Genomic DNA, 144,179 nt, shown 5'->3' on the forward strand with positions numbered 1-144,179 from the left:
TATCTGATAACTTGTAGAGAGAAGGAAGGTGGCCTTAATAGAGATACAGAAAAGCCATGACTTAGGCAAAAGGAGATGAATCAAGTTTAGAACTACGAGATCAAATTTGAAAGTGGCTCAAGCAGACATCTCACTGAACTATAAGAGGAAGAATGAGGTGTGGTAGAATCAGATATGTACGATTCGGTTATTATAAAGGTAAAGGTTCTCCTCAAACATATGTGCTAGTCATTCCTGACTCTAGGGGCGCAGTGCACATCTCCATTTCAAAGCCAAAGAGCCAGCGCTGTCCATGGTCATGTGGCCGGCATGACTAAATGCTGAAGGCACACAGAACACTGTTACCTTCCCTTCTAAAGGTGGTTCCTATTTTTCTACTTGCATTTTTGCATTCAAAATGCTAGGTTGGCAGAAGCTGGGACAAGTAACGGGAGCTCACTCCATTACACAGCACTTGGGATTCGAACCGCCGAACTGCCGACCTTTCTGATCGACAAGCGCAGCATCTTAGCCATTGAGCCACTGTGTCCCTAATTCTCTAATTATAACCAATCCTAATAAAAAATTTTTTAGTCTTCTGTGGAGTTGATTTCCTACTCTGATCTACCTAGTGGGGATGTTTCCCTTTAAATTCTTCTTTCTATTCCACTTTTCATGTCTACCTCAGCCAAAGTCCAATTACTTGTCTTTTTGCATGTACTTGTCTTTGAAAACTGAAACCTGCTTTTTTATTTACACTTACAGCACAAAATATATGAATATGATATGGAATGAATGAATAAATCCTGTTTAAAGAAAATGATAAAATGTAATAAAAACATGAAACTGAGGTTATATTTATCCATCTAAGGCTGAAATCAGTGTTGTATTTCCAGTACCGTATGTATCTTAGAGCAATAGTTTGAGCAGAACATTTCCTGTCTCGCCACTCATCTTCATTATTAAATGCATGCATGCATTCATTTCTGCTAGGCCAAACTATTTTTGTTCACATATTTTTATTTTTATTTACTAGGCTTACATATTACGTTTAGTTCACATTTCTGTAAAAAGTAGATTTTTTAAAAATAGTTTTTTTAAAAAAAAATTAACTAAGTTCTAAAAACAAAGAAAAAGTCTAGCCAAAATTAGAAAAAGGAACAAAAACATTCATGGCATCTATTTACAGACATATATACATCAATAAATGGAAGCCTGGGTTTGTTATAGTCATTCATAGCTAATGTAGTGATTAAAAAGATACATCATTGATGTATGTGATTAACATGGAGATAATAGTGAATATTTTATATATTGTAAATTAGGGTAATAGTTGAAGCGAAACTGATTTCAATCTCATATGCATATATTTGCTCACTGCTATAATAATTTGCATATTAAGAAATAATGCAACTTTTTGCTCTAGATGGGAAGTAGCAACTAAATGAAACAGACAATTTTATGTTCAACAGGGTTAGCTTTTTCAAATGAATTGAAATGTGAGCAAGAACACTTAGATGTATTTCATTTGCTTTTAGAAATAACCGTGTAAATACAAAAACTTATTGAACTTACATTTATGTTCATTAATCAATTGAGAAACAGATTTAATGGAAAACTTCCTTGTTTAGAAGCTAAGGGACAAATCCTCCTTGGACATATTAATGGTGTATATAATAGGAAGACTGAATTACATGGAATGCAGGAATGCCTAGAGACTGCATTTGCCCTCCCTATTATAAATCTGAACAGACGAGACAAATTAATCGTATCAAAAGTAGGTAATAATATTGCATTAGGGCTGAGTATGGGTCCCCCCCCTTCTGGCAAGAGTTATTTTTGATGAATTGCAAAATGAGTAAAATCTTTGACAAGATTATTTCAAACATTTTTTTGCCCCCCCCTTTACTGTCAGCAATTAACTTGTCATGAAGAGAACTTTTATTAGCATAGTTTAAAAGACTGGGAAAAGAGCCAACCTGGATTGACCTGAAATGGATGAAACTAGAGCTGCTGGGAGGCTTGGGGAGATGCAATCTGTAGCTCCTGCTCTAATATGGAAGCGAGTTCTGGGATGGAGGACCTGGTTCCCACGAGATCCCCCCAGCAATTGCCTTTCATCTCTTTGGCAATTCTACTTTGAATAAATCTGCTGCAAGTACTCTAACCACTAGGAGGAGGGTGCCCTAAAGGATGACTTTCCCTCAATTTTTTCCAAAAGGAAAAAAAAATCTACTCTCTAGGCATGAAATGTCTTCAACTTTGGTATCTACATTCATAAAACAATAAGCATGCAAAGGGACAGACAGCTTCATGTAGATCCGTGATGGCAAACCTATGGCACACGTGCCAGTGGTGGCACACGGAGCCCTCGCTATGGGCAGGCACGCTATTGCCAGCTACATGCATGAAAACCAGCCAGCTGCTCTCTTCCGGGTTCAGGTGCTCCAGAGTGCACATGCTCCAGTTTCAGCATTCGGTGCAGAAAAGGTTAACCATCACTGATATAGATCCTGTACTGGAATAATCTTAAGGAACAGTAAACTATTAGATTTAGTAGGATGAATTATTCTGTATCCCAAAGGAAGGCCTGGACAGAGATAGCAGTTTATTCAGTCTCATTAAAGGGGTAGGACATTTCAAAACAGAGTACAACTACTACAAACCAATTACAAGACACACACACACACACACACACACACACACACACACACCATTCTGCAAACACTCATGCCACTAATTTTTGTATCCTTTTCTGGATCAGGTCTTCTCCTCTCAGTTTTTTTCCTGGCTGCTCAACCCTTGGTCCTTTCCCCCCACCCTCATAATGGAGTCAGATTGTGACATGTTATGCAGTAGGTGGTGAAGTTGCTGGATTATGGATGTCTGTGAAGGTTAATGAAAGCTGTTGCTTGGTAATGTTGATGGCATCCGCCCAAAGTTACCTGTGCTCAGTGTGCTGGAGTGCAGAAGCACCTGGGTATCATAAGGAGGCAGTGGTAGGAACTTAGAGTTAGGATTAGGTCAATGTGAAAACCACTTTGAATCCAAACCGTCTTCTAGAGCAGTGTTTTTCAACCTTGGCAACTTGAAGATGTCCGGACTTCAAGTCCCAGAATTCCCCAGCCAGCAAATGCTGGCTGGGGAATTCTGGGAGTTGAAGTCCAGACATCTTCAAGTTGTCAAGGTTGAAAAACACTTTTCTAGAGGACCCTTTCCTTAGGGTCTGAGTGGTTTGACTAGAAGACTTGCATTGCATTTTGCTAACAGTGGTGGGATTCAAAACTTGTTACTACTGGTTCTGTGTACTTGGTGGACGTGGCAGGGAAAAGATACTGTAAAATCTCTATTCCCTCCCCACTCCAGGGGAAGGTTACTGCAAAATCCCCATTTCCTCCCGATCAGCTGGGACTTTGGAGTGAAAGAAAAGATGGGGGCGGGGCCAGTCAGAGGTGATATTTACTGGTTCTCCGAACTACTCAAACTTTCTGCTACAGGTTCTCCAGAACTGGTCAGAACCTGCTGAATACTACCTTTGATCCCTAACTCTCCCCTCTTACTGACTTTAGTATTAAAGTTACTCGTCCTTTTCTGTGTCCCACCTTATTACACACCTGTACCGAGAGAACTCTACCCCCTCTTTAACATCTGTATAAACAGAACAATGTCACAATGCAAGTAGGCCTTGCCTTGTGAGACACCAAGCTGATTTCATCAGTTTCATCCCTCTTCCAAGCCGCCTATCCGAGGGGGGGGGAAATCCCCCTCCCTCCAGCCGCGCCTCCCAAGTTAGTCGAAAGAAAAAGTTTTAAACTGCTGAAAAGTTCTTCAATTCAACAAAGGGAGTGAAGGGGGGTATGCACCTCACCGCACCGCTGCTGCTTCCTTCTGCTTGTTCATTCTCCGCGCAGCATTCAGCGAGATGCCCACGCATCCTCCGATCTGCTCCCCGGTGCCTTGGGCGAAGCGGGGGACCTCCCACCGGCCGCCGCCGATCCAGGGATCCCCCGCAATGCCGCCCCTCCGGCAGGACGCCTCTCCGGGGGGGTCCTGTGCCCCCCAAGGAGTGGGGAAGCCCACCGAGGAGCCGGAGCGAGCAAACACTTGCTCGTCGCTGGTGGCCGCCGGAACCGGAAGGCAGTTTCATCCCTCTTGACTTCCACCCCATGAACATTGATGCTTTAAACTCTGAATTTTCCTCCTCTCTCAACAAATCAGTTTTTTTTCCTGTTCATGGGATAAAATACATTCCAAGTTCAGGACAAGGCACCCTAATTTATCAAACGCAAAAAAATTCAAACTCTGTCCTTGCTGGTGACATCATGTATCAATTACAACCCTGCAGTGGCCCATTCAGGACAAGCAGGCAAAGTGTGTCCCCCAACCTTCCCCCACTCCCCAATGATCACTCCCATTGCAGAAAGGCACATTATTTTGTTTTGGCATAACTTCACTTGCAAGGATAAATCACTTCATTATATACATGGTTCCATGCATAATTCTCTTGGGTGTCAAAAGTCAGATTGCATAAGTGATCTTCATTACACTTAAATTCCCCTTTTCATTCTTCAACATAGGGTGACTTGAGACACTCTTCCCATCTAGGTCCACAGCAGCCCCAGCCCCAATTAGCTTTAACAATCTAAACCCTAGAAGCAGGCATTGGACTATATATTTCACAATTGGTACATTTTACATTAAATGGCTACTCAGTGATGCTTGATGGGCAATCATGGACATTGATGTGTAATACATCTGGGGGCCACCAGCTTAGAGAAGGCTCTTTAAGGTTCATTATTGATTCAATGGGACATCAAGAATTCAGAACCTATGGAAAGTAGCCTACCATGTGTTCATTTTCAACATTTTCTTGGTAAAAATCCAGTGGTAAGCTGTTTGATCTGATAGTAACCATGGCAATTGTTTCTAGTGAATAAATGTTCACTAACCAGCAATGAAGAGTTCACTGGACTAAACTTTCTAATGTTTTTTTAAGCCATTATGGAGCTAGTGAAAGGAGAAATCATTCTGCTCATCTCATTTAGCACATTTACATTGAACTGAGCACTGGATTTTATCAGAATTTGAGTTTTTGCCAAGAACTTCCTTTTGTTTGATCTTCCACTATCCCCGACTCCCTGCTGCTGTTTTAAATTCTGATGATGCCAGTGGTGATCACTAAATAAGCCCACTACCTCAGAGTGTAGGGGCTTAATATGTTACAAGGGGAGAGGGATATATTTCAGGTTAAACATATGAAAGTTTTAAACTGTCCTGAGATTTTGTCCTACATAATGAGAAATAAATAAACCAGATTTCTGCATTACCACTGTGCAGAATGCTGCTTCTCCCTGCAGAGACTAGAGAGGTAGAGGTAGAGCTGTATGAATGCACAGAGAAGTGGGACGCACTTGCCTAAGAGCTGCAATTAGCCAAGTTTCCAAGGTGGTGTTTGCACATTTGTGATTTGCCTTCAAGCTATACACAAAAAATGTACAGTTTGACAGCATGAAAATTGTGGAGCCCACATTTCTTGGTATTGTTTGATGTGGAAAATGAAACAAGATGCAAAAATACAGATTGTGATTGATTAAATATAACATTTTTGGGGGTTTGCATGTGTGTGTGTGTGTGTGTGTGTGTGCGCGCGCGCATGCTTTTTTTGGTTTCTTAGATTATTGATAGAATCAGAATATTTAGATAGCCCAATAGCCATAGCACACAGATATGCAAAATGTACTGGTCAATGGATCATTTCCTCCTTAATCTCAATCATCTCACTCTCCTCTGGTGATTATAGAAAATGAGGTGCATGGTCTATTTCACAGACAAAAGCCAGGAAAAGCACAAGGCACAGACAAGATAACTCCTTCTTGCTTAAAAGCTTGTGCCGACCAACTGGTTCCCATCTTCACCCGCATCTTTAATAAATCACTAGAGATGTGCTATGTTCCTTCTTGCTTTAAATGTTCTACTATCATCCCAGTGCCGAAGAAACCCTTAATCAAAGAACTGAATGACTTCAGATTGGTTACTCTAACATCTGTAGTTATGAAAACCTTTGAAAGGCTAGTACTGGCCCACCTGAAAACCATCATGGATCTGCTGTTAGACCCATTGCAATTTGCCTACCAAGCAAATAGATCGACAGATGATGCTGTTAATATGACTCTGCACTACCTCTTGAATCTCCAAAGACCTATACAAGGATCTTCTTTGCAGACTTCAGCTCAACATTCTATACAATCATTCCAGATATTCTTCTAACTAAACTAGATCAGCTAGCTATACCTGACCACACTTGTAAATGGATCATAAACTTCCTAACAGACAGGAAGCAGCAAGTGAAGCTAGGCAAAATGACATCAGATACCTGTACAATTAGCACAGGAGCCCCACAGAGCTGTGTGCTCTCTCTACTTCTCTTCTCTCTATAAACCAATGACTGCATCTCAAAAGATCCCTCTGTTAAAGTACTGAAGTTTACGTATGATATGGCAGTGATTGGTCTCATTCAAGACAATGAGGAATCTGCATACAGACAGGAGGTTGAACAACTAGCCTTGTGGTGTAACTGGAACAATCTTGAACTAAACACACTCAAAACCGTAGAAATAGTGGTAGATTTTAGGATATATACTACCACCTCTTACAATACTAGACAACACAGTATCAATAGTAGAGACCTTCAAGTTTCTAGGTTCTATCATATCTCAAGACTAAAAATGAACACCTAACATCAAAAACGTCATAAAAAAAGCACAACAAAGAATGTTCTTTCTGCGCCACTCAGGAAGCTCAAACTGCCCAAGGAGCTGCTGATTCAGTTCTACAGAGGAATTATTGAGTCTGTCATCTGCACCTCTATAATTGTCCGGTTTGGCTCTACAACTAAACAAGACAGACACAGACTTCAACAGATAATCAAAACTGCAGAAAAAACAATTGCTACCAATCTGCCTTCCATTGAGGACCTGTAAACTGCATGAGTCAAAAAGAAATCTGAGAAAATATCTACAGACCCCTCACATTCTGGACATAAATTGTTTCAACTTTTACCCTCAAAACAATGTTATAGAGGATTGTACACCAGAACAACTAGACAAGAGGACAGTTTTTCCTGAATGTCATCACTCTGTTAAACAACTAATTCCTACAGTACTGTTAAACTATTTACTAAGACTATATTACTATTATTATTCTTATCCAGTGGTGGGATACGCCTGGTATGCCCTGGTACAGGTGTACCGGTGCCTGCTGGGAGGCACCAGAGGGCCTACCCATCCGCCCACTCTACTTACCTCTATTTGAGCCAACCAGGGCATTTGCGCACAAGCATGGGATGTATGGCGCCTGCACGATGATCCGCTGAGCAGCTGGAGCATCATGGGCGGTGGGTACGCATGTGTGTGCTGCGCGTGTGCACATGGTGCATGCCAGACCCTGTTGCAGTGTACTGGTTGTAATGGGAGCTGGAACCCACCACTGTTCTCATCCTTCCTATTACCTATCTCCTCCCACTTATGACTATAACCATGCTGCTTGTATTTTTACCATTTATATTGTTTTGTTTCCTAGTATGATTGCTTATTACTAACCAATGACTATCACTAAGTGTTGTATCTTATGATTCTTGATGAATGTATTTTTTTTTCTTTTTATGTACATTGAGAGCATATGCACCAAAGACAAATTCCTTGTGTATCCAATCACATTTGGCCAATAAAGAATTCTATTCTATAAGACTTCAAATAAAAATAACACATCATTCTGAAATGGTTACGGATGAATTCTTCATCTTTAGGATGAAGGTGCAAACAAATGGAAGAGTATTATTTCTAGAAGTTATGTTTTGAACCCCCAAGTTCAATGGCTCTTCAAATAAATCCTCAACTATACCAATGATTGATTGCGTAGTGAAGCACGTTCAATCAATGCCAAAACTTTTCAATCATGGTTTTGGGAATTTCTCTTTCAGCAACAATATTATGCATATTTCCTTATTTAGTTCATATGTTTTGTCCTCCAGACATTTTTTCTTGCTGTTCTTGTTGTTATTTCTGCATATTTGCACCTCCACTGTTCACTGACTTATTTTGGGCTCTTGTCATGCTAATTTTTGGCATGCAAAATCCTAGCAGTTTTTGACTGAATGTATGTGGAATCCAGTGGGAAGAGAGAATCTCATATACCTGTTTTATTGGTTATATAGTGAACAGATATTCCCTTTAGAAAGCCAGAGAGTAGCCATTCAGAACTCTAGAATTCAACACCATCGCTTTGAATTAAAGGTGTATGCTTGTGGCAGACAAACATAAATGCAATTTTTGATTGCTTGGACAAATGCATGGGTTTCCTTAGCAATATTTTTGGAAGTAGTTTGCCATTACTTTTTTCATAGGGCTGAAGGAAAATTTTGGCTCCAAATCAAACATCTGGACTGAAATTCAGGATCTGTCAAGTTGTAGCCCAGTGCTCTAACCACCACAACAAAGTGGCTCTTGTTCTGTAACTTAGTGACATTGCAATGTGTGAAAAACATTACCATAGTTTACACCAGTCAGAAAAAGGGCAGTTGCATCTGAAAATGTCCAAGATTTCCAAATAAATTTTCCAATCTAGATACATGGAAAGCAATACAATAAGCTTAAGAAATAGTTTCCTTGCTTGTTTAATAAGAATTTCTTTTTTAAAAAAAAAACAAAGTTTTATTGGTTTTTTTAAAATTTACAAGGGAAAAGGTAATGGAAAGGTGTACAAATTTTGGCAGTTGCAAAGTGTGGTAGGCGCCCCCTCCTTCCAAACTCATAGTATACATCTGAGTATAAAACGTTAATGCATAGTCATATATAATCAGCATATTGGTTCTATTGGTACTTTCAATCAGTTTAATACATTGTAATATATAATCTACATGTTAATTTCATTACTACTTTCGGTCAGTTTATATCAATGAGATTTTCTTATTCATTTTTGTGATCTGAGCTTTCTTGGTATTGCCCCTTCTCCCCCCGCTGGCAGAGCTCCGGCCCCTCCCGTGTCTTGCATATCCGTTGTAAGATCTTCTGTTTTTTCGCTCAATTCGCTTTTTTTGCGACCAATTCGCTCGCACAGAGAGGGCCTCCTCCAGGTGCCGTCCACTAGACAATGTCGTGGGGCGGTGCCTAGGAGTAGAGCCTTCTCTGTGGCGGGCCCAGCCCTGTGGAATGACCTCCCTCCGGATATTAGGAATACCTCTGACCTCCACTCCTTCCGTATTAAGCTTAAGACCCACCTATTCCAAGCAGCTGGCCTGGCTCAACTTTGATCTAACCATATCGCTCCTGACGGGTTTTTAACTGGGTATTTTAATTATATTTAATTGCTAGGGGTTTTAAATACTGTATTTTAATTGTTTTTATCTATCAGCCGACCTCCTCCTTGTGTATGTCTTAGTATATGTCTTTGTTATATGTTTGTTTTGTCCACATATTTATTTCGTATGTTTCATTGTACGCCGCCCCGAGTCCTTCGGGAGAGGGTGCGGCTAATAAATAAATATATTATTATTATTATTATTATTATTATTATTATTATTATTATTATTATTATTATTATTATTATTATTATTATTATTATTATTATTATTATTATTATTATTATTATTATTATTATTATTATTATTAATTTTCTAGGTGTATTTTGTTTTTTTCCATAAAGGCCTGTGCCTCTATGGGTGTGTTAATTCTAATTCTTGTCTCCTCCCAGAATATCAACATACCTTCAGGCATCAACCATCTAAACCACACCCCCTTCTGGTATAATTTATTCGCCAATTGCGAATAATTTTTCCTTTTTTCCCTAATTTTCTTGGGGATCTGCTTCAAGATAGTTATTTCCCTATCATGGTATGTCAGGGCCTGCCCCCTTTGTACACCCAGAATTTCGTCTCTTGTGCTTTTTCTAAGAAATTTAATATGTACCTCCCTGGGCACATTGTGTGTTCTGGCATAGGCTGAATTCACTCTATAAACCAGGTCTATCTCCCATTCCATCTGTTGTTTTTCTTTGTGTATATATTCAGCCAAAATGTTTGTCATGATGGAAATAGTTTCCTTGCTTGTTTAATAAGAATTTCTTATGGTCATTTGCACATCGCCAAAAAAAGGAGGAGGAGGAATGCTTGTATACCAAAATACATAAAAATGTGTCCATGCTAGTCAGTGGTGGATTTCAAAAATTTTTGGAACCTCTTCTGTGGGTGTGGCCTGCTTAGTGGGAGTGGTTTGCCACCCATGTGACTGGGTGGGAGTGGCTTGCCATCCATGTGACTGGGTGGGAGTGGCTTGCCACCCATGTGACCAGGTGGGAGTGGCTTGCCGCCCATGTGACCAGGTGGGAGTGGCGAAGACGATAAACTACAATAAGATTAAAATAAGTACACAAAACAATAAAAGAACTACTTACAGAAGGAAGATGACTGTCCTTGCCAGTCTTCAATATCACTAACTCCAATGAATGACCTGCACAAAGAAGAAACACAGAAATGAACCTTTCCATTGCATGCACTATATTAGGAGAAACAAGCACACAAAACAATAAAGACAGCTACTTACAGAGGGAAGATTACTGCCTTGCCGGTCTTCTGCACACCACCACCTCACCACCTTGCTCCAATAACCTGCACAAAGAAGAGACACAGAAAGGAGGACTATAATTGTATGCACTGCATTAGGATGAAACAAGCACACAAAATAATAGAAAAGAAAGGTTACTGTCCTTTTGCGTGTTGAAGTCACCCACTAACCACCTTGCTCCAATGAATTGCCTGCACAAAGAGATACAGAAAGGAAGACTTTAATTGCTTGCAATACTATATTAAGGGTGAAACAAGCACACAAAGCAATAAAACAGCTACTTACATAGGAAAGATGACTGTCCTAGCGGTCATACTCTGTTGCCTCTTCATCCTGTTAAATAATACTAACTGCAGAAGAAATAAAACAATATTGGACTCAATTGTGGTTGTAAGCTGAGGAATACACTACAGGTAACAGAAGGGACCCAAAAATGTTTTCAGGAAGGATGTCCCCCAACAAACAGGAAATATATAGTCTTTCATCCAAGAGGTTAGATCAAAAATGAATGTCATAGATAGATTCACAGAACAATACAGATTTCTTTTTCTGAAATTTAGTTCTCAGTTCAAAAAAACAGGACTATATGAATTAGGTCAGTACTTAGGTCGGTCCAAGTAGCTATTCAAGAGTTAGTGGTGTCATGGTTAGAAGCAATGGTAAAGCAAGATATGGATTTAAAACCAGAAATATTTTCTTTGCTATTTGAAAGGGAATACAATATATATGTCAGCGTTCTAAATACCATGCATGAAATCAATCAGAGATCAAGGCAGAATCATCCTTAAAGTTCCAATTTAATCATACAGGCATGTTAGCATGTCTGTGGAATTCCAACTCTGATTCTCTTCCTGGAATTCCATGCAGTTGAAAGTTCATGTTCCTATCCCCACACCCATAGCCCATCACATGTTCCAATCATCATCTTCCACGCTGGCATCTACACTCCTCTTCTTCCGGTGTCGAGGTGCGGAGACAAAAGATGACCTTGGCTTCTAGAAAGAATGACAACAATACATTCCACAAATCTATTCCTTTCTATTTCCCCCTCCCAACTACTACACTAATGAAACACATAGGAAATTGTAAGAAAGTATGGCAGGCCAAAGATCTTAAAAGAAACATAACTACAGGCCTGACAGGTGGCCTCTCCTCAGAAGAAAAATGTTTCCTGAAAAGAGAATAACATAAAAGTTAACATAACAAAATTAACCACCTCTCCCCCCCCCCCCGGGGAACCCTTTGGCTTATCGGGAAACTTCTCATGTAACTGTTCTACTAACTTCTCCACTTTTAAGTTCCCACTTTTCACCCCAATAGCTTCAGACAAAGGGTAACCCTTCCAATGCACTAAGTACTTTAAGGGACCCCTATTCAGCCTGGAGTCTACTATTTTTTCCACCTCCGATTGTGTTTCCCCTTCTATCACTAAAGGAGGAGAGTGAGCTTGAGTGGATGCTCTTATGCTAGACCCAATTACTGGTTTCAACAAGCTACAATGAAATTCTGGGTCAAATTTCCCTAGACGTCTGGGTAGTCTGAGTCGAATTGTAACTGGGTTAACTATCTTCACTATTGGGAATGGCCCTAGAAATTGTGGACCAAATCCCTTGCTAAGCATTCTTAATCTTATGTATTTGGTAGATACAAAAACTTTGTCCCCCACACAGAAGGACTTTTGGAGTGAGAGATGTTTCTCAGCTTGCTTCTTGTAGGCTTCTGCTGCAACTTCTAGAGCTTTCTTCGTATTCTCCCATCCTTTCTTTAGATGTCCATCCATTCATTCAAAGACATGAAGGAAGGAGGTTCTCTAGGCAACTCAGGCATGGCAACAAATTCCATGCCACCTGTAATCTGGAAAGGAGTTAATTCCGTGCTGCTATGGACCGCATCGTTGTACACCACTTCGGTGAAGGGTAGCAAGTCCGACCAGTTGTCTTGCTGATAGTCCACATAACACCGGATGTATTGTTCCACCACCGCATTGGCTCTCTCTGCTGCGCAATTCATGCTGGGATGAACATTTGAATTCTGTTTTTGTGTGGACCCAATGGATCTCAGGACCTCTCTCCAGAACTTGGATGTGAACTGGACTCCGTGGTCTGAAATGATCCTCTTGGATACTCCGTGCAGGCGATAAATGTGTTTCACAAACATTTTTGCTAATTTCTTTGCAGATGGCAATCCTGAGCAAGCAATGAAGTGTGCCTGCTTGGAAACTAAATCAATAACTGTCCAGATTACTCTATTCCCACTGCTTTCTGGGAGTTCCATTATGAAGTCCATTGTGACCTCTTCCTATGGCCGGTTAGGGCTCTCTGCTGCAGGTGCTGCAGGTTCTGGGCTCTTGGATTCAATCATCCACGGCTGGCCCTTTTCCTCCTGCGAGGCCTCCCCCTTTGTAGGACTCTTCGTCACCTTAAATTGGGGATCCTCTTCCAGAGGTTGTTTGGGCTTTTCCCCCTCTGAGGCCTCCCCCTTGGTAGGACTCTTTGTCACCTAAAATTGGGGATCCTCCTCCGGAGATTGTTTGCCCTTTTCCTCCTCCGAGGCCTTCCCCTTGGTAGGACACTTCATCACCTTAAGTTGGGGATCCTCTTCCAGAGATTGTTGGCCCAGATGACTCTTCTGTGGTGGCATCTGGGGCCCTCTCTTTACCGCAGTGGTGATTGGTACACATGTTTGTTCTTCAGCAATTCCCTCCTCCGAGGCGTCCCTTTTGGTAGGACTTTTTGTCACCTTAAGTTGGAGATCCTCTTCCACAGGTCATTTGGGCTTTTCCCCCTCCGAGGCCTCCCCCTTGGTAAGACTTTTTGTCACCTTAAGTTGGGGATCATCCTCCGGAGATTGTTTGCCCTTTTCCTTCTCCGAGGCCTCCCCCTTGGTGGGACACCTTGTCACCTTAAGTTGGGGGTCCTCTTCCAGAGGTTGGTGGCCCAGATGACTCTTTTCTGGTGGCATCTGGGGCCTTCTTCTTACTGCTGTGGTGGTTGGTGCGCATGTTTGTGGCATTGGGGCTGGAGCCAAGCACTCTGATGCTCTGTGGCCAAGTTGACAGCAATGGTGGCATTTTATTGGCCCCCATGAGGAAAGGAACCTAGTTACATCTCTAAACTTCGGAACCACCTCATCACATTGGACTGAATGAATGAATGAAATTTAATTTGTTAGCCGCACCCTCTCCAAAAGGACTCGGGGTGGCATACAATAAAACACATACAATATACATATATATATACAATACATATACAAATACAAATAAACACATACACGTACATGTACATGGAGGAGGTAACACTCATAAAATATATATAAAATAGAATTAAAATAACTATTTAAAACACCCTCAGTTAAAATTACAAAATTTAAAAAACCCGTCAGGAGCAATAGGATAAAACTATGGTTGAGCCAGGCCAGCTAATTGGAAGAGGTGGGACTGCTCTCCATCTTGCAGCTTCCCCTGTGGTAAACCCTTCTTCCATTGTGGAGATTGCTTCTCTGTAGGAAGGTGGGGTAAGAACCTTTTGGGGCATTGCAGGTGCACATTTTCCCACCATCCATCTTGTAGCCCTCCCTTTGGTAATCCCTTCTTCCCTTTTGGAGATTGCTTCTCTGTAGGAAGGTGGGGTAAGAACCTTTGGGGGCATTGCAGGGGAGACTGGAACCGGTGGGGAGGTCAATCCCTTGGTTGGCCACTGCCCAGTTTTCTGCCATGGTGCCATCTGCTGAGGGAGGGCAGGTGCCCACTGGCATCCCTCCCGTCCATGACCTGGGGTTAAGACCCATCCCGGGATTGCCTGATTCACAGGTTGCAGCTCAACCAATGGCTGGCTAGGGGGGTTTATGTGCCAAGGATCCTTCTGTTGGCTTGGAGGAGTTATGGCCCAAGTAGGTGCCTTCAGCTGGCTTGGAGCATTGTCCCATGTTGATGGCAAAGAAGGTGCCCAGTGGCATCTTATCCTTCCATACTCTGGGAAAAAAACAATCTGGTGGTGCTTCATTCACAAGCTGCCCAATTTCCGGTGGCTGGCAAGTGAAAGATACTGGCCAAATCCCTTCTTGCTGTCTGGGTTGAAACTCCCATTTTGATAGGGAATCTGTCTTCAGCTCAGTTGCAGGGTAATAAGTCATTTCATTTATCGCTGTCTGGAAGGAGTCAAAATCTCCACTCCAGGTTTTTTTCCAAGCCTTGCTTCCAAGCTGGGGGGAAGTAGGGGGAGCATGCACTCACGTTTAGTTGTCCAAAATGGTCCAGGAAGCCCATCAGAGATGACTGTGTGGGGATGGCTGGGATCTCCTTTCATCAGATCTTCTGGCCATCCTCTAGCTGGGTGTAGAAAAAGTCTTTCCAGCCCCTCAGTTCCATCCCCTCAGGCTGTGCCCCTTGCCAGATACAATAAATCTTGAAGCAGAAATTCCTTTGCCTTTGAAGATTTGCAGAGAAGCGTCTCCTCTCAGCTTCTTATCCCTAAAAGCTTACTCATAATTGTTCGCTGATATTTTACGTGGTCCCGGTCAGCATTGGGAATTCACCAGCCCCTCACCAGCCCCCCTCCCCATGCAAGGGGTGGTGCGGGTGCTTTATTTTAAAGACAGAGTTGGAATAATGTCAGCGTTCTAAATACCATGCATGAAATCAATCAGAGACCAAGGCAGAATCATCCTTAAAGTTCCAATTTAATCATACAGGCATGTTAGCACGTCTGTGGAATTCCAACTCTGATTCTCTTCCTGGAATTCCACCCAGTTGAAAGTTCATGAACCTATCCCCACACCCATAACCCATCACATGTTCCAATCATCATCTTCCACGCTGGCATCTACACTCCTCTGCTTCCGGTCAGGTGTCGAGGTGCGGAGACAAAAGATGACCTTGGCTTCTAGAAAGAATGACAATAATACATTCCACAAATCTACTCCTTTCTATTCCCCCCTCCCAACTACTACACTAATGAAACACATAGGAAATTATAAGAAAGTGTGGCAGGCCAAAGATCCTAAAAGAAACATAACTACAGGCCTGACAATATATTTAATTTTATACATGTTAGCAGCTGCTGGAATTGTGTTTGTACAACAATGGAAAAACAAAGATATGAAAATGAATAAATATTAGAATGTGCAGGAATAAATAAATTGACAATTAAAATCAAGAAGGCTTTGAATACTTTTTCACATGGGATTTGTTTTAGCAATTGCTACCTAACAGAAACAGAAATTAGAAATCTAAAAGTATGAAAGAAAACATCAATTATGTAAGGAAAGGTCACTAAAATGTATAAGGAAATATCATTAGCACTTGATCATTATTAATGTGTAGATAATTGGGGGACATTACACACCCACAAACTATGCCAGGAAAACAAAAAAATAACAATTTCCCCAAAAGACTGCAGATGAAACCAGTTTTTCCCCTAACTCTAAGGACAAGAAAGACAAAGCGACTGGAATAAAAACTATCAAGGCATTGTGGGAAATTATAAAAGACAGTGTCAGGAAGCTCACAGAACCAGCAACCACCTCACAATTACCTAAACAACCAGGTATCACACAGAAACACACAAAATCTGGCAAAGTTGCCTTGCACCAACCTGGCCTGCCCATAGAAAAGCAGCCACTTTGAGACACATAAACCGTGCACCAACCTGCATACTTAAAAGCAACATATTGCATCACAAATAAACTATTTGCAAAAAGGAATAACATTTCTTGCAATAAACATATTCTATAAGCAATAAATAAATAAAATTTCCCTAAAAATAATTTAAAAATATTATATAAATAATAAAAAAGTCCTTAAAAACCACTAAAACTATTCTATACACAATAAATTATAATAAAACCATTTAAAAATATTCTATCCACAATAGTTTTAAGTGTATTCAGTATAGAATATTTTTAAATGGTTTATTTTAATTTATTGTTGATAGAATATTTTTTAAAAAATAGTCTAACACAATTTTAAAAAAGATTCCACACACAATAATTTAAAATGAAATAAATAAAATAAATAAAATGTGGCATCTGCTCCGGAGAAGAAAAATGGTATAGTTATATACTTAAGAAAATATTTAAAGGCTGAATTAATTGAAGCAGATCCTCAAGGAAGATATATTGCAATTGAACTATTAATAGAAGGAAAGAAAATACTTTTAACAGGAGTATATGCCCCCAATCAACAGCAAGAAAAATTTTACAAGTTGCTTCATACCAAATTAATACAATGGGATTATAGATCGTGTATATTACTGGTTGATTGGAATGGAGTATTGGACACTATGAAGGACAAGAAGAGATTCTTGCAAAATGCAAGATTGCCTAAATCTTTTTTTGACATGATAGATGATATGGAATTGAGAGATATCTGGAGAGAATGGAATCTTAAAGAACGGGACTTTACATTTTTTTCCGATAGGCATCAATCCTTTTCTAGAATTGATTTTATACTAATTACAAATGATTTCCTTTCCAGGGTGAAGAAGATGAAGATATGCCTGAGAACTCTAACAGATCATAATCCGGTTTGGATGGAATTGGAATATGGAGAGGGATCTACGAGGTCTTGGAGGTTAAATGAAAATCTATTTAGATACGAGAGAAATGTTACAGAATGCAAAAAATTATTGAAAGAATATTTTGCTTTTAATATGCATAAGGGGATATCTATGGAAATGGTTTGGGATGCAAGTAAAGCATATATGAGAGGTGTTTTAATAAACTTAAATAACCTACATAGACGTAGACAGGGAGAAAAGCGAAGGGAATTGGAAGAAGAGATAAAAAAGAAAGAGCAGGTGCTAATATCTAACCCAGATGATAAGAAGACAAAAGAAGCAATTACTTTACTGCGAGGGCAGTTTAACATGTTGATGTCAGATCAAGTAGCCACTAATCTGCTATACGCTAAACATAATACTTTTTGTAATGCAAATAAACCAGGCAGGTGGTTAGCATACATGTTAAGGAAGAAACAAAAGTTTTGTACTATAGAGAAAATAGAATACAAAGGTAAAGAAGTCTACCAACAAGACACAATTAAAAAGTCTTTTTTAGAATTCTATACTAGACTGTATGCTGATGATAAAATACAAGGTTTAGATATAGATAGATATTTGGAGAAAGGGAAAATCCCTAAAGTTACAGATGAGCAAAGGGAAAGACTGAATCAACTGGTAACCACGGAGGAAACTCTCCTGGCTATTAAGCAGTTAAAAATTGGCAAGGCCCCTGGTACAGATGGATTGACAGTGGTTTATTACAAAAAGTTACAATTAGAAATGGTAGAATCTCTTAAGGAATTATTTAATAAAATTCAATTGGAAGGAAGGGTACCACCATCTTGGAGAACAGCCTTTATTTCCCTGATTCCGAAAGAAGATCAGGATCACACTCAGCCAAAAAACTACAGGCCTATATCATTACTTAATATAGATTATAAAATGTTTGCTAAAATATTAGCAAATAGGCTGATGTCAGTTATAGAACAAATGACTTACAATGATCAATCTGGTTTTATACAGGGGAGACAAATGAAAAGTAATGTAAGACAAATTGTTAATATATTGGAATATTTGGGGAAGAATAACCAAGTCCCCACAGTGCTTATATTCTTAGATGCGGAGAAAGCATTTGATCGAGTGAATTGGCAATTTCTAATGAAAATAATGCAAAAGATGAAGCTTGGAGAGTATTTCACACAATCTATCAAGGCAATATACCAGAAACACACAGCACAAATTATAGTTAATGGTAGCTTAACAGAATCCCTTAAAATTGAAAAAGGAACAAGACAGGGGTGTTCCCTGTCTCCATTATTGTTCATCTTAACCTTGGAGTTATTGTTGAACAGAATACGTGGGTCAGATGATCTACAATGAATTAAGATTAGGCGTTATGAATATAGAGTACGAGCATTTGCGGACAACTTGGTTGTAACTTTAACCCAACCTATAGCTGGGGAAATCAGCTATAGGTTTAATGAATATAATTAATCAATATGGTCAAGTATCTGGGTTTAAAATAAATCTAGGGAAAACAAAGATGATAGTTAAAAATATGACCATAAATCAAAAAGAAGAATTAGAAAGAGTAACAGGACGTGAGATAGTAAAAAAGGTTAAATATTTAGGAGTTTATATTACAACCTCAAATGGGAAACTATATAAGTATAATTATGAACCATTATGGCATAAAATACAGACAGAGATGACTAAATGGAAAAAAAACCTACAACTGTCTTTGTTGGGAAGGATAGCAGCAGTTAAAATGAACGTTTTGCCCAAGTTTCTATTTCTTTTTCAAATGATACCAATACTCAAAAAAGATGCAAATTTGGAAGAATGGCAGAAAGGTATTTATAATTTTGTTTGGGCAGGGAAGAAACTGAGAATAAAATTTAAAATAATGCAAGACATACATGAAAGGGGAGGTTTGAAAATGCCCAACTTAAAATTATACTATGAAGCAGTAGTTTTATCAACAATCAGTGATTGGATTAATTTAACAGAGGATAGAATACTGAATATTGAGGGATATGATTTGGTATACGGTTGGCATGCTTACTTAATATATGATAAGAAGGTGGACAAGATTTTTAAAAGCCATATTTTAAGGAATGCTCTACTGCGTGTCTGGAAAAAAATATCAATATAAGTTAAATGATAAGATACCTATGTGGGTAGTGCCCAGACACGCGATAAGAGAATATAAGTATAGAACAAAAACAGGATGTAATTACATATAGAGAGCTTCTTAACATAGAAAGAGGTGTACTACAGTTAAAGCCTATGAATGTACTAATAGAGGAAAGGGTAATTCAAACCTGGTTTCAGTATGGACAGTTACAGGCCAGATGGAAAAAAGATCAGAAAATTGCTATCACGCAAAATGAGGATAATTTGGTAAAACAAATTAGGGACCAGGGTCAAATGCATATAAAAAGGTTGTATAATATACTGATAGAAATGGATTCTGAAACAGAGTTAGTTAAAGATTGTATGATAAAATGGGCACAAAACTTTGAAGAACCAATAATGATGGAAACATGGGAAAAGATTTGGGTAAGGAATGTAAAATTTACACAAGCTCAAAACTTGAAAGAGAATATTTATAAGATGTTTTATAGATGGCATTTAGATCCTAAAAAGTTAGCTTGTATGTATCCGAATTTACAACCTAAATGTTGGAGATGTGACTGTGCTGACTCTACGTATTACCATATATGGTGGACTTGCAAAAAAGTTAAAGCATTTTGGATAAAAATATGGTGGATTATTCAAAATATTCTTAAAAAGAGGATAAAGTTCACTCCCCAGCTGTTCTTGTTAGGGATAATTACAGACTGTACAGTTATAGAGACTAATTTGATTCTGAATTTAACAACGGTAGCAAGATTGCTGGTGGCGCAGTGCTGGAAGAAGGAAGAGTTGCCTACTATTCAAGAATGGACGTTAAAAGTAGTACACTTAGCAGAGGCGGCCAAAATCTCAGCATATCTCAAGGACCATTCAGATGAGAAATACAAGTTGGAATGGACAAGATGGATTGAATATATTCAAAATAAATATCGGACTAAGACATGCCAATTAGCTTATGAGTGAAAGAACAAGGATTATCTAAAGTTAGCTTAACAAAAGAAGAGTTAAAGTACAAGAGGGGGAAGATGTTAAAGTTAGTTAGCTTATGTTAGCATATGATTGTTAAATGTTTATACCCTGTATTTTGCTCTGGGTGGGAGTGGTTGGGGGGGAGAGAGGGTTGGAGGAGGGGATCAGGGTGGAGGGAGGGGAGGGGAAGGGGATATATTTGTAAAATTTATTAAAACTCTTTAATATTTTTTTTTAATGAAACCATTAAAAATATTCCATACACAATAAATTACAATAAAACCTTTTAAAAATATTTCATAATAAATTACAATAAAACCATTTAGAAATATTCCATACACAATAAATTTAAAAGTATTGAGTGTAGAATTTTTAAAAACGGTTTATTTTAATTTATTTTTGATAGAATCTTTTTTTAAATAGTCTAAGACAATTTTAAAAAAGAATCTACACACAATAAATAGAAATGAACAATTTTTAAAAAGTCTATACTCAATACTTTTAAATAAAACGATTTAAAAAAAATTCTATACACAATAAATAATATATTCTTTAAAAAAACATTAAAAGCATAAAAGAAAAAAAAAACTGGTCACTTACCAGCAGGTAGAATCAGCAGCTCTCCAATGCGATGGATGCAACAGGGAGCAGGCAGGTGACGAGGCAGCAGGTAAGCTGGACTGAAGGGACAAAGGGACAACCGGGTCAGCTAGACCTGCTGCCTGGGAGGCTTAGCCAGCCAGGCGAGGCTGGAGATGGGGGGCAGGGGCATGGGGCGAGGTAGCAGGAAACCCCCTTTGGGCCAAGCGGCATACGCCAGCTCGCGGCTTTCGTGAGGCAAGGCCTGAAGGCCTTCCCTCGCGAAAGCTGCAAGCTGGCATAAGGTAGCCTGTTGCCTGCTGCTGCCGCATGCCAGCTCACCCCCCCCACTGCCGCTGCATGCCAGCTCGCCCCCTGCTGCCGCCACCCCCACCTCCTTTCGGCTGCGTGACATACGCCAGATCATGGCTTTTGTGAGGCAAGGCCTAAAGGCCTTGCCTCACGAAAGCCGCGAGCTGGCATACGCTAGCCTGCTGCTGCCGCTGCCGCCACCCCCCGCCACCGCACGGCAGCTCGCCACCTGCTGCTGCCGCCGCTGCTCACCTCCTTTCATCCACGCGGCATATGCCAGCTCGCGGCTTTCACGAGGCAAGGCCTTGCCTGAAGGCCTTGCCTCGCGAAAGCCACAAGCTAGCATAAGCTAGCCTCCTGCCACCCCTCCTTGCGCTTAGTTGCTTACCTGAGGGAAGCAGCAAGCTGCTGAAAGGCAAAGCAAAACAAAACGTAATGAAGGGAGGACTCACCACGCTTTTAAACAGATGTTAGAGGTGGGCTGGTCAACTCCAGCCTGGTCATTGATTGGCTGGACTCCAGCCAATCAGTGAGCGGTGGCCTGGGCTAGTTTAGTGCGGATGGGTGGGGGAGCAAGCGAGCTACGACAGAATGGGCAGGGCGAGTGAACGACAGGGCCAGGGCAGGCATTCCGGAACTTACTTCCAGATCCACCGGTGGAACCTCTTCTCACTGGTTCAGTAGATTTGATGAACCGATTCTATGAAGCGGTGCAAACCGGTAGGAACCCACTTCTGATGCTAGTTTACCTAATAATTTCAATTGTTGAAATTATTTTAATTTAAGGAGAAGCAAAACAAACTCTTGACTGTTCATAGCCCCCAGTCTTCCATCTCATGATTCTTTCTTTAAACCACGGGTGTCAAACTTGTGACATCATGTTGACATTATGTGATGTTTCGTGACATTTTTTTCCCTTTGTGGAGCTGGGATAGCGTGGCCTGTGAGTTATGCTTCCCGCCTGCGGCTGCCAGTTTAACACCCCTGCTTTAAACCATAGATTGTGAAGCCCTTTGAAGAACTGTCCTCAGTGAACTAGGGCATGTGGCCAGTCCATGGAAGGATGGCATCTTGCAGTTAGTTTTTTTTTAAATAAAATAAAATTATTTTGCTTCTTTTCACCGCTTGCAATTCTTACCAACTCAGCCTTCCCACTAAAATCTATAAATATCAAGAAAGCAATTACTATATATTTTTTAAATAAATTAGATTTGGTCTCATTTGAGAAACATGTTTCCCCTCCGCCTGCTAATGGCTAGCTAGAAATATAGATTGTAATCATACATATTTTCACTTCAAAATGACAATTTTATATAAAACATAACCAAGAATACAGCATGGAATCCAGATGACAAATAATTCTAATTCTAAATTTGCTTCCTTGTGAAGTCATTGCAATAGATTTTCTTTAATATGGTTCTTCAGAGCATGCTTAAACATGTGCACCGTAATCTTTGATTTAATTTCCTAGAATCTATTACCTTCAGCTTAAAAAGGCAGTGAACTGAATCAATATTTCTGCTAACTTGAAAAAAGGATTTGAATGATTCAATTGTTTTGACCCTCTTCAAACTATTTATAGGGTATTATTTCTAAATATTTTGCTAGCAGAAGTGTGTGTGACTGTGTGTGTGTTGCTACTTTATTTTATATTATACATCATTATTTGAAGGTGCTGCCTCTCCAGTCTCACTCTTCTATAAGTTGCAAATATTCAGGCTAATAAGTAGCTCAGTTTGTCTTCATTTTGAGTTCTCCATGGGTCCAGTCAAATGGCTGAATGGGGTTTTATTGTTGTTTTGTTGCTTTACTAGATTTACTAGATCAAACTTAGATTTGATCTGATCTGAAAAAGATCTGGAGACTTGTAATGTTTATTTCTCATTTGACAGTTATTTCCATTAGATGTCAGGGTTCCAAGTAATACCCCCAATGAAAGAAGATTCTAAGGCTTGAGTTTCCTCAAATTTCCATTTTATTAGAGATGTCATATTGGCACATCTGGGAAAACCCAAATCTGAAAGTTTCCAGGTTTTCCTCACCCAAAAGAAAGTTCAAGACCCTGCCTAGCACCCACATGTCCATCACATGATCCAATCAGGCATCATCTGTAGATGCCTCTCACTCACCTCATTGCAGCTATATATCACCCACGCTCCGTATAATTCTTATATGTGGATAAATTTTGGAATACTTTTCAATCCATTAAAATTGCCTAATCCCAAATATTGTTTTTCTAACAACAGCATTGAAATTGCTGATTCCCAGAACTACTTTTACAAAGTTGAAGAGTGAGAGACTACATAAAGATAAATTGAAAACTGCCATATCTTTAAAAATGATGGAAATAGAATCAAGAAGCAAATGTGCCTGAAATCTCCATAAAACAATATTTTAAAATGCCATAAAAGTGCAAGCAATTTATATTGGAACTCATAAAACATTTCCAATATGCCACAAAGTTCATGTATCAAGTTTTATCTTGTGTATAAATTAGAAATAACAATATAGTTTCAATGGTAATCTTTGGCTGAAAAAAAGTCCCTGCACTGTTGCTAATATTGTTTTATGTAACTGTTCTAGATTCTGTAGATAGTGTTCTAAGTAAATAGATGCCTGAACCCAACTGTGCTGGCAATACTCAATCAATTCTTTTGATTGAAAGTTTTGAAAGAAATTTGACAATCACTATGAATCTTTCCCAGTCAATACTGCTATTACACTATAATCCATATTTTCAAAACTATACAGCCCTACAGAAGTGATTTAATCCTTCTTGTTGACTGCTACAGTATATATACTATCACAAAACATACATACATACATACATACATACCTACACACACACACACACACACACACACACACATACATACATATATACATATATACATATATACATATATTTATATATGCTGGTTTTGTTGTATTCGGGTCTTTTCCCGTGTAAGATCTTACACGGGAAAAGACCCGAATACAACAAAACCAGCATACCTACACCCGTGAAAATCTACGAAAGCAAATATTTACATATACATATACATATACATATACATATACATATACATATACATATACATATACATATACATATACATATACATATATCCATCCATATACATATATACTTGAAATTCAGCACATATGTTTCTCTTTGCTTTTAGGCGCTCACAAAGAAAAGATTTTTTGAAAAGAGCATCAGCTCATTAGTATTTCTTATATTATTATTAACATGCTCTGATGCTAAGGCGTTAGACATTCTACTCCCCTTCCCAACCTGAAAAGAACTATGTTCCAACTGCTACTTGGTTGTGGGAGTGGTCATTGTGTGACTCATCTGGCCTGTGGGCTGGGAGTATAGACATTCCACTACCCCTCTCCAACTGAAAAATGGTATGATGCTAAGAAGTTATACTGAGGAAGAGAAGGAGATAAGATAGGAGAGGCCTCTGTGAGGCAAGCCTGAGGGAGAGAAGGGGATAGGAGAGGATCAATGGGGCCACCCTGAGGGAGAGAAGGGGAATAGGAGAGGATCGGCTTATGTGGGGCAAGCCTGAGGGAGAGAAAGAGAGAGGAGAGACTGATCATAACAACTCATTAATTTTCAAACTGTAAGTGTCAGTTTAGCAAGCCCAATTACATAGTTTCATAGCAGAGCATGGGTATCCATATATATATATATATACATATACATATACATATACATATACATATACATATACATATACATATACATATACATATACATATACATATACATATACATATACATATACATATACATATACATATACATATACATATACATATACATATACATATACATATACATATACATATACATATATATATATATATATATATATATATATATATAAACTAAAAATTTCATTGACTGAGTGGCATTTTAAAAATGCGTGAACATTAATGCAACAATAAAGAACTCTGAAATATTCATTCACTGAAAGATCATAGAATAACAGAATCATAGGACTGAAAATAGTCTTAAAAATCATATCAAATCAACAATCAACAATCATCAATCAACCAGCATAGGATTCATCAGAGTACTTCTTACTGATGATCATCCAACATCTGATTGAAAATCTTTAATGAAGGAAAACTCATGTTTTATGCTGCAGCTTTTTGCACTGATGGATAACTCACACATGAAGGGTCCTTGTTGACCTCTAAGCTTCAGAGGTGGGTTCATTCTACCTATTCATTCTGGTTCACCCGAATAGGTAGTAACTCCGGCAGACACGTGACCATACCGGTTCTATCCTCGGCAGCACCATCTTGATTTTCTGTTCTGCACCTGCACAGAACAATCTTTGTTGAAAAATGTAATTTTTATTCCTTTTTTAATGTTGTGTGCATGTTAAGTGCAAATGCACACGCACACAGAGCAAAACATTTTGGGCGTTGAACTGGTAGTAATGGCGGCTGGAACCGACCCCTGCTGAGCTTGGTTGTTTTCTTGCAGATGTTTCATTATCCCATCTAGTTAACATCATCAGAGCATGTTACCTAGTTTGGGTAATGAAACAGCTGCACGAAAGCAACCAAGCTCAGAGACACCAAGGACCCTTCATTTCAACCCTGAGCTACAAATATTCTCCTTTATGGACAACTCAGACAGTTTGGAAGTTGTTCCTGACATCTAGCCTGAACCTACTTCCCTGTGGCCTACTGAAAGCCTTGAAGACACGGCTGTTCCTTTAAGAACATGGCTGTTCCAAGTCTTTGAGTAAGTCCTACACTGAAATGGTTTAAGTGATGCTTTATGGAGATGGATGCTTTTCTTTGGTTGCTCTTTGTTTTGTTCTGAGTATTTAAATTTGTTGGAAGCCACCCAAAGTTGTTTTGAATCATGTGGGCATAAAAAATTGAATGAATAAATAAATAAATACAATTCCTCAATCCTTTTATTCTTTACCAAACCTTTTCAGCAGGATTTCCATGCTCCAATTCCTGAATTTTTGTGAAAGCATTTTTTTCTTCTTCGCACATAATGCAGCTTTCTGTTCCAGTAATGGCACAAGGTTCCACTTTGCAGTAAGGGTGGTTTGGGTCCTCTTTATCTAACATGCCATGATCCTGAAGTAACCTACAAAACAACAACAATAAAATAAACCATAAAAAACATAGCAAAAACTCTCACCACACCAAAAGCAAACTCTCCTTGATACATCCACATTCAATTTCACTGGGCTTCAGCTTCTCTGTACTCAAAAGCTTGTAAGAGGAATCCTCTCTTCAAGACTTTCCAGCTGGCCCTGCCAGATTGTAGGGAGAAGTGTGCCCTATAGGGCATGGCTGCTCTAGAGGATGCATGCTTTTTAGGTTCCATTGGATGACAACATATAAGACTAGGGACTGGGGTTGCACCCAGGGGTGGGCTGCTGGGGGTGTGCAGTGGTTCAGGAGAAGATTCTGTGTAGTTCGGAGAACCCCCAAATCCCACTCCTAGCTAGCCCCTCCCACCCCGCCCACCCTGTCCACCCCACCTCGCCTCTCCAGGGAGTCCCCCTGTGGCCCGTTTGGATGCAGATAAGTGCATCTAAAATGCAGAGGCTCAGGGAGGGTGAAAAATGAGCCTATCGGAAGTTCAGGAAGGCCAGGAACAGGCCCATTTCTGGCCTCCAGAGAGCCTCTGGAGCTTGGGGAGGCCATTTTCACCCTCCTGGAGGCTTGAGGAAGCCTCCGTAGCCCGGGAGGGCAAAAACACTCCTCCCCATCATGGTGCAGGAAGCCGACTAGGCCACGCCCACTCTGGCCATGCCTACCCAGCAACCAGGGAGAGAACCCCTTGCTGAAATTTTTGAGTGCACCCACCCTGCCCAACCTAGCAGAATGGGCAAATACCCTTAGGGAAAAGCAGTTCTGCAAATAATGTCACTCTGTACCATGCAGGTCTTTAAAAAGGATAACCAGGATCTTGAATTGCAACCACAAACGAGAAGCCAATGTAGCTCATACATTTCTTAGCTTTGTATCTAGTGTTTTTAATGTTTTAGTATTTATGATTTTAATCGCAAGCTTTGCAGAATGACATGGGTGGCATAGAAATTTAATGAATAAATAAGTAGCTCAGACAGCAGTGGTATAACACAGACAAACTTTGGAGTGGATACACTACTTGTGGAGTGGGTACACTGCTACAAGTTGTAGTAGTGGACACACTACTACATTCTGGATGGTCTTCAAGGGGAGGTCCATGTAGAATGTGTTACCATGCTCCAAACAGGAATTACCCAGGATAGGAACAACGGCTCCCAGTGCGCTTAGGAAGATTAAACACTGCGCACTAGAGGTGGTATTCTGCGGGTTCGCATCGGTTCAGGTGAATTGGTAGTGGTGGTGGCATGAGGCTCCACCCACTCACCCAGACATCATCACAGACCTTCTGCACATGCCCAGACATGTGTGAGCAAAACATGTGGGTGCATGCGCTCCCACTACCAAGCTGCTAGTGAAGTTAAGAGGATACCATTACTGCTGCACACATCTAGCAGATCACAACAATGCTCGGAGCCTCTGCTGCTGCTTCCCCCAGCCAAAGTCCCATGTATATCTTACCTCTTTGCTCAGGCTTGTGAGCTTTCAGAAGCTGCTCTCTGGCTTAGGACTAGCCAGCTATGGAAGACAAGAAGGGAAAAGGAAGTGAAAAGGAAAGTGCCTTGCCTATGAACTCCTCGCAAATTCCTGTTTACTTTCCTGGTTTCTTTATTCATTTAGTCAGATCTGTTCATCATTTAAACCAGTGGTAGTCGACCTGGTCCCTACCGCCCACTAGTGGGCGTTCCAGCTTTCATGGTGGGCGGTAGGGGTTTGCTGTAACTCTGCTTTATAAAATTTTATAAAGCAAAGTTACTTCCCTACTTTATCAATCACCATTACTGTGGAACCGGTGGGCGGTTAGAAAATTTTACTACTAACAGAGATACAAAAGTGGGCGGTAGATATAAAAAGGTTGGCTACCCCTGATTTAAACAATAGCAATAGCACTTAGACTTATATACCACTTTACAGTGCTTTTACAGCCCTCTCTACGTGGTTTACAGAGTCAGCCTTTTGCCCCCAACAATCTGGGTCCTCATTTTACCCCCCCCCCCTTGGAAGGACGGAAGGCTGAGTCAACCTTGAGCCGGTGAGTTTTGAACTGCCGAACTGCAGCTAACAGTCAGCTGAAGTAGCCTGCAGTACTGCACTCTAACCGCTGTGCCATGTTGGCTCTGAAAACAATGGTTTTTGATAGATTATCTTTGCCTGCACAAATATAGTCCTTGGCAAATGACTGAATGTGGATTTCAAATGTTTTTATTTCTGCTTAATATCAAACTATACTCTCTCTCTCCTCCCCCTATGTATATTTTCACAGGCACAGAGAGATTTTATTATGTATTTGTGTAACTACACAAAAACGCTTGTGTAAACTTTTCCATTCCTTTTTGTTGCTCTGTTGGATTGCTTTTCTTTTTATATATTGCTGTTTCATTCTTTTTGGGGTAGCTTTTTTTCCTCTGAAGTTTTGTACAACAACAGTAAAGCTGGTCCAGGTGTGCCTTTCCAATGAGAGAGTTTCATAACATACATTTATTTGTGTATTTGTTAATTTATTTGTAGTTATTTATATCCTGCCTAGCTCTTGCAACTTGGAGTACTTTACAAAAATTAAAGGCAAGTAACAGTCACATGAAAACAACCGGATCATGTGGTAATCATATGCTTCAAAAGTCCGAGCAGCTTGATTGGCAAAATAATATTCTGGAAATGGTGAACATTATTCACCAAACAATCACTTAAATAGTCCAGGTTTACTATCCTTACAAAATCTCAATAAGGCGGCTGAAATGGCACTAGTAAGAAAATGTATTGCCGTACCTAAGCAGACACACAGCATAAAAGTGTTAGGACAAATGGAACTGTTAAATATTTAAGCCTAATGGAAAGATGTGTAGAGAAGAAATAACACCAGAATAGTGATGTCAATCATGTAAAAGATTCATGCGGTTTTGAATGCCGACAGGTCCACATGTACCATAATTAAGAATCTCAGGCATAAAATTGAAAATTCTGGTGCATCAGAGGACCAGGAACTAAAGACTCAAAAGTGGATGATCCGCATTCATAGACTATAGCTTTATATTGGTCTACAGTTGTCCTCATTCACGTATAAGAAGTTAATTTTAGATCTTATGCATAGGTGAGTAAACATATACAGTGTAGTTTGGAGGAAAATCTCTAATTTTTTTAACAGGGAATCTTTGTGAAGTATAAATTCCACAACTGTGCTGAAATACACTTACACTATTGATTGCTATTTACCTTTAACATGATGACGTTATATCATATGGAAATAAGAATCTTTGTGACATCTCCAATGAATGATATGAATGATAAACAAATCTTCATAGGCACAAACACTGCTACTGGGCATATGAATATTCAGTAACTTTACAGGTCAGTGGGAAGAAGAAAATCCAGATACATAAATCTGAAAAAAATATGATTTTTTTTTACTTTTTAGGGTATTGCCCTAAGGTAGCATACCTCTACATCCATTCCATTGTCAGCCTCAGTATTTTTATTACCTCTAGAAGAACAAATCATATTCCTGAAAAAGGAATCCTGAACTCATGTACCTCTAATACTAATGGCCTCAGTGCAGCAACTGAAAAATGTGTTTCATTATCTGGTCACTAAGAGTCGACAGTGACTTGATAGAACATCATTCTTCTCTCTCTCCCTCCCTCACTCCTGCTGACTGCAGTAAATAAAAGCAGTATTAGAAGAAAGGTAAGCAAGCCAGCGGTTTCTTCTCCTTAAAGGACGTACAGGCAATCTTAGATCAGTGCTATGGAGAATGATGAGAGGAAGATCCATTTCCACAACATCATACTATAAGGGGGTTTAGTTCTGCTAAGGAGTTGCCTGAGATATCCCTTTGCTACAGTGATCTAGAGTTTTAAGGGGAACATCCAGTATTTTGAATTAGGACCGAAAGTCTATTGGTAGCTAATGCAGCAATTGTACAATGGATGGTCTTATGTACAGATAGGAGTGTCCTTTTAATCATATTTAAAATTAAATACATTTTAATATTTACATTAGAATAGAATTACAGAATTGGAGGGGATCTTGGTAGTCTTCTAGTCCAACCGCCTGCTTAGGTAGGAAACCCTACACCACTTCAGACAAATGGTTATCCAATATCTTCCTAAAGACTTCCAGTGTTGGAGCATTCACAACTTCCTGAGGTAAGTTGTTCCACTGATTAATTGTTCTACCTGTCAGGAAATTTCTCCTTAGTTTTAAGTTGCTTTTCTCCTTGATTAGTTTTCACCCATTACTTCTTGTTCTACCCTCAGGTGCTTTGGAGAATAGGTTGATTCCCTCTTCTTTGCGTTGACCTCTGAGAAATCAGAATGCTGCTATGATGTCATCTCTAATTCTTCTTTTCATAAAATAAGACATATCCAGTTCCTGCAACCATTTTTTATGTTTTATCCTCGAGTCCCCTAATCATCTTTGTTGCTCTTCTCTGCACTCTTTCTAGAGTCTTAACATCTTTTTTACATCGTGGCAACCAAAATTGGATGCAGTCTTCCAAGTGTGGCCTTACCAAAGCATTATAAAGTGGTATTAACACTTCGCGTGATCTTGATTCTATCCCTCTGTTGATGCAGCCTAGAACTGTGTTGGCTTTTTTGGCAGCTGCTGCACACTGCTGGCTCATATTTAAATGGTTATCCACTAGGACTCCAAGATCCCTCTCACAGTCACTACTATTGAAAAGGTACCACATATACTGTACCTGTGCATTTTGTTTTTCTTGCCTAAATGTAAAACCTTACTTTAGCACCTTACTTTAGCTATTAGCAATAGCACTTAGACTTATATACTGCTTCGTAGTGCTTTACAGCCCTCTCTAAGCAGTTTACAGAGTCATCATAGAGTCAGCATATTGTCCCACTGCCCCCCTCCCCTCCAAAAAAAATCTGGCTCCTCATTTTACTGATCTCGGGAGGATGGGTCAATCTTGAACTAGTCAGGTTTGAACTCATGGCAGTGGGCAGAACTAGCCTGCAATATTGCATTTTAACCACTGTGCCATCACGGCTCTTAAATATAGGTTGCAGTCTAGATTTCACTTACAGATGTTAGTTAGGTTGTTTTTGTAATTGTATTTTAACTTTATCTTAAACTTTATTTTATTATCCACAAAGACAGAGTGTGAGGGGTCCTTGGTGCTTTCTGAGCTTTCTTGCAGACATTTCATTATCCAAACTAGGTAACATCGTTAGTGCTAATCCTAAAGTACAAATGTTCTCCTTTATTGGTAAGAAAGAGTGTATATCCACAATAAACTAAATTGCAATTGGCTGACTCCAGCTTTTTGTAACGCTAGCAGCTTCTGAATGGTTCTGGGAGGCAGTATTGCTGTAGTCCAACCTAGTGGCCATCAGTGGATGGATTACTTAATGAATCATAGCTTTCCCTCATGTTGCGATTCAGCTGAATTATTTGGATTGAGACTGAATTGCAACCTTTAAAGAAATCCCATTTTCTCAGTTTTGCTACTTATGGATATAGGGGCAAGATTATTACTATTTATGTAACAAATGACCAGACATAGAGTATAAAACTCTTTTTGGCCACAGAGCTCTTGCTAGCAGTATGTTACGGTCCAGATGGAGGTCAAAAGCAAAGATTATTCCTCGCTGCAGTTAAAGAGCAGTGTAGATTTTTTTTAAAATACATATGAGGGAAAGAAATGACTGCATAACGTAAGCCAAGGCTTGAGCTGAGTTCATCTTTTCACTGGCAGAAAATAGAAAGCTACAGGAATGGGGGAGGCCAGAATGAAGGAGCTCTAATGAGGCAGAGCTCATAATAATCTCTCTGCAAAGGATCAAATAATGAAATCTGAGGCCATTTCTAATTTAATCCTCTCTCAGTAGGTTGCCAAAGCTTTTCCAGATTTCCTAACAGGTTTGGTTAATTCCATGCTAGACCTCACTGGATGTGGATTTTTAAAAACTTAATGTCCCCAACCCTTTATTCAACTCATGTCTCTGTTCTCCGACTGCGTCCCATCCTTTCAGACTTCTGCTATGGAAGCCCCGAGATTGAAACTGCTGGGCGGTGGGGAAATATCCCATGAAGAGAACAACGAGGAAATGTCATGCCTGTGTCTATCTGATCTTCAGTCTAGACCTAGAGTTTTACTCCTGATGGGAAGAAATGCTTAGAAGAGGTGGATGAGCTTCCAGAAGGAAGATGCATTCTGACAATTGGCTCTAACGGACCAGGAGGGAATTAGGTTGTCTCGCAAACCATAGGAGTGCCTTGCAGGCTCGAGGATATGTCTTGCTCGTCATTATAGAAAACTGGAGATTCCGTACACTGAGGCAGGGGTCGCTTTCTGATTGATGGGAGGGAAGGAGGAGCAGGGTGAGTGAGTGAGTGAGTGAGTGAGTGACAGCCTGGGGATCCCAAAAGTAGCAATTTTTGGCAGCACTTGTTAAGAATGGAGAGGGTTCTTCCACAGGATAAGGGCAGAGGATGATGGCCTTTTTATCCCAAAAATGTCTCCCGCTCAGGACTTGTGGAGATACTTTTCGCTTCTTCTTCATCATCACCACTTCATTTCCACTCCTGGGCTCCTGTGGGCATTCACAACTTCTGGAGGCAAGCTGTTCCACTGATTAATTGTTCTAACTGTCAGGAAATTTCTCCTTAGTTCTAAGTTGCTTCTCTCCTTGATTAGTTTCCACCCATTGCTTCTTGTTCTACCCTCAGGTCCCTATCATTCAATCAAACCATATTCTAACTGCTCACACAACCGTTCTGCCATTGGCTGGAGGAAGCTAGAGAGACTAACAGAGGTATTGTAACTCCTATTGTAACAGCTGCATTCTGCTGCCTCTCACATGTGGTTCTTGTGCAAATCTCTTCCACCACATCCAAGACATTTGCGTGTTTACTGGAACTCTGACACAAGTAAGCTGGATATACATGTGACTTAGCTTTGGTCCTGTATCTGACATGTAAAGATGAGAGTCCTCACTAATGCAATTGAGAGTCCTCCAGGGTTGTTTTGTTTTTCCCTGCTTCACCTTCACCCACTGTACTCTGCATTGTCCCTGTTTTCTGCTGGGATTCAGTGTGGTATATCTGAGTGAATTGTCATTAGAGGAGCTTATGCCCTTTAATCTTCAAGATAATCTCTGCCTTGCAGGGATTCAACAATATATTTTCCATCAGGGCTGCAGGGGAAGCTATGCTTGTGTTAAGGTATACTTAGAAATATTTGCCGTAAGACAAATGTGACAGTCTTGCTCCACCCCCCATACGAGGCAGCAATTCCTGATGGTTGCAAAGGCAGCTTTCTCCCTGAAGATGACATCAATACAAAAAGATTGTAGATATTGGCTTCATAGCGCGAAGAACAACACCTCAGACCTCGGCATTGGAGAAATAACAGGGGCAAATGTTCATCAGAGAAAAGTGTGACATTTCTTTGTTAATGTGTTTCATTATGGTTAGGCATCCAACAGTAGACGTTTCTTTGGTTGATGTATTTCTAAGAAATGCTAAGAATTTCTGGGTGTCATTAGATCAGCTTTCACTCAAGATCTGGAGCTCTGTCTAATTAAAATTGACTTGATTTGACTCTGCAATGAATTGTCAGCAATATTACGATTGCAATCAGTCTCAGAGTTTCCACTGAAATGAATGAAATTCTGCTTTGTATACTGAATAAGAATGCCTTTTTACTCTTGAGTATAACATCAAAGTGACATTGATAAAGGGAATCTAAAAGTTAGCTTTCTTTTTCTAGCCTACCAGCACAGGCCACTTTAGCTTCAAAGGATTTTTAACAATTCCTGCAAAAACTGTGCAACTCAGAAAGGATTCAAAACATTATCTGGTAGTTATGACTAACATCAGCCATTTATTTTTTAAAAAAATAATACCATAAAACTTGAATGGAGTGTCGAATGTTTGAAAGATGTAAAATTTACTAAAATGAAGTTTTTGATAATAGCCCATGTATTTATTTACTGTCAAAGGGGAGAGAGAGTGAGGCATTTAAGTTTCACATTTTATTAAGAAATCTTAAGCTTTCATATTCTTCCTATCTTCCCATAGCAGGATTATGAAAACAACTAGAAGGTCAAAGGAAAATAGAACCAGATCTTCTCCACTGAAAAACTCACCCAGGAGAAAAAAAAACACTTCCACTTCTGAGTGGCATCATGATATTTGATTTTCACAGCCTTTGATTGCCTTTGCACAGGTACAGGTAGTCCTGAACTAAAGCCCACAACTTTATTTTATGTTGGTGAGTGAGAAATTTCATTAAGCGAGTTTTTCCCCATTTGACGGCTTTTCTCGCCACATTTGTTAAGTGAATCACTTCAGTTGTTAAATTAGTGTTGTTAAGTGAATCTGGTTTCCTCTTCGACTTTGCTTGTCAGAAGGTCACAAAAGGGGATCGCATGACCCTGGGACACTGCAACCATCATAAGTGTGAGTCGGTTGTCAAGCATCCAAATGTAAATCACAGGACCATAGGGATGCTGCAATGGTCCTAAATGTGAAAAATGGTCATAAGTCACTTTTTTCAGAGTTGTTATAACTTTGAATGGTCACTGTGCAAATTGTTAAATGTTGCATAATCAAGGACTACCTGTGCTGTATCTGATTTGACAGGTCTGATTTTCCTTTAACTCTTTGAATGTCATGGAATGGAATATCCTTCTATTTATTGCTGATTGCATTTCATTATTATAACAGTTCTCCACATTCTATCCCACAAAGCTATACTTTTCTTAATATTGATAAAGTGTCTATTTTGTTTCTTAGGTTGGTAAACTATGTTGAAAATTATCCTAACAATTTTGCTGCCAAACTGTAGTGTCTGGCTTTCCACATACGCTACGACAAAACAAGCAGACCGAATTGTGATTCAGCACATTGTGTAAACCAGGCCAGTGCCTCCTCCTCCTCCTCATCTACTACCCAGGGACGTGCGGTCAGGGGAGGCAGGGGAGGCAGAGCCTCACCACTCTCATCATGAAAATAAAAAAAGGGAAAAGACGCTGAGGAGCCTTCTGCACACATGGTCCAGGAATGGGACCACGTGTGCAGGAGGCTCCTCTAGGCTCCTCTAGCCTCAGCCTGCCTCCTGCAGACATGGTCCCATTCCCCGCCTTCCTGAGTCAACATGAAGGGGACCACGGAGTGTGAGCCGCGGGACCGCGGAGCGCGAGCCACGGGACCACAGAGCTTGAGCTGCGGTCCCCTTCATGTTGACTCAGGAGTCAGGAAGGAGGGGAATGGGGCCACGTGTGCAGGAGGCTGAAGCTGCCTCAGCCTCCTGCACACGTGGTCCCATTCCCCGCCTTCCTGAGTCAACATGAAGGGGACCGCAGCTTGCGCTGATGATGTCACCAGCCTCACCAGCCATAAACCTCATCGCACGTCACTGCTACTACCTATTTAGCTACTGAAATAAAGCAGAAAATGCAGTGGTTTCTGGGTAAGTGGGTAAGTGCTGCTATCCTAATCCTTCCTCCTTCTTATGTGTAGTTGAAATCGTCTGCAAAGAATGGGTAAGCCAACAAAGCAGAGCATTTTGTCCAAAAGGTGTTGTGTTCATTTCTAAAACGTCACCTTTCTTGAAACATCTGGATCATGCAGAAATCTGCTGAAAGTGGAGAAGTGTCATCATTTGTGTGATGTCATAATGGATGTGTCTATCATTCACCCCCTCTTCCCTCCCATGCCTCTATTATTCCATGATTTCACAGGTTTTTTTGCTTTTTCATTAGTTTCTTTTAGATGAATATCCACTTCAAATATTCTGCAAAGGAAAATAGGTTGCTGTTTAATTCAGGTATACAGGTTTCAAGTAGTCCCTTTTCATTCTAATTGTCTAGCGTTGTCTTCATTCTTGTGGAGTCCATTTGTGCAAATGAATGCTCTATTTTACAAATAACTGGGCTAAATTAACTTGTTGTGGTAGCAAGTAATTAAATACTTGGTGTAGGGGGAGCTCATCATTAGCATATTTAAGGTCACATCAATAAGCAAAAGTTCTACAACATGCACATTTATTTCAAAGTTCATGCAGTTGTACTGTTGGAAGAAATGTCCTTCTGGGTTCAGTTCCAAGTGGGGAAAAAGACACTGGAAACATGGAGGCTGCTTGGAAAGATGGTTTAATGGTGAACAGGATTGCATGGCTTGAGTTCCTGAACAGAGAAGGTGACCACATACTTCAAGATGTTGGGTGGGTGAGGCGGGGCTGAAGTTGTGACAGCACGACATGCGATCTCAATGCTCTGAGATCGCAGTCGACACTTTTACCACTGGGGGGTCCAAACGGATCTAAACTGTCCCAAAGAGACAGTGAACAGGAAGAATACGTCTTGCTGATCTCGGGGATATCGCAAAATCTCCGAAAGAAGCAAGATAAATTTCTTCAAGCCGGTGACAAAAACTCCAGCCAAGGCTGATGAAGTCGGGACGTCCCCAAAATGGAAGGAATGGAAAGTGAAAGTGTTTCCAGCTGATGAGGAATCTTTATTGTTTTAAAAAAGATACTGCCTATAAAAACTTAAAAATTGATTTAAATTGAAGAATAGAAGAATCAAGCAGCGAAATTAAACCTGTAATGGTTTTGGACAGTGGTTATCCCATTTCTTTATATGCTATCTTCATGGATGGAATTTTACAAGCTTTTTAAAATGGATGGATCAAGTTTTCTTTTTCTACTTTTTTTTTCTCTGTGACTCTCTGTGATTTATAGACTAAATCTTTCCTCTTTCATCACTGTGAGTATTTTTTTAAATTCATTTAAAGACTGGACCTCTTTTTCTAATTTGAAATACAAAATAGATATAAAAAAAGAAATATCCTAAAAGCGCTACGTGCTGGGAGGTTTTGTTGATTGGAGCTTTGTGTATTCAAGCTGAACTTTTCCCTATCTTCACGGTTTGTTTTGACGGCTCGTTACAGAGCAATAGGGGGAAGACAAATGTCCCTTTGAAGTGTGTTTTCAACCAGAGAAGAGGGGAAAAAACGGCTTTTGTGAATCCATGTTTTAACTTTAAAAATTTTTCCAAACGAGAGCACTTTTGTTTAAGATGGCGGAATGTCAAGAAAATATAGAGATTGTAAGCTTGCAGACAATATTTTCAGAATTACTAAAACTAACAAATATAAATGAGAGAATTGAACAAAAACTGGAATATTTGGAACAGCTAATAGAAAAATGTGATGAAAAATTTGATGATGCTCAACAAATGCAAAATGAGGGGATTAAAATCCAAAGAATTGAAGTGGAAGATGAATATAAAGCAATTAAACTTGCTGATATTTATGGCAATTGGTTTGTTTTTGAAAATGCAAAGAATGGAATATTGAAAGAGGAAATAAATGGAGAGGAAATCTATTTCAAAGGGCAAGATATAGAAGAAGAAGAAAAAAGTAAAGAATTTATGGATTTTGAAACTTTATCAGCAAAAATATGGATAACACTGCTGACAATTAAAGGTAAGCAGAATAAAGAAACAGAAAGAGGGCATCAGGATTATATGAGAGATCTTACAAGCAAGGAGTTGCTAGGAGTAGTCCATAGAAAGCTGATCAAGAAGAAGCTCAGAAGATTGATACCACAAATGGCAGAGGACATAAGATTGTTTTGTTATTGGAAAGATACAGGTTGATAGATGGAAGAGTATAATTTAAAATTACTAGCTAAACCTAGTGAAATTTAGTGATAATAGGTATAGTTAAATAAAAAAAATGATAATGATAATACTGTATACAATGTGTAGTGCTATGATAAGCAATAATTGGATATGAATATTGAATGATACCTGTGAAGGGAAGACTAGAAATCCTAACTGGATGTAAATTGTAAACAGTGATTTGGAAAGGAGGATTAGAAAACTTTGTTATTAAATATTATGGATGTTTAGCTAGAATAGAATATAAGGATTTAATGTTAATGGAGGAATTTATAAATAAGTAAATGAAATGCCAGTATGTGGTTATGTACTAAATTTTGCTATATTTTATGATGAAGGACATTTAAACAATTATAGTCAAATAAAAGTGGAGGTATGATGATGGTAATATGTATAAACATTTGAGTTAAGATACTAGAGTTAATATGAATTATACTTGTTGACAGTAGAAGAGATGCAGAAAAACCTTTTGGTTAACTGATACACTTTCTACAGTATGTAAAGAAGAAGGATTTTTGTTTTGAAAATTAAAAATAAATGAAAAAGTTTTTTTTTAAAAAAAAGATGTTGGGTGAAGGAGAAAAGAGGCCAAGATGCTGGAAGTTCCTGGTTTTAAGCCCTCTCTGGCGTTTGATCTTGAGTTTGAGTTTCTGATTGGTTGTCAGACTCCCATGACACCATGCAGGGGCAACTCTTTAGGTTGTGCTTTGAGTCCAAGTTTGGTTGCCTTGCTGGCTTATGTAATTTTCCTAGGTGCCTTGTGGTGAGTTTCTGTAGAAGGCTAATCCTACCTATGTTAAGTAGAGTAGACTAGCTCTACTTAACATAAAATGGCCCATTGACAAAAGTGGGGGCTATTAAGAGTGAGTCTGTTTCCTGCCTAAAAACATGTTTCTCCATGTCTTATCTAGGGAAATATAATATTCTGCCTTATCAATATTTCCCATGATATTTTATTTTTTCTAGGAGAGGGGTGGGTTTTAACTTCCTACAGTACTAAGTGGGATTCTCTTCTGAATAAAATGGGCATAATTGTAGTTGTAAGCACATTTCTCTAAAAATACCATTCAAAATGAATAAAGAAATCGGAATAATTTTGGTTTGAAAATTACTTGTTTGAAAAGAAGCAAGTCAATTATTTAAATTGAGACAATTTGATTGCAAGTATTCAAAATACTTACAACCCTGAGAAGATACATTGCTTTAGTCTCTTCCACATTATTCTTATTTGTCTGTCTTCACTAATACCAACTGTGAGTAGGATAACCAACCCATATTTGCCTAAAATACCTTATGCTTCTACTATATTATCAGTTCATCCTATATTTTTGTCTTGTGACACTTACTGACTTTGCAATTGTTAAATGTTTTACCAATCTTCTAACATTAATAAAAAGACAGCCAGGACGCCCACCTTTTCAGCAGTTGTTCTACCAGCAAAGGATGACATTGCCTTGGTAATGGTTCACATTTCTGATAATAAGCAATGTACAGAAGACAAGCAAAATAGTGCCAAGCAGTTGGATAATATTGCAGTGATTCTAATCTGGAAGGGATTAGGTAACCAAAGCATATCATCAATGCAGGACTTGAATAAATTGTTCTCTGTACCTCTGCCAGTGAAAGTGCTTTGAGTTTTTTTTTTAAGAAAAGAAATAGTAAAGGTTTGATTGATCTGATTTAAAATCTTATTTTGTATGCAAAAGCTCATCTTCTTCGTGGACATATTGCTGAACAATCTTATTTGTGTTACATGAAAGCAATGCAGGGTATGGTTGAAGGGGCTATATGTGTGTGTGTGTGTCAGCCAGATATTCTTGGATCAGTTTTTAACTGCATTTTGCAAGTGGGTCATTGGTAGAAAAAAAAAGGACAGTAGTCTTTACATAAACCTGATATCTTAAGGTGAAGTTTGCTGTATTGGAGGCAGTCCAGATTAAGACAAAGAATTGAAAGCTCATGATGCCTGACTCATCTGAAATCATGAAGTGGTTTGTTTAATAGAAGAAAAGATTCTGTATTAATAGCTTCAGTAACAATGGTTTTCCAGATTATATGAGGACTCTTTTATTCATTGTAGGAGTTTAAGACTCTTCTAAGCCAACTCTGTTGCTCTTCCATTTTCTCTATAAGCTTCTCCCAACCTTTTCTAACCATTTTGTCACTTCATCACTTGTTTCTTTCACCTGGGAAGATCAGATTGAAAAGGATGGAGTGTTCCTGTATATTCCGAATTTTCCTCATTATAAAAGTATTAAAACAGATGGAGGTTGAGTAAAATCACTAAATGCAGAAGAGGATATTTTGTGAATAGCCAATATACTTCTTATAGCAATTTATGGTGCAGAGCATTAAGCAAAGGGGTCTGGAGATTAAGCCTTTAAGGACAAAATCTGGTTTAGTACCTCATTACTTAGATCTCATTATTTCCTAGTAGCTTTACCCAGTCTCCTTGAATATTTCGAAGATAAGAATTTACATCTGTATATGATTCAATCACATACCTACTTAGTTGTGCTCAGGAATAGATAATATGGTGCTGAAAGGGATATTTAAAAATATAATGCAAAATCAGCAAATGATCAAATGAGGCATTCTTACTTAAAGATACCGACAAATGTGTAATGTCTATGGAAATTCACAGGCATCCAAGTCATGGTTGTCCCAAAAGGTGCTGTTCAAAAGGCAAATGGCTTTTTGTTTTTATTTCCCTTGAAAAATTTCGATTCTCATCCAAGAAACTTCTTCAGTCCAGAACAGATGAAACTTCTTGGATGAGAAGCAAAAAATTTTCAAGCAAAACCCAAGAAAACCCAGTTCCCTTTTTGATTAGTACCTTTGGGGTGAATGTGTAATATTTATAATGCAACGCCTGATATATATGCTAATTAAGATACCTCAATTTCTATAGAAAAATAATAGAAAGTATTTTTCACATACTGCATACATGTGGGATTTATGCTGCAAACTGTGGGGCAGTTTAGGTGGTTTTAAAGGGATTTTGATAAATGAATCATGCCCAAAGATCCCTGTTGTTGTATTAGTGTTATGGGACAAAGCTTTGCCAAGTTATAAATATATAAGTGGGGGTTCCAAGCAATTTAGCAGTCTCTTTCACATTTGCAATTTTGAGTATAGAATTAAGACAGGAATGGGCTCTTCTTGGTTAATTAACCCACAGTTAAAAGATTTAATATTGTAGAATACTAAAGTTTACATTTCCCCCCAGGATACATACTCAGGATCATTTAATGCAAACTAGATAAGCTATTTGCATCTTTGTGGTACTGTTTGATATTCTCAGTCTCTCTTGATCTTTTTTGAATTAGCTTTTTATCTGTGAGAAAAAAACCCATAATGTACCTTTTTCTAGTTATGCTATGCTTACACAGTAAAATGAAAGCAAGCTTGTGTGAAGCTTTGATTGGCTCAAAATACCCTTTTGAACTGAATCTTTGCCAAATTGATTCAATGCATTGAACTGAAACAGGTCCCTTCAAATTGCTTTAGTGATTTGATGGATTTTTGCATATATTCATATACACTTTTTTAAAATCAACCTGCTGATTTGAGTTGAATAAATTTAATTACTGAGATTGGTGATTCGAAGGGAATTGACCTAATTCTGAAATCAACAATTCAGATTGACTGATAAACCTATGTGCATTGTCCTAAAGTATAGATTATTTTAGATTCATTATTTTGGAGTGGTTATTTGCTCAATAGGTCTTCTAATCTTATTTTAATTTGCCACAGAACTGCGGCTACAGAATTAGAGCTAAAATTATTGGATTTCCTCCTCTTTTCCTTCTCCTCCATATTTATCATTTCTCGTTACTCTCTACCAAGAAAACGGTTAAGGTCATTAATATTAATAACCTGTTTTTAAATAATAGGGTAAATGAAGCATGGGGTATCTTTTCTACCTCTTTAGGATTCTTCCCAGAAAATAATGGTTAATACAGGATGTAGTGCATGAAAGTGATACCTTTGGTTTGGAGTTTGGATAATTTAATGATTCTATTCAATATGAATCAGAGCATTTGTAATGAGATAGTATTTAGGCTATAAATGCTACCTCCCATCCCAGTTTTTCTTTCTTTCTGTGTTTTGCTGTAGTTGGTGTATACTTTTTCTTTCACCTTATAAGACAGGAGCACAATGGCTCACATGGTTGGGACACTGGGCAGGAGATTAGCAAGACTGAGTTCAAGACTTGAGAGCTGCCATGAGGTGAGTTGAACTCTTGTCTTTCATTCCAGCTCCTGCTGGCGACATGAAAGGAGGCTTCCTCAGGGCAATAGTGATGTGAGTAGTTAATCCTTTCAGCCTGGAAATGCATCGGTGCTTCTGATACGAGTGCAAAAAATAAAATAAAAATCTCTTTATAGGACTATTGAACTATAGGAGAACACCTACATCGGTTCGGGTAAACCTGTAGCTCTGAAGATGAGCTGGGAGCGAACCGGTTTGCTCCCATGAGCAAGTGGGCCCGCCTGCCCACCCCTGCTCTTTACTGTCTCAGCTGAGTTGCGCAGCAGAGTGGATTGCTGCGGCTTAGCTGTTTTCCTTTCCCAGCAGTAATCCAAAATGTAAGTATTCTGTAAATTGTGCATGTGCGCGCAGCTCAGCAAACCGGTTGTTAAACCAGTAGGAACCCAATCCTGACCAAAATATCTTCTGAACAAGCTCCATAGGTTTTAACAAAATGAGGTTAAAGTCCTATTCGGTTACTATGGAAAAGGTGGAAAGTGAGCAACTTCTTATAGATGTATTTATTGTATTTATGTCTCAGCAAATATTTTGTGACCTCTCCAAGTAGTTGTTTTTGGTCGTTGCAAAATGGAAGCAAATAATTCATTAACGAAGAGATTACTATGGAATTTATATGGTCTTGGAGAAGTATCTTTGTGGGTTTCTTTCTCATGATCCGCAATTGATTCAACATTGTGTCTGTGGGCCACGCAGTCACACTCAGCCCAACCTATCTGATGGGGTTATTGTGGGGAAAATAGGAGGAGGAAAGATTATTAGGAATCTTGGCTGCCTGGAGGTATTTTTTTAAAATAATAAAGGTGAGATTAAAAAATGAATAAATGTAAATATGGATAGGAAGGCAAGAAGGGAATATTGAAGTCTGTGTTAAGCAGATGTTCTAAACAGAGCAGGGCTGCTTCTTTTGGACTGCAAATGTCCAGATGATTAGTGGATGGAAATCAAGGGATTTAGAATGGTCTCTTTGCTGTTGTCTACTGGTTCTCCAGACTTTTGCATCTGGTAGCCCTCATTTGATAAATGCAAGTCACTTTTGGAGAGAAGTCAGATTTGAGAGTTGCTTAATTTTTCCATCGATTGCAACTTATTGAGATGTACCTGTCATCTCAATAACAGGTCAGTTGACAGCATTTCTCAGGTTATGACTATTTGTACAGTGACTGTTCAAACTTGCAAGTGTGGTGAATGAGGGGATTTTCAAGTCCTTGGAGTTCTGGCTGCTGCAGTGTTTGGGCAGTTCAATGCCTGGCTTCAATTACAATACAGTTGCGTGACTGCAATTTCCAACATTCACTGCCGACTTTTCCAGAAGCAAAGTCAATGGGGAAGCTGGCAGGAAGTCAGAAGATCTGGTCAAATGAGGTCCTTAGTTAAAGATAGTAACTGGGCCTGCCAGAAATGCTGTTGCTAATCAACATGGTTTGTTCGTTTGTTTGTTTGTTTGTCTATTTGGATTTATATGCCGCCCTTCTCCAAAAGGACTCAGGGCGGCGTACAACATTAAAAAAACACACATCCCAAAAGTTAAAAAAAATTAAATACATATCCAAAAAACAAACCGAATTTAAAAGACAATACATTTTAAATAAGTTAAAATTAACAGGCCAGGCTGGCTTGCTGGAAAAGCCAACTTTTTAGGGGGCGTCGGAAGGACTGGAGGTCGGGGATTATGCGAAGCTCCGGGGGCAGCTCATTCCAGAGGGAAGGCGCTCCCACAGAGAAGGCTCTCCCCCTGGGGGTCACCAGCCAACACTGTCTGGCCGACGGCACCCTGAAGAGGCCAACTCTGTGGGATCGTACTGGACGGTGGGAGGCTACTGGTGGCAGTAGGTGGTCTTGCAGGTACCCTGGGCCTAAGCCATGGAGCTCTTTAAAGGTCATAATTAATACCTTGAATCGCACCTGGAAAACAACCGGCAACCAGTGCAGGCCGCCTAAAAGGGGTGTAACATGGGAGCACAACTGACAACCCGCGCGGCCGCATTCTGGACCAGCTGAAGCCTCCGGGTGCTCTTCAAGGGCAGCCCCATGTAGAGAGCATTGCAGTAGTCCAGGCGAGAAAGGACGAGGGCATGAGTGACTGTACACAGAGCATCCCGATCCAGGAAGGGGCGCAACTGACGTACCAGGCGAACCTGGTAAAAGGCCCCCCTGGTCACGGCTGTCAGGTGTTCTTCTAAACTAAGCCGCGTATCCAGGAGGACTCACAGATTGCGAGCCTTCTCTGAGGGGGCTAAAATTTCTCCCCCTATCATCAAAGATGTGACAAGATGTACAAATCGGGATGACGGAAACCACAGCCACTCAGTCTTGGAGGGATTGATCTTGAGCCTGTTCCTCCCCATCCAGATCCGCACAGCTTCCAGGCATCGGGACATCACGTTGAGGGCATCGTTTGGGTGGTTTGGGGTAGAGATGAAAAGTTGGGTATCATCAGCATATTGATGATACTGTACCCCAAAACCAGAAAGACGGCCGCTCCGATCACACTTTAAGCCCAAACCCCAGCCTGAAGATGGTGAGTAAGACCTCACTGAAACGTTGCCAAGACAATCTCAATCTTACATGGGAAAAGACCCAAATACAACAAGACCAGCATACCTAAACCTGTGAAAATCTATGAAAACATGTATGTGTGTGTGTGTGTAGCAGGCCTCATCTTTTCATAAATATTTGACGTGCCTGCTAAATTCTGTTCTTCATCTCATTTTTCTGAAAACCAAAAAAAGAAACAACCATCTGTATTTTCTCTTGTTGGATTATAAAATAACATTGTTTCCCAAATCTTGATCTGATTCCAGGCATCAAATTAGACTGGACTTCTTCCAGTGTCACTTGGACCATGTTGGGCCATTTCCAGAGCCTTGGAGTGGATCAGATAATTTCTTCACACACCTAGTTATTATCGTTCATTATTGCCAAGTCGTCACTACAGCTTCATGTTGGCTGGGAATTGTGGAACTTCTGATTCTAACACCTTTGGAAGCACCAGGTTTAAGAAGGCTGCTATAAACCTAAAGAGTACCATGTGGAAATTTATAAGAAGAAGCATACATATTTATTAATGTTGAGGAAATGCTATATGGCTTTAAAAAATGTCATGACATTTGAAAAGGACTCTGTAGATATGACTGAAATATCATTTGATTTCCTGATATTGTGTTGCCCATTATGTAAATATTATTACAGAAAAATATGTCTACAGAAGCCCCACACGTTTTAAGCAATACACAAATGTTGGGAGTACCATTTTAGTCACTAATGCTGGATTTTTGGCACATATTTGTGATTCCATGGGATATTCTTCTGAGTCCTTAGGAGTAAATTGCAGATACATACATTGTACATATCAGACTTGATATTCAAGGGTGGTTTGAATATGTGGCTTTAAAAAACTGATTTTTGCTATTTTAATTTATATTTTTATTCTGCTCCCTTTCCTTCTGCTTCCTTCTTTTTTCACATTATATCATATTCTAATTGAAAACCAATATAATGGCAATCCTGGTGTAAAACCAATGTAAGTAGGATCAGGTAAAAATGGGCCTTATATCTATGGTTATTGGATAAAAATGCTAACAGTATTTTATAGAGAAGAATTTTAATTTCTCCCAACCCTGTCCACCAAATTATTATAGTAGGTTCAGGTTTGTGAAAAGAGAGGGCAATTGGCTATAATGTAGGAATTTCATCAATGTCTTAATAGCTGGGGTATTGAAGGAACACTTCAGTGTATTATCCACCCAAAGCTGGCCTCATGTGGCATATGGGCTATAGAATGCATTTGTCAAGGAACTATGCCTGGGCCCAGTCCACCTAGCATTTAAAAAAAATGGTTTAAGTCCATTCCCCCCACACACTGCTAAATGTTATTTGAATTGATTTGATTTTAATTTTTGTCAATTTATATCATGTCAGCCCATCCCATCTGGTCAAGCAGGGAAAGGTATGTTGAAGACTTCATCAGTTAAAGAATTCGGATTGGTGGGGTCCAGGAAGAAAGTCTTCTCTGCTTTGGCTCCTGCCTTTTGGAACATTTTCTCCCCAGAGGTGAGGCAGCCTCTATTCTCTAAGCCAGTGATGGCGAACCTATGGCACGTGTGCCACAGGTGGCATGCGGAGCCATTTGTCAGGGCACGTGAGGTGCTGCCCTGTCAGCTGGCCAGCGTGTGTGTGCGCGCTGGCCAGCTGATTTCACCCTTTTTAAAGCCATTTTTCACCCTCCCCAGGCTCCAGAGGCTTTATAGGAGCCTGGGGAGGGCGAAAAGAGCCTCCCCCGCCCCCTGGAGGCCCTCCGGAGGCTTTAGGGACCGTCCAGAGGCTTCCCTAAAGCCTTCGGAATGCTTAAAATGACCCTCTGAGCAAACCGGAAGTCATGCTTGACCCGCCATTGCTCTCTCTCAGCTGCTCTATATAGAGAAACATCTTGCACAGTAAAGCAAAACTTCATGAGTGCGAGCAATTAGCAATCTTTACCATACAAGGTTAAGAGGGGTCTTAGGAGGAAAGGCTGTGGTGCTGCTTCCCACTGGCAAAGAAGCAGAGCAAGAGGCATGGAAGCTGCCAGTGGGCGGGAGGCGGCAGCCCCTCACATGGGCAGTGGGCCAAGGCAAAGCCTGGCCACACCACCGCAGAGCTTGGGCACCGCTGCTTCATCTTGGGGAAGATCGGTTCACTGCAATTCTAGTGAGGCACTGGTCACTTTGGTTTTTTGGGTGGGAGAAAAAAGCAAACGGCGGTTCTGTGGCAGTGCTCTGGGAGGGCAGGCGGATCTCTGCAGCCAGCCAGTGGAGGAGGGCATCGAGAGCGATGGCTGTGGCCCCTTCCAAGTGCAGCACACAGAGGCAACAGGCAAGGTGGGCAAGGTGGCCCCGGCATGCATGTTGCCTCTCTGCCCGTGCAATGTCCTATCCCGGCTGGTTTCATGAATACAAATGTGGTGCCAAGATGAAGTGCCACCACCCCAGCTGAAGGGAAAGCACCACAGGCTCTGCAGTGGTGTGACTGGGCTTGACCCAGGCTGAAGGGAAAGTGCAGACTGCCTGCTCCCTGCATGAGGGGCTGCCGCCCATCCACCCACCGGCAGCTTCTTTGGCAGCAGGAAGCAGCACCATGGCCCAGTCTCCTTTCCCCAGAGCCCTGCAGAGCCAGCACAGGAGACACGCGGGCCCAGGTGGAAGGCAGCCTTTTCTGCAGCATCCCTCTCCATTCTTTGGATCATCCTGAATGGGGGAAGGGCTCTGCCTTTGCAGAAACAGGGCGGTCACATGTGCAGCAGCCCCGGGATGTCCGCTTGCATGGAGGAAAGCATTTTCAGGCCGAGAAGCAGCAGTGGAGAAAGTGCGCATGCAGACCTCCTGAGCTGCGGAAAGCAGCTGTCAGCGATGCTCTCAGGTAGAAGATATTGTGAGCAGAAAACCCTTGGCCCCTAAGGAGCCACCAAGCACTTGCCGCCCCTCTGACACTGGCGTCCCACCACAGATAGCCTTCTCTTTTCTCCTGGTAAAATCTGCTGCCTGAAAGATGACGACTGTGGAGGAAAGAATTTTCAGGCAGAATATCCCCTCCCTGATTCCAAAAACAGTGCATGTGGAAGGCGCTGCCACCTAAAAGCTCTTTCCTCCTTGATCCTCGTGTCTGCAGTGAGAGGAGGGTTGGCGGGTGTCAGAGGGGCGGCCAGTGCTTGGCGGTTCCCGAGGAGCCAAGGCTTCTCCGCTTGCAATGTTTTCGCCCTGATAGCATTGCTGGCAGCTGCTTCCCACAGCTCAGGAGGTCTGCACGTGCACTCTCTCCACTGCTGTTTCTCGGCCTAAAACCGCTTTCCTCCATGTAAGCGGACATCACGGGGCTGCTGCACATGTGGCCACCCCACTTCTGCAAAGGCAGAGCCCCCCCACCACAGGGCGATCCAAAGAATGGGGGGGGGGTGCTGCTTCTCAGCCTGAAAACACTTTCCTCCACAATCCTCATGTTTCAGGCTGAGCAGCATCAGTGGGAAGAGTGGGAAAGTGGAGCTGCTCTTTTTTTCTGTGGGGCAGAAGGAGAGTCCTCCGCTCCTGTTCCTTCCTTGGCTGTTCGAAGAAGCCCGCACATGCTTCCTTCTTTTTGCCATCCCTAGCAGAAGCTCAGCCTTTCCTCCCTCTCTAACACATAGATTTCTCCACACCCCATTGGAAACCATGCAGCTGTCAAAGAGAAGGAAGTGCACTTGCCACTTTCTCCTAGCAATGGACCAATTGTTTCCTTAACTTTTTTCTTGTTTTTAACATGTTGGAAGAAGCTTTTTTTGTTAATTTTTACTTTTGTGGCAAGCCTTTCTTCATTGTGAGCCTTAGCTTTCCTCACTTCATTTTTACAGGCTCGGGCTATTTGCTGATATTCTTCCTTAGTTATGTCCCCCTCCTTCCACTTGTTATACTTACCTTTTTTGTCTTTCAGTTTGTCAGAGAGTTCTTTATGCAGCCATGCTGGTTTCTTTTGGGAGCTGTTAAGTACAACAAGTGAGAACAATCCAGCAAAGGTTGAGCCTTACAGCAGCCCTTTTATAGGGAGCTGTCAGACCCTTCGACCAATAGGATTAAACCTCTGTTCCCGCCAGAACAGAAGACCTTGGTGGAAACTACTGAAGTTAGAGCAAGTATCTAACACTAACAGATTTAGTTTTTCCCCTCTGCAAAAGAAATCTCTGCATAGTCTTATTATATATTAGGAGCTCTCTAGCTGCAAGATAGGAGTTAATTATTAGGGAACCTCATCCTTCTTAAGCATTTTATGCCTGTTAACTCTGGTGCCTTAGGGCTAAATAAAAGTAACATATGTCTGCTAAAATGGGAGTTTATTTTAGAGTACAAGAAAGTTTCTGCTAATGAGGCTATTGTTGATAGGGTCAATGGTTTTATCATTATGTAAGACCAGTTCTTAACCTACTTACCACCATGACAATTTCAGTTAAATCATCTGAGTCTACAAATCTAGGAGACCAATTAATCTCAGATCCAAGTACTGCCGCACTAGATTAAGTTAATGAATTTGTTGTTAGGGATGGTCCCTTTTTCCACAAAGACCATCAAACATCAGCTACTCCAAACAAATGCTGTGATCCTATTGCAGCTTTTTTAAATGAATAGGACAGGATAGGATAGAACAGAAGGAAGCTGGAAGAGACCTTGGAGGTCTTCTAATCTAGTCCCCTGCTCAAGAAAGAGAACCTATACCATTTCAGACAAGTGACTGTCCAGTCTCTTCTTAAAAACCTCCACTGATGGAGCACCCACAGTTTCTGAAGGCGAGCTGTTCCACTGGTTAATTGTCCTCACTGTTAGGAAGTTTCTCCTTAAGTCCAGGGTACTTCTCTCTTTGATTAGTTTCCAACCATTATTTCTTGTCCTCTGGTTCTTTGGAGAATAATTTGACCCACCCTTCTTTGTGGCAGCCCCTCAAATACTGGAATACTGCTATCATGTCACCTCTAATTCTTCTCTTCTTTAGACTCTAGCCAAACCCAAAACCTGCAGCCATTCTTCCCAGATGATAGAGGATGATGGAAATGGTCACCAGAAACAGAGATTTGAAGATAAAATTAGATGGCAATATGTATTTGACATTAAAACAAAATATTTAAAGGTAGAACAGTAACTAAAATTACACTATTAATTAGTACAAATACTACAAGTTCTGTAGTGATGTATTTTGTTTTTAAATAACTGGATTTTATTTGGGATATAGACCAGAATTTAAAAGGTAGTATTTGGTCTGAAATAGTAAAGGGAGCATTATGATAAACCATAAGTGGAATGAAACCTAACTTAACCAATGATGTATGAGACTGAATAGTGTCTCTGCAGATGTTGATCAATTGCTTTCAACTGTGTGCTATGACACAGAAAAATATTTAGAAGGAGAGGGGGAAAAGTCATCTGCCTATTTCCCATAAATCTCAACCTTGCTGTCTTGCTGGTAGTATTATTAATGTTACCAGCATTGAGAAAATGAATTCTCCATACTCCTTTGTCAGACCTAGAACAAATGATTACAGACTAGCCTTTAATACTTTAATGTAAAGATTTGAATAGAATTCTAGCATAGAGACAAACTATCACCATCATGAGCCACAATTGCAAACAAGTTTTAACAAATGGCAGCATTGTAAAGCTCCATTATTCCTTAATTTATGGTGGTAAAGGATAGCTTTCAGAGGTGATACCTAATTTATTCTGTGATGGCTGTTTCAGTGCTGCTGTGGATTTAATAGCACAGATATCTGCTTCACAGATTTCAGCTACATAGTTTGTGATAGAAGCTATTAGGAAATGCATTAGGAAATGTAAGGAAAGCTTCCATGCCTATCATGATAAAATATATCTGTTCATTAACTTCTGGAAATAAACAAAAACATAAGTGAGTGGTTAGGCGAGGAGACCCAACGTCATTGGTAGCCTCACATTGCAATGAGCAAGGACATGCATTCAATTTTGCAGCTACTAAAATTGTTGGCTGAGCAGGGACAAAAATAGCCAGGGAAATAATTGAAGCCTGGGAAACAGACTCCTTGTCAATCAACAGGAGTGCTATTTTGCCATCAGCTTATCAGGTACTTAGGAGGTGAGGGTAGAGCAGCACAAGGAAACAACAATGAACAACTTAATAGTTGGCCATCAATATCACACTTAACAATTAAAAACCATATACAGCCAGGAACGACATAAACACTGTGCATAGAATATCCCAATGCAATATTCTGGAGAAACAGAAGTACCTTGAGAATGGGCCCCAGCATGAATCTGAAAGCTTAGAATACTAAACCTCTGGTTCCAGTGATTGGATTGAATTAAATTGGATCCCCAAAACAGATGGTCCTCTCCATCATTCTCTGCTTATGAGCTTCCAGTAGCATTGTGCTGTCTTCAGCATGTTCATATTTTATTAGAATCCAGTGTTTTTCAACCTTAGCAACTTTAAGATACGTGTAAACTTCAGTTCCAAGAATTCTTCAGCCAATGTGGGTAATTGTACAGTGGCTGGGGAATTCTAGGAATTAAAATGCAACCATGATTTGGGTAATTGTAGGGACATCAGTAGATTTGTGTAACCTGTGTATATACCTATGATCTGGGTTATTGTAGCAACTTCAGTACAGTGGGATCTCACTAATATCACATATGTATATCATGCTTTTGGGATTTATTTAGGAGAAAGCAGGTTTTGCTTACCAGTATTAGATGAAGATATTGGCTTTTGGTTTTCCACCAAAAATACATTGAGATTCAAGGTTAACACTCTTTCATTTTCTTCTGTGAATTCCACATTGTATATTTGTTAGAGAATAGAATAGATTTCAGCACTTTGCGGTTAACTAAATGCTTTATTCATAATTTGAATCATATTATATGGCCAACTACCAAAATCTCCCTTTAACTGGTTACAGTTAAAACAATAGGATAAAATGATGATACCCACTACATCTATGAACCAGTGGTGGGATTCAATTTTTTTTACTACTGGTTCTGTGGGTGTGGCTTGGTGGGCGTGGCATGGCTTAGTGGGCATGGCTTGGTGGGCGTGGCAGGGGAAGGATATTGTAAAATCTCCATTTCCTCCCAATCAGCTGGGACTCAAGAGGCAGAGAATAGATGGGGGAGGGGCCAGTCAGAGGTAATATTTACCGGTTCTCTGAACTACTCAAAATTTCCACTACTGGTTCTCCAGAACTGATCAGAACCTGCTAAATACAACCTTTGCTATGAACTAGATCTCTTTAATCATATCAACTCAAATTTAGGTAGTGGCATTTTTTAATTCTTTGTAATCCAACAGGAAGTTGGGAAAGAATTATGTAGAACTGCTTTGGATTTACTCCATTGCTCTGTCTGTCTGTTATTAGAAGAATAAATGTAAGAGCTAGTTTTCAGACTGATTGAAGTTCAGGCGATGATTATACAACAATGTGAAAACTTTTCCATTGTTGGTGAAGACGGCTACCTCTCCAATGATGTATTGTACATTGTGATATTGATATTAAAACCTAAACGAAAATGAATTTACTTGCTGAAATTCTTCAACTACTACTATTTCATTTTAATAAATCTTTGTCCTGGAAAACTCTGTGAATTTTTATCTGGGATTTTCATCTGTGAATTTTCAATGTTTAGATCAGGCATCTGCCAAAGGCCTCATAGCATCTCTCTGAAAACAGAATGGAATGGAACCAATTCCATTGGTGGAAAAAGATGCCTTCCTCCCACCAAAAAATCAAGTTTGAAAGTTTGCTGAATATGGTGGGGGGTGGGGGGGGGCTATGAAACGAGGTTGGTAAAATGAAGGCCCAAATTGTTGGGTCAATATACTGACTCTAAACTGTTTAGAGAGGGCTGTAAAGCACTGTGAAGCGGTGTATAAGTGTAAGTGCTATTGCTATTAAAGGTTTGGAAGTGCATAGATATAATGCAATAGTAAAATGAAACACACAGATACACATATATTACAGAAGAAAATATGAATTTCTCCTATGGCCACAACTGGAAAAGTTCCAGAAGCTTTGCTCTGCATGCTTTCCCTATCTTGCTTTGAAAGATACAAATATATATATATATATATATATATTCTGATGATTTCTCCCCACCCTACGCCAAATTCCGTGGTATGAATGCAATATTCCATGTAGAGCCCAATCAATACTATCGTAGTCTGTTGTGGCAGTAATGATGTAAGAAGATGCAGCATGCAATGTAATACATCTTCTTCACCTGAATTTATTGCAGCCATCATTATCTAATGTATGGACCATGGTCATTGTAAGGAATGATTTATAAGATAAATTTTGCAGATGCTGCAGATTGTATACAAATACCCATATCTCAAAAAATAGCTGGGTTGGCAATCTATATTCAGTTGGAAGTTAAGCAAATCTATGTTGGCTATTGTTCTCCATATCTGTGGAATGAGGAATTGGTTCTTCCTGTAAATGAATGCAGTTACTTAAGAAGTAACAAATCCAAATTAAAAAGACATTGTAAGATGGCTGCAAGAAACTTAAAAGGAATTCTGCTAGCAATATATGACAATTATGCCTCAAGCTTTTCTCTATGATATCTGCTTTCTTAAAATTTTACATGTATATTTAACAATCATTTGATTTTCCCCACAAAAATATTCTCTTCAGAAGTAAATCTATCCAGAGCATAATACATTTCAAAGGAAGGAAGAGCATTCAATTTCCTGATATTATTGAAATTAATTCTTTTTCTTCCACTAGTTTCCAGAAGGGTACATAATTTCATCGATATAACAAAAGTAGAATTGACAATAAATATATTTTTGTTGATTTAAAATGTTATTGTATACAGGGACAAAGGGAAATCTTTATTTTTATGTTATTGCTTTCCTCAAAGCCATACTGACAGCAAAATCAAATACTTGTAGCACAAATCAAAGGCAATGTGGATGTATTAATTTGAATGTTCCTGGAAAATATCCCATGAAAAATATGATGGCAGGTTGGTTGTTTTTTTTTAAGTGAAAGTAATTTCTTTTTGGGAATACATTTTCCCAGACAAATGTATTCATCTTTACAGCAAACGTAGGATAAATACAACTGATTAAAAATAACTATAAAATATTGCAGCTATGGTAGGTAAATGCAATTAAAAATGAAGACAAGAATAAACCAATCTACCATCATCCTTACTAATGGCATAGTTAGAGCCAGAATTTAAAGGTTACAGAAAGCAATAATCATAAACAGATTGAAGATGGGATTCATATAGGCTTCTGCTGAATCAGGCAACATTTTTAATAGAAATAAAATTGCAAAACAGATTACATCCACATTTCATAACCACCTCACTTGCAGTACTATCATACTATTTTCTTAGGACTGTTGTCATAGACCTTTGCCTTTCTCCAAATCATATTGTTCCTCTTTGATCTTCTAATTATGATGCTCTATGACCAATATAAAGTTCTGTTATAATAATGCAATCCATATTTGCATATGTGTTTATATCTGAAGAAAATGGTAGAATAATATAGTATCGTTGTGCCAAGAACAGTACTTCTGCTTTACTTACAAGGCAACATCTATGTTCAAGGTCCACATAGAATAGGAAAATAATAGGATTGTCATACTGGCCCCACTGGTTATTAAGGATGTGATAGGTTTGCCTTTACTTATTTGAGAATACTTCTAAGTCACCTTTAAGAACAAAAGCCTTTACAAGGTAGCTTATAAAAATTACCATATATTCAAGCCAGTGTAAGACCTGGTCGATGGTAAAACATGTGAAAAATATTTTGGCCATTCTAGTAGATCACAAATAGATCAGGAGGAAACAGTGTGTTGTAGTTATTAAATAGGTAGCAGAAGCATAGAGTCAGATCATGTAAAATAGTTGTTCCTTCTACTTTGCCTTGCTCACTTAGGAATACTATATCCCATTCTGAACATTATACTCTTAACAAGTATAATGAAGATTGAGAAACGTCAGAGAAGGCAAGATACAAAGGCAGGTAGAAACAAGGTCTAATGACTTTGGAAGGACCATTTAAAGAAACTGGATATGATTAACTTAGAGGAGAGAAAACTAAAGGAATGTATAGCACTGTGCACATCCTAACTTTCTACTGTTTCCCCATTGTTTTCCTGCCCCTCCACCCAGTGATGTAATTTAATTTGGTGGTGTGTAGAGAAAATGTAGAACAACAGTCACTTTTTGATACTTTTTAAAATATGGTTAAACAAACAATCAATTTAATTTTTATTCTACAACTTAGAAATAGGCACATTCTCTTGAGATTACAGTTTAGTTTAACTTCTTTAGAACAGTCTCTTGACTCTCACAATGAAATAACTCCTAGGAACTTGCAATGTATCTGTAGACCACTAATCTTTGCCTTTCCCTGCCAATAAATATCTTCCTCAAATCTATCACTTTTGCAAACTTCTCTCAGTTCTATGTTTTCACCCCCATCTTTAAAAATCTCTCCTGAACTTTAAATTGGGAAGTGTTGGGTTATACTGCCACTCTTTGAATAAGAGTTCTAATACCTAGTATTTAAGTGGTCTTTTCAGATGTTTAAAAGTATGCCTTCAGGGGAAGGAATGGAGTTGTTTCACATTATTTGGTGGATAGCACCAGAATCAATAGGTTGAAACTTTGGGGAATCAATTTAAGTTAGGAATTAGGAAGAATTTATTGACAGTAAAAACTCTCAATTACTAAAATAGATTGCCTCATGATATGGTATACTCCCTTTCCTGGGGGAAACAGGAGTTGAATTTCCAAAGTGTTTCTGATATTGCATCAACATGGATCTGTTTTGTAGATCTATCCTTTGGTAAGAGCCTAAAGGCATGGCTCTGCCAGTTGCCTTGGAGCTCCAATGGGGGAACAGGACAGTAGCAGTAGTTGATCAAGTAATAGATGATCTCCTTCCATACCATTCTACCCCTGCCCTCCCCATGTATCCTTAGATTTTAATGTTTGATTTTAATTTAATTATGTTTTAATGTATATGTATAGATACATTTTATGACTGTAAGCCATCAAAAATTACCCTATGGTAAGATGGACAGCCAACAAATTTTGTAAATAAATAAATGAATCTGTACTAGATGACCTCTGAAACCAATCCTGTGATTTTGTGACAAATACATAACAGTAAAAACATAGAGCACCCTTCCAAAACCCCACCAATAATAACACACTACTCAGGTAAATTTCATTCAGGAGAACACTTAAGAAAACAAATCTTGAATGCTATTTTTAAGATTGACAGTGCTGTGTTGTGATATAGTCAGACAACTGTTTCTTCCTTAGCCGCTGCAGAAAGCTGCTCTTCTGGCGACAAATGTAACAAAATTATCCAAAGATAATCTTGGCGGAGCAGACTGGGGTAGGAGAAGGGAACTTTTCAAGTAAATGTTGAAATTTCAATGGTTAGAGCCAGCATTTTGAATGACGCTCAATGGGCCAGTGAAATCCAAGTGGATTCGTGCCCAAGGAGCCCGGGGCATGTCCCACTCTCTGACGGGCACTGATGGGGGAGCTGGCCTTGACTGCTGGCACTGCTGGCAGGCAGCAACCCAGTCTTCGATTTGTTGATCAATTTTGGGCCACCACACATAGCTCCTGCCCAGTGCCTTCATTCGCAGAATTCTGGGTGAGCGGTGTGCAGGCAGTTCAAAATTGGCGCCCTGAGCATGGGGGGAGGTACTACCCAGTTTCCCCACAGCAGGCATCCATCGAGGACGGATAGCTCATGCTGACGAATGGAGAAGGGCTGAGACTCCTGCCTAACTGGCCCTTGTGGCCACCCCTGCGCACCCAGTCCAGCACTTGGGAGAGAACAGGGTCTTTGGCTAAAAGCTTGGCAATATCCTGCGCGGATATTGGCAATGTCAATTCCTCTCCTAGGAGGACAGACGTAGTGGGAGCTGGGTCAACCACTGGTGCTGGCAAAGGGCAGCGGCTGAGGGCATCAGCATGCCCTAAGTTCTTCCCTGGCCTGTAAAGCAGCTGGTAGTTGTAGGCTGCCAGGAAGACAGTCCACCTAGACATTCTAGGGGAAAGGATCTGCGGGGTCTGATGGTCCCCAGCTAAAAGACCCAAGAGGGGTTTGTGGTAAGTGACCAACTGAAAAAAATGACCGTAAAGGTAATCATGAAAGCCCTTGACACCAGCGACAGCAGCTAGAGCCTCTTTGTCAAGCTGGCTGTAATTGCGTTCCGCAGCTGAGAGAGTGCGCGAATAGTAAGCAATTGGGGCTTCCGAGCAGTTCGGAAGAACGTGGCTCAGGACAGCCCCTATGCCAAAAGGCGATGCATCGTATGCCAAAATTAGAGGGAGGCGGTCGCTGTATTGGACCAACAGTGACTGGGACGTGAGGACGTCCTTCACTGCTTTGAAGGCATGGACCTCCTTAGGACCCCAGTGCCAGGGGGTCTTAGAGTCTAGTAGCCTGTGTAGGGGCTTGGCCAAGGAAGCCTTATGTGGCAAAAAAATAGCATAAAGGTTGAGGAGCCCCAGAAAAGCTTGGAGCTCCATTTTAGATGTGGGCATGGGAATCTTTTTTATAGCCTCAACCTTTGATGGGGTAGGATGGATGCCCTTGGCATCCACAAGGTATCCCAAAAATTCAACGCTGGGAACCCCAAGTTTCCATTTTCCCCATTTGAGTTTGAGCCCTGCCTGGCGGAACCTAAGCAAGACTGCCCTTAATTTGATGATGCAGTCGGCTTGATCCTTGGTGGATACAAGCACATCATCAAAATAAGGCACCACCCCAGGCAGCCCTTGAAGCAAACGCTCCATCAGGCTTTGAAAGATGCCCGGGAGAATGCTGACCCCAAATTGCAGCCTCTTGCATTTGAAAGCTCCCCGGTGGGCCACTATGGTCTGGGCCAATGCGGTGGTCTCGTCCACAGGGAGCTGTTGATAGGCTTGGGCTAAGTCCAATTTAGCAAAGATATTACCCCGACCCAGGGAGTGGAGCAGGTGCTGTACCACAGGTACAGGGTAAGGGTTGGCTTGTAACCCCCTATTAATGGTGCATTTAAAGTCACCACAGATCCTAATGCTCCCATCCTGCTTTATGGGGATGACAATGGGGGTCTCCAAGGAGGAGTGGTCCACTGCTTCTAGCATCCCCTGAGTGATTAGCTTATCTAATTCAATGTCTACCTTAGGCCGTGGGGCAAATGGCACTCTCCTAGGCTTAAGGCGGATTGGTGCCATCTGGGGGTCCAAATTAAATGAGATAGGTGTCCCCGTATATTTACCCAGCTGGTCGTCGAACATGTCTGTGAACTCACTGGTCAGCACGGTGAAAGGAACCACGGAGTGGATGCCGGAAACGTTGAGCCCCAGCGCAGAGAACCAGTCCAGCCCCAGGAGGCTGGGCAGCTAGCCGTCAACGATGACGAGCAGGAGAGGCCCCTTGAAGTCTAGACAGGTGACCTGGAATATGCCACAGCCCACAATAGGGATTTGCTGCCCTTGGTAGTCCCTGAGACGAATTTGGCATTGCCTCAAGGTAACCTTAGCAAGGCTGGGCAGTATCTGTTTAATAGTGGCCCAGGAGACAAGGGATTTGGAAGACCCTGTATCCACCTCCATTTTACAGGGCTTCCCTTCGATTTTGACAGTTAGAAAATTTTTTTGAGTCGGCTTTGAGAGCGACGCGAGATTGACAGCCCATTCAGACAGCTGCTGGCAATCGGCAATGGCAAAGCAGTCCCGGCGGTGTGAGGGTACTTGCATTGGGGCTTGCCTTGGTAAGGCAGTTTCAGGAGGCCGGAGAGTAGCTGGCATGGCTGCCCTGCACACCTTAGCCAAATGTCCCTTCCTGTCACAGCATTGACAGGTGGCGGCTTTGAACCTGCAATTCGCCCTTGCATGGTTCCCGCCACAGCTGAGGCAACCCGGCTGAGGAAAAAAGTCTCTCTGTGACCGGCTTTTTTGGGTTGAGAGGTTTACGCTGCTAATGTCCTCCTCAATGTCTGAGAGATCGTCTGCTTCGACCTCATCGTAGTGGATGGCATGGCCCCTGCTGGCATGGGTGGCTAGAGGAAGAAATCTTTGCATCTCTGCCATAGATTTGTCAGACATTTCGTATGCTGTGGCTTCATCCACAGCTGTCTGAAGTGTCAGCTCTTTTCGCGCCAACAAACGACGCTGAAGTCTGAGGTCTCTGATGCCACAGACCAGCTGCTCGATTAGGGCATCATCCAGAACAGGGAAATTGCAGTGAAGAGCCGCCGTTCTGAGAGACGCCATGTAATACAACACAGATTCGCCCTCTCTCTGGACTCTCTGTCGGAAAGCATAGCACCTCGCCATGTGTGAGGGAGTTGGAGAATAGTGGTTCTTCAGCCTCTCCAAAAGCATCTCCCAGGGTATGGAGTGCACTGACTGAGGGGCTGCTAGAGCCCGGGCTGTGCCAAACATCTCGTGGCCACAGGCGCTGAGGAAATAGCCTCTTTTACGACCGCTAGACAAACCAGTGAAGTCGTTTGCCTCTAGGAAGCACTCAAACCTTTCGAGGTAAGCGTCCCATAATTCGGTGGCTGGGCTGAATGCCGAGAATGCCGGTTGGGTAGCCATCCTGAAAAGGACGGTATGCTAGGAGTGTCAGAGGGAGAGGAAAAAAATCAGTGAAGAGCGACGTCTTGTCGCTTCGTGACTTGAGGCAGCTCTGACAGTGACTTCGCCTTTGTCCTTTACCTCAGACCTGATCCCACCTTCGTCGCCAGTGTTCTGTAGGGAGAACGAGGCAGACAGGGACTGAGACAAGGCAGGTTGAAGCTAACACAACCTTTGTTTATACAGTGACAAACAGCTCAGAAGTACAGCAAATCTCAGATAGGCAAACAGCAAGCAAATGACAGCTGACAGCTCTTTTATAGTCGATCTGTCAGGCGATAGTCCAATCAGGTGGCTGGATTCTCCCACTGGCTGGCTGGTGCATCTTGGCCAATCAGGAGTGACCAATGTAAGTCTATGGCAGGAGAAGTTAGCAGGCAAGTCTATGGCAGGAGAGCTTAATACACAACATTTTTATACTATTCAGTGTCTCTGTATGCTGGTTTGTGTGTGTTATTCTATATCACTCTCATTACGCTTCTCTGCATACTCACTCTTCTAACGGAGAGCTTAATTACTTAACACTGGTTATGGGCCCAGAGTGTACCAGACATAGCTAAAAAGAGAGTTGGTGTTGATACGCAATACCGTATATAGATAGCTGTTTAGTTTGTAAGTGTTTACTATTATGGAGAAGATGGCACACGCACCATCAGCAAGTCTCTCACTAATAACCTGGTTGAATGGAACAAACTATGTTTCCTGGTCAATGAAGTGGAGCTTACTTCTGTGTACTGAAGGATTGTGGGATGCTGTACAGAATCCACCAGACGTGACTTCTTGGAATCGAGATGACGAGGATGATGCCAAGAAGATAGCAGAGTTTCAAAGATGCAACAAACGAGCATTGTGTATAATTGGTCTAACATTGACTGACCAACAATTAGTTCATATTCGTGGGGAGAATTCTGCAGCAAGATGTTGGGAGAATTTGAAGAAGATATATGTACGTGACACTGTAGGTGCACATATACATCTTACCCAAAAAATGTTTAGGGCACGTCTTCTGAAGGGTGGAGATATGTTAGCTCATTATAAAAATGTCTGCCAGCAAGCAACATGTATCTTTGGCAAATGGATGGAGGGTGAAAGCATCTGGTGAAGGTATGGCAAGGTGTTCATTTGTAAATGAGAATTTATCCATGTTGTATATACCTAAACTGAAATTTAATTTGTTATCAGTAAGAGCTCTAGTTAACATTGGCTACATAGTAACCTTTAGGGGAGATAAATGTATCATAGAAAAGGAAGGTAATAGGATTACTGCAAAATTAAAAAAAAAATGGTTTATATATTATAACTGATGACCATACTGCTAATTCAGTGTATGATAATATGAAGCCACATGATGAATGTATACATCTGCTACATAGGCGTATGGGGCACATTAATTTCAAAATACTGCAACAAACTGTAAAGTTGTCAGAGGGAGTAAAATTAAAACCATGCAGTAAGTATTTAAAAGATAATATATGTAGTAAGGAAAAGAGCAGGGTTACACCAGCAAACAGACTTAATGGGTTTAAAATGAAGGACCTTTTAGAAGTTGTTTTTGCTGATCTAATTGGACCTATAAAACCCAGTTTGGGAGGTGCCTGTTATGTTTTGAGTATCATGGATCATTACTCAAGATATGGTTTCTGCTACTTAATGAAAGACAAGACAGAAACATTTCAACAATTTTTTAATTGGCTGAGATTTGCGGAAAGAAAGATAAAAGCCAAGATTATTACTGTAGTTAGTGATAATGGGATGGAGTTTACAAATTATAAGTTCCAAACTATGTTAAAAACAGCTGGTATTGAGCATAAACATTCTGCTCCTTATAGATCTCAACATAATTCGTTTGTGGAACGAAGGGGGCAAACGTTACAAGCTATGAGTAGAACCATGTTAGCCGATTCAGGATTGCCTGAAACATTATGGGGTGAAGCCATGATGTGTGCTAATCATTTACTGAACAACGTTGTAAATGCTTCTACTGGAGAGGTACCATTTACTCGTTGGCATGGTAGGAAACGTAATTTGATCTACTTGCACACATTTGGAGTTCCTGCATGGGTGCATATTCCAGCACAGATCAGATTAATGGGACAAACTCGTTGAAGGCAGTTAATATTTGTTGGTTATGACTCAAATCATAGATCTTATAGGTTCTGGGAATGTGGGACAATTAAGATATACCACAGTTCTAATGCAAAGTTTCTGGAGCATGTTGGTTGGAACAAACTAGTAAATAATGATGAGGTAGTAATTGAAACCCGAGTAGATCAAAACAATGTATCAGGAATACCAGAAACATGTGATAAGGGAAAGAGTCTACTCAGGAGGAAGTGATAAAGCAGGAGGACATTCAGGATAGTCCACCTATAAGCCCTGAGCTACCCAGAAGGTCAACCTGTGTAACGCGGCCACCTGATAGGTATCAGGCATCTGTTGCATCTCAAGTAGATAAAGTTCCTTCAATGTATAACGAACTATCAATGTATCCTAAAGAGGAGCAAATAGTTTGGAAAGCAGCAATGAACAGGGAATTGAAATCTTTATAAGATCTGGAGGTATATGAGAATGTGAGATTACCACCAGGTGAAAAGGTGATAGGGTGTAAATGGATTTATAAGGTTAAACAAGTGTAGATGGGACAGTTACCCATAAAGCTAGATTGATAGCACAAGGTTTCAACCAGTTGGGAACTGATTATGATGATGTATTTGCACCAAGTTTAAAAGCCATAACATTGCGTGCATCATTAGTTTGGGCAGCTAAGCATGGATATGTAATAAATCATTTAGATGTTTAAACAGCATATCTTCATGCACCGTTGCAACCAGTGGTGGGTTTCTGCCGGATCACACCGGATCGCGCGATCCGGTTGGTCAATGAACCCAGAAGTAAGTTTTCTGCCCCACCCCTGTCACGGGACGGCGCTTTCCTGCGCTCCACCAGCTCGGGCGCGACCGGAGAAGTTTCTCTTCTCAGAAATGTCTTCAGTGGAGCGGTGACAGCCTGCGTCCCTTTCAGGAGCTCCACTGAGGAAACTTCTCCAGTCGAGCCCAAGCTGGTTTACGCTGTAGAGACGAAATGCCAGCCTTCGGGTTGCAAAGCCCACTTTCCTCCCCTTCGCGCCTCTTGCAGCTGCCAGCTGCTCAGGAAAGGCGGGAGGCTTCAGCTGGCCAACTTGGGTAAGACAAGACAGGCAAGCTGGTGAGTGCATGACTCTGCCCAAGACAACGAAGAAGGTGCAGAATCAGCTCTGTCTGAAGGCGAGAAGGCTCAGAGCCACCACCACCCCTGCTTGCCCACCAGCCGAAGCCTCCCGGGAGGTTTTGGCTGACAGGTGCACGGGGGGAGGTCCAAGCTTTTTGCCTTCAGGTAGAGCTGATTCCGCGCCTTCTACGTTTTCTCCAGCAGAGTCACGCGCCCACCCGCCTGCCTGTCTTATCTTACACAAGTTGGCCGAAGCGGCTTCCTCTCCTCCTCCTGCCAGCCGAAGGAAAAGCACCGGGGAGACGGGCTCCGCAGAGTACATCTCCCCGGGGCTTTTTCTTTGGCTGGCAGGAGGAGGAGAGAGAAGCCCCTTTGGCCACTCTCTTCCAGATGCCCAGCTGGGACCGAAAAGGTGCCCTTTTGGCCAAGAAGGGATCAGCTGTGGATGTGGAACCGCTGGATCTTTTCAAGTGCGTAAGCTGAGCAGAAGGAACATCCGTTCCTCAAACCTGGACAGCACTACTCCCACCTCCCCATTGTCCGAGTTGCAGCAAGTGAAGTGCCACGGGCGGCAGGGAAAATGAGGCTTCTTTGCCAGCCTTCCAGCTGGCAAAACAGAATTTTTCGCCAACTGGAAGGTATGTGTGTGTGAGAGGGGGGGAGAGTGAGAAAGAAAGAGTAAGAGAGAAAGGCAGGGAGAGAGAGAGAAAAAGAGAGAGAGACAAAGATAGAAAGAGAAAGAGAGAAAGAAAGAGAAAGAAGGAAAGAGAAAGAAAGAACGTTGGAGAGAGAGACACAAGAAGGATGGAGGGAAGGAAGGGAGGGAGGGAGGAAATAAGTGTGGGAGAGAGACAAGAAAGAAAGAAGGAAGGAAGGAAGGAAGGAAGAGGAAGAGAAAGGAAGGAAAGAAAGAAAGAGGGAGAGAGAGGCACAAGAAGGAATGAAGAAAGAAAGTAAGTGGGGGAGAGTGTCACTGCATTAAATGTTTGCTAGCTGAACTGAAAGAGTTACTGCGCAGGTCATAAGGTCTTATCAGCAATGATGTACTGCGCCTGCTCATCACACATTCCAGAGACTTTTCTTTCCTTTTGATCTTTGTCCGTCTGCCAGGAAGCTGGTAGACAAACTGCTCTTGCCAAAATGTAACAATTAGATAGATTTGTTTTATTTTCTATTTCTTATTTTTGTATTAAAAGTTTTGTTTTGTTTCTCATTAGAATATGTTTCCGGGATTTTATTTTATTTTTCGCACCTTAAAGAAAATGCTGTTTGGAAAAGCCGCGATCTAAGACCTCATCTAGTTCAGGGTGAAATATTTTCCCCTGACAGAGAAAGACACAAGAAAGAAAGAAGAAGGAAGGAAGAAAGGAAGAGAAAGGAAGGAAGGAAAGAAAGAAAGAGGGAGAGAGAGACACAAGAAAGGAAGGAAGAAAAGGAAGGAAGGAAGAAAAGAAAGAGGGAGAGAGACACAAGAAAGAAAGGAAGAAGGAAGGAAGAAAGAAAAAGAGAGAAAGAAAGAAAAGGAAGAGAACTTATGATCACAATTGAGCCCAAAATTTTGGTTGCTAAGCAAGAGCATTGTTAAATGAGTTTCACCACATTTACAAGTTGGTCACTCCCACCCGGTCACATGACCGCTAAGCCATGCCCACAAAATAGGCCACACCTACGGAATAGGTTCTAAAAAAAATTGAAACCCACCACTGGTTGCAACACACTATTTATTTAAAGAAACTTGAAGGGTTAAACACTGATTGCAACACTGATTGTTGGAGATTAAAAAAGAGCATGTATGGTTTAAAACAGTCTGGCTACAAGTGGAATCAATGCATAGTGAAGGAATTAGCAAGGATAGGGTTTAAAGCTGGATTAGCTGATCCTTGTTTATCTAAGATAGGAAGTGATGATATGATTTCATTATTGTTATTGTTTACAGGTGATATAGCATTGCTTACTAAAACAGAGCAGAAGGCAATTGAAATTATTACACTGTTAAAAAAGAGGTTTAAAATAAAATATCTTGGTGAAATAAAAAAAAATATCTTGGATTGAAGATAGATAAGACTAGGGGAGGATATTAAATATCTAGGCTGATAAGATCAATCAGTTTCTTAGAAATTACAAAATGGAACTGTGTAAACCTGCTAAAATTCCTATGAGTCAGGAATTTAGCAATGATGATAACAAAAGCCCAGTGTTTGATAAGAATATTTATCAATCCCTAATTGGTAGTTTATCTTATCTTAGCAATTGGTCTAGACCAGATATTTCATATAGCGTTAATCAATTGGCAAGGTTTAATGCCGAACCTACTGAACGGCATTGGCAAGCAGCAAAACGTGTATTAAGGTATCTGAAACAGACAATATACTATACATTATACTTAGAGCCTAAGGATGAGCTGATATTAACCACATACGCTGATGCAAGTTTTGCAACTGAAATTTCCACGCGTAAATCTACATCAGGTATCGCAATATTCTTAGGAAAGGTGTTGATTGGATGGCGGTCTATCCATCAAAAGCATATAAGTTTGTCTACAATGGAGGCCGAATTTTCATGTTTATCTTTGTTATGTACCGATTTAATTTGTTACAAGCAACTACAGATAGATATGGGAATTAATGTTTGTGAGCCTATTGTTGTATACAAGGACAACCAAGCAGCGATCCAGATGGCAACAAATATTGCTGTAAAGACAAGATCAAAGCATCCTGACTTAAGATATATGAATGTACGGCAGAGTGTTAGTTGTAAAATGATTACACTGGAATATTGTATGTCTGAAGAAAATGTTGCTGATCATTTTACCAAGGCACAAGGTGCAGTCAAACATAGACAGTGTTGTGATGTTTATGGATTGGGAATGTGAAGTTGTGTGTAAATACATTGACAACCCAAGAGGGGAGAATGTTAGGGATGTAACCCTAGGCTTGGCTTGAAAGGTATATAAGCTATGATTACTTTACTGTTACTTTAAATGCTTAAGAGATGTAATTGGTTTGTTACCTCAAGCAGCCATAAGAGGGAGCCAGAATAGCTGTTAGCTCTCTGTTTTGTTAGAAGCTGATTGGTGTATACTGAGGTATTGTGGTTTGCTACTGTTAGCTATATTTTGTGTGCTAGACTGACTATTTTGATAACTGAATTACTGAACCGTGTATGACTTGGACTGTTAACTGGACTCTGAATACCTCTATATTTCTACATAATAAACTACTATATTTTTATACTATTCAGTGTCTCTGTATGCTGGTTTGTGCGTGTTATTCCATATCACTCTCATTACGCTTCTCTGCATACTCGCTCTTCTAACGGGGAGCTTAATTACTTAACAGTTTCTACATAAACTTTAGGTAATTTGAGCTTGCGCTATAATTTAATTGGTAAGAATTTTATGTTGTTTTTGTCTTATTAAGTTACAGCAGTTCAGTTACTAAAATATAAGAAAATAATATCCCACTATCCAGTCTTTATCTTGACAAAGTATGAAGAACAGGGGCCAATTAAAGAAAGCCCTCTCATCTTTGAAGCTGTCAGGCCTGTAAAACCAAGAAAGACCCACAATGATTCTTTCAAGTAAATTTCTATTGTTCCATACCTACCATATAAACAGAAACTTGCCAATGTGAAATACTTCACTATTTACATCAAGCATATACTCTGAGAACTATTAGGGAGGGACTGTCTTTTTTGTCATTTTTATATAACTACAGCTTTAGTAATTAGACAATCTATATAGGTTCTACAAATAACACCACAGCTTGAAACCCTTGATGAGAATATGATGAAGCTCAGAGACAGTTACTGCTTGAGATAAAAATAAATACATCAACTTGAATGAAGACCACAGAAAATATTTTGAAGGGCTGTTGAAAGGGTATAAAGTATTTCAACTTGATTTATGGGGGCTGATAGTAGAAATTGACTGCATTTTCAGAATATTCCCTATGGTGTTAAACGAAATTGATCTGTGGTACTACATATGGGAAAATTACTGCATGAAATTCTCCCAGTAGACCTTGAATACAGGATGGAGACAAGAAGCTGCAATGATTTCTTTGTTGTTAGATGTTAATCATTATAATTGTTTATCTCATATTTATATTAATCAAAATGAATAGTTGAAAATCCCCATGAGTTGCAAGGAAGAATACATGTAGTTAAAATGATGTATACTTTCAGAGAAATGTCTGTGTTAGTTCCTCCTAAGAATTGTGAATGCTATGCTGGGTAAGTGGCAAGAATGTGAGATGGTCCAGACAAGAAGCAGTACCGGAAGTACAGCATTAGCTCTATTTTATAGGAAACCTATGGGTCTCAAACTACATTTCTTCATTGCCTTTACAACCCAAAAACTAGACATGATTCCTTCAGAGATGTTTGTGACATGCCCACAAAGTTAAACTAGTCTTATCTGACTGTGGCCCTGAATGTGGCTTCATCCTCTCCCTCATAAAGTCATTCGTACATACCATTACAGTCTTATAGGATGAGGTTTTCAAAATCTAAATTACTGTATAACTTTTATATAAAGGTAGAGAGTTTCAATTTTCTTATTCTAGATTTTTAAATTGGCCTTATATTTTTATAATAGCTATTCAGGGTATATATGTAACGTATCTCAAAAACTATTATGGGAATAATTGGAAAGTTATTCTTTGGCCTCCTTGACATCTTGACAGTACTTAATTCCCTTTTTAAGTTATAACTCACTTTTCCTGCATTAAAGACTGCAAAAGCAATGGCATCTCAACTGGAGGTCAATGAAGGACAAAATAAAACTGCAACATTTTTTTTTACATAGATTGTGATGTTTCATACAGGTACAAAAGGAATAGAATTTGACCAAAAGCAGAAATATTCTCTGGAAAATTTCTGCAGCACAAATATGGACAATGTTGGAAAGAAAACAATCTCAATTCTTAGTAGAAATTAACACTGAGCAAAAATCCAGCCTGAAAATTGTTGCTATATCCTTACTGAGGTCAGAAAATCCTATGAAGATTAGGCTTTTAAAACCTACCAGTTATAAAAAGAATGTGAAAATATTATGGAATTGAGTGACCTCTGAATCAAATAAATAAGCAAAGGATTAATTTACATATGACAGTATATGTGTATGTAATGAAATCATCACACAATTTCATCAAACACATTAGCAGCATCTGAAACACCGAAACTCTTACTATTGTTCGAAAAGATTTTGGAGGTTCCTACATCTACAGTATTACTTTTATGTGCCATTCAAAAGTACTAAAAACAGAAATTAGCAAACACTCAGTTTTGAGGCCGGACGTTTGTTTTCAGCATTAATAAGAGTGGGCTGAGTTTGAACCAAATCTTTCAACTCCTGTAAGACACAAAGAACAAAGTGAAATGGGAATGGGAGAAAGTGAGGGAGCTGCATATCTATCCATTTGAGAATATACAGTGGTCCAGGCTTGGGATATTTTGACAATCAAAGAGGAGGATAAGATGAGAGGCAAAGTTTTCACTGCTTTGTCTGGCTGGTAACTCTGTTCTCCTTCTCTTACATGATCGAATTGTACCATGTACAGACATACATGATTTCTGGCTGGTGTCACTTCACTGGAATTGGGATCAAAGAATGTCAGGAACCCAAACACCAAAATGTTGAATTTTCTTGGTACTACGTTGGGTGGCTTGGTTTGGCTGACAGTTTCTGAGAACTTTGCTTTTTAGTTTGAGTACTTTTGGCTATTGTTTTGGGACTATAACCTTGACTCTACTGAAGTAGGACTAATTATGGAAATCAGTGCTGTGTTTATGCAGTTTGCAATTCAAGGTGAATAAAGGATTTGCTTTAAGTATTGCATTTGATTTAAAGCAAGAAAGAGTAAGTGGGCTGAAGTTTGAGCAAAGAGACAAATATTATACAAATTAATGTGTAAACCATGCAATATTACACAATAAGCAAATACATTCTCTTTTTTGAGACCTATCAATCCTAGTATTAACTGAGAGCTAAATGAGCAAACATAGGCTGTGTTGTGAATTGACATCTCTGATTCTAATTTCTAATTTTCCTCATATTAGGAGCAATTTATAAAAGTTAAAATCCAAATACCTGGAGGGTAGATAAATTGTCTAAAAATGGTATTGTTTTGCATATGTGGCATAGAGCCAAGACAATTCTCCATAAATCATTTGTTTCACTTTTTTTACAACTCTTCAGCAAACACTTTTCAAGTATTTATCCATTTTGTTTCTATTAGTGATGGGCATGCAATAAAGTTTGCTTCCAACTTTTTCATATCTGTCAGGAAAGAGGAGAATACAATTTGAAATCAAAGGTGCTACACACAGTGTGTTAGAAGGTGAAAAAGCTAAATTAGGCCAAAGAGCTTTGGCTTAAATATTTAATGCCTCCCTTTCCCTATTTTCATAAGCATGGGAGAAAAATATACAAAAGCCTGGAATAATTTTAGAATCCCAATACACTAAATATGGTATTAATTCTGAATCAGTGAAAGGGACACATTTCTATTAATAAAATAGAAGAAAGTTTGTCAAGAAAAGAAGGAAGACTCCCTCCTCCCCCATCTGATAATGACTGTGAATGAATGCTAGGGTTCAAAGACTCTTTAAGAAGTAGGATTATTAAAATGATTAAGGGAAATGTTTCTGTGCTACATCTGTGGCTGATTTTTCCTTTTAATCTGTCTCCAGCTTGCTGCATAAGAGGAAAAAAAACCCTATAGACATTTGTGTTTCTTATACTAGCCCATCATATATTTGCATAGTGCTGAGAACCATCGGCAAATCCATTCTGGATATTTGGGTTAATATAATTGGTGTGGGGGTGAAGAATAGAGATTTAGAGTAGGTTTTTAGAATGGGAAGGGAAAGGGAACAGAATGTATAATGATTGATTTGGTCTATAAAGAAAGTTGGTCACCACAAATTGAAAATTAAGCTTGGGAAGAAGACATGGTATTATTATAACTAATTGGGAGCTCTACAGCTGAGTTTTCTTAATGCCGTTATTTGTATGTCAAGGATATTAAATACTTGCGCAGTACCAAAGCAGGACTAAGGAACCATTTAAACAGCGGCATAGTGAATTCTGCTTACTGGTTTCTTACCAACTGCTGGAGGTAGATATGATTATACACCTAAGCATTGGGCTTAATTGTAGGGAGGAGGCTGATTTCAATAAAACCTGAGGGAATATATTATTATAAATCTTAAACAGGCATCATGATTAAGATATAATCAAAGAACCACCTCTCTCTGTCTCTGTTTTAGACCAGAAATGAGTTTTATAATCTTGGCAGCATTCTCCTAGGGTTAGGGAACTAATCAAATCACTTTATAACAATCTTAGCATACTGTATGTAAGATTTTTCGCCCACTTTACTCTCACTGCAGGATAGCGATCATTCTAAGGGGAATAGCTCTATGGATATACAAATGGAACCCAAACATTGGTTAATTTGCTGGGTAGGATTGTGAAGGATGAAGCAAATGAAAATAAACACTTTCAGTTCAGAGGTCATATATCAGTGAAGGTAATGCATATATATACAGAAGGAACAGAATTCAAGAATAGGGTAAACTGCCTGAACATGACACAAGTAATATAGGCATGACCTTAAATTGCTCTGTTTCCAAATGGGAAACACACACACACACACATACACACACACACATATGCTGGTCTTGTTGTATTCGGGTCTTTTCCCATGTAAGATTGAGATTGTCTTGGCAACGTTTCGGCGAGCTCTCACTCGCCATCCTCAGGCTGGTGTTTTTGGCTTAAAGTGTGATCGGAGCTGCGGTCTTTCTATAAATCTTGGTGGGGGTGTGTGGAGTTCTGGCGTTGTTTCAGTAAGTGAATTGATTGGATGTGTGGCTGTATCATGATTGGTAGATTGGTGCTGATTGGTGCTGGATGTGTGTCCATTGTTGTTTTGTGTTGTAATGCCTGGGTGGTGGGTGGGGCTCATTTGTTGACTAGGGCTGGTTTCCAGATGACTGGTAGGTGGGAGCTATCATCACATGTATTCATGTTGTGGGGGTGTTTCTCTATTTCGATGGCATCCATAATTTTAACCTGCCATCGGTGGGAGAAGCATCAGAGGGGGTTCGGGAGTTCATGGCTTCCATGATAGCCATGGACCTGACTCAATTGATTCAGGACCCGACACACGAGGGAGGTCACACCTTGGACCTTGTTTTTGTCTCTGGCCAGTGGTTGAGTGATCTGGGAGGAGGGAACTTAACCATCACTCCTCTGTCATGGTCAGATCACTCACTCCTCCGACTTGACTTCCCTGGTGCTACCCCCCGCTGCGGGGAGGCGGAACCAGAAAGCACGAGATGGTTCCGCCCCAGGCGCCTGATGGAACCAGATAGGTTCCAAACGGAGCTTGGGCCACCTCCTGTAGTCCTGACCCGCCCTCGGGTAGAGGACCTGGTAGCCGCGTGGAACAATGCGACTACCGGGGCCTTGAACCGGGTGGCGCCTTTGCGGCCTCTCCGGCGGCAACGATCCACCCTGGCTCCTTTGTTCACCGAGGAGCTAAGGGTGATGAAGCGCCGCAAGAGATGCCTAGAGAGTCGTTGGAGATCCTCCCGATCCGAATTTGACCGAGCACAGGTACGAGCCCATTTAAGGACGTACCTAGTGGCATTGAGAACGGCCAAACGCCAATATTGTGCCGCTCTCATTGCATCCGCAGAGAACCGTCCTGCCGCCCTGTTTCGGTGTCCCGCTCCCTCCTGTTTCAGAGGCCGCGGGAGGCCCCTTTACAGGGTAGGGCAGAGGAATTTGGGAAATATCTGCAGGATAAAATCGCTCAAATCCGGAAGGATTGGGTCCCCTTCAGCGGCCCAGTGGAGACGTCCGTGGCGAGTCTTGAGAAACCTTTCTGGGAGGAGTTTGACTTGGTTGTCATCGAGGATTTGGACAGATTGCGTGGACGACTGCGACCTACCACATGTTTACTGGACCCGTGTCCCTCCTGGCTTGTACTGGCATCCTGGGAGGTTACACGTGACTGGCTCCTGGGCCTAGTGAACGCTTCGCTGGGTGAGGGGTCTCTTCCGGCCACCTTGAAAGAGGCGGTGGTGAGACCCTTGCTCAAGAAACCTTCCCTGGACCCTACGGAGCTGGCCAATTATCGCCCTGTCTCCAACCTTCCCTTTCTGGCGAAGGTTGTAGAGAGTGTGGTGGCTTCTCAGTTCCCACGACATCTGGAGGAGAATGATTATCTAGACCCGCGCCAGTCCGGCTTTCGCCCCGGGCACAGCACAGAGACGGCCTTGGTCGCGTTGGTAGATGATCTCTGGAGGGCCAGAGATAGGGGTTGTTCCTCTATCCTGGTCCTATTAGACCTCTCGGCGGCTTTTGATACCATCGACCATGGTATCCTGTTGCACCGACTGGAGGGGTTGGGGGTCCGGGGCACCGTTTTGCGGTGGTTCGGCTCCTACCTTTCTGGCCGGACGCAACGTGTGTTGGCAGGGGAGCAGAGGTCGACCCTAAGCCCCCCTACTTGTGGGGTGCCACAGGGGTCGGTCCTCTCGCCACTCCTGTTCAACACATACATGAAGACGCTGGGTGAGATTATCCGTGGTTTCGGGGTGGGATATCATCTGTACGCTGATGATACTCAGCTGTACATTTCCACCCCGAACCACCCCAACGAGGCCGTCGAAGTGATGTCCCGGTGTGTGGAAGCCGTACGGGTCTGGATGGATGACAACCGACTCAAGCTCAACCCCTCCAAGACTGAGTGGCTGTGGGTTCCGGCCCCCCGGTTCAACCAGTTAATTCCATCTCTGGCCATTGGGGGCGTTCAACTCGCCCCCGTGGAGCGGGCGCGCAATCTGAGCATCCTCCTGGATGCCAGGCTGTCCATGGATGACCATGTGACAGCCGTGGCTAGGGGGGCGTTCCACCAGGTTCGCCTGGTGCGCCAATTGCGCCCCCTATTGGACCGGGACGCCTTACGCACAATCACTCATGCGCTGGTGATGTCTCGCCTGGACTACTGTAACACTCTCTACATGGGGCTTCCCTTGAAATGCACTCGGAGACTGCAGCTGGTCCAGAATGCGGCCGCGCGGGTGATTATGGGGAGTACAAGGTACTCCCATGTGACACCTCTCCTGCGCGAGCTGCACTGGCTTCCTGTGGTCTATCGGGTGCGTTTCAAGGTCCTGATTACGATCTTTAAAGCGCTCCATGGCTCAGGACCTAGTTACTTGCGGGATCGTATTCTGCCCCATACATCCCTACGACCCATCCGCTCGCACAGAGAGGGACTTCTCCAGGTGCCGTCCACCAGACAGTGCCGAGGGGCGGCGCCTAGGAGCAGAGCCTTCTCTGTGGCGGGCCCAGCCCTGTGGAATGACCTCCCTCCGGATATCAGGACCACCACTTACCTCCGCTCCTTCCGTGTAAAGCTCAAGACCCACCTATTCCAAATAGCTGGCCTGGCTCAACCATAACCTCATATCGCTCCTGACGGGTTTTTAATTTGGTAATTTTATTCAATGGGATTTTAAATTGTGTTTTTTAATTGTTTTCACTCATCAGTCTACCTCCTCCATGCACATGTATATGTCTTTGTTCTTATGTATGTTTGTCTTTATCTGTATTTTATTTGTTTTGATTGTATGCCACCCCGAGTCCTTCGGGAGAGGGTTGCGGCTAACAAATAAATTATTATTATTATTATTATTATTATTATTATTATTATTATTATTATTATTATTATTATTATTATTATTATTATTATTATTATTATTATTGTTATTATTATTATTCTCTTGCTGAAGTGTTCAGTTTTGGAGATTAACCTGGTTCCTTCAAAATTTATTTCATGTCCTGTAGCTTTAAGGTGCTGGAAAAGAGAGGAAGTTTTTTTCTTTTTTTCTTACTGCGTTTTTACGTTCTGCGATGCGTGCATTTATTCTCCTGTATGTGTGTCTGGGTGTGTGTCTGTCTGTGTATTATGTATGTATGTATATGTATATATGTGTATGTATGTGTATGTAAGCATGTGTATGTATGTATGCATGCATGCATGCATGCATGCATGTATGTACGCTGGTCTTGTTGTATTCAGGTCTTTCCCCATGAAATATTGAGATTGTCTTGGCAACATTTTGGCAAGGTCTTACTTTAAGTCAAAAGCAGCAGCCTGAGGATGGTGAGTGAGACGTTGCCAAAACGTTGGCAAGACAATTTCAATATTACATGGGAAGAGACCTGAATACAACAAGATCAGCATACCTACACCCGTGAAAATCTACGAAAACAAATATGTATGTATGTATGTATGTATGTATGTATGTATGTATGTATATATGTATGTGTATGTATGTATGTATGTATGTATGTATATATATATATATATATATATATATATATATATATATATATATATACATACATACATACATACATACATACATACATACATACATATCCACCAAAATGTATAATTGAGGGGAGAAAAGTGAGTATATTTATAACTTCAAACATCAGGGAATACTTTTTCAACATATGGGACTATAGAGGGCCCATTCTAATGCAAGATTTTCAAAGCCTAGAAAAATTGATCCCAAAACTCTTTAGAGTCTTTGATGCCAATTCCTTTTGGGGCTCAAATACGTATCTACATAAAAAAGAAATTGAGCGAATGCAGACTAAGGTTTTAAGGGCTAGTCTTTCTTCTATGTATGTAAGCTGATGTTGAACTTATACCAGAAACTGAACACCTAAAATAGAAGTGAAGGATTGGAAAGAGATAATTAGTTATTGGCTTAAATTCAAGGTTTTTCCTTTAGGCTTTGTCCCTTTAAATTTAGCTGATAAACATTTATCATGGTGGAAGGCCCAAATAAATAGTGGCTCTCATACTGGCATTTGACAGAGTTATTTATCTCTCTAAGTAATGATCAGGCTAATCAGAATTTCCAAGAAAGAGTTAAAAGTTTGAAACATCCAAATGAAATGAAAAGATATCACAGAACAACAAGGTTGCATGAAAATTTTAAGGAATCACTTAACTCCACTCAGGTTCCCAAAAGTATGAAGAATGTTCTTTAGGGCTAGGTAAGATGTTCTCCCTATGCATTTTAGAAAGGTAAATACTTTTAAATCCTTTGGACAAGAAAACCTGTCCATGTGTATCTGAGGCAATTGTAACGATAAATCATGTTTTATTATTCTGCCCTGTTGTACTAGCATGTGCATTCAAAATGCATTAGCACAATACCGCAGTATTATCCAAGCAGATCAGATAATTTTATATCATTCTATTTCTTTCAGACACAAAGTATCCTATAACTCTCAAGGTAGCCAAGTTCAGTGTAGCTATTACAGAGGTACAATAATTGCTTATTCAATATTATGCTCTGGATAGGATGGGTTCTCATTAAAGTTTAACAATGTTTTACAAACATGTATTAGGACTTTATAAATAAAAGTGAATTAATGCATGTATATCCAGGTGATATATTCCAAAAATCAAAACATTTTCAATTGGATTGTGTTTTGGTTAGCAACTTCTTCACTTAGAGATATTAAAATTATTTCCTTCGCTAGAGAAACAGAAGCAGAGAAGCAAATTTTAGCTTCAGCTTCAGAAATCCATGCTGTGGATGGGAAAATAATAGGCATGGAAATTTTAAAAAAGGGTTATAAATTGAGGGCTTTTGCTGATGATTTAGTTTTGATTTTCCATGAGCTTCAGAATGGTATTTGAACACTTAATCAAGAAATTGAAGAGCTTTGATGCATTAGCTGGTTAATTGGTTTAGCTAGGATATTTTTTTTATTCCAGACAATACTAATATTGATATTGACCCACCATTTACTTAATGGCAAAGATATATTTCTAAGTTTATATGACAAGGTAAAAACCAAGAATTAAATATAAATTATTTCAAGAGGCTAAAGAAAGAGATGGGCTAGGATTACGTGACCTAATATTGTATTTTGCTGTTTGTAAAATTGAAAGATTGGATGACTTTGATAAATAGGTCATTGCAGTTGGAAGGACATGACCTGAATTTGAGTGGCACGGCTATTTATGGCATGGTAAACTTAAGATTAATATGGGTTTGCAATAGTGGCAAATATCTGTAGCTTGGGTGTAGCATGTGGGTGAAGGTTTATTCTTGGAGCTTGTGGGTTGGTTTCTGAATGTTTTGCTACCAGGCTAGGTAACATCTTCAGTGGAGTTTAGGGGATGTCAGTGTCAGTGGTCTTCTGCTTATAAGGGCTTCAGGTGTTAATCTTTATGCATAGCACCAGTTTGATTGGAGAAACACAAAAATCATTGGCCATGCTACCACACATCGTGCTTGTGAGTTCATTGAAGACTGCCACTCCGCAAGCAATTCCAACTAGCCTACGAATCCTTCAGAGTCCCAAATCAACCGCACTGCCAACCAGAGGCAGCACCGACCTTCAATCAACCCATGCAACCCCACCACTACCAGAAGCTTACCTCCCAATGACCCTGATCTGATGTAATCTCCTTATCACAAGACCCATCACAAGACTCACAGCTGACCCATCACAAGACCCTCACTTGACCCACCCACACCTGAAGCCCTTATAAACAGAAGAACACTGACACTGACATCCCTTAAATTCCACTGAAAATGTTACCTAGCCTGGTAATGAAACATTCGGAAAGCAACCCACATGTTTGGACAATGAACTTTCACTTTCATTAATATGGGCTTATATAATCACTCCATTAGGCCAGTCATATTGAGGATTTGGAATATCTATAAAAGTAAGATTGACTCTAAGATTCCTGCATGGTGATAACAAGAAGCTTTTTAAAGGAAAGGAATGGTACGGTAGTTACACAAACTTGATTGACCTATGTTGATTTATTGAGTTTTTGTGAAGAAGAACTTAAATTAAAATCAAGAGAAGAACTGGAAATGGAAGGTCGTACTTATAATGGTTTCCTCATGTTTAGTTGATAGAAAAGTTTCAATTGGACAAGAGGAATTATGTTTTTGCAAATGAGAAATTTGAATTGGGTTCATGTACATATGATGAATATGTTGTTGCTAAGAAATATATACTTTTCTTGAAAATGAATATGAAAAATGAACATGTTAACATCTGCATGACTAAATGGTCGAACATTTTTGGATACAATATGTGTGATCAAAGGGGGAATATATGGTTCAAAAGGCTGAGCTTTGCATTGAATTACAATTTGTAAGATATTTTTTATAAAATAAGGTACTGTTGGTATTTAACACCTAATAAATTGTCAAAGATGTACAAAGGAGCATCAAATAGATGTTGACAAAAAAAAAGTTCATGTGAAGGTTGTTTTTATCATTCTTGGTGGGCATGTAAGAAAGCTAGGGTCAATGGGATTAGATATGTATTTTAATTCAGAGATTTTTGTAAAAAATAAAGCACAATTGAAACCAAAGGCTTTCCTTATAGGCTTTATGAATAAATAGACTGATAGAATACATGGGAGCTTGTTTTCATATATACGATAGCAGTGAAACTTTGTATGTACAGAGGCAGAAAGACCTACCAATTTCTACAATGGAAGAATGAATGGTGAAGCTAATGGAAGTGACTGAGATGTCAAAATTGACAACTGATTAATGTGGAAAAATCATGGAAACCACTCTTGGACATTCTGTTTGAAACTGAAAAAAATAACACTGTAATTTTGGAATTTAATGAGTAAAGTTGTTTATGATTACAGAAATACTATGTGTTATTCTTGATATTAGAGTAAGAGGTTCATGTACTTGGTATCTATACCAAAGAATGGTGGAAATTATTCTTTTTCCAATGCCTTTCTTTCATTTGCTGCCCTTTCCACTTTTTATGAGCCTTTCCCCCCTAATTCTTACTTTTTATTTAGTTATGTTTTATTTTGAAATTTAATGAATTTTTAAATTAAAATTTAAAAGCACATTTAAAAATTAAAAGCACATTTGTGGAATACAGATTGCCCCAAATTCCATTTGGAGCCAATGCCAAAACTTCTTGTATAATTGAGGTGAGAAGATGCTAAGGGGCACCAAGTTTACAAAAGCATGGATTCAGGCAGATTTTCCATTGTGCCCATTAAAACATGCACAATCTTCTGAAGTGTTAGTTCCTTCAGCTCATTGGCTTTTTTATGATTACTGATATATATGTATACGATGATTAATGTAGTGATTCTGTTGGATTTTTGTGATCCTTCGGCAGTGTTTATGTAAGCACAGAGTCATGCTTTAAAAGAGAGAATTTTTTCATTTTTAAATCAAAGATTTTTTTCAGATGGAAATGATTTGGAGGTGCTTTTTAGCTCATTGACAGTGAGAAGCCCCCAGAATACATGATCCTTTTGATTTGTTTATATGAAATTATTTTGGGATTTGAAATAAGGTGCCATTAGTATGTTAGTGACACCCAACTCTGACATTGTTATCTATCACAATCAGATGAAGCAATACAGAGGCTAAATTAATTACAGTTTTGAAGTAGTAATCAAGATAACTGATTGAAGGGGATCATTACAAAATTCCCACATCATTCAGGTAGGATGACCACAGTCCCTTCCAGGCTTTACACTCTTGTGATTCTAAGTGATTTAACTGTTGTTATATTTACCATTAAAGTTACATTCAACTGATCCTGGTAATGAAAATAATAGATAAAGTTGCATCTTAAAATTATAATTAAGAGGTATTTAGGGAGTTTTAATGATCCAAAGACATTTTAGTCCCCTCCCCCTCTTCTTTTTTCTGAATAGAGAAACCTTCTCGTGAAAAGAGAGATCATGAGACTCGACAGCTTATGGGATACATCACACACACACACACACACACACACACAGACTCACACACACAGACTCACACACAAGAGACAGAGAGAGACAGAGAAAGAAAGAGAGAAAGGGACAGAGACAGAGAAAGAGAACAACTTCAATCCTCATACAAATCAAGTAAAATAATTTTCTTGGGAAAAAGTGTCATGGCTCCTTCTCCCTGCTGCAACCACTGAGACTTGCTAAAAAGGCAAAATGCTGAGGTGTTTTTCACTTAATTTTTGATCATTATGAAGATTCTGAATATGCTTCTAAGAAGAGTTGCTTATTTGAGGGTTTGTATTATCTTAATTTAGATGAATCAGAAATTGTTATGATTGGTTGCACAATCAGCCAGATGTTTAGACTGGATTTGGCATTTTTATCCATCCACTGAGTCCTCCTCCTTCTCCCCCTTCCTCTTCTACCTCTTCCTCTTCATCTTCCTCTTTCTCTTCCTCTTGAATCTGAAAATCATATTTCAGTTAAATGAATTCAACCCTTATACACAAATTGTATAAAATCCTCAGGTGCAATTTCTGTTTGAAACCTTCATGATCTGTTGCTTTATTTCAAAATCTGCTTAGTGTTATTTTTGGTTTAATTTATCTTGGCCACGTGATCAAGTTCAAAAACATGGTTTTGAAGCAGAAGCTATAAATGTCTATATTTTGAACATAGTGTTTTCTGACAATCATGTTCTTGGCCCTAGAGAAATGTGGGATGGCATTTGAACAGATGTTTAATTGCAGAAGCATGCATAGTGATGTTTACAGTTAGCAAAGTCAACATATTAAAGTCATTGCTGTAAGAGACTGACAACCTCTTCTACACAAGATCAATTTGTAATTAATTAGGCAGCATATATCTGTACGTGCCCCTTATCACAGGCTTATGAAATTGGACTAATGTCATATGTATATCACAGTTTATTTAAAGCAACTGCACAGTGGGATTTACCACTTCACAACCTAGTGCAGGTAGTCACAAATGTTTTCACTGCTGGAGAATATATAAAACAGATTTAACCATAGTTTCAATCGTGAAAATGTGATAATCCTAAACCAGGCCAAGTCCCAAAATGCCAGGGAATTTCTTAGCACTCTTGACAAATCAGCCATCAATAGACACATAGACATTAATAACATCTATAGACTATGCAAAAGAGACTATCACCCAGCCCAAAAGAGAAAAAGACTCCAGCACCTCTCCACCAGTAATCAGCACTCACATCAGTATAGATTAATTTCAGACCAACAAGTAACCAATACCCCAATCAAGAAACTGCCAAAAAGCCATCAGTAAACATCCCAACCAAAGAATCTCTAAGACCATCCCCACTCATGCATACCCCCCACATATATAGATATAGATATAGGTATAGATATAGATATAGATATAGATATAGATATAGATATAGATATAGATATAGATATAGATATAGATATAGATATAGATATAGATATAGATATAGATATAGATATAGATATAGATATAGATATAGATATAGATATAGATAGATATAGATATAGATATAGATATAGATATAGATGATATAGATATAGATATAGATATAGATATAGATATAGACACAGACACAGATACAGACACAGACGTTTGTATATATGCTTGAAAGAAAAAAAATTAATTTGGGGTTTTGATAATTGCAATTGATTATGATTACAGAAACACAATGTGTTATGGTTAATCTTAGAGGAAAATATTATTGTATTTTATACTTGTATTTGTATCAAACTTCACAATTCTTTCTATATTTTTCTTCCCTTTTTTCCTGCATTCCCAAATTTGAAACATATTGTTGTTTCCTTGTATTTTCTTTTCTTTTCAAATCTAAAAAAAAAAAAAAAGTTTTGAAATTGTAATATTGCCAAAACATCATTTGAGCATTTCAAATATCAGTAGAAAGCATTACATTTTTTAAAACAGAACTTTTAAAAAAAGTTTTGTTTGTTTTTAATGCTAACTGCTAAATCGTTACCCTGAAAGATTGTGAACTCTCATTAAACTGCATTGCTATTACAGAGAAAGAAAATGCATTTAAAAGAAATGGCCAGAACATGTTTGTCATGCATACTTAGTATAGACCTTATTGACTCAAATCAGCCATGATTCTTCCATAAAATATGTTGCTGATTTAGGCTTTTGGAGACAAATGAAAATCGATAGTAGCTGTGATGGAGATTGACTGCCCTATAGGCAATGCTTAATGAATTTTTCCATTGAATTGTTTTAGTTTTTTTAATCTACTGCCATGCATCTTCAGAATATCACGTTACTCAGTGTGTACAAACTCAAAAGTGGAAATATAAATGATTTTTATTTTTAAGGACATCAATTGAGGACATGAATCACTGGTACATGAAAGAGCCAATCCATGTAATGCTCATAGACTCTACAAAGGATGGCCATTAGAACAATTTTTTCTCCTAGTTCCTTTATCTTCTAGCTGGTTTCCTACAAAGCTTATGGCTAAGGCATGGAATTCATTATTCAGCTTGTTCAGGCAGGATATTATCCCCTATAAAGCATTGTCTTAGGCAAGTACAAGTTCCAATTTAATGCGGTATGCCAAAAATATTCTGCTGGTAGTTCACCGCTTGAGGTAGTTTCAAACTTGAAATCTACAGCTTAATTCTATGAATTCTTCCTCAGACAAAAACTGATGAATTCCATGAGAGGGAGCAGAAACATGGGGCTGTTGTCTTCTATTGATTTTGTGTTTTGGTCCCCTTGTCTCAGCCCCTGCAGCAGACTGTCAGAGATACTGGTTTCTGGATGCTGCTTTTAAAGTCAATTTGTAATAAGGTCTCTCTCATCTGCGATCTTTGATGAAAAGGGCTGACCTCAGAGGTGGTTTGCTCCCAATTTGGCCTGGTTTGGCTGAAGTGGTAGTGATAATCTGGCCACAGAACCAGCAGTGACCCAGGCTGGCCATGCCCCCGAACTGGTTCCCCGATCTCTGTTGGCATTGCTGGCATCTTGCTTATTAGCTTTTAATGGTCTTCACGCATGCGTGCAAGCATTTATAGCAAACTATGCATACACAAGCAACGCATGGCCGGCACATGCACACAAGTGAACCAGTACCGGTCCGCATAGGAACCCACCCCGGTTGACCTGGATGGGCTCAAAGGAGGGATAGCAATAGCAATAGCACTTACACGTATAAACTGCTTTACGGTGATTTACAGCCCTCTCTAAGTGGTTTACAGAGTCAGCCTATTGCCCCCAACAATTTGGGTCCTCATTTTACCCACCTTGGAAGAATGGAAGGCTAAGTCAACCTTAAGCCTTGTGAGATTTTTTTATACTGCCAAACTGCAGGCAGCCAGCAGGCAGCAGAAGTAGCATTCTAACCACTGCACCACCATGGCTCTTAGGATGATCCTTTTAGAGAGATGCCTAGCTCTGTGGGATGCATTGATTGTCAATCTACTTCTGGGTCTGATTAAAAGTACTGGATTTTACCCTTAAAGCTCTCCATGGCATAGTGTGGGAGTATTTTTAGTATCACGTCCCCCTGATTTCATCTGCCCTTTCCATCAGAGCTGGCAAGAGAAGCATGGTGCAGGTCCTGTCTTCCTCTAAACTTGGTAGGCTTGTGGAGGTGAGCCTTCTCTGTTATGATGTTTGCCTAATGGAAGTGGGGTCAGCTCCATCTTTCATTATTTTCCAGAAGTCCCTTAAGACCAGGCTTTGTCATCAGGCCTGGGGATTTCAGGTGAGATCATAAGGTGATTCCGTTCCTGATCGAATCTCTTGTGTGCTTAAAAAAAATATTTTTAAATATGACTTTGTTTGACATATTTATTGTCGTATGACATATTTATTGTCCTATATGCAGTATATATAAATTTGCTGTATGCTGTGCAGTCACTTCTTGAGAGACTGTTACCACATAAATTTGAGAAATAAATGTCATTATTTACAACAACACTGACTCCTTGGTAATTGTGGATAGAACTACAACTTCAATCCTAGCAAATTAAGTGGGAAAATGAGATTACACCTGAGCCAGCACTTCATTTAAATATTTTACTTTCAAATGCATTTTATAGTAAAGCCTTTATCCATCCAAGCATTGATTAACCCTAGTCCATGTTTTTTCCAGCCTGTTTAATTATAATCAAGGTGATAAAATGTAGAATTTATATCATTCCAATTCAAGCACAACAGTGCAATCCTTGCATTTTTTCCCAGAAGTGCCATTTTAGTTAGTATTTTCTCAAGGCAGGAATATAGTTAGTAATAGATACATTATTGTAATTTCAGAGTAAATACTATGGAGTACAAATGAATCACGACACTAGCTTTTCCTGTACACACTGTCCCTAGTAACCATTATTGGTGTAATATATTATATGAAAATGAATGTTGGTTGCAGTGTCTTTCTTAACCAATGAATATCGCAATACATAAATCATGATACAACCGGGCTGCTTCACAAATCTGACACCAATCAAGATAATAAGAGTGGATAATTGCTAGAAAGCAAGCATGAAAGTAAAGGTAATGGTTGAGTCTGATTCTTTGAGGTGGTGCTCATCTCCGTTTCTTAGTTTAAGGAGCCAGCATCGCCTGAAAATGTTTCCATGGTCGTGTAGTCAGCATGACTATATGCCAAGCAGTGACGTGCGGTGAGGTTTATGACTGGTGAGGCACTGACACAGGGCTGGGTTTCAAATATTTTTAGACTTGTGGACTTCAACTCCCAGAATTCCACAGCCAGGCATGCTCAGTTCCAATTTAAAGCGACAGCATTTGTTTTTCTCCTTTGCTCCTTTCTTTTTCTTTTTCTTCTCCTTCCCCTCCTTCCTCCCTCTCTCCCTTCCTCCCCCTCTCTCAAACACACACACACACACACACAAACACACACAGAAGTTGGATTGGACTATCTCTCCTACCCCTTCCCTCTCTCACTCACTCTCAAACAACCCCCCCCCCCCACACAGAAACACCTCCACCATTGCAAATGCAGCCTGCTGTCTGGGTGGGAAATGCCTGGAACACAATAAAGCCCACCCACCACCTCCTGCTGGCAGGCTGGGGTGAGAGGAGAGGCAGAGAAGCCGGAGGGGAGCCGATCTGAGCCTTCCAAAAGAAAGAGGCTGGGGGGAAGTGTGTGTACTACAGCATGGCTCTTTGCCTGGCTTCCTGCCTCCTCCTGTGGTCTCCTCGGTGCTCGCTTGTGCTCTCCCTCCCCAAGTGTAGTTTGATTGCAGGCGGAGCCACGTTGCCTTTTCAAACTTGTAATCAGTGAAGCTGGGCTAGATTTTTATATAGTTTTATCCAGCTGTGTGTGTGAGAGAGAGAAATGAATGGGGGCCTGGGGAGGAAGTCACTACACTTGGGGAGGGAGAGCACCAGTGAGGAGACCACAGGAGGAGGCAGGAAGCCAGGCAAAGAGCCATGCTGTAGCACACACACTGGCCCCACAATGTGGCTCTGCCTGCAATCAAACTACTCTTGGGGAGGGAGAGCACAAGCGAGCCAGGGTCCTTCCCTCCAGCCTTTGCCCAAAGCCCTGCACAGCACCAGGAGGATGAAGTTTGAATATCTCCCCCTCCCTCCAACCCACACGTACCTTTTCCAGCTTTTTTTAACAGTTAAGCAGAGTCATCCACGGTGAGGCAGCAACTAGCTCAGCTTTTTCCTTTTACTTTTTTTTTTCATGATGAGAGTGGTGAGGCTGTGCCTCACTTGCCTCACCTGACTGCACGTCACTGATGCCAAGACACACAGAATGCTATTGTCTTTATATTTATCTACTCACATTTGCATCCTTTTGAACTGCTAGGTGTGGAGGAGCTGGGGTAAGAAATGGGAGCTCACCCCATTGCGCAGTGCTCAAATCTCGGAACCACGTTGCCAGCTTCCCAGCTGACAAGTTCAGTGTCTTTAACCACTGTGGGTTTTAAAATCCTATTTGGCAATAAGTGTTCCTCCCTGTATGAACTTGCAAAGATTCCAAGTAAGGATGGCAACCTTCTTCTGTTTCGTTGTGTACCAAGCTAAATTGCTTTTGCTAATATCTGAGTTGCTTGCCTGAAAAAGGCCCTTGAAGTTGGGCTGAAGGCTATATTCGACTTTAAAATCTGTTTCGAAGACCCTGCTTGTTTGTTCTCTCTCCCCCTGAGGCCATCTCTGTTTTTGAAAGCTTCCTCTAAGGAGATTCTTACTTAATTCAAAAATGAGTTAAAAGAAATGCTTGAGCCTCGCACAAGCATAGCACCTTTCTACTACTCATTAACAGAGCTTGATCGTTCTCAGGCTTCTGCACAATCTTGAAAATGCAGCAGCACCTTTTAATCAGGCTCTTACGGAAACCTGAAAAATATGAATGAGGAAGACAGAGATTCTGTGTTCAACCTCTGAACCAGTTATTTCAAATTATTTTTGAAGCATGCAAAACTCAACTCTTCAATGTCTTGAGATTTTGGATTATTTCAAATGTAATTATTTTCACTGTTTGCATTTTTTTCTGCTTTACAGATGGCATTATCTTAAAGGGAGTTTATTTATATTTAAAAATTGAAAATATCTGGTATTGCTATACATCAGCAATGGCAAACCTTTTTTGGCTTGCGTGCCACAAGTGGGGGGAGCACAGGGGGGTCGTGTGTGGGTGTGCCACAACCATAATGCAATGTGCGATCCCCCCAGTGTGCATGTGCACACTACAGGCGCGATCCCCCCATTTTTGCATGCTTTTTTCACCCTCCCCTGGCTCCAGAGGCTTTATAGGAGCCTGGGGAGGGTGAAAAGTGACTTCCAGTTTGCTTGGAGGGTCATTTTAAGCGTTCTAAAGACTTCAGGGACCATCCAGAGGCTTCTTTGATGCCTTTGGAGCACTTAAAACGACCCTCCAAGCAAACCGGTTTGCTCGGAGGGTCATTTTAAGCATTCCGAAGGCTTCAGGGAAGTCTCCGGACAGTCCCTGAAGCCTTTGGAGCACTCAAAACGACCCTTTGAGCAAACCGCTTGGAAGGTCATTTTGAGCACTCCAAAGGCTTCAGGGAAGCCTCTGGACGGTCCCTAAAGCCTCCGGGGGGCCTCTGGGGTGGTGGAGGAGGGTCTTTTCGCCTTCTCCAGGCTCCTATAAAGCCTCTGGAGCCTGGGGAGGGCGAAAAATGGCTTTAAAAAAGGGTGAACTCAGATGGCCAGCGCGCACATGCATGCTGGCCAGCTGACAGGGCAGTGCCTCACATGCCCTGACAAATGGCTCCACGTGCCACCTGTGGCACGCATGCCATAGTTTTGCCATCACTGCTATAGATAAAGGTGAATGGGAAAAGAAACATCCTCTTGAGAAAAGGAATGGTGTATGAATTAGGCAACATCTGAATTTGGATTATTTCTGGAAACATTTCACAAAATTGGAATCCATACCTTGCTATAGCTTGGGCTTCTTTTCATTTATTTTCCTCTTACCCATAGTCGGAAAATTAATAAACCTTTGAAATAATGCAATATGTTATATTCTTAATTGACAGTAAGATACTTGCATTGGCTATTACTGGTTGTCCAGTGTATAATCTAAAAATTTTATACAATTACTATTTCAGTAATTGATCTTAAAGTTTGTATATTTTAGCCTAATTTCAATCCTTTTTAAAAAATAGAAATAGCTTGGAGAAACTGATTTTGAAATAAATGAATTCAATGTAGGAGAGAAGATTAGATGATCAAAGTTGGTGGTGATGTCTCCTTGGAGCTGTCCTTCATTCTCCTCTTTAAAAAAGAAGCATTTAAAATGAATTTCTGCCTGTTTTCTATATTTTAAATATGTATTTAGAATATTTGATGATTGGGTAATATTTTAACAATATTAAACATGAAGCATGCTTTGTTGAGTGGATTTGTATCATGAAATGTCGGACTAAAATGATTAGCAGAATAAAATAGACTACAACAGGGGAAATAAAAATTAAAATAAGGATAGGTAGTATGCACTTGACCTATGAGATTATGAATTGATCATGGAGCAAATAACCTCCCATTAGAAGAGATGCACAATATAAAAATGCTTTCTGTTTTCCTTTTAAATATAAACCAGGCATATTTGGCATTAAGGTGTAAAAAATATCTGCAAAAATGGACTATTTTACAATCTACTTGTAAATCTACTTAGTTTGTCAGAAGGCAAAGTACAGCAAAATAAAAGTGCTATATTTTAATTAGATCAGCTTCAGTTAATATCAGTGTGAAATTTGCATTGGCAAGTCTCCATCTATTTTTTTTCCTGACTGACAAGTATTATGGGAGGACTACTTATCTGCATGTATCCATATATTTTTCGGTATCCTGAAAACCTTAAATATTCCAAGCAAGTGGAAATCAAACCAAGAAGCCAAATGTAATGCCTAGTTAATGACAATAAAATGGATTGCAGAATAAAATGATTGTAGAAAAAACAAAACAATCAGGCTCCAAGTTGTAAATGACATTTTAAATATTGATTCTATGGTACCAATAGAATAGAATATTTATAGTTCAGGGTTAAACTATCGTCTCCTTTATTAAACAATGCCCCCATTCAAGGAACTACCAACAAAGACAAACAAGATAACAGTAAACAAGAACCCCATCAAGGAACCACCAAGAACACTGTCAACAACACTTATAGGTCAAACCACCCTTCACTTTTTAGCATGATGATGTTAACTAGTTCGGTAATGAAATATCTGCAAGAAAATCACCAAGCTCAGACAGCACCAAAGACATTGGTCTATGGTCCTCACTTTAAGTAGAGTGGGTCAGTCGTGCTCTCAGCCCTAGGAAGCAGGCAAGAGCAAAGCACTTATGGAGATTTTCTAAGAAAACTGTAAGGATTTGTTAAGGCAGATACCAGGAGCCAACACGAACAAATATTAATGCATCCTACCTAGTATTTAATAGTTTCTGGGCAATATGTAAAATCTAAATTTTCCTCCCACAAAACTTGCCCAATTAACATATTTGAATTTTACTCCAAATTATTATACACCTAGAATATTTATAACACTACAATTGCAGCATATCTATAATTTTACGGAAAGACTGTTGATAATCATTAAAAACACCCCAAATATATTCTGACAATATTTTATATTCAAAATCATGTAAATAAATTATTTTAATTTCACTAATTTGTCTTGTTAGACATATTAGTGGTTCCGACACCAAATTAAAAATTACATGAATTAAGAAACATCCCTGATGAGTTCCTTGTTGCATTTTAGTTCCTGGTGAAGTAATCTCTTTGGTAATTATTTGAAAAATTAAGATAATAAATCCAAGAAATGCATTACATAGGAAGCTTAAACTTCTGAAATATTTGAATGAAAAAGCAACTTGATGCATATCATAACCTTTTTCTGCATCCAAGAAAGCTAATACTACAGATTGTTCCATAGAGAAATCTTACATTATCTGAAGGAGGATGCCCTTTAGTGAACCAGATTATCCAAGATAAATTATTGTGAATTGTCTTCTGTATTCCTCTTGCCAGTGCAGCTGTGAACATTTTAACTTCTATATTTATTAGAGATATTGGACAATGCTTTGCTCCAGAGGTGGTATTCAGCAAGTTCTGACCAGTTTTGGGGAACCAGTAGCGGAAATTTTGAGTTATTCAGAGAACTGGTAAATACCACCTCTGACTGGTCCCGCCCCCATCTATTCTCTGCCTCCCAAGTTTATATTTATTTATTTTATTTTATATTTATTTATATTTGGTGCTTCTAGACCGCCCCCTCTCCCAGAAGGGACTCGGGGCGGAGAGAAGTCCCAGCTGATCAGGAGGAAATGGGAATTTTGCAGTAACCTTCAGTGGTGGGTTTAAATTTATTTTACTACCAGTTCCTTGTGCGTGTGCTTGTGCCGAAGTGTCTGAGTATGTGGGCAGAGCTTCCCACCGCCACCACTACCAGTTTGCATGATCCGGAGCGAACCGGCAGAAATCCACCTCTAGTAATCTTTCCCTGGAGTGAGGAGGGAATGGAGATTTTACAGTATACTTCTCCTGCCACACCCACCAAGCCATGTCCACCAAGCCACATCACACCCATCAAGCCATGCCTACAGAACCGGTAGTAAACTTTTTTGAATCCCACCACTGATTTACTCATTAAGTAGCAAATCATTGCAGAAACAATGATTTCCTTTCTCTACTCTTAATTACATTCTCTTGTGTGACATCCCTTAAAGACGTTCTTTCTGGTAGGACTTTATTTTTTATAAAATGCATGAATGACCTCCAGAAAAATACAATTTCTTCTTTATTTTTTATACCAATTTATGATGATTTGATATGCTCAAAGTCTCTTTCCAAATTTCATCAATAATATTCATTGATTTCCTGCAAGACTAGGTACTTCAAAAATTTCTGGAAGCATCTGTCTTCTAATTGGCTATATCTACATGTGTAGAGTAGATTTTGATATAATAAAAAAAAGAAAATTAATTTCATTATAAATGGGATAATTTGTTTCCCAAAGAATCTCTTATTAAGATTATTATTGTACTGAGTTTTCTCATTTTACTGAGAAACTAATAATTTCCCCGACTTCCCCCTCTGTTTCCAATATACTTGTTTTATTTGTTTCAAAAGATATTTTGTACTCAAAGCATATGATTGATTTCATTCCAATTTAGTAGATCTAAAAGCTTGTTCTCCCTGAATCATTTTATACCTTGTTCTTTCATTGCTTCTTTTACTTTTAATTCAAGTTATGATTCAGGCATCTCTTTCCACCAGAATGCACAGGCTATTATTTTCTACAAGGGAATATTTTAAATGTATCCCGGGCAATCTTCAATTATTTGAACTTATATTTATTTGAATTTATTTGTTCATTTTTTCCCACCACGAACTCTGAATCTTCCAACAAGGCAGTGTTTAAATACCAAATCAAATAATTTTGTGACCTCAGTTGGGAACCAGCAACTCTGTTGCTAAATGCCTTGATTGCTAAGTGGGAAAATCACATGAACATGACAGACCTACGTCATTTATAATTTGGTTATTAAGTGAAACATCATGTGGCTGTGACTTACAATTTTAATTCCAGATTCTCCATTAATTCTGTTTATCCAAATCTGATTGGGAAACATAAATGGTGATCACATGACCATGTGAGCCTGAAACAGTCACAAATGTAAGATTGGTCATGCAACCATTGGGGTTTTTTAATGTATTGTAACCTAAAGCAGTCACTAGATGAGACAGTTGGAAGGCAAAGACTATCTGTACTGTTATCCCAAATCAACAATATTACTATGAGTACTTGTCCAGTATTTAAAATTATACCAATATGGAATTTCTCAACTAAATTAACCATGAAAGTGATATTGAAAATAATCTATTCCTAAACATATGCCATAGGGAGTAGATTAAAACAATATCTTGTCTGTGGAATTAAATGGTTTCTGTAGGTTCACTAAATTAAATTACTGGTTGTATGTATCGAGGGCATTATTAGCCTTAGAATTCAGTTTTTGTGTGTGTTTTGAAGTTTTATTTGAGTCCAATGAAGACCCCAACATAAATTTAAAATATCTGGCAACAATATTTTTTATATCTGTTATTCAAGGCAATTAACAAATTTGAGAACAAGGAACATTAGGTCACTTATAAAAAAATCCAAGCATTTTTAAAATTGTTTTTGACAAGATTGCCAGTGGGAATATGCCAAATGTGGATTCTCTTTTTTTTTTGTATCTATCTGCAGTTGCAAAAAAGAAAAACAAAACAAAATGGAAAATGGAAAAAAAGGATATATGATAATGAAATTGATAAATCCATTGAGCCTCCAATCCAATAAACCATTTTTGATCAGACTGGTGTGAAATTTGTATATATAGATGGGTAGCCATCTGTTGTTTGAGATAATTAATAGACTTTTTAAGATCATAAAATTTCCTAATTCGAAAGATGAATCAAATATTCCGGGATATACAAACATAGTCTGTATCCTGTGTTGTCTGACTACATGACAAGCTTGGTAAAATTCACTGTGTTTCTGTACCATTCTGAAGGAACAAGAGCTTCTTTTCCTCATCCTGAACATTTGTTGACATTCTAGGAACAAATATTTTCTCAATTATCTCTCCAAAGAAATTAGCTAATAACAGGATCAGAAGATTGTGAAGTCCTATATCTAGATGATATACAAAACATTCTCTCTATAGATTCAGTGCAATCTATTTGAAATAGGCTCAATATACCATTTTTGATGGCTTCTATTAATCCCGAGAGTCATCAGTTTAGTAATATAGAGCATGATAAGAATATCAGAATTCAAAGGAATAATATTAGATGGAATTTCCTTGTATAAACAAGTGATTTGGGATGTCAGCCAGAGGTCTCACATGACAAAGAAATTTCCAGCTGATATGTCACTTTCTAGCTTTAAATCAGACTCTATACTACAATTCAGGCTGGTAGGGGAGGGTCTATACCAGAGATACTGGGGCTGTACGAGGGGGATGGGGAAGAGATTTACTAGGTTTAAAAGATGTTATTATTTTCTTCCTGCAATCTGATTAAATTTTTAGCTTATCAACTGTCTAGCAGTTCCACACATTTTACTTTTGCAGCTGGCTACAGAGACAGAAAGTGTATCTTAGCATGTTGCCATCTTAGCAGAGGTTTATTTACAATTTAGATGTAACTTGAAATGATTCTCTCCATTTCTTTCTTTTCAAATACAGCTGCCTTGGTCTTTGATTCATTAACGCAATTAAACTCTGCGTAAACTCAACTAGCACTCAGAATTTAGCTATTGAAAAGTCAAGGACCAGGCTTGGATAGATAAGTTGCTTCCATTTCAGACGCAGGAAACCCTAATGATGAACAAGAGTTACTTTGGACTCTAGCAATCCAGTCATTATATATAATAGCGACAGGAATTATTGTGCCTTGCATAACTTTTATAAATGCAGATTTGATGAATGAGTTTTCTTGGCCCTGGATGTGGAAGGCATCTACGCTGCAGTTTGGTCCTGCCTGACCTAACTCCCTTCCTTCCTGGCTTTTGCCATTTTAATCCTCAAAGGCTGGAAAATTCTGGCACCCATTAAGTAGCTAATGCAAAACATGGTAGTCCTCACCAAATTGGACTTTTGGATATTTTGCATTCATTTTAGTTTGAGTCCCTTCGTGGAGAGGGAGCAGCTAACAAATCTAATAAATTCAAATTCAAATTTTAGTTTGAGAGAATACAACACATCAGAATGATATGACTGTTATCAAGTCACCTCAGTCCTTCTCTTTGCTAGATTAGACATACCCATTTCCTGCAACCATTCACTGTATGCTTTCTCCTTCAGTCCTCCAACCATCTTTGTTGCATTCTTTCTAATGTTGCAACATCTTTTATGTATTGGGGTGACCAAAAGTGGATGCAATATTCCAAGTGTGTTCTTACCAGTGCAGTGTAAAATGGTACAAGTATTATCCTTCTAATGCAGCCTAGGATTGCATTACCTTTTTCTTCATCTGTGGCACTCTGCTGACTCATACTTAAGTGATTGTCCATTAGGATTCCTAGGTCCCTCTCACAGTTACTATTGTTGAACCAAGTACCACTTATTCTATACCTGGGCATTCATTTTTTCTTCCTTAAGTGTAAAACCTTACTTTTTTTACCACTGAATTGTATATTTTGGATAGGACCCAGTGTTCAAGTCTGTCAAGTTCTTGAACCTGTCTTCTAAAGGTCGTCTTTAAAGTCTATTCCCCACCAGCATGGTCTGGTTTGCAAATTCAATGGTTTTCCTTCTAAGATAAGATCCAGCATAACATCAATCCAAATTATTGCATTTAATTTATCTATTATATTTGGCCATCTGCAAGTAACACAATGTGTGCCACAACATCACATTGCAAACCCTGCCTTTTATATATTTGATGGATAATGGTGTACAAGACAGATGTCTTTTAAAAGTTTATAATGTGTGGCATCATTGAAGCAACACCTAAGCACCTATCCACTATTTTCACTTACCTGTTCATTCTTCATGTTCTTAAACATATATCTCATGCTTTAGATTTCTCTCTGCTTACTCATGCTTTTTCTTGAGTCCCCCCCCCCCAATCCTGCACTTTACTCATTTCTTCTGCCGAACATGGTTTTACTAAATCCAATTATATGTTGATTACTTTCCATTTTTCTTTTTCTTTCATTTCTGCCTTTGTTTTTAAGGGTCTTTGCAATCCAATCACAGTTCATCTTGCTTTTACAATTTCGTATGGTTTCTTGTGTAGGTTTTGTTATTTATTTTCTATTCCACTTCTTTAAACTTCTAAGCCACTTTTTCTTTGTTTTTATCTTACTCTTGAAGGCAGCTGCTAACATTTATTTGCAAAATTCTAGCTCTATTTTCAGTTGTCTGATTTAAAATTTTTAGTATCACATAATTATTGTTAGTTTTTTTTAGAAAGCAGTTTTCTCCCAAATGCTTCAAGACCTTTTTCCAATTGCAGTTTTGTATATATAATTTTCTTTGCATCTATGTAGACCCATTTTTATTTATAGCTTTTCTAGTCTCAACATCCAGTCTATCTGGAAGACCTTTCACTCCAAGCAGTGATTTAGTTAATATTTCATGGCTGCTTGCCTCAGAATGCTCAGCCAACTATGTTAGTGGAAGATAAATATAATAATACATAGCCGTTATGCCTATGCCTGGTGAAGAAAATTGGTACAGATCCACATCTATTACTCTGATGCCTAAAACCTGGCCCTCAGATTTAATAATTCCCTTTTTATCAGATTGCCTTGGCAGGAAAGCTGAGAAGAACAGCCTTCTTTTATTAGCTGATTTGCCTCCAGAAATCTCTACAAGAGTTACAGCATTCTGTTTCACTGGTGTGGCTATATAATGTTTCTTTTTATATAGTTGCTGCTTCTCTTAGTCATTCACTCACTCACTCATTTACTCACTCATTCACTCACATTTTCTCTCTGTCTCTGTCATCTATCTGTTCTCTCTCTCTCTCTCTCTCTCTCTCTCTCTCTCTCTCTCTCTCTCTCTCTCTCTCTATCTATCTATCTATCTATCTATCATCTCTATCATCTATCTATCTATCTATCTATCTATCTATCTATCTATCATCTATCTATATCCATCTATATCAATCAATCTATCATTTATTTATCTTATATACTGCTGCAATCTACAAGGGATTGTTTTAAAATGTTATTTTTCTCTTTACTCCCTTTTAATTTTCCTCTTGATTAAGTATAATATGTAATTGAAGGTGATCCTTAGCAGTAGTAAATAAAAGTTTCTACTATAAATAGTTCTTTCTTTTTGATGTTATGCAAACATGAACCTTTCAAATAGGATTGCTTTTAAATATATATTTAAAATATTTCAGTTTTAAATTTAATTTAAATATAAATTAAATGTCATGTATACACATATATAAATGTATATATAATTACGAGAAGACTATAACAAGATCATTTTATAAGACATTATACATTGTCTTATATACAATCTATTGACTGACTTTTTCTTTTAATGAAAAAAACCCACCTTAGGATATACAATGGTTTTAGGCATCTGAACCATAGACTTTAGTAACTACATGCTGCGCATTTATGCCTTTTAAAAGAAATTAAAAGCAGCTGGTAAGTAAGAGTCATGTCTTATTAATAAAAAGCACTGTAGCTAAAATAAAGTCTAACAATTTAATTTTATCACTACTGTTCTAGCATTAAGCCCCATGATCTCAACACTCCACATTTATTTTTAAACCTGTAATTTGTTTGCTTCCATGATTGAAATTTGCTATTTTTTTTCCTCACTAAAGGGATTTCTGTTTTCAGGATGTTCACTTAAAAAAAAACATCCATTGCTGTAAAATGAATTATAGGAATAAGAAAATCCCAGGGCCTTCAAAATTGTCAGTAATACACAGAATGTTATTGGTTTCAGCTGGACATGAACATAAACAAGTCAGAAGGCCAACTGAAATGTAAGAGCAGAAAACACCTAAGAAGCTTAGAGAAACATACAAATGAGAATAAGAAAGATTTTGCAAGTATAGTGTGGTTTAGACTGCCAGTGAAAAACACGATCTTCTGTTCATAGTAAATCTAGTGTCCTGAAATGCAAGTGCCAAACAGCACTTCAGAGAAAAGAAACACAAAAACAAAGGATTTGAGATCACAAAGTAAAGTTTCTATTATTCTAAGTCATGCTAGGGCCAAATACTAGTAAAGAAAAATAGAATGGGAATTATATTTTCTACTAATATTTTCCAGTAGCAATAGCACTTAGATTTATATACTGCTTCGCAGTGCTTTACAGACCTCTCTAAGCAATTTACAGAGTCAGCATATTGCCCCCAACAATCTGGGTCCTTACTTTACCAGCTTTGGGAAGCTGGAAGGCTGAGTCAACCTTGAGCTGGTCAGGATCGAACTCCTGGCAGTGAGCAGAGTCAGCCTGCAATACTGCATTCTGATCATTGTGCCACCATGGCTCTACCTATCTAGGTTGAAACAGATGCTAACATTCACATTCTTACGTGAATCATCAAACTGATTTGAATTGATTTAAAAGGTGTTCTTACTGAAATTGCTGAGTACATTTTTTCCCTAGATGTCATAAAATTATATCATCAAATACAATACAATCACTACTGATATTAAGTTCACAATATAAAATGAAATAATGCAATCTGAAAATGTTTCAGGGATTAAACTGTGAAAACTAAAACAACTGATTCAAGTAGACAAATATTTGGAGCTAGGTTCCTATTTGCCAGTAGGATAACCTTGGTAACCATTTCCCTACTTACAGGAAACCATTCAGACACTGCTTAACATAACTTGTTCTTGTCTATTTTCATCCAGCTCAAGACTGACAGTGGGAAGAATGCATTTTGGAGCATAAGAAGCATTTGAAGCATGAAGCATTACACCCACACACATGCACGCGCACCCCCCCACACACACACACCAATGAGAGGATTTTAATTTGTATCTGTCATTAATAGAGGAATATGGAAGTAACCTAGAAGAAGAGAAGACTAAAAGAAAGTTATAAGAAGCTAAATGTTAACTCAGTCCTGAGAAATGCAGAGAACAATAAAAAATTATAGTTCAGGATTGAGCTATGGAGTTCTTGGTGCTCTCTGAGCTTTGTTGTTTGCTTGCAGATGTTCAATTGGTCATATCAGCTAGGGCACTTTGAAACTTTAAAAGGTAAATAAACATCCTTGGAAGAGTATTTATATGTAAGTAAAATCTATATTCTTTGCAAAGAAATCCTTTGTCCCAAAATTATACTGTTGTTGAATTTAACCCTTCTTTCCTCCTCCAAATGAGTAGCCACATGTCCTCAAATATCTTGACAGGTTTTCTTCAGTTCCTCACATCAACCAAGAGTTAATAAAATAGAATCTACAATTTTGATGGTGGGGGAAGAATATCTACACTCCCAAAGATAGGCATCTCGTAAAGAAACAAGTGGGACCAGAAGTTTTATGTATATACCTCCTCCTTGCCATATGTTTGTATATTTAATTGTACGCCGCCCCGAGTCCCTTTGTGGAGAGGGAGCGACTTATAAATTGAATAAAATAAATAAAATAAATAAATAAATAAGAAAAAATCATTGTAATTTAGAGGCAATGCTTGGCCATGCTTTATGAGCTGCACCTACATTTCTGTAGTGCTTGAAGTAGCCTTGAGGTCTGTATACCTCTATTTCATGCCCGTGGGAATTTTCCTGATCCCACATCTGTTTATCACTTGGCACGTTGGTCCAAGAAGCTGATAATTCTGGCAAGAATTCACTTTTTACCAACTGCTTTCAACATGGCTCACTGCCAAGCCACTGACCCTGAAAAAATGTATTCTGGATGGATGGTAGAGTATGACATAGCAGATGTATGATGACACCATGAAGGACAAAAAAAGGAAGTGTTAAAACCCAGGATTTTTAAACTTTAAAGTATAAATCACTTCGCAATTCACACATCAGTCATTGTGTTGTGTCTAGGCACAGTTCAGTTCTCACATTAACAAGACAAGTGAGAAAAAACTCTGATTTTAACAAGTCATATTTATAATCCTTACGTGCAACTGTGATTATTGAAAAACAACAAAACTTTAGGAACTATCCTGCTTTCTGCCACATACTGTGTAATATTGCAGTGGGAGTTAAGACAGTTTAGTTGTTGATGCTTTACATGACTTTTGTTAATCTGTTGCATCAATGCATATTATTAAACACTCTTATGCATTGATCTAAAATTCATTCTCACCAGATATCTTAACATGCTTTCTTCAGTTCTTCTATATCAATCAGAATGGACAAAAGTGAATAAAATAGGATCTCACTCTAAGGTAAGGATATATAACATTCAGTATGCTTAGTGAAATTATAGCAATATAACAACACTCTAACACATTTCATTGACGGGAAAATTGTTTGCTGCTGCTGCTGCTTTTTGTTTTTGTTTTGACCATTGTGCTATTCTTATCTTTTATTGTAAGTTTTCAATTTAACTACATGATCCAGACAATTAATTGGAAGAAGGAAGGAAAAGAATGAAATTAATGAATGCATGCCTAGACAGTTCCAATAGAGATAAGAGGTAGAGTAACTAAATGGTTCTTTACACATACATTTTATTTCTCAGAAAGGGTTCTCTCTTAGCTACTTCTCTGATAAAATAATGAAGCATAATGGATGAGAATCAACACAAACAAGTCCATATTAGAAATTCAAGCACAGTTTTACTACTTTGATGAAAGCTAGCTATCTGACTGTGTTTGTTTGACTTGTATGCCACCCATCTCACCTAGATATGATTCTGGGCAACTTAAAAACATTAAAAGCCAATGAAACATTAAAACAATAACAACAACAATAGTGATATTAATAATAATAAATTACAATTAAAAGATGGGGAGGGAGCACGTTGCACATGAGATGAGAGGTAGGGTGTTGTCTTACTCTGTTAATGACCTCTGGAATGATGCATCCCTGTTGGGGCCGCAGGTCAACTGGCAGAACCAGCTCTGTAGGCCCTTTACTGAAGGTCAGAAGGATGGGTACAAATCTCACCTCAGGGGACATGATGTTCCAAAGGGTGGGAGCCATGGCATGAAAAGGCTCTTCTCCTGAACTGAATAGGAAATTAGTGTATAAGATGTTTTTTCATAAAAATGATCTAAAGTAAATTTGTGATAAATGATATTTATGAAACTGTAAATTGGGCATCAGCCTTAATTTTGATTCCCATCCACATGCTCTGGCAATAAATCAGTTTAATTGCATCTTCACGTGAGCCTGATCTTTCGTGCCTGACATGTAGGATTGCATCAATGTCTTCATTTCTGTGGCGGAGGAAGGACCAACTGGTTGATATGCCACATGATGGGCCATTTTCTCTGGAACCCAAATAGCCACGGCATCTTCTGATAGTAATGCTTTTAATATCGTCATCGTTATTAATAGTGAACATTGTCAGCTGACCTATGAATTGTTTTCTCTTCATATAATTTTGATATCTTTTAATTTCATTAGATTGAACTGAAATTTGAGATATTTTTCTTTGTACATAAATGATCTATATAAAATGAACTGCTTTAAGCACAGCCTATTTATGAATAATATGGTATAAAAATAAATTAACCCTGTATTGCCCAATTTCCATGGCTCTTCACTATTTTAAAAAGCTAACCCCCCCCCCCCCAACTAAATAGCATGGTCTATTTTTAGTCTTTGATTTAGCTGAAAGTTGTGTTGGAAATTAATATATCTCTGGTGCTGTCACAGCAGAAAATCAAATGCTGAACCTTCATTAGATATTACTTGTGCACAAATAACATTATGGTCTTCATATTTAAAGTGTGTATGTTGCTGTGCAGTACATAAAAGGACACTTTTTATGTAGTATTACATAAATTATAGGGGACGCGGTGGCTCAGTGGCTAAGATGTGGAGCTGATCAAAAAGATCAGCAATTTGGCGGTTTGAATCCCTAGTGCCTCATAATGGAGTGAGCTCTCATTACTTGTTCCAGCTTCTGCCAACCTAGCAGTTCAAAAGCATGTAAAAAATGCAAGTAGAAAAATAGGAACCCTCTTTGGTGTGAAGGAAACTGCGTTCCGTGTGCCTTCGGCATTTAGTCATGCTGGCCACATGACCACGGAGACATCTTCAGACAGTGCTGGCTCTTTGGCTTTGAAATGAAGATGAGCAATGCCCTCTAGAGTTGAGAATGACTAGCACATATGTGCGAAGGGAACCTTTACCTTTACTTACATAAATTATCATTGTTCCATATATACGATAACTTCTTGGGAAAAAATAACTTCAGCATTTTTACATAGAATGAATTTACTGAAATCAGTTGACAAATATTTATTATTTCTTGGGCATATACACTATAATAGGTTGTTATTGCATCCACAGTCCTAAATCTAGTTGGAAATCCCTAAGTTGAAATGCCTATATAGTTCTTTTATAGAAACACAGTGTATGAATAAGGTTGAATGGATTTCACTATGTCCATATCATTTTCATAAAACTCCTATAATAAATCCAGTTTGTAGCATAATGCGAGTAAGTACAACCTTCAAAAATAAAGTTTTTATTCCTTAAAATGCACATTTTGAATATATTTTCTGATACGTTGCATATTTTTGAACAACGAATATCAGCAGACAAAACCAGAAAGACAATATTGAGGTCATGTTTGGCATAGGAAATGACAATCCCTGTACTTTAAAAAATCTCTGATGAAATGAGAAACAGTGATTAAGGACATGTACAATATGGAGATCACATCTTTGAGTTCCCAGCAAAACAAAACAACTCCATCTGAACATTTTGTTGGAACATTCCAAATTAGGTGCATTCTGGTGAAACAAATCTCAAAACACTTCAAATTCTATCAGAACAAAATTTGAAGGACGTAATTGTTCCTGCCATTGGAAATGGTGGGAATGCAGAATGAAATCCTTTTTCTTCTAAGTTCACCAGCCCACCAAATTTAAAAAACCCAACCACAGAGATTAATTGGTGAAATATATTTCAAAGCATTTGTATGTCCTTTTAAGAAGACCACAAAGCCTAATTTCTCAGCTACCACCAGAGTAGATACCATTTAAAGGTCAAACAGCTAAGTAGAAAATAATTCTACTTATTCCACACAAAATAGATTTCCTTCCCAAATCACCTTCCTTTCTTTGGTTTAATATAGGTTGCCTTGCAGATACTTAAGAATGTAGATTAGTGATGAGATTCAAATAATTTAACAACCGGTTATCTGCCCTAATGACTGGGTGGGTGGGTGTGGCCATGGTGTGTGTGGCCAGGTGTGTGACAGGCAGCACACAGCCTCCTGCACCCCCTTGGGAGAAAAAATGGGCTGGGGGGGCACACTGCACCCCCGTGCCCTGTTTTGATCCTGGTAGGTCTCTCTTCACTTACGTGGCAGCCAAATTGGGGTGTGTGGGGACTCCTGGAAGGGGTGGGGCAAGAAGGGGATGGGCCAGCCAGCAATTTAACAACCCATTTGTCCAAACCAGCCCAAACCAGCCAAATCCCACCACTGAAGTAGATTGCCCAATATTTCAGTAGTATAGTACACCAGGAATTTTTTTAGCAGATTGGCCACTACTAGCTTCTCCACTCTCAAGAATTGGTTGCAGTTTGCTGGACTGATTGAAAAAGTTAACAAAAGAAAGAAAAAAACAGAAGGTGGCATTACTGCCTGATCCAACAGAGAGGAACCATAGAAACCATCCTTGTTTTTATATCTTAAAACACCCAAGAACACTCAAGAATAAAAAAAGAACATTCCTGATTCATATATGCATCTTTACCTAGACAAACAGCTGAAGTACCATAGGAGAGAAGAATTTCAGCAAATTGGTGAAACCAACAAATTCAGATTTGTCTCTGCAGCAAAATGAACCATGGGTTGTTTGGTCTATCAACAGTGCACGATAGTCTGAACAAAATACACATACAGTAACATCTTTATTGAATAGTTCTCCATTAATGGACTTTGAAAATAACAGATATAATTTGTGTCTAGATTTTTTCCTGAAATAGCCAAGTCCATTAAGCCAAGATTTTACTGAAATGCTTGGAAAGACACTGGGAACAACAGGGGGGTAGGCAAGCTGAGTTAGCAGGAATATTGGGGAACTGGTGAAGAAGATACGGAACCAGTTGTGCTCTCTGCAGCTTTTGAGGTTCTAGTGCAAGTATTGGAGGCAACAAAGTAGGCAGATCATTTCCCCGCGTTGCAGGCATCAGCAAGAAAATGCCACTCTAGCAACATACCATGCCTAGTGCAGTTGGGGTGAGCCAGTTTGGTCTAGTAGTTAAGGCAACTGGCTAAAATGAGGCCGATCATCAGTTCCTCCTTAGCCATGAAAGCCACTGGTTGACCTTTGCTCAGTTTGTCTCTCAGACCAAGGTCATCCAGGACGTGGATACAAACAAACAAAATAATAGACAGGACTACAGTTCTGAACTCTATCAGCTGGAATCATTAAGAGACTAAACACAAACTTTACACAAATGCATAATAATGGACTTTTTAACATGTCCCTTTCAAATTTTAATGCTCATCCTTTTTCCCTACATGGCCCATTAAATAGAGGTTTTCCTGCCTACACAAAGCTTGGCAATCTAGCTGAAACTAACCAAGATAGACCTTGTGCAGTTTTACATGCACATCAATAACAAAACACAATAGATTCAAATCCAGTACAGGGAATTAACCTTTGCTGTTTAAAATGCCTTCTAAACTCCCAAAGAATCAGTCTTCAATCTTAAGCTTTGCTGAAATTTTGGCTTTTACATTTTTAAGGAATATGTTGAAAATGTGATCTTAGTTGCTCTGTTATTAGCTTTCTTTTTGTCTTTTGGAAGAAATGACAATTTGCTAATTGTATAATTGAGTTCTTTGATGAGTACTAATAACATAGATAAGACTTTGTTGCTTTTATAAGAATTTATAATTAAATTCCATTTAATTTCTCTCCAGACTTTATTCCACATATTTTATGTGGGTTTTGGGGTTCCTCTAGTTTCACTTTTAGCATACTTGTGTTTCAATCCTGGAGTAGCCTCTAGTTGACCTTTCTTTTGTCTGTTTCTTCTTACAATGAAATAGATTTCAACAAGAGGTATCTCAAACCATGGACTCCCCAAGGCCTTGTGTTCATGTGGAAAGTTATGTTCAGTGTTCGGTGGCTTGGGTTTTTAAATATATAAATATAAAAGGAGCTTAACTCCTTGAATTCTTCCTTCCACTCTCCAGTCTTCAATATCTCTCCATGGTGCTGTTTAAGGAACATGCCAGAACAAAATATGGAATAAAGCAGCAGTTTGTGACTCAAGAGTAATATAAAGCTTGCAGAGCTTTTAGTACCTGAACTAATGCAGTACAGCAGGATATGAATGAAGACACATAGAGATCTGCCTATGTTATGCAGAATAGCAATAATCAAGTACCTGGGAGTGGTGAGGGGCAAATAAGGAGGCTAATGGGAGATGAGGAGAATCTGTAAGATAATGATTGGAGAGAGAAAGAGAGTTAGAAAAAGCAGCTTTGGGACATTAATGCATGGTCCCATATTCCTGATATTGGAGCTTGGAGAACTGTTATGACAAATGCAATCCTAGATCGAATAACCCAAATGATTTTCCTTCGGTTTATTGATTTTAACTAGGGATAAAAATATATTTAACTATAGCTACAGATGCCTCCACCCAAACACTTCAGACCTAGTTGACAGATTTCAGAACATGGGTGTTCTTGTTAAATGGTTGCTATGGAGGGCCTGGCTATTTACAGCATTGATACAATTGTGGATGTGACTGTTCGCAACATACCTACTAACCAGAAGACAAACTGGCTAGGTTGTTTTATGATAATCTAAAAGGCTGTTTGTTTTTCAAATGTATTTTTTATTTTTCTTACAGTGTAGGACCCAGAAATATTTTGTTTTGGCTAATGAAAGTTCTACAGAGAAAAGACTTGCTTTACTAACTGGTGCCAAGGCAGTAAGATACTTCTGCTGATTAAAGGTGTTTTAAAAATATCAGTCATTTATAGTTTGTACTCTGTTCAGTTCTTCGATACATTAGAACATTACTCATGGAGTTTGTTAATACCAAAAGATATACTATTGATCCGCTTTTTCTCACCAACTGTATGTTGTTCTTTTGATAAATCACTGTAATGAGCAGTGAATTTAAACTTAATTCCAGTTTTACATATAGAAATATTTTCTCTGAAAAGCCGCAAACCTTTCAAAAATATGTCATTTAAAATTACAACTAGTTTATCAAGCTGCAAATTTACCAACATGAATTCTATTAATTATTTGTGCTGTATTTGGGTTTTAAAAGTTATTCCACATAAAAAATTAGAGAAAGAGCATAGCTTTCCATGGAGGTTATCCTTCTGACAGCCTTTATAATACATTGATTCAGAATACCTAAGATTGAAACGTAGGTAAAGAAAATGAAAGGATTCTAGGAAATGTACTATTGATTATGCTCCTTACATTTGATAGGAGAAAACTATTTTAAAGTTAAGTGATTAAGGAATTTTTTTAGCAACTAGCAAGCAGATTAATTGATATGCAATTTCTCAACAGATATAATTTCCATCTTTTTGTTTCATACACTCCAGTATCTGGTTGCAAGTAGTGCCAGGAAGGGAAATCAGAAGCCCTCCAAATATTCCTGAACTTGCAACTTCCTTTCTTGGCTATTTTGGCTGTGCTGCTTGGAGCCACAGTTTGAACCCATTTAAAGCAGGCCATCACAAGGTAGTGTCCAAGTATCCAAGTGTGGCCTGCCAATGTTTTTCACTACCACCATTTCCAAGAACATGCTGCCAAATGTCTCCAATATCTCTAAGGCAAAGACTGTCCAATATTGCACTAACGTAATCTAAAAAGGAGGCAACTGATAGAGATATACAAAATTATACTAGAGTGGATAAAGAAGATCAGGATAAGCTATTTTTCTCTTCCCAAAATATTATACTGGCAGTCACCCAATGAAGTTGAATCCTGAAAGAATCAGGACAGACAAAAAGGTTTTTTTTTTTTTTTTTTTTGAGAAAAGAGCTGACGTGGCGATGGTACATCGTGCGATCTCGAAATTCCAAGATCGCAGTTGACACTTTGCTGCTGGACAGTCCATTTGGACCTAAACCATCCCAAAGAGATGGTGACAGGGAAGAGTACGTCTTGCTGATCTCAGGGACACCACAAAGTCCCTGATTGATCCAAGAGGATCTCGTCTTGCCGGCAACACTAAGCACAGCCTCAAGCTGCTGAAGTCGGGACAGCTCTGCAATGGGAGGAAAGCGGAAGGAGAAAGTGTGTCCATCTGGTGAAGAAATCTTATTTTTATAAAAGACTGCCCCAAAAAGATTGAAGTTAAATTAAACTGGTAAAGAAAAGGAAATAAGCCGCAAAATTAAGCATTATTGGACAATGTGTTATCTTTTTTTACTTTATTTTTTTCTATTGATGGAAGTTAAGTGAAAAATTTTTACTTTTTAAAGTAAAAGTATTGGATTTTCTTCTTCTTTTACCTATGGATTAAATCTTTTCCTTTATTTCTACAATACTGGTTGTGATGGATTTTTTCTTTTTCTTTTGTTTCATTTAAGAACTTTGTTTCTTCTAAGCCTGAAACATAAAGAAGATTTAAAAAGAATATAAAGAGGGGAGTAATCTTAGAGAAAAAAGAAGTTACAATACCACTTGGAGGTTGGAGGTTGAGACCTGGAAACATTGTTTTTTTTCCCTTTGATCATTTTGACTTTGCACTTCAAAGGCTTCAGCTTGTTTATAGAGAAGAGCATGGGTTGTTTACACAGGTTCTCTTTGGACTTGTGGGTAGCTGGAAAGAAGTGAAAACAAAGATATGTTTTTAAACTAGAGTGACAATGTTTACTAATTGGAAGGATGGCATGACATCAAAAAGAAACCATAACTTTACAACAGATTATGTTTGGAATTCAAAAATTATTAGAAACAACAGAGAGAATTGAGAAGAGATGGGCATATATTGAAAATATAAATTGTAATGTGTAAAACCTGATGGAAAAATGGAAGATATCCAGCAAATGGAAAAAGTGGAGTCCTAAAAACCCAAGGGAAAAATGAACAAAGAGGCTAGATAACTGTGGATATTGACAGTGAACTGAGTGTGGTTGGAGATGGAAAGAGTGGAACAAGGAAAGAGAAGATAGATGGAAAGGTGCTTTATTCCAGATTTCAAGGTATAGAAGAAGAAAAAAGAGAAGAATTGATGGACTTAAGGAGAGAAACTTTGACAAAAACACTACTGATAACCAAAGATAAACTGATTAAAGAAGCTGAGGGAGGGTTTCGAGATTTTACAAGATATGTAACAAACAACAAGTTGCGAAGATAAGTCCAAACAAATGTGATTAAGGAAATAACCAGAACACTAATTCCACAAATGGCAAAAGAAATAGGACTACACTATTACTGGAAAGACACAGGTTGAGATATGAAAATTAATAATAAAACACTAGTTAAATTCAGTTAAAATTAGATCATTATGTTAAAAATGTAGTGATAATGGATAAAGTTAGATAAATAATTGATAATGATAACAATGTATACATATGTATTGGTTTGATAAGAGGACATTTGGTATAAATTTTAAATGGTGAAAAAAGGGGAAAAAGTAATAATAATAATAATAATAATAATAATAATAATAATAATAATAATAATAATAATAATAATAATAATAATAATAATAATAATAATAATAATAATAAAAAATTTATTTCTTAGCCGCACCCTCTCCCGAAGGACTCGGGGCGGCGTACAATAAAACACATAAAAAACAATATGGACAAGTAATTTAAACATAGTCAAACTATTGTTAAATAAATGACTGATAATGATAACAATGTAATAATTTGTATTGACATGATAAAAGGGAAATTGGATATAAATTGTAAACAATGATTAAGAAAAGAGGTCTAAAAATTTTGTTATTAAACATTATTAATTTTTATTTTGAATGTGTTATAATGGTATAATGTGGTTGGATGATATTGAAAATAGATAAGGGAATGCCATTATGTGGTTTTGTTTTAAATTTTGGAATGTTTGTTATAAAGGGATGTTAAAACAACTATAGTCATAATGAAGGATGAGGTATGATGATAGCAATATATATATAAATATATTTGATGTAAAATATATAACTTGATATGAGTCATAGGTGATGGCTGTGCAAAGGATGCACAAATGTTCTTTGTAACCAATTGACACACTTTTTACAATTTGTAATGGAAGATGATTTTAAGGTGCTTGTGTTTATTCAAAAAATAAAAATAAAATTATATAAAAAGGATTTTTTTTAACACATGTTATTCAACTTTGGAATTTGCTTCCATGAATTGTGATGCTGTATATCAGTTCAGCTGGCTACAAAAACATGGTTGGACCAATCCATGGAGTGATGAGGATCAGTGTCTATTAGCCCCAATGGCTGTGGAACTAGCCACCTGCTGGGAGACCACTATATTTCTTTGTGCAGTTGGTTAGCCACAGTGAGAGCATATTGGTGGATTAGATGTTCTAGATCCAGAAGAGTGACTTATAAATTGAATTTCAGTCTCCTGTAATGAGAAGCAATCTAGTCTTCTATATGTACTAATATTTGAAAATGTTACTTCCCGGCAGGCTCATTATATTTGAATCAGTTAGAACAATACATTCCAAGCTTATACTGCTGATTTTTATTGGCATGTGTAAACAATGTGTGTTCACACCTAGCTATATAAACATACCAAACTAATATATTAATTTAGCAGAACATCAATTATTAAATGTAATGATAGCATCCACTTTCCCACAGTTCAGGCATCTTCTTAATAAAAACTGCCATCTGTGCTCTCAGAAGGGAGGGAGCCACTGGCCTTCATTGCCAATTGGCTGAAACCTCCTATTGATACCAACTGGGAGAAACATCTGCTACTCCACCTGGAAGAGCATTGATGGCAATCTGCTGCCTTAAACAATCGGCAATGGGAAAACTATGCTTAATAATTACACAATCACTGCTTCCAACCCACTATCTATCTGAAATTAGCACTTTGATAAGTTATTTAATAAATAATCCTCTGGTGGTAATTGCAGTCAACCTTAGCAAACAATGGAGTGCAAATATCAAAATGTGCAATTACTATTTAAAATAAGTATTTAGGGAAACTTAGATCAAGTGCGTTTCAAGGTGTTGACTATCATCTTTAAAGCACTCCATGGCACAGGACCTAGGTATTTGCGGGATCGCATCCTGCCCCATACATCCCTTTGGCCGATCCGCTCTCACAGAGAGGGACTCCTCTGGGTGCCGTCCACTATGCTATGCCAGCGGGCGACGCCCAGGAGTAGGGCCTTCTCTGTGATGGGCCCGACCCTCTGGAATGACCTCCCCCTGGATATCAGAACTACCACCGACCTCCGCTCCTTCCGTAAGAAGCTTAAAACCCACCTGTTCAATTTAGCCGGCCTGGCCTAATACCAATTTTAGTCCCTCTAGCCTGTATTTTTAAATTTTTAGGAGTATGTTTTTTAGTTGATTTTAACTTTTATTATTCTGTACAGTTGAATTTAGGTTTAATTCGCTTTTAAGGGAATATATTAAGGGTATTTATCTTTTGTATCTGTTTTTAATGAGATGCCTGTACACCGCCCCGAGTCCCTTCGGGGACAGGGGGTGGCCTATAAATTTTGAAAAATAAATAAATAAATAAATAAATAAATAAATAAATAAATAAATAAATAAATAAGAGCCATGGTGGGGCAGTGGTTAGAATCCAGTATTGCAGGCTAACTCAGTGCTCACTCTAGGAGTTCAGTTCTGGGTGGCTCAGCATTGACTCAGCCTTCTATCCTTCTGCGGTTGGTAAAATGAGGACCCAGATTGTTGGGAACAATATGCTGACTCTGTAAACTGTTCAGAAAGGGCTGTAAAGCACTAGAAAGTGGTATATAAGTCTAAGTGCCACTGCTACTGCTAATTGAGCAGGAGTAGACGCACCAAACAGATCAGTCCCCAAGGCCAGTTTTTTTTTCAATGTGAATAAAGTTTGTCATTAAAAAAAACTTTAACAAATATTGGGTCCCTATGGAAAATGAAATCCTGAATGTTAAGCCCACACTCAAATATATCTCAGATGAAATCTATATTGTTTGAATTTGAAGGACAGTTCCAAGAAGTGTTTTTTTTAATTTAATAATATAATCTCCAAATCTTATGGAGAAATTGAATACCGTTGCACCATTGAACCATTGCAATCCACTATTTTCCATCCAATTCCCAATGGATTGTGTAGCAGCTTTATTTCAGCAAACTTGATAAGGCCACAGACTTCTGATTCCCATGTTAAGGTATCTTTGACTATCTATAAATAAATGTTTCTCAGAGGTTTGAGGCTGTATGAGGTTGACATTATTTTCTATGATATGCAATTTCATTATTATTTTTTCCTTACAAGACTCTTTACTCATTGAAGTTTTGCTTGCTTTTGGAGCATCACAAAATTGTTAGATGGTGTTTATGGAACAGAAAATGGTTGGATGTGTTTTTTTATGCAAAATGATTGCTTCATCGTTTCAAAATTCTGAATAAATAATTGGTAAAAGTTCTTCTACATATTATTATGCTTAAAAAAATCCAAACAGATAATTTCTAGGGACAGGTGGACTTTATTTGATTTTTTGATTTGATAATTACAGTTGATTATATGCTTGCTTGATCAATCAATTAGATTTTTGTTATCCCACCTTTATTATTTTATCAGTAACTCAAGGTGGCAAACATTCCATCACTCTGAGTTTGGTAAAATGAGGCCCAGATTGTTGGGGGCAATATGCTGACTCTGTAAACTGCCCAGAAAGGACTAGGAAGTGGTATACAAGTCTAAATGCTATTGCTTCTGCTAATTGAGCAGGAGTAGACACACAAAACCCATCTTTATTACCAACTCATTTTTATTATTTTATCAGTATTCAGAATAATAGAGTTGGAAGAGTCTTCTAGGCATCTTCTAGTCCAACACCCTGCTCAAGCTGGAAACCTTATAGCATTTCTGAAAAATGGTTGTCCAATCTCTTTTTAAAAACCTTCAGTTTTGGAGCACCCACAACTTCTGGAGGCCAAGTCGTTCCACTGATTCCACTCCTTCAGTTTTCTATTTTCCCCTCAAAACACAACCCTGTGAGGCGAATTGGGCTGCGAAAAAGTGACTGGTCCAAAGTCACCCAATGGTTTCTCATGTTTAAGATGAGACTAAAAAGTGCAGTCTCCTGGTTTGAGGCCAGCATCTTTACCACGATACAAACTGGACATATATCATGAGAAATAAATGCCACTGACTTTAGTAACATTTACTGATAGTTAACAGTGATATCCTAGAATGAATCATGGATGTGAGAGAATGCTGAACAAGTGGGTTATCTTTTGGGGGCTAAGCAAACATTCCAACTGAGCATAACACAGATCAGAAGTCTGGCATGTTTAATCTTTGAAATCTTACTAAACAACACTTAATCATCCTAGTGAATAGTAAAGGGTGATTAACTACAGCTTTTCTAATTCAATATACAGCAACAAAACTGAATTTCAAACACTATATTGAACACATGTATACATTGCTTAACTAATGCATTCAGCATTTGTCTGTATATGCTTTTTTAATGGGATCTTAAGACGAGCACAGAAAATAAATAAATAATTGAACAAATATCTAATCAAAATTTTTAGAAGTTAAAGCAAGGTGACCTGAAAATGGTTGGGCATTTCCAGGAACAGCTTCATAAGGATATGCAATAGAAATAAAAATATCATGCAGTGCACTGATAATTGAAACAGCTGAAATATGTGGCAGTGAAAATTGCCTTCAGGTAAGAAGGGTAATCAGTGATTGTAAGGCCTATTGTGGGGGTTCAACAAAATCTTATATAAAAGCTTAAAATTAATTAATTGGATATTTTCCTGTAAAATTAAGCATACAGAACTTGTTTTGTTAGCCTAACATCCTGGTGCATCTCATATATAATGACTTCTGTATCTTCTTAAATTGGCTGCTTAGCCTGCAAAAAGTTTATAATGTAAGGATATTTGGTAACAACATGCTTAGTACTAGAAATTATCTGTGGCCATTTTTTGGATTGAACAATATTTTAATTTAATTGTCCTAACCCATATGTTACATGAAACAATAGGTCTAGGTGTTGCAAGTAACACTTCTAGCAGAGAAACGAAGATTTTTTAAAAAATCTAACATTCATAAATCAACAACTTAGTGTCTAATCTACTCCATCAATGAGTTGAATCCTGAATCAGAATAACAGAATAACAAGAGTTGAAATGGAACTTGCAGCAATAGTAAGAAGAAATAATAGAATTAAAGTAATAGAATATGTCATAAAGAATCTGCTATATTTGTCCCCCCCCCCCCGAAATCCATTGAACTGCAAAATCATAAAATTGCAATGTTTAATGAAGAAGCTGGATGCAAGACAGCAAGTTGAAAGTTTTGTGGTTGAGTTGTGTGCAGAAGTGATTTGTGTTAAGTTTCTTAGTTGAGGCATCTTCAATTCAGGTCTGAGGCAATTGCTTCAATGCAGAATCAGTTTCCTCAGACCTGAGGCAAAATATTCCTTATCTAGTGAGCAGGCACAATGCTTCCAACATATCCAAATGATTAGGTTACCTAAAGTTGCCATAGGTAACTAGAAAAGAGTGCTGTAAATCCAGATGCTCAGCAATTAGGATTTACAAGAAAGTTTTTGCTTTCTTTTGGGATCGTGCTTAATTTAGTCAGATGAAGCAACATGTTGTAATATGGCAGCCTTTTCAAGACCGAACTGGCATTTGCTTTTGTAATGAAATCTCTCAAAAATTGCTGTTACTACACCATAGACTTTTCAACAGTTGCTGTATAGACAAAAAACATAAATCAGACAATATTCGGATCTTCCTAAAGGACAGGATCCTTTGCCTCCTGATAATTCTCAAGTCATTTGAGAATCCAAAAAAAAAAAAAAAAAAAAGAGAAGCTAAAAAAGCCACAGTGTATCTGATTGAGCTTCTGATGCCAGTTCTTTTTGCCAAAAGCTTCTGGTGGCATCTAACTCAACAAAAATCAATGCACTTTTAATCACAGGCCAAATATTATCTATTGTTGGCACCATAGTCTTTAGCGGGATAAAATGACATGTTTTCATTAGTACCTTTTTTTGGCATAATCAACAATCTCAGTATCCAGTTTGTATGTTAATATACTTGTTGCATACTATCATTCTCCTATGTTCTGTTTAACTCAGTGCTCACAATCTCTTTCTATTCAAAATTGAAAAAAAAATACATTCATATTATCGTCACTCTCTACTATCCAAATCACTTTTAAAAACCCAGTCTTTGGATGTGCTCATTTTTTGGTTTTCTTGTAACAAACTCTGCTTTTCCCAGAACATAGTTTCCGAAGTCACTTTTTCTCCATCTTTGGCTGACCTTTTCATCACCTTCTGTTGATGAACATGATGAACGGATCTGTCTAAAAAGATGCTCCTCACTGCTGCCATTAGGCAATTTTCTTTTTTGAGATTTTTATATCATCTGGCCATGGTGAGTGACTGTTTTATCCAATGTCAGATCCTCCTGCTGTAGATATTTATCACATAGTGTTTTGAGACCATTTAATTCTCTTTTTGGCATCTCCATCATCACCCGATTCAGCTAATTTCTCAAGTACATTAACCTACACATGCACAGATTCATTAAGGGCTTGTATGCTATGTTCCCTCGCAACATCAACGAAAGGAGGAAACTTTTATCCAAAGCAGCTTTAAGTTATGGAAATGGATGTTTTTCTCTTGGTAATGGGACAAAACTCCCATTGCACCAGAGCTCCCAGCTGAGGATTACCTGTACATGCTGTTAGCTGAGTATGCATATGCTACTTTATCGTGTTTCCATGGATATTTCTTCATCTAAAATAATAAATTCATACATAAACATGTACACAAAATAATAAATAAATACATAACATTTAAAAAATGAAGTACCCCAATAAACTAGACCAATTTTCATTCTTGCAAAATTCCTGACTTAAGGCATAGTGCTCCCACAAGGAACATAAAAGGTTTTTAGTTTTTATTCATGGTATATGGCTGCTTTTGTTATTAGCCCAGGAACATTGCTTTAACATTTTTATAGAACCATAGAACAGAATAACATGGTAAGAAAGGCAAATAGCCAAATGCAAGCAGTTTCGTAGCTTACTTGGGAAAGACAACTAAATGATAAGTAGTATATTAAACAAAGCCCAGTAGTGTATAAATGATCAGAGTGTGCGCAGTAACAAAAATATTGTCTTAGCATTGGGAGATAACATTTGTGTTCTGGTCCATCACGGTCGTTACAGTTTGGCAGTCTGCCTTGCATTAGTTCAAACACAACTAAAATCACTTTTCCCACCATTTTTCTTTAATTAGGAAGCTAATTAATGAATATGGATTATTAACACTTCAAGTGCTTGCAGTAAAAAAGGCTCTGGTTCCTATTTTCTGATTATTCTGAAACATAGGAACAGCACAGAACTTTTTAAAGCTATCCCAAATGTTCAAATGAATTGCAAGCATTTATCTGTGTTCAGGAACCTCACTCTAAAAATTAGGCAGAGCTAAGAGACAGAAGTGGTGGGACCAAAGCAAGCACTACACTTGAACAGTGGTGGGATCCAGCCAGTTCACACCTATTCAGGAGAACCAGTTGTTAACTTTCCAAGCATTTCGGAGAACCGGTTGTTGGAAGAAATCTCATTTTGTTTTTTTCCACTTTACAGGGCTAATCCTGTAAGGAAGGCAGGAAGGAAACATTCTGGTGTTGTTTCTGGCCTAATCTTTATTGCCCTGCTTACAGAAACTGCCTCTCTGGTTAACCCTTGTTACCAGTGGTGGGTCCTGGATCCCGGTGCAACGGGGCCTGGTGTCCACCACATGAATGTGTGCAGTATGCGCGCGCATGCACAGTGCATGAATGCATACTTACCATCTGTGATGCTCTGTGACACCTCTGCAATGCTCCAGCTGCTTGGCGGAGCATTGCATAGGCGCCGTACGCTCCGTGTGTGTGTGCGGAAGCCCCGAAGAGCTCAAATACAGGTAAGGATGGCGGGTGGGCAGGTGGTCCCTCCAGAGCACCATACCGGAATGGTACCCAGTGCTCCCGACAGGCACCAGTACGCCTGTACCAGGGTCTACCAGTCATAACCCACCACTGCTTATTACATTGTAACAGCTAAGATGAAGCACCCATCGACCTGAGTGACATTGAATTGGCCATGCCCACGCAGTCACATGACTACGAAGCCACTCCTACCCAGCTGGTCATTAGTGCTGATAACCGGTTGTTAAATTATTTAAATCCCACCATTGCTTGATTAGATGTATATTTAACAACCATAATTGACAATAATTAAACTTACTGAAATAAAGTCATTCTAATGGGTTAACTGAATGTCATCAGTTGATTTCTTTCCATATATTTACATTTATCCCCTTGGATAAAATATTGGAAATATTGGAAAAAATAGTTCGCAGAAGTTTAGCACGATTGTCCTCAAAGGTTTGGGAAGCCATATTTGATCCTTTTATTTAAATTCTAGGTCTTCTGATCTTTTCTCCTCGTAGAGTTTGCAAATCAAAAATTGGAAATGGACATGATTGAATCAAAGAATCCATGGTTATAACTATATTATTAATATGTTGTTTAGCCTTTTGCCAATTGTTCGCTGAATAATTTATTTTGCTATGCTCATTTCAAAATAAAATAAATCAGAGATATGCAGAAGTAGGAAAACTTTAGGAAGGAACCATTCAATCAACATCTAGTGTAGACCTTGGGTTAAATTAAACACATTAAATGGTCATTTAACTTTTTCCCCGTTCCTTGGCTTTTTCAAATTTACTTACATGGTGTTTAGCAGTCCAAAAATGACTGCTAGTGCCTTTCACCCTGCAATGTACTTCTTAAGAGTGTTAAGGAGAAATAATAAGGTATCTGAATATATCCAATGTATATATTTGTCTCTCTGTGTTATGTATATTGGGTAGCAACTGATGCTCAGAGCAATAAACAATAAACCTGTACAATAATCTCAAGAGTAAATCCCATTGAACCTTATAATTGGGAATGATTTCTTACACATAATCTGGATCCTGCAATGCACCCATTTGCCTTTGCTTTCATATTAGTTTCATATTCATTAATGTTAAATGAGCTAAATCTGCACAGAATGAGGACTGAGGAAGCTGCAAGTGTCATGACTGGCAAGCCTTGTTTAGGCTCTTTCCTAACACTTGATAACTATTTCAGGATGAGAGAGTTTGTTGATAATGCCCCAAAACTATGTAAAAGGTTTTCTGCCCTTGGGTTTCCTTGTGTATTTAATGCCTCCCCTTATCTGTCACATTAAAATGTGCTGTTTAGACCAGGAAATCAACTCCACAGGAAAACTGCTTTGATTGGCAGCATTTTACAAATCAGATTGTGCCGCCCTTCCTTACCCTTCTTAAACTTCAGATAATTGAATTAATTTCAATTATCTATTTAAAAATGTTCTTCTTAATCTTCTTCTTAATGTTCTAACCAATGTGTTTTTAAATATCCGAATGGGGTTTGTTTTCTCTGCAGCCTCCTTGGCTTCCAAGTTCCTCTTACAATTAAAATATAAGAAGCTGCAGACTATTGCAGTGACGTTTATGGCCTTTTGGGCACCTTGTATAATACAAAGTGAAAGCAAGAAATCCATGTTCTTTTTGCAGAGTTATCCTCTTTCGAAAAAATAAAACAGGAAGCCATTTTTGTTCCAGTATGTTCAATGAGAACAGACGGGGGAAAATGATATTTTTAACACAATATAAATGAGAAATCTGCCAGCTGCCTAACCCAAAGCTCAAAAGAGATTAGGGAGAAACTATAAATGATGCATCCAAACTTTTTTGTGTGCCAAAGGCCATATTTGCCCTTTGAATAGGATGTACCAAAGGTACAAGGGCCACATTTCAAAAGATAGCGAGGAGCAGGTCCAAAACTAAATTTGATGTCATTTTTATTTCATGAATTAATATGATTAGCATGCTTATATTTAACACATTAAATACACATTAAACATATGTGCATTTAATACCTTCCCTCATCTGTCACATTAAAATGTGCAATTTAGACCAGACTAGGAAATCAACTCCATAGGAAGAGTAAAAGTGCTTTGATTGACAGCATTTTGCAAATCAGATTGTGCTGCCCTTGCTTCTCTTTCTTATACTTCAGTAAATTAGCTAGTGTCAGTCTCAGCTGCTTCTGAATATTATTCTATTAGCCTGGACTTTAAAAAAAAAATTTAGTCCCTTTTGCCTAAGTAATAGTTCCTGCACCTCCGTCAAAGTCATCTTCCTTACTCTGTCTATATTCTGAGGACTGTACTTAAACTTCTATATGTGGTCCATGAACTTAAGTTGTGTACTCCTGACTTAAAACAACATTGTTAGAGGATATAACATTTTCTTATCTGTCAGGATATCGCAGGAATGATGCTTCAACATCCTACATGATGCTAGAGATGGGATTTTACAACTCACCCTATTTTTTGACTATGAACTGGAGGGAGGGGATCGTGTGTCTCTAGATGTACTCAATCAAACCTTAAAAAGTGAATAGTATTTTCTTTAATGAATAGGAAGCAATATATGAAAATGGATAGCATAGAATCTGGCACTCCAATAATTTCTACTTTGGTAACACAGAATGGATATAGAATGGATATTTTTTCTAACCATAATCTTTTTCCCCCTTTGAAATATCTAAAAGTAGAAACACTGAAGGAAACTAGTCATTTGACTACATATATTTAGTCTTCTCCAGCTGCTTGAAATGCTGATGGGATTCAAGTTCTTCTGAATTTTGGCTTAGGCTTGCAGATCTTTCTTAGCAACAGTTGCTATGCAAAAATATTCAGATAGCTTCTTGTAGATTTGATGATATTTTTAATTTAAAAAATCTGCACATTTAGACAGTTTTGAAAGTTATATTATGCTAGTTTTAGCAACCTAACATTAAACTATCAGTATTTGCTTTTCTCAAGGACTTTGGATGAGCAAGATTATGTAGTGATCTCAATATCCTACTTTTCATGTGATTGCAAGTAGTGATGAAAAAGCATTTCCTCCAATGTCTCTCTGCACTTCTGTCAAATGCAGCATTTTCTCTAATGTTATGTTATTATGAATGGGGAAGGAACTTATGCATGGAAGAATTGGATACTTCACAATTTTTTCTGGTGATGAATAGATTAGGCCTCCTTTCTTTAAGGATAAACTCACTAAACTTGATTCCATCTTGATTGAAGTTCTAAGACAGGTTATATTTTTGATCCTTGTCTTCCTTGGCTGTAAACAAGTAGCAAAAGAACTTGAAGAATGAACTGAAAATCTCTTTTTTTTCCTTGTGAATCATTTTTGTATCAGTATCCTTAACTAGTGGTCTATTTAGTCCTGGAATAAGGGCAGAAACTAGTGCTGAATTATCATATTAGTTTCTTACACATGGTCTGGGATAGAGTTGATCAATGCTGCATCCTTTTGAATAAAATTATTATTCTGGAATTCTCCAAATGCTTAGTGTTACAACATTTTTAGAAAATACTAGGTTGTTTATTCCTGATTCATTTCTATCTAATTTTAGATATCTCCAAAATATACTGGTTTGCTTTCATAGAGATGACAAATGATTTTAATACTAAGATAGCTTCCTATATTAGTTCTAAAAGTTGCATACTGAAGGCATAGTTGTTCTCTATTTTCCTACTGAATGAGTTTCAGAAATAGATGGTAGATGTTACTAGTGATTGTGATAATGCTAAGGATCAGTAGCTTTTGACTTATTCATCTTATTCTCCAACTTCTATTTATAGTCAGTTAGTGATAGGAGATATTAAATGCCCTGTCTATGTTTGTGATTGAATATAGTGGGATTTGGAAGATGAAATGGCTTATAACCTAAATCAAGTATAGGTTGTATAATTGAACTAAACAATATAGTTCAATATATAGTTGAATAGATTGTACTGTTGAATGAACAATTGTTGCAGGAACTGGATATGTCTAGTCTAGTGAAAAGAAGGACTAGAGGTGATAGCAGTGTTCTGATATTTGAAGGGCGTCCACAAAGAAGATAGGGTCAACCTATTTCCCAAAGCAGCAGAAGGTAGGACAAGAAGCAATTATGGAAACTAAACAAGGAGAGAAGCAACCTAGAACTAAGGAGAAAGTTTCTAACAGTGACAACAATTAACCTGTGAAATGGCTTGCATCAAAAGGTGTGGTGCTGTATCATTGGAGGCTTTTAAGAAGAGACTAGACAATCACTTGTCTGAAATAGTATAAGGTTGAAAAAAGGGGTTGGACTAGAAGATTCCAAACTCCTTTCCAACTTTGTTATTCTGAACTGGTAGTTTAACAGAAGTCCTGGCCTTTTATAGCAAGGATATAAGTATGCAGCTTTTTCTGAGTGGATTTTTCCTAAAAGAGGAAAGGGCATCACTGATTTAAATAGGCATATGATGTGCCAATTTTTATTTACTTGAAAATTGATTGCACTTTGGTTTATATAAACAAGAGCAAACTGCCTTAAAATAATGTCTCTTTCCTCTTAAGAATTCCTCATAATTTAAAATTCATAAAAATGGATTTCATAATCTCATGCATATATGTGTATTAAATTTGCACCTTATTAAAAGTTCACATTAGACCACTCACAATAGTATATGTAAAACTAAATTAGTACACAGAGTAAGTTAAGGAAGAGTCCAGAAAAACACAAAGAATGTACAATGAGATGAATATAAAATTAGAAAGTAAATTATTAAAATCTACATTATAGGAAAAGAGCTGAAAATTGAATTTTTGATAAAATAAGAGAGAAAAGGGAGAGGGAGAGAGGGGAGAGAGAAAGAAAGAAAGAAATGGATTTATAGAAAATGAATGAGATGTAGGAATAAAAATTGGTTGAAAGAATTCCCCCACCCTCCCAAATATTATCTCTGGAGATTCCATATTAAAATTGTTCCCTACAATTAGAAGGAGTCATCAATTCTCCTTTCCTTTTACCCACCCCTGAAAGTTAAATTAGGTTACCCATTCCAACATAATCTGGCACACTGTTAATCTTTCTGTGACTTTTTCAAGGACTACATTATTACAGAAAAGACATCACGGAATCTTGCTAGAATAACCTCATTTCTAGTGTGGTTGTATGATTACCATCAGAAATCATATTTCAAAAATGTTATATACTGTAGAGTTATAAAATGTTGTTATGCTTTAGTCCTTCATTCATTCCCTGGTCTTTATAAATTTTGTTTATGAATGCTCATTCAAAAAAATAGATTGACTTCCTATTACAAAAACAAACTGGGCTTTTAAAATATTTTCTTGATTTTGAAAAACTGAATTTTATACATGTTCACCAGTAGAAAAAACATTAAATATTTAGCAGACTGTATGAACCTTCAAATTTATTATTATGATATTAATATTAATATCAACTTGAAAGACGTATATGGAATTTGAGAACTGCAGCCTATGGTGATAAAAATCTTTCACATTGAGCTGGCCCTCACAGAAAGAGCTCTTACTAATAAACACAACGGCAATTAAAATATAGGTCTTAGATTGTGATGGCCTTCTAGGCCTTTAAAAATTAAATGAATGTAATTGGAAATCCTTTTAAATATATTTGGCAACAAGAAAATTCCTTCCTTCCTTCCTTCCTTCCTTCCTTCCTACCTTCCTTCCTTCCTTCCTTCCTTCCTTCCTTCCTTCCTTCCTTCCTTCCTTCCTTCCTTCTTTGGCAAAGAATCCAATATTATAGAAAAAGGCCTTGGCAGCAGAAGTTTAGAATATATTTCTTTGCCCATCAAAGAATGGCTAAGGGCAAGTAAGAGTTTCAGCAGAAAAGAATTAGATACAGAGTGTTCTTTTTAAACGAAAAACAACGATGTGCTGGAAGGTTGTCAATATTGCTTAATTTGCAGAAGAAAAAAATAAATGTTGGGGTTTAAGTCTCTCTGGCAATTCTCTAACCTGAACACTCTTTTTTTTCTTTCCTGATACACCTTGACATTTCTGGCTGTGATCTAATACTGGATTAAATGCATCTATTGATTGAGCTTGAATATATTTTTACATGCTTAATTGTGTATTGGATTGTGATCTTGTAGTTAGTAATGTTGCTGAGATTCATAATCACCTGATTTAGAACAGAAAACAGTCCAAGTCGCAATGTCAGCATATGTAACTTCTTAATGAACAGTGCAGAATAAGTATTTCCCTCTAAATATGTCTCTAACATTGTAATATACAATGCACTATATTATGGTTTGCCATGAAGATCACGTTCATGATTTTCTTGACTTACTTACTTCCTCCTTCTCTCTCTCTCTCTCTCTCTCTCTCTCTCTCTCTGGAATCTTTTATTTTTTCTGTCCAATAGTGACCCTCTGGGGTAGGTTTGCTAACTAGCCCAAAACTATCTAGTAAACTTCTATGGTTGAAAGTAATCTTGAATCTAGGTCACCCCAGCCCTAGTCCAGCAACCTAACCACAATATTACACTGGAGGACATAACAGGAAATACAATTTAATTTAATAAACCAGTAAAGAAATGTAATTTGAGATGTGTGTATTTTATGTGGCACTGCAAGCAAGTATAGGAGTTAAATCTGCAGTGCTTGGTCATATTGACTGCTTTTTTAAAAAACTCAGCAAAATGATTAGTATTCTGAACTTGGATGCTGCATAAAGTCCTTACATCTGAAATGAAGAGGATGTTTCATATGTCTTCCTGGTCAGGTCTGAAACTCAACTTGATTTCCAAAGCTCAAAGGACCAGAATGACAGCTGGCTTATGGGGAAAAAAAATCAGACCTATTTTAATTTGTCCTACCATGCTCTTCTTGTATCTTAGCACTGCATTAATAATAATTTATTATCTGTGCATCATGATGCCTCTCACCATAATTTGATATTTTTGTGATATTATTCATATATTATTGATGAGGATCAACCTCATGCGGTTTGGTATTGGAAAAAGAGAAGGAAGGAAAGAGAAAAACAATCCAGTGTATCTCCTGCTAATTTTCAAAAGAATTTTTTTTCTCTCTTTACATCCATGACATATTCCTTTGTGGCAGAAGTTCCTCAGTGACAACACAAAACATCCTTCCCCATCATGCTTTCCAAGGTATACTTACTTCGTAGACTGAATAGACTTTGTTAGTTATATTCACCAGTGGTATTCAGCTGGTTCTCTCCGGTTCAGACGAACTGATAGCAATGGCTGCAGGAAGCTCCATCCACCCGTCCCGACATAATGCATGAGCATTGCTCATGCACGCTCACATTTGCAAACCAATAGGGAAGGTAAGTGAATCCCACTGCTGATATTCACACATCATAGGAATCAATATATATCATTGTAAGTAGGAGAGGGGTTGAATCAAAGCACACCGCTCTTTTTGTCATGTTCCGATTTAATCCGATTTAATTACCTTCACAGAAGATGAAAAGGTTAATTCTTTCTGAAGGTTTACTTTCAAGGGCTCTCAACATAATTTACAATAGAGGGGAAGCAACCTGGTCAAAACACACAAGGGACTAAAGTAGCTATAAGGTGTAAAGTAGAATAAGAAAAATAAAAGATGTCTCCTTCCTCAAGGTCATAATAAATATTGCAAGTGAATCTATCTGGCTCAGTTGGATAGGAATACAAGCTTTTGGCCTAATAAAACTGGGACTAATAGTATGTAATATTAGTATGTAATATTAGTAGGAATAACATTCAATTATATATTAATTAAGGTGGCTCAGGGGCTAAGATGCTGACCTTGTGGATCAGAAAGGTCAGCAGTTCCGTGATTCGAATCTTTAGCACCACATAAAGGATTGAGCTCCTGTTAATTGTCCCAGATTCTTCCAAACTAGCAGTTCGAAAGCATGTAAAGATGCAAGTATAAAAATAGGAACCACCTTTGGTGGGAAGGTAACAGCCTTCTATGTGCCTTTGGCTTTTAGTCATGCTGGTCACATGACCACGGAGACGTCTTCAGACTGTGCTGGCTCTTTGGGTTTGAAACACTGCCCCCTAGAGTCAGGAATGACTACCAATTATTCTCGCACATATCTGCTAGTCATTTACCTATACCTATATATTTACACACAGAGACCAAAAATATAAATAAATGAATAACATCAACATTTAATAATATAATTAATAGGAAAATAATAATATTGGAATACTGGATTGGACTCACACAGAACTGATTGCCCTGGATAGGAGGTCTAAAAAATAATGACAATGCTCTTCATCCTTGCATTAATGTTGACAGACTCTTCCTACCAAGGACTTTTGAAGGTGGGCATGGAATGTTGCAAGTATATCAGACACCTGTAGAAGAATGCAGTGCATAAGAAGATTATCTGAAGAACAGTGAAGAAGATGTACACCATGAAGGCTTACTGAATACCAGACAGAACAAAGTGGCCTAAAAGAAAGACCAAATGAAAAACAGGAAAAAAAATAGAAATAGATATGAAAAAGCAAAGTATTACATGACCAGTGCATTAAACAAACAGATAACAACATGGCCTGGCATCAGCTAAGAGCCAGAAAGTAGAAGAAAGAGACAGGAGCTAATTCTGGCTGCACAAGACCAAACCTTAAGAACAAATGCACACAGTACTAGAATTGAAAAGATAGCAACAGACAGCAAATGCCATTTCTGCAAAAAGGCTGAAGAAATAGTGGACCACCTGGTTAGTTGCTACAAGAAGATTGCACAGACCGATTACAAGCAGCAACATGACAAAATAACAACAATGGTGCATTAGAATATCTTCAAGATGTACCATTTTCCTGCAAGAAAGCACTGCTGGGACTACAAAATAGATGAAGTAATAGAAAATGAAGAAGCTAAAGTGCTCTGGGACTTTAGAATTCAAACAGACAAGCACCTGCCACACAACACACCAGATTTAATAATTGTTGATAAAAAAGACAAAAGAGCCTGAATAATAGATGTGGCAATACCTGAAGAAGAGAAGAAAAAGAAATGAAGAAAATCATAAAATACAAAGACTTTCAAGTTAAAAATAGAACAACTGTATCAAAAGAAAGCAAAAATAGTACTAGTACTGGTATGTGATTTAGGAGCAATCCTTAAACATCTGGAGTACCACTTTAACCCTATTGGCATTGACAAAATCACCATCAGTCAATTACAAAAGCAGCTTTACTTGGAACAATTTGATTGCTAGGATCATATCTTTAATGCCATCAATAACATCTGCCTCTCCCAGGTCCTTGGGAAAAACTTGATAGGTGGATAAATATGCTAAATCAAGTCTAAACATCTGATTGACCATGTGATCCACAATAAAAACAATAACAATAACAATAATGATGTCAGTGATGATGATGATGATGATGTCACCGTAAGAATAGGAATAAGACCATTTGACCAGTTTATCATACCATTAATTAGAGGGTGTCTTATTTTCCCTATAAGAATAGGTCTGCCTTGTCCCACCAATTTTATCTTTCTGGTTCTAGGAATAAATAAAACTCTAATAAAGGAACTATTGAGGAGGATACTCCCTTATCAAGAGGCTTTTAAGACCCAACTGCTATATATAAACAGGGAGCAGACCATATTCCCTTTCACTGATGATGTTACCAAGCCTGGCAATGAAATGTCTCCAAGCAAACTATCAGTTTCAGGGGGATCTGAGAATCCAACAATTCAACCAGTGGTGGATTCAAAGTTTTTTATTATCAGTTCTATGGGTGTGGTTGGTGGACGTGGCAGGGGAAGGATACTGTAAAATCTCCATTCCCTCCCCTCTCTAGGGGAAGTTTACTGCATAATCCCCTTTCCCTTCTGATCAGCTGGGACTCAGGAGGCAGAGAATAGATGGGGGTGGGGTCGGTCAGAGGTGACATTTACCAGTTCTCAGAACTACTCAAAGTTTCCCTACTGATTCTCCAGAACTGGTCAGAACCTGCTGAATACCACCTCTGAATTCAATCCTGAACTATATATTCTCTTCTATCAGAGTGACCTGTTGGCATAGTATGCAAAATAATTATGTGCAAGAGTGATTTTTGGCATCATTGTATTTGATTAAATTAACTTCTGTAAATATATGGTGGTGTCAAGAATAACCTTAGCAGGCAAGAATGCACAGGGCTTGAACCGAGGAGCATGAAAGAGGGCCAGAACCTGTAGGAAAGGTTGAAAGGAAGTTAAATGCTACATCCTGAAATGGGAAAAGCAGGATGGCGAAATGGAATGACAGATGAATAAAACAACCCAAGCTTCCTGGCATGCGTATGGGGATTAAAGTGTAATGGGGAAGAGAAGGTGTCCAAAAGATTACATCTCATCATGCTAGAAATCTTGAAGGCTGGCAAACGTTTCCATGGTAAAGCATTCCTCTAAAGTATATAAGTGCATCTACATCCTCTGCATTTCCAATCTTACTTGCCTAACCAGGATCCCTTGGATGCAAGAAAGTGTGGAAATATGTTTAGCAGAATATGCTTACAAACCTACTGCACATTTTTGCACTGGACAGAGAAAGACTAAAGTGGGCCTGTGAATGCGGATATGGCAGGGCATAACATATACCAAGTCAGATATTATTTCTTAGATATTTTTCATTTATTCCACTCCCCCCATCCCCAAGAGCTACCTGTTTCTAATGCCCTTTGTACTCTGTGAGTGTGGCTGGCTCAACATCAACCAATGATTCTTTATTGAGTTTTCCAGCCCAGCATCTCAACCGCTCTACCACACAGGGTCTTTTAACTCTCAAGGATGCAGGCCATGTACATCTTAGGAGCTAAAATGTCCACTATCAGCATGTATAAACAGGGAGGGGTGAGAGACCAAAATTGAATTGAAACTCTGGAAGTTTTTCATTTGGATGAAATTCCCTTCAGGGTCCTCTTCCTCTTCCATACGGCTAAGATAACAGCTTTCTCCAAGACAGGAAAAGTCTATCTAGGCTCTTGGATTCTCTTGAAAGGATGAACAATGAAGATGATTCTAATAGCAAACCAAGCAACCTCTTGGGGGATTATGGATTTTGAATTAGCCTCCTGGCAGGAAAAGATATTGGTAGCATTGGTTCCCTGGCAATATCTTTACGTTTCAGAAAGGGGAACATAGACAAGATGGCATTCTGTATTTTGGGGAATGTCAAATAGTCAAGAATCCTATTCAGATTGATTTGCCAGCAATTTGGGATCTTTTTTTTAAAAAAAGGAACATTTCAAAACATTCTGAGCTGCTTATTGTATTGACTTAATTGTTATTGAACTGATTTTTTTTTAAAAATAATAATGTTAAAGATGCTTTGCTAAATTATCTAAACTTTGCTAAATTATTACCTTTGCCTTATAAGGCTTTTGTTTGAGTATAGTGAGCTGTAATGTATAACCAAATCTATACTTTCTGGTTAGAATTATCTTTGTATGGATAACAAAAACAATATGGAGCTAATGATACCAGCTGAGACTTGATATCATTTCCAACAGGGGCCCATCAGCTAAGATCCTTAAGGAGGGCCCTTGTGATGGACTCTGCCCCTGGAGAAACAGTGGAAATGAGTTTTGGCAGCACAGAGCTTTCCCAGGGAGGAAGAAGTACATACTATAAGAGAGAAACACAAATAACAGACTGTGAAGGCCTGAGAGGGATAGGGCCGGGAGGAAAAGATTTGGAATAGCCACATGATAGAATCTGTCAGGATATATCTAGTAGAAGGTTATAGCTTTAGTTTGGGAAGATTCTGTCCATTAAAGGTAAAGCTAAAAGTTCCCCTCGCACATATGTGCTAGTCATTGTCTAAAGACGTCTCTGTGGTCATGTGGCCATCATGACTAAATGCCGAAGGTGCTTGGAACGCTGTTACTTCCCCGCCAAAGGTGATCCCTGTTTTTCTACTTGCATTTTTACATGCTTTCAAACTGCTAGGTTGGCAGAAGCTGAGACAAGTAACGGGTGCTCACTCCGTTACACGGCACTAGGGATTCGAACTGCCGACCTTTCTGATCAACAAGTCCAGCGTCTTAGCCACTGAGCCACCACCTCCCCTCTCTGTCCATTAGGTGTGAACAAATAAAGGACTGGACTTGATTGGATTTTGAAGTTGTTTTTGAGTTTGGGTCTGACATTTTTATAAATTCTTCTACCTGTGGAGGAACTCCTAGAACCAGACCACCTCATCTTTGCAGAATATTAAGCCAAAGTTCCTGGATGTCAAATATGAGGTTGTATTTTTCCTATGCTTTAAAATCTATTTAAATAACATCCTAATCTAGCCATTTCCAGGTGTGTTTCAAGCAGCTCTGTGGTTCCTGGATCCTTATCACCAAGGACTTAGCAGCAAGAAAACCCCACACCCAAGCTTTTTTGAAGGAGAATTTTTTTTTTTAATATGGCTATTGATTTACTCTCTGCTAAAGGATAAAGAAGCCTGTGGATAAATTGGGATGTTCTCTGAAATCGCCTAAGTAATTATGAGGCTCAATAGATTTGACTGATGCTTGGACTGTTTATCTCCCCAGATTCTTTAGAAACCTAAAAGTCCCTTGAATGTAGAATGCTGGAAAAAAAGCAGCTTTAATCCAATATGATTTGAAAATGAGTGTCATTGAAATCAAAGAGTCGTGTAATGCGTTTAAGATTAGATTATTGTATGTCAGTTTAAAATCCATTGTTTTAACCGACTTGGGAATCAGGCTTTTGTCTAAAAAACAAATCCAGAGTTCCCGAAAGGAAAACAATGGACACACTGCTATATACAATCTCCTAAATTCTATTGTTTTTTCTGAAAAAAATACCTTTTGGGTAGATGCAAGATCAGCTTGATTATACTGCCAGAAGCAGCTGCGCTTTATCTCCAGCAAATCCCTTCTCGTGGCATTTGTTAAAAATATCAAACATTCTTTTCATAGCCGGAGTTATTTGATGCTCTCCTATAACAGTCAGAAAATTGAAATAGCCACAGTGCAGCATTTTGTGAGTGGTCAACGATTGTTTAAAAAAAAGCGATTGGTGAGGAGAAAGGGATATGGGGATCAGTGGGAGAGAAAAGGGCTGCAGACTTTAAAAAGTTATCTTCTGCAGCAACTACATTAGGACATCTATAACAGCCACTATCATTGAATATTTTGCATTAAAAACTAAATTGTCACTTCCAGTGGATCATGCCAACTAAATTTTCCTCCAGTTCACAGCTGGATCATACATTTTAATAGCCAGCAAATGTATGATGTGTTGAAGGTGTGCACGGTAACCTTCACTAGTAATTATATATATATATATATATATATATATATATATATATATATATATATATATATGTGTGTGTGTGTGTGTGTGTGTGTGTGTGTGTGTGTGTGTGTGTGTGTGTGTGTGTGTGTGTGTTTTCTGAGGTTTTCTCGGGTGTTTGTATGTATGTCTTTGGTTGTTCGGGTTTTCTCCCGCGTAGAATTGGAAGTGTCTTCACGACGTTTCGATGAAGTCTCATTCATCATCTTCAGACTGGTGCTTCCGGCTTGGTGCTTCCGGCTTGGTGCTTCCAGGAGCAATGTGAGATCTCAGCCGGTTCCTCCTTTTAACTGCCAGTGGGGGTTTGTGCTGATTGGGTGGGAGCTTGGCTGCATTTTGATTGGGTGGAGGTGTATTCTGATTGGTAGGGGGCTTGGCTGTGTTCTGATTGGATGGGAGTTTGGCTGTGCTCTGATTGGATGGGGGCGTGTTCTGTTTGGGTGGGAGCCTGGTTGTGCTTGTGTTAGTCTGAGTTGCAGAGGGACTTGAGCTGGTGAGCTGCTTTACTGTTGTTTGGCTTCGTGTTTGTGGTCGTGCCACATCTCCGTGGTGGGCATCAGTTTGCTTAATGTATGGATCTGAGGGGTTTAAAGTGGCATAATGCAGCTGTGGTCTGGCTTTATATATGTGTGTGTGTGTGTGTGTGTGTGTGTGTGTGTACACACACACACACACACACACACATGCGGCACACCATAACATACATACATACATACATACATGTATGTTTGTATTTATGTATATATGTATAAATGTTATGGTGTGCCACATGAATTTCAATATACTGGTAGCAGTATAAGGGAATGGGTTACAGAATCATTAATACCTATGGTATCTGACTGTAAATAGTAACATAATCAGAGCAATGGAGGGTTCTGGATCCCATTGCAACTGGTATGCTGCACCGAGGCCCGGCATCCACCACATGAATGCGGGTAACACGTGTGCAGCACATGCATATGTATTTACTGCCTGCGATGCTCCAGCTGCTCGGGAGAGCTGTATGCAGGTGCCGTATGCTCCATGCGCATGCGCGAAAGCCCCGATCGGCTCAAATAGCAGTAAGGAGAGCGGGTGGATGGGTGGGCCCTCCAGAGCACCGTACCGGAACAGTACTTGGTTCTCCCAGCAGGCACCGGTATCCCCATACCAGGGTGTACTGGTCGTATCCCACCACTGAATCAGATGCCACACAACCTGCCAGAGCAGGGACGTGCGGTCAGGGGAGGCAGGGGAGGCAGAGCCTCACCGCTCTCATCATGAAAAGGAAAAAAAAGGGAAAAGGGAAAAGGCACACATGGTCCCATTGCCCGCCTTCCTGAGTCAACATGAAGGGGACCGCGGCTCACGCTCCGCGGTCCTGCGGCTCACGCTCCGTGGTCCTGCGGCTCGCGCTCTGGGGCTCGCGCTCCGCGATCCCCTTCATGTTGACTCAGGAAGGTGGGGAATGGGACCACGTGTGCAGGAGGCTGAGGCTGCCTCAGCCTCCTGCACACGTGGTCCCATTCTCCGCCTTCCTGATTACATCACCAGCCTCACCAGCCATAAACCTCACCGCACATCACTGTGCCAGAGAGCCGTTCCCTGAGGATGGGCTCATGGGTGGGATTCTACTAGTTTGGACCAGTTTGGATGAACAAGTAGCTCTCACTATCAGCTGGGAATGAACTGGTTCGCTCTGACTTTGAAGTGGGCCCTCCTGCCTGCTCCTGCTCTATACTCACCTATATTTCCTTTTCTGAAGCCCAGCTGATTGGGATGGCAGAGTAGATTGCCATGCCTCAGCTGTTTTCCTTGCCAGCAGTAATTTGATATACAGAAGGTGAGTTTTCTGTAAACTGTGCACACACACGTAGCATGCATCAGATGCATTTGTGCGCTCAGCAAACCAGTTGTTAAACTGGTAGGATCCCACCCCTGGGTGGTCTCCAGCAGAAGTCTGAAAGCTCAGAAGACTAAACCTCTGATCCTGGTGATCGACCCAGATTGGATCCTGCAACATTATCCTGCAACACGTATTGTATAGTTGCCTTCATTCATGAGTAATCCAACCAGTTTGCAAGTATTCTCTACGGAAGTGTGTATTTATGCATGTATACACACAAGACATAGATTACAGCGTGGTGCAGTGTCATCTGTGGAGCTCCGCCGAGACATTTCATAAAACTGGCAACTGGAAACAGAGAAAGGAAAACTTGCTTTTTGCCACACTCCTTATTTCTGTATGTATAATTCAGTTTAATCAGAGACATCTTCTGCCCCTTTCTGAAATATTCTCTTTTGTGAATGTTTGTTGAGAGTAAGAATTTGCTAGTAGCATGCCCTCACCACCTGATGGTTTCTTTATGGAAGAGGATACTGTCTTTTTCCACATTCATTCCATCAGTGTTTGGGCTGCATTGAAATGCTGTTACAGTTTCTCCCTTCCCCGATGTTCCTCGATCTTTTTGTCCATCAAATCTCTCATTCGCCAAGGGCTGCTATTGGCAGGCAAGCAGAGGATTGGACAAAAGGCTCTTTTTTTCCCTCCTGATTCACTGCTGAATAAGTGAGGAAGAAATAAGATCGGTTCTTACACTGGCTTAGTTTTTCAAGTTTTTGATGCCCTTCACTTTTTTTTTGTCCTTATCATTTCCCCAGGGCACATGGAGAAACTGACTCACTTATCATCAAATGAGTTCATGGCAGAGGCAAGATTCAAATTGTGACTTAGAATGAATGAGCAGGAAGGGACCTTGGAAGACTTCTACTCCAGCCCCCTGCTCAAGCAGGAGAACCTACACTATTTCAGATAAGTGACTATCTAGATTAGTCTTAAAAACATCTAGTGATGGAACATCCACAATTTCTGGAGGCAAGCTGTTCCACTGGTTAATTGTCCTCACTGTTAGGAAGTTTCTTCTTAATTCCAGGTGGCTTCTCTTTTTGATTAGTTTCTAAATATTGTTTCTTGTCCTGCTCTGTGGTGTTTTGAAGAATAATATGACTCCCTTTTCTTTGTGGCAGCCCTTCAAATACTAGAATACTGCTATCATGTCACCCCTAATTCTTCTTTTCTCTAGACTAGCCAACCACAAATCCTGCAGCCGTTCTTCATATGTTTTAATTTCCAGGCCTTTGATTGTCTTAATTGCTATTCTCTATTTTTTTTCCAAAGTCTCAAGATCTTTTTTGTAGCATGGTGACCAAAATTGGTTGCAGTATTCCAGGTGTGGTCTTACTACAGTTTTATAAAGTGGTACTAATACTTCATGTGATCTTGATTCTATGCCTCTGTTTATACAACCCAGGATTGTATTAGCTTTTTGGGTGTTTCTGCACTCTGCTTGTTCATATTCAAGTCATCATCCACTAAGACTCCAAGGTCCCTCTCACAGTTACAGTTTTTGAGCTAGGTCTTCCCTAATCTATATTTATAGCTTTGGTTTTTCCTGCCTACATATAAAACTTTGCTTTTCTCCACATTGAAATTCATTTTGTTGGGTAGATCCCATTGTTCAAGTTTGTCAAGATCTTTTTGGATCTTGAGCTTGCCTTTTGGAGTGTTGGCTATTCCTGCCAGTTTAGTGCCATCTGGAAATTTGGTAAGTTCCCCTTTCATTCCCTCATCTAAGTCATTCACGAAGATATTGAAGAGTACTGAGTCTAAGGAGGTGCCTTGTGATACCCCACTACTTACTTCTCTCTATGTGGATGTAGTACCATTAAGGACTACTAGTTTGTCAGCCAGCTACAAATTCATCTGGTGGTGATGTCTATTCCACAATTTTCTAGCTTATCATGAAGTAGGTTGTGGTCTACTTTGCCAAATACTTTACTGAAATCTAAGTATTCTATGTCCACAGCATTTGCTGGTCTACTAATTTAGGGACTTCATCAAAGAATGAGATAAGATTGGTTTGGTATGACCTATTTTTAACAAATCCATGCTGGCTACTAGTCATAACTTTATTTGCTTCTAGTTCGCAGGTCTGCTTTTTGATTATCTTTTCCAGAATCTTCCCAGCTATTGATGTTAGATTGATTGGTCTGTAGTTTCCTGAGTCTGTTTTCCCCCACCCTTCTTGAGGATGGGAACTATGTCAGTTTTTTTCTAATCCTTGGGTACTTCTAGAGTGCTCAAGAATTTTTGAAAGATATAGTACAATGGTTCTGAGATAACTTCCCAATTCCTAACTCAGTCTCTTTAGGAATTATGCCACATCAGCTCCTTAAATTCCTGCCACAATCCCTAAACTAGGCTGTAATTGTGAGCTTCTCTGAAAAACTGAAACTGTGGGTAAAACTAGGCCTGCCAGTTCATTTGCATGGATAAAATAAAACTGCAATCTTTTATGCAGTCTGATGCTAGTTGCATTAAAAGATGAGGATGAGTCAGTAGTTTGCCTGTCCTCATACTCCAGCCATGTTTTGACTCTAGTTGGAGAGCACTTTGATATTGCTGGAACTATACCAGCAGGAAATTTGCTGTCCCTCCCTGTCCTGCCTCCATTGTCTCTTTAAAGTCATTGCTATCATCTGACTTACCTCCAAGTTGATGGCTGACAGATTTAATAGACCCTAAAGCTGTCCTTAGATGGTGTCAGGCTCAACTTAAGATTGTCTCACATGTAGGCAGGGGATGAAATACAGGTAGGAAACTCATATGTGGCAGAAAAAAAGATATTGGTTTCTGCAAATGGAAAAAAGACCCTAAATAAACATGCAGGCTTGGTTCCTTTTTCTGGAGACAGATCTCTTCATCCTTTCTGGAAGGTTATAGGACCTTCCATTCACTGAGACTGGCTCAGACCAGCCTTTCCACACTTACACCCACAAGTAAAACAACAGAAAGGCAAATACTGAGTTCTTGTATCTATTGAAGGTGAGGGAGAGATTGGAGAGGTGGGTGGAGAAACACAGCCTTGATATGGATGTTCTAATTCAGAGGTGGGTTGCTCCCAGTTCAGCCTGGATTGGGCGAACCAGTAGTAGCAGCGGCAAGAGGCTCCACCCACCTGCCTGGATGCTTCTACATATGCACGTGAGCACATGAACACACCTGAACAAGTAGTAAAAAAATTGGCAACCCACCATTGTTCTAATTTTACTTAGGGTTGTTGAAAAGGGCAACTGAGCAGTGCTGGGGTTGAACCTGTGTTCATCCAAAAATTCTTTCATGCCTCCCTTCTTTATGTCAGGTCTATATCCTACTGGATCTTGCAAGCCTGTCTCTTCCAGGCTTCAAAAGTCAAGGTAGCAGGGTAAGCTCAGGTTTCTAAAAAAAATATGGAAGAGTAATTTCAGGAGATAATTATTTCCAATAACGGTATTGCTGAGCAACCCTTACTCTGTCTCAGTTAGGTTGCACAATCTTACATCAAAGTGTACCTCACTGAGCCTATTGGATGTCTTCATTATTTCAGTTCACTATTTCTGATAATACATTTGACACATCTCATAGGGCAGGCTTTGAAAATGTCTAGAAGCCATTTTTACTCTCTCTTTGATCAATTTCCAGGCTCGCTATAAAGTGTACTATGCTGTTCAGAAAGCTGAGATTAGCAATTCTGTTTATTAACTTTCCTATTTCACCCAGTTTGGTAAGGGTTGATTGTCACTGTGAGTACTGCTGCTTTGTGTGGCATGGAAACTATTTCTGGAAAAGAAAATGTCCACTCTCATACATTTGTATACCACATCATAAACTACCCGCCCCCAATCAGATGCTGAGTGTAGGCGATGGAGAGCATTTTGTGAATATTTTCACTCGTTGCAAAAGTGCATTTTTCATTCCCTTCCCCTTTGCACAGACTGTATTTCTGTAGTCAGGGCAAAAGGATCTGCATCCTTGTTATTGAGGCAACAGATTAGAGTGTCCCTCCTATCTGAATGTGTGTTACAAATGTACTTCTCGGAGAACAGCACATCAGAGGACAAACATTTGCATGCAGAGGCTAGTCCAAATGCAGTTGTTATTCTCACTGTTACAGTATCCTTAATTGGGTGCATATTTGGAGGTGCATCTTATTGCAAAAAATATTGATCTGAGCTACTGGATTTGTTCCCTATTCTCTTCTACTTTCTTCCTTGGAAGCAAGTTGAAATATTAGCTCAAACACATTAAGATTCACACATAATATTAAATCTTAAACCTGGATTAGCAAAATGCAGTCACAAGCCCTAAACAAATTAATTGTAGCATGAAGCATCATGTTGGCTTGCTTCCCTCAATTATGCTATGACCATGGCTGTGTTCCCATCGTGTGTTAAATCACAAACTACTCAGCTATGTTTAATTAATACCTTGGGTGAACTCAGTCAATTAATGTTTGTGAGTTGGAAGTGTTTAGCAGTTTCCCCCTCAGATTTTAACTCAATATTAACTGGTGTGGAACTAAACATAATGCAAACTTTGAACAGTTTTGCTTCATTTCCCAATGTGATTAAAGTGGAATGAGGAGTACTATGTGTGGCATGATCAGGGCAATATATATATATATATATATATATATATATATATATATATATATATATATATATATATATATATATATATATATATATATATATATATATATATATATATATATATATATATATATATATATATATATATATATATATATATATATATAATCTCCTGCATTGGGTCATTTAATAGAGTTGTGCAGAGTTTACCTGATCTGGTGCCAACCTACATTGCTCTGGAAGTAGCTTGATCCAAATGATACCAACATCCAGGGTGAGATATTTTTTAAGGTATCTATAGGGTGAGATATTTTTTAAGGTATCTATTCAGTGTAAGGTCTGGAGATGGCCAATGGTTTCTATATGGTTTTAAAAAACTGCAGTTTTTGCCCATTGTAAACTACTAGTAGGAGATGAAGTCAGTTTTTAACTTTGCCTTTAAAATCTGTGTTTAGTAATGTGATTTGGCACTGAGTATGATTAAATTTGCTTCTATAGAAGACCTTATGATGAGGAGAACAAATGCTATGTTTCAAGAACACAAATTGACAAAGAGAAGTTTTCTTCACGCAAAGAAAAGAGGGGTTTCTAGGGCGCGATGACACTTCCTGAATGGAGTAGACCTGACCATTGGCACTGCAACAGAATAGTAAGAAATGAATTCTTATAATATAAACTCATCGCTGAGCCAGATTAGAAAAGGCCATCACGAAGCTGGTCAGAATGAGTTCTTAGATTGCAATATGGCAAAGCCTTATAATGAAAGTTAATGATAGCACTAAACATTTCTCTTCCCTCTCTTCTCTTCCTCCCCCCGAACAATCTCTCAAAGTTATGCCTAAGGCGCCATGATTGGGTTGATCAATAGAAATTCAACTGCATATCTGACTTTGATTTGATGGCAGACCTTTAGTTGCTGAACAATGCCTTTCCATCTGCCTCCATGTCATAACTGATGAAAATGCTTGATAGTTCTCACTCATCATTTGTTATCGCTCTGTGTTGCTATCATTTCAAGGTGCCAGATTTTGTTAAATGAAGTCATAGGTGAATTGAAAGGGAATGTATTCAAAGCATTCTGCTCCACCCCAAGGAAAGTAACATCTTTCACATTAGCTTGCTCCAACCGAGACAAAATCTGATATATACCTCTAATGTTTAGAGTTAATAAAATCCAAAAGTGGAACAATACAACGCAGGGCTTGAAGAGTGTGTAACAATACTCCATATACAATTTAGTTTGTTGGATGTGGACAAGCTTGATTGGCTTGCAAGATAGTCTCCAGGTTAGAGATTCTAACTTGCATAGAATAACTTGAGCACGCTAAGGAAAACTGGCCTTCATTATGTTTAACACATACTGCCTAAAATGTGCCAAAACCATCTTTACTTTTAACAGCGAATACTGGCAGTTATACAGATATAATTATGGCTGGCAACCATGTCTATACATTCTCTATCTTATTAAACAATATTATGTAGATACCTTGATTAACGAAAGCCATGGTACATGGAGGATTACAACTTGGAAGGTAAGATGAGTAATTGCTAAAGAATAAGAATTAAATGAAATGAAAAAAAAATATGCCCTGTGTCTATGAAAGTAGAGAAAGGGACAGACATTACAGATTTGAATGAAGGTGATCTGATCTTGTACAGCAGAGTTGAAGAATATATACAAGAAATTAAATGCAGAAGGCGACTTGTGACTGAAAGTGCTAAATTCTAAGATAGAAATTTTAAATTGGCATGATCATTGTTATGAATTCATGTGAAAATATAAATTTATAAATTGTTAATGTTGCATGCTACAGTCCAGTGAATTGTGATAATGGAAGAACCATAGATGTGTTAGTAAAAATGTGCAACATTCTAAATGAATTCAATCCATATGAAACGAAGTATTGCGTTAAGAGACCTGAATGGATAAGTTGGAATAAGACAACAAAATACAAAAGAAATGATCGGAGCATGTAAACTCTCAAGAATGAAGTAGAAGTCTGAATTAGAATGGTGAATATGATCTGTTTATTTTAAAAGCGAGATTAAGTAAAATCTTTTCCTATGTATACATGGCAAGATATTGAATATACCTTTAAAATTAAAACTGATTTGTTTATGAAAAGCTGAGAGAATTAGTAAATGATACAAAGCTGATGACAGGTTCCTTTTCTGAAAGCAAAGTCTGAGAAAGTCACGATTGGAAGTTAATGAAATCCTGAAAAAAGAAAAGAAAAGGCAGATGAGAAGATTAAAGTACAAAAGGCAGTATATGAAGTCAGCTATACATATGGTGGAATTGAGAATGGATTATAAAGGCCGAAGGATATGGAGCAATATATTGAATAGTCTAAAAAATGAAAAGGAATACATAAAAATACATTAAAAAATAACAGCGAGGACAGCTCAAGAAAGTTATATAGAACACCTCTTCTTCTGTAGGTTAATTTAATAGCATGACCTTAGCATTTCAGTAGCTATCCTTTCATCCTCCTTCAGCTTTGCTGCAAGTAGACTTCAATCTATGCATCACATTATTGAAGAATCCCATCGTTGACTGTAAAACACAAGGAAAGAACAGTAGTTCCTTCTGTATGCCTAAGGTGATATGCACGCACTCATCTGTTCATTAGCAAACGATGGTCTTGTTTTACCTTGCACCGATGCGAATGATGATGATCACAGTTCAGAGCGTGAGTAATCAGGCTGGGAATCAAAGAAAAAAATAAAAATGGTAACTAATATGGCTAGGAGGAAACAGCTACTTTAAATCATATCATATCTACAGTTCAGTAAATTATAGATCTGTAAGGAAAACAACAACAACTTTGCATATCCGTATAATTGTTGTGTTAGAGACAGAAAAATATATAGAGAGAATGATGAAGTCTATAGTCTTTTGGCTTTTATTTTAGCATCCATATTTAGAGTAGGGAAGAATCATATCCTGTGTGTGTGTGTGTGTGTGTGTGTGTGTGTGTGTGTGTGCGTGTGCATGCACGCGCACACACACACACACACAAACACACACACAGAGTGAGGTAAACATCTCTCTTAACTTTATAAACTCTGTTTCGCTGAACTGGGCAGGCTGGATCACATATTTCATTATTCAATAATATTATTGCAGTCTGAATTATTTAAAGTAGTTACTCAAGCTTCTTGAATTTTACATTCGTTATTCTTTTTACTGACTTCTCCACCATGAATCCAATAAAGATAATATGATACGTAACAGAAGTGTAAGGAATTAGCTACTCATAACTGGTCAAACAGATTATTTTGAGTGATTTGTGGGGCTTAATTTGAACAAGCCTGGGAAATCATTTGATGCTCTTGTTTTTTAACAAAAAGGGGGGCGGGGGGGAGGGGAGTTCTTGCCATGGAACAACTGCTGCCTATTCCTTGCTAGTATCTTTGCTATCTTTACTGATTTTCAGTCACACTTTGACTTTGTTCGTTCCAGCATTTCAGTTTATTAGAAATATGTTCAGGAAAGGTATCATATCTTATGAGGTGATTCTTGGGACAGGGATAGTCAATGAATGAATATGATTCTGTGATTGACAATGCTTAACTTTTTTGACTTTTTTACTATGGAAGTCTATACAGTGTAGTAAAAGATAAAATGTTTGGGAATGGGACTAGGTAGTCAATATAAGAATGAGTCCTGACAATGTGCATTTTCAGTAGCTGTGGGCTGACTTAATAACAAAAATAACAATTAGGTTGTGAATTAAATTGAATCTATGCTTTAAAAAAATGTTAAATCTATTCTTCTGAGTTGGACTATTGTATTCCTCATCAATAGGGATGATTAGGGAAGAATCTGATCTACTGTCATAAAATTTTGTTTCCAACTGGACTTAAAGGGAATTTCAGCCAGTTTGGTGTTTGTTTGTTTGTTTGTTTGTTTTTGCAGTGATCAGCTAATGTCCTGATATATTTTGCCAACATTCCCTAGAAACATCTGTTCTTGAAAAAGACCAGGCTTGACAGGAGCTGAATTGTCTTTAATAGCTGAATGTCAAGAAGAATGTCAATAGTGCAGATTTCAAAGGATTACTATCATGAGCTATATTGCTTCCTTGCAGCCAGAATCTATCATCTTGCCTCTCTGTCAACTTAGTTATCTGTGAATTCCTTCCAGCTGTACTTGGCTTTTAACCCAGCATCTGATACAACTGGTGAAACTAGAAAGAGATGGGACTTTTGCAGATTTCCTGAGGCTCCTCCCACTGCTGTTCTAGAGGTTTTTTTTCAAACCTCCATAGCGTTGTTTCAGAAGCTACTGAAAGAACCCAATATCCCTTTCTAGTGAAAGGAGCATTCTTAATAGCCTGTGTTCAGTGTACATCAATAAGAATATAGTTAGGATCCAAATTATGCATTCTGTAAAGTGCCAACAACCTCTTGGAACAATAGTGGCAATTCAATACAGATAGTCCTCAACTTGCAACCACTTGTTTGGTAATTGTTTGAAGTTACCACGGCACTGAAAAAAGTGACTTATGACTAGTTTTCATACTTAGGATTGTTGCAGCATCCACCATGGTCCTGTGATCAAAATTCAGATGCTTGGCAACTGGCATGTATTTATGATGTTAGCAAAGTCCCAGGGCTATGTGATCACCTTTTGTGCCCTTCCTGCAAGCAAACTCTATGATAAAGACAGCTGAATGTTAAGTGTTAACTGTAGCAAGAGATATCGCGAAATGGGAGCAAAACTTACTTAGCAACTGTTTGTGTAGCAACGTAAATGTTGAGCTCAGTTGTGGTTATACTATCTGTATAAAGAATTGCAATAGATGTTATTGCTATTAATACTTCTGCTAATATTACTATTCTCTCTTTACTAATGTAGTTTAAACACTTTTTTTTCATTTCCAAATTGGGTAGTGGCATTGGTTAGAATGCTGTATTGCAGGCTAATTCTGCTGACTGCCAGCAGTTTGATTCTCTCTGGTTCAGGGGTGGGTTCCAGCAGTCACTACTGCTGGTTCACTCATGGGTGCTGCATGCATGCGCTTGATGGGCGCTGTGCGCGCATGCACAGTACAATAAAAAGTGTTCTGTGCATGCACAGAAGCAAAAAACAAGATGGTGGCGCCTATGGCAATGTCGGGAAACCAGTTCAAGGGTGTGGCAGGCCTGGGCCACTGCCAGTTCCAATGACCCAGGCCACCAAACCACTACAGGTTCAGCTGAACCGGTAGGAACCCACCACTGCTCTGGTTCAAGATTGACTCAGCCTTCTATACTTCTGAGGTCAGTAAAATGAGGACCCATTGTTGGGAGAAGAAAGTGATGGACAGGGTAATATGGTGTATGGAGAGCAGAGGAGCCAATAAGTGTTTTTGGGAGTTAATGGTAATACGAATTGATGTTAATATTTAATAATATAAAATTATGTTGGTTATGTAGCAGTATTCATGTGTTTATGTGTTATGAAAATGAAAAAAAAACCTTTAGTTTAAAAAAAAATGAGGACCCATTGTTGGGAGCAATATGCTGTCTCTGTAAAACCGCTTAGAGAGGGCTGTAAAGCACTATGAAGCAGCATATAAGTCTAAGTGCTTTTGATATTGCTAAATTGCAAATTTTTGTCTGCAGGAAATGAGGCAGCAATATGAACTTTCAAGGCTTTGGTAGTGTTTGACCGAGAATACTGTACTTCTGTGACAGTGGACTGAAGATTAGTACATAGATTGCCACCTAATTGTATTGATCTCTGAAAGGATGGATTGAACCGTACGCTTTACATTTAAAATAGAATATGGGTCAGAATAGAGATTGATGGCAAAATTACAACTGCTTGGAATTAACTCCTATTTTCCTCTTTTAATGCATGATAAAAAAAGGTCTTACAAATTGTTGGCTGAGCATTACAGAGCTTCAACTATGTGTATTTTTAAAGCAGCAATAATCAGCTTATATAAATAATCCAAGACAGTGCCACAAACCGGTAACTTATCCAAGTCAGAATATTGGGTCAATGTGTTCTTACTTTGGAAGAAGATCAAACCACTACTTTATTTGAAACTCAGGGGAAGTTAACATATTTTTAGTAGCATCATCTAAATTACATGAAAATAGACCTGTGAGGGAGAAAAAGGTGAAAAACCACATTATGGAAGGAAAAAGGGGAAATAGCTGTTTTAACATTTATGGACTTGTTTCAAAATGCATTGATGCATCAGGGTTGAATGCATAATTTGCATCGCCCCTTTTTTTCACAATAACTCTATTAAGTCAGTGTTTCTGAACCCTGGCAACTGGAAGACATGTGAGCTTCAACTATCTGCTGGCTGGGGAATACTGGGAGTTGAAGTCCACATGTCTTCACGTCGCCAAGGTTCACAAACATTTCTATAAAGTGCATTAGGCTGAGAAACTGTGAATGACCCAAAGTCATTCAGTTTGTTTCAGGTCAAGTTTGGATTTAGGTCTATGCAGTCCTCTTTTCTCTCTTCATATACAGCAGGACATTTGAAAGCAAGGCCAGGGTTCCCCTGACTGCCATGGAGACAATTTGTTGCCTAACTAAGGGATAAATTGTTGTCTCTTTTAACCAGGCCTTGGCCTGCTTTATTATTTTAAGTGATTGTTTTATTGTATTGCGTTTTCATTTTGTTTACTAGCCGGAATTCTCTTTTAGTAAATGGGCAGCTGTATAAATTTATTTATTAAATAAATAAAAGAGATGGTACCCATCTCACACAATTCACTCTGGGTGTATCAGTGCTGGAAAGAGAATAGCATTGTCCCTTTACTTGAGTACATACAACTCACTGTTCAATATCTCACCATTTCTTTCCTTATTCCCAATATATGCTTTAAGAGTGGCTGATGCATTCTAATGGAAGACAGGATATACTCAATACACTGAATATTATGGTAAAAGGTTCAAGACACTGCAATTCCTTTGATATTATACAACTGTGTGGAACGACTTTTCAGCATAATCCATCTATAAAATAGGAGAAAACTTTCACCGACTCTCTATCAAGAGCCAAATGTTTACATTTATTCCAAACATAATAGTTCATAGCTTCATAATAGCTTCAAATGTTCAAATATTCCTGGAGTAATAAACAGATCTCTTGGAAGCACTTACTGGAATGCAGGGGAGTTGTTAATAATAATAATGAAGATGAAGTCTGGCTTGGATCCAACAATGATTTTAATAGCACAATTGTAATTAGTAGAGCAGTACATTTTCATAGTATTTTCCACAGCATACTCTTAGATCAGGAAGACTTAGATATCTACTGTGTGAGACCTGTCCCAAATAAACCTGTTTTGAGATTATACCCCTCCCCCTCCCACAAAGTAATAAACCAATTTAAACAAGTCAAGGCTAACTTTGCTATTCATCCTTCATAACTTTTTAAACATTTTCAATTACTACAAACTAATATCTGAACTAGACAGGGTGATCTAGAAGCTGATTTATTTATTTTTTAAATTAACACTATGTTCTTTGAAAAATTAATCAAAAAATGCACCAAAATATGAAAAAATGCACTTATAATCATGCAGAAACCTTACAAAGTTCTATAAATACATTCAGTTAGCTTATTAACTATGTTTTACTTTAGATCAGATTTCAGTAACCTGAGATGCCAGAATCATATGCAGCTCTCAAGTAACTTTTTGTAACTTATTCTAGCAATTCTGGCTGAAAACTGACAGCATAATTTTCTTGGCATTTTGAAATGGGAATTGTAAAAAAACAAAACATCCAAATGCAGCAATTTCATAATTAAATATTGGTAACAACAAAGACAATTCTCAGCACTTTAAAAATAATGAATTACATCTTTGGCCAATTAAAGATTGCCCAATCCTGTATACATTTAGCTAATGAATCAATAGCTCTGCTTATGAATTAATATGTAAATTATTTTTTTGATATGCTCACTTGTAACACTTAATAGTAATTTAAACAATAAGTCTAAGGCAAAAAAGATGCATCTTTAATGTTAAGTTGGGCCTCAGAGGGACTACCCATAGGACTTCTTTGGATTCAAACAGGAAAAGGAGCTTCTGATTGTGAGAAACATATCTCTGTAACTGCTTAAAGTAGTTGTATCTTTTATCTCTAGGAGTGGAGCTACCTTCTACAGCTGTAGCTCAATTTGCGGAATAATGTCTTTTATTTAAAGATTTGTAGGCAGATATTGTTTGCATGTCCATGTGCATTCCAAAGGACCCTTTTGCTTTTGGAAGTGAAGTGTAATAACATATATAACATTGGTGGCACTACATTTAATGCAATCATTTGTTTACCAGGGCTGGTTTCCAGATTTCTGGTAGGCGGGAGGTATCGTCACATTTATTCATGTTGTGGGGGTGTTTCTCTATTTTGATAGCTTCCATAATTATTCTCTTGTTGAAGTGTTCAGTTTTGGAGATTAACCTGGTTCCTTCAAAATTAATTTCATGTCCTGTAGCTTTAAGGTGCTGGAAAAGGGAGGAAGTTTTTTTTCTTTTTTTCCTTACTGTGTTCTTGTGTTCTGCGATGCATGCATTTATTGTCATGTTCATTTGTCCTATGTATATTGCAGGGCAGATTTCGCATGGTATTTCGTAGACTCCTTGGTTTCAAAAAAAACTGAGACACAGAACAGGACAACAGCATCACCCTCCTCCCTTACATCAAAGGCACCATAGATAAAATCAGCAAAATTCTCCACAAACACAATATCAAGACAGCCTTCAACACTGACCAAAAAATAGCCAACATCTTAAGAAACCCCGATGACAAAATCCAGCTAGAAAACCAAGGAGTTTCCTCAGGCAAAGATTCCTACTAGATCAAACCAACCTGGACCTACTCACTCTTCACCTCAAACTCAGCAACAAAATCCACCCAGCACTCTGGCACAAATCCAAACAACTAGCCCTCTGTAGAGCCGAAACAGAAACCTCCTTCAAGACAGGCAAACACACCAACAAACTCCACCAACTAGAAAAACAACAGAAGCCCAACCCACCTCCACAGCAACTCATGAAACAAACAGTAACAACATATCAGACAGAACCCTCACCACAGCTGAAACCAATGTCCTTTCCAGAGGACTCAACTTTGTAGTTGCCCCTAAACGCATCCCCACTGAAGACATCATATGCAGAGTTGAAGCTACACTCACCAAAATCAACCCAGATGAAGCCAATAAAATCAGACTTGTAGTCACCAACGTTTGTGTGTGTGTGTGTGTGTGTGTGTGTGTGTGTGTGTAAGTTAATAGTAGTCTTTGTTAATTGGTTTTAGGAGGTGATGAATACCAAACAAATCATGTGACTTAACATGTGATCCTTTGTTTCAATGGGAAAGGGTAGCAAGTCGTGTGGCAGCAGATACTGAGAAGTTCTAGCTTGCAAACAACAAATGATGAGTGCCAGGACAAAATGCTTACATCAAAATGTGTCGAGTACCAAATTTGACAAGTTTTAAAGCAGTTGAGTAGCGAGTTACAACTTTATATGATAATGACTTGAAAGCAATGCCTCCAATGTTATATGTTGCCAACAGATGGCCACTGATAGCTCTAACAAGTTCTACAGCATCTGTTCTTTCATTTCAGCTGATAGGAAATTGCTGAAATGAAAAAGTTCTGACTATTGTTCATGAAATGGATGTTTGTACTGAGCAGTGATCACATCACTTCAAGCAATGAGCTATGGTTGAATTTTTGACTGCTGAAGGAGTCCCTCAAACTGAAACATTCTCCCTTAAATGTAGATTTTGATAATGATCACAGTATGAGTTGACTAGGCTGAGCCTGAGGGAGGGGGCGAAAGAAGCCACCAGTCACAAGTCCCTTCATGTCCACAAAGGAACTAAATCCAGCCCACTTTGAATTCCATTGAATCTTAACTTCGGCCAATTTGCTTGGACCATTAGTAGTTCAAATTCCTGTAGAGAGGATAAGCCGATGTGAGTATTCCTAAGCAAAAAAAATGTAATAATAATAATAATAATAATAATAATAATAATAATAATAATAATAATAATAATAATAATAATAATAATAATAATAATAATAATAATAATAATAATAATAATAAAAAGCAGGGTCGAGGAGAAGGAACATGAAAAAGTCGCGAAATACCAGGACTTAAAAATTGAAATTCAACAATTATGGCACAAACCAGCAGTGGTAATTCCAGTGGTAATCAGCACACTGGGTGCTATTTCAAAATCACTGGAATTACATTTAAAACAGTTAAAACTTGACAAAATCACCATCAGTCAAATGCAAAAAGCTGCACTGCTTGAATCTGCACATATATTACGAAAACACGTTACGACGTCCTAGGCCCCTGGGTGGGGCCCGACTAGTAATCAATGCGAAACCCGGCGAATCAACTGGCCGCTGTGATACAATCGTAATAATAATAATAATAATAATAATAATAATAATAATAATAGTAATAATAGTAATAATAGTAATAATAGTAATAATAGTAATAATAGTAATAATAGTAATAATAGTAATAATAGTAATAATAGTAATAATAGTAATAATAGTAATAATAGTAATAATAGTAATAATAGTAATAATAGTAATGGCACAAACCAGCAGTGGTAATTCCAGTGGTAATCGGAACAGGGTGCTATTCCAAAAGCACTGGAATTACATTAAAAACAGTTAAAACTTGACAAAATCACCATCAGTCAAATGCAAAAAGCTGCACTGCTTGGATCTGCACGTATATTACGAAAATTCGTTACGACGTCCTAGTCCCCTGGGTGGGGCCCGACTAGTAATCAATGCCAAATCCGGTGAAACAACTGGCCGCTGTGATACAATTGTATATAATAATAATAATAATAATAATAATAATAATAATAATAATAATAATAATAATAATAATAATAATAATAATAATAATAATAAAAAAAATCAGAGTAAAGAACAAAAATCTACTGAAGGCCCAACAGACGAAACAAGAATACAGAAAAGATGTGATAAAATCAAGAATGGAGAGTTGGCAGAACAAAGCATTACATGGTCAATTTCTGGAAAAATAAAAGATAAAGTGGACAGTGAAAAAACTTGGTTATGGTTAACAACAGGTACATTAAAGAAAGAAACACTGTCACTAATCCTGGCTGCGCAAGAACAAGCTATCCGAACAAATGCCATTAAGGCCAAAATCGAAAAATCCTCTGATGATACCAAATGCAGACTCTGCAAAGAAGTTGATGAAACTGTTGACCACATACTCAGCTGCTGTAAAAAATTTGCGCAGACTGATTATAAATTGAGGTACAATTCAGTAGCACAAATGATCCACTGGAATTTGTGCAAAAATTATAATATTAAAACAACAAACTGGTGGGAACATAAGCCTGAAAAAGTCACCGAAAATCAGATGGTCAAGATCCTGTGGGATTTTCATATACAAACAGACAAAATACTAGCGCATAACACACCAGACATCACACTGATTGAGAAAAATAAGATTACAATCATAGACATCGCAATACCAGGTGATAGCAGGGTCGAGGAGAAGGAACATGAAAAAGTCGCGAAATACCAGGACTTAAAAATTGAAATTCAATGATTATGGCACAAACCAGCAGTGGTAATTCCAGTGGTAATTGGCACACTGGGTGCTATTTCAAAATCACTGGAATTACATTTAAAACAGTTAAAACTTGACGAAATCACCATCAGTCAAATGCAAAAAGCTGCACTGCTTGGATCTGCACGTATATTACGAAAATACATTACGACGTCCTAGGCCCCTGGGTGGGGCCCGACTAGTAATCAATGCCAAATCTGGTGAAACAACTGGCTGCTGTGATACAATCGTATAATAATAATAATAATAATAATAATAATAATAATAATAATAATAATAATAATAATAATAATA

Source organism: Natrix helvetica, assembly GCF_964273705.1.
Source record: "Natrix helvetica genome assembly, chromosome: 1".
Lineage (NCBI taxonomy): Eukaryota > Metazoa > Chordata > Lepidosauria > Squamata > Natricidae > Natrix > Natrix helvetica.